Source organism: Pinus tabuliformis, chromosome 4_2 (genome assembly GCF_031772625.1).
Source record: "Pinus tabuliformis cultivar Carrire ecotype Pingquan chromosome 4_2, CPIR1, whole genome shotgun sequence".
NCBI classification, from domain to species: Eukaryota; Viridiplantae; Streptophyta; class Pinopsida; order Pinales; family Pinaceae; genus Pinus; species Pinus tabuliformis.
In genome coordinates, this window is record NC_142304.1 from 478,407,766 (window position 1) to 478,551,944 (window position 144,179).

Below are 144,179 nucleotides of genomic sequence, written 5' to 3' on the forward strand. Positions count from 1 at the left end.
CTGTGCAGAAAATAATGCATACTTTGACCCAGAATGCAGCCATGGACATAGGAGTCTAGTCAGCTAACTCTGTTTGTGCAGAATTTTTTTGAGGGTATACAACAAACACAATGGACAATTGGCCTCATGGTGGAAGCCCTTAAAACAAAGAAATTGGTCGAGGAGGTGTGGGAGGCAGCTACAAAGGGGACAACTGATCTGCAAGTTTTGAAGTTGGAGTTTTTTGAACTCCAAGGGAAGATCGAAGTACCAGCTGAGTGACTCAAGGATGAGTCAGCTAATTGTGTTGGGGGCCCGTTGGGATGGGGTCCCTAGGGTTTATGTTTTGGTCAAATTTAAGGTTGAATTTTGTATAAAATGTAAAGTCTCCACGAAATGTGAAATCAGGGTGCGAAGATAGTATGATTCAAAGAGGCTTTAATCCCTTAGGTGTGTAAGTGATAGTAAGGTTTTGAGACCCAACCATGGTCCGTGGACCATGGTATTGTAAGAAAAATTCTATATATAGATGGGTCATTGTAAGGTATATTCTTGTACTTAGGAAAAAAGGGAAGGCTTTTGCAGCTAAGTGCGTGGAGACCTTAGTAAGTCCGCAAGCTAAGTTTGTGGGCCCCTACAGCTAAGTGTGGAGGGAAAAGAAGTTTGTACTTTGAATAATATCTAATAAAAAGACAGTTTTGAAGATATATTCGGTGTATTTGCATCTCTATGTTTATTTCTACAATTTTATGTGTTTGCTCTGCTATTGAAAATATATGAAGGAATTCTTAATTTATGCACAAAAGTAATAGATATATAGAATTTTGCATGTTATAACTATTTAAGGACCTTTGCGAAGGTATAAATACTATGTATAAGCTTTATTGTTCTTACTGTTCTCAGGAGATTATTGTTGGAAATAATACTGAGAGGGGGCTGAATCAATATTTACAATTCAATAATATTTTATTTCCCAAATAGATTTATATATGCTACTTTAGTGTCAACAGTTATGAGGATTCGAATATCGTGCAAAATAAATCTTCATTTAACAACAAAGCAGATCTCCTAGACCAAACCTCTTCTCCGACTATCTTCAAAAGGACGAACACAATTGATCACGAAGCTAAGACACCATTATCTCAAGAACCAGAAGAGATGAAGGAGATGCAAGATAAAGGAAGTTGGAAGACCGTAGAGAAAAAAAAGAGAGCTACAACACCAATCTCGCCAAGAAAGACGAGGAGCCAGACAACTAAAAATTAAAAATATTATAGGTCCGATAGACCAATTTGGTCTTAGTGGATGGTAACCACTATCATCATCATCATCATCAGTAAAGTGAACTTGCATGTACACTCTACTGTGATCAGAGAACTTATAATTTAGCCAATTTATCATGTGCTGATCTTTAATCAGTGCATCAGTAACTTATTATACAGTAACTATGTGCAGTAATAACATAATAAACCATCACACATAAGCAACACACATGAACACCAAGATTTAAGGTGGAAACCCAATGCAGGAGAAAAAAACACCTGTTGTTGTCGTCTCTGTCCTTTTAATATAAAGAAAATTTGTTTACAATCTTGTACTGGTGTGGACTCATACCAGTACGTAGGCACCCACCTAGAGAAGGCTACAACCTACTCTTGTTTTCTAGCTTCTACCAGAAGGGAGATGCAACCCCCTAGCTCTTGTACTAGCTGACATGTTTACTAGTACGTAGGTGCCGACCTACAAAATGCTTCAACATTCTCTCTTCCTCCAGGGAACACGTTTCATTAATTTTCAAACTAGATGCTGCTGGTAGACAACAATAGAAACTAAAGGCCTTGTTTCATCAAATTTTCATACTCGACCCATCAGGACTTTCAAACTACATCAACCAACAATCTGTTAATCTGAACAATTAGATTACTATCACCAGAACACTGCGCTAAAGCCAGAAACCTGAATAATCATTAAGAACCAGCTCCAACCTCAAAAATCATACATCAGAATGTATATGCTACTTTACTAAACCCAACCATGTGTATACACTACTTCCTTTAACAAAACCTATGTATACCTTCAAAACTACTGAATCATAAAAAATTCTCAATCAGATCTGTATCAACCAGTAATATTTTGAACATCTACTATCGATATACATAGATCTAGAGAGTCAGTAGTAGAGATAAACCTTCACACTTAATCAATCAATCAATAAGACACAAACTCCTTATTCATTCAGTTTTACTTTCAGATTTAAGAAGACTTCGTTGACAGACAATAGTAAAACAACAACAATAATCATATAGATCAATTATTTCTGAACAATAGGCTTTTCTTTTACATACACTACTTGGAAGATTTGATCCTGCGTGTATACACGCCTTTCCCAAGGCAAACCAACATATAGATATGCAAATATTAACTCACAACTTCGTTGTTATTCCAGAATTTAGACATACTCCACTCAATATTGTGGGTTAATAGCATGGTATTGATCCCTGGTATCCTTTACTCTTGAATTTCCTATATTTTCCAACCCATATGCACTTTTCCTCTTGTGAAATTGTGGGCATACGTATTTGCTCTTTTTGTTCTGTGAACTTGTGTGTATATGCTCCTTTTACAAAGTGGACCTGCATATACAACTTAAACTACTTTAATTCATCCTTTTCCTTCAACTTCTTCATTCTGATCAGTAGACCTTAGTTCCAACTTCCTGTTCTTTTGTACAAATGCCCTGTTACCTCTAAATTGACCTGTTACACCGTGAGTTTCCTTTTATAAAAAATGAACTGACCTGTGAGTGAGTTGCCATCAAGGACAACACTTGTATCATAATGCCAACAATCTCCCCCTTTGGACTTGATGGCAACCATGTTGGTCTTGATTACTGCAAGCTATAGAAACTGTTAGAGATAATAAACAACACCAAAGTACTCTCCCCCTTTGACATCAAGGGAAAAGGGTGGACCAAGATACTCTCCCCCTTTGATATACATTATGTTTTCCATGCTCCCCCTAAGTACATGTAGAGTCCATAGAGATATGTTTCAAAATAATAACATGACTCTATAACCCAACTAAGTGAGTATGACCTCCCTAAGACCAATGACTCATACATACATCAATCTCCCAACCAAGTGGGGATACATCAAATTTAACTCATCCACACAACCAATTGGGGATATGCCAATTGTTTATACATGACTGAAATATAGGAATTATTACATCATCATTCCCATGCATAGTGGTGATACAAAATCACATCCTATGTCCAATAGGACTCATTCAAAAATAGATTATGACAGACATAGACATATTATGCCCTAGATCTCTTACATGACCTATGCATCAATTGATATGAATATATGAAACTAGAGCTGAAATAAACAACTATAATGCCAACAATGTAGAATATTTGTGAAGGCTAATGCTCCCCCTGAACCTATCCTACCTGTGCATTGTCAATAATCATTCATCAAGCCATCTTCATCAGTCAGATAAAAATCAATGAAAAAAGCATATCGTTAGACTGTAATCATTAATATCACACTGAGCACCCATATCAGAGTCTCACCCACTGTTTTTTCTATCAGAAAAACATATACGCTTCTGCAGCCACAGAAACCTACATATATACATGATTATCCTTCATGAAACCCATGTATATGAACCTTCCTCTGAAAAAAATGGATTTAACAGCAGGACGATGTAGCAACTACTCCTAGCTTTTGTTTGAGATATTCAAATATTTCTCTAGGAAGTGGTTTGGTGAATATATCAGTAACCTATTGTTTGGAGGGAACATACTCCAATTTGACCTTTTGTTCAAGCACTTTTTCTCATAGAAAATGGTACTTAATGGGTATGTGCTTGGTCTTGGAGTGCATGACAAGATTTTTGGAACTTGTATTATCACATAGAATGGAGATGGGTGGAGTACATGTGATCTAGATGTCTTGCAATGTTTGCATCATCCAAAGTAGTTGTGTGTAGTACGATGCAACATCCACATATTCTGCGTTAGCTGTAGATAAGGCAATCAACATTTGTTTCTTGTTGAACCAAGAAACTAACCATGAACCCATATAGAATGCACCTCCACTAGTTTTGTTTTGATCATCAACATTTCTTGCACAATCTGCATCTGTATATGCATGGAGTAAGATCTGTATCTTTGGGATACCATAGACCAAAGTCTTGAGTTACTTGAAGATATTTGAATATTCTATTCACTCCCTGAAGATGTGATTCCTTTGGATTTTCTTGGAACCTTCCAACAATTCCTACTTCATGCATGATATTAGGTCTGGTACCTGTTAGATAAAGCAGACTTCCAATCATAAATTTGTAAGTTGGTTGGTTTACTGCTGGTGACTCATTGTTAGAACTGAGACTACATCCTATTACCATTGGAGTATATACTGGTATAGAATCTTCCATTCTGTACTTCTTCAAAATATGCTTGAGATATTTGATTTTTGAAAGAAAAATACCATCTTTTGTTTGTTGTACTTGTAGACCAAGAAAATAAGTAAGTTCACCAAGTGATCACATTTCAAATTCTTGTTGCATGACCGAAGCAAAGTTCTAACTCATAGATTATTCATTGCTACCAAAGATGATGTCATCAACGTAAACAATAATAATTAGAAGTTTATCATTTTCAATCTTTGTATATAATTTGTTGTCTGCAGAACGTTCTGTGAAACCTTGTTGTTGTAGATTTTTGTCAAGGCCATAGTACCAAGCCCTTGGAGCTTGTTTCAGTCCATAAAGATCCTTTTTCATCTTGCATACAAGTTTTTCATCGTTTCCTAGAATGAATCCTTCTAGTTGTTCAATATAAACTTCTTCTTCTAAATATCCATTAACAAAAGTTGATTTTACATCCATTTGATACACTTCCAATTTTCGAAAGATAGGAAGAGCAAGAAACATTCTTATGGATTCAAGTCTAGAAATGGGTTCGAAAGTTTCTTCAAAGTCTATACCTTCTTGTTGAGCATACCCTTTTCATTCAACTTATTCTTAAATATCCACTTTTTTCCTATAACATTTTTATCATGAGGTCTAGGAACTAATTCTCAAGTATCATTCTTTTCAACTTGGTCAAGTTCTTAATCCATGGACTTAACCCAACATTCATCTTTTCTAGCTTCATTTACATTCTATGGTTCTATGGAGGATAGTAATGCTAGATAACTTGAGGTCCATGTAAGAGTTCCTCTTGTCTGTACTCCAGACCCTTTTTTCTCCTAGAATTCGAGATTCTAGATGATTCTTTTGAATATACCTGGATGGCGTCTTTTCCTTGTCTATTGTATCTTCCTCTGGTGAATCATTGGTTTCTTCCTCTATATCATTTTTATTTGATATGGGAGAGTATTCACCATCTTACTCATTATCATATTCCTCTGTTGATTTCATTTATTCCAGATTTCTGCATGCTTCATCAATTACAACATCAATGCATTCAACAATTTTCCGAAGTCTTTTATTATAACATTTGTATCCTTTACTTATAGATGAATAACCAAGAAGAATTCCTTCATCTGCTCTAGTTTCAAACTTTCCAAGTTTTCATTAATCCTTTTGATAAAACATTTTCTTCCAAAAAATCTAAAGTGTTTTACAGTAGGAGTCTTACCATGCCAAAGTTCATATGGAATTTGATTGCTATTTACCCAAACATTCGCTTTGTTGAGAATATCCATGGCAGCAAATGCAGCTTCACCCTAGAAGGTTGCAGGAGTTCCAGATTCATCAAGAATAGCTTGAGCCATTTTTTGAACTATTTTGTTCATTCTTTCCGCTACGCCGTTTTGTTGAGGAGTTCTGGCAACCAAGAATTGCCTTTTTATTCCATGTTGTTCACAAAAAATCAAAGAATACATCTGATATGAATTCTCCCCCTCGATCAAATCTGAGACAATTGATTTTTCGATCTAATTCATTTTGAACTAAAGCTTTGAAGACTTTAAACTTTTCGAATGCTTCATCTTTATGCTTTAATAGACCTATCCTGGAACACATCCTGGAAAATCATGAATGAATAAAATAAAGTATTCTTCTCCATGAGGTGACCTTTTCCTTGTTGTCCTTCTGCATAGAGAGCTATGCCACATCTTTCTGATTGAAATTCCTTCTTTCTCCATATCTTGTAATTTGATGAAGTTTCCTCCTTTTGAAGTGTTGGCCGAAGTTTGCTCCTACATTCAGATTCTTCATGACCAAAGTTATTACAAAATGAACATTCAATTTCATTTTTAAGAGGAGAAAATTTATTATAGGAACTTTTCTTGATTCCTGTGGCACTCCTTTAATTCCGTGCTTCTCTAGTCATGATGATTTTGTAAGCAACACATTGAGTAGCCTTATGCACAAAGTTATGGCATGAAAAACATTATCCATTAAAGAAGTTTTTGGATCATAGAATCTTTTGGCATTGTTTACCTATTGGTTGAAGCTTCTATTAGTATTCATCCTTGGAGTAAATTGAGCATGATTTACCTGATGAGAAATTTTATGCCTTTTCTGATGATTGACATATTTTTCAATGGTATTTTCTACATCAAGGTCGCTTCTGGTGAAGGTTGACGACTTTTGTGATTGGGATGATTCTTTAGTATATCTAAGACCTATCTTTATAAGAGGAGAGCGCTGAAATTTGATGATTTAATTTAAAGTTTCTAATCCTTTAGCAAATCTAAGCTTAAGAAATTTTGTCTTCTCGAGTTATTTTCTTAGACTCACAACGTCACATTCTAGTTTCTCATCATGCTTTTCTCTTTTAGCAAGTTGATGTGTTAACGTATCTATGATCATATTCATTTCCTCTAGACAGATTTTGAGTTTTGTGATTTCTTCAAGAGAGTCTTCTTGTTCTAGGGCATCCAAAAAATCATCATTCTCATAAGCCATGAGTAGTTTATAATTTTGTTCAATTTCATCTTCATCACTATTAGATAAACCATCACTATCTTCATGGGTATAGTAACTTCTTTTATTAACGACCTAGTTTCTATTTCCTTTTGCATATTCGTTTCCCTTATCTTTATGAGAACATTTGGTGGTGTAATGGCTGACTCTACCACAAGAAAAGCATTAGAATGGTAGCTTACCTCTAAATATTCCAGAACCCCATTGAAGTTTCTTGACAAAGTTTTCCTCATCTTCTTCTTCTGAAATATATCCTAATTCATTGTGCTCTTCCTTTTCTTTTCCCTTTGTTGAGGCTTTGAAAGTAGCTTCTCTCATATCTGAAGGACCTCCTTTCCTCATTTCAAAGGTAGTTATAATTCCATGAAGTTGAACCATAGTAATAGATTGAAGATTCTTCTTTTCTTCTATGGAAGATACTTTTGACTCAAATTTAGAAGACAAAGATCTTAAAATTTTCTCAACTAAAGTAGCCTCCTTTATCTCTTCACCCATATTCTTCATACAATTAACAATACCATCTACACATAAAAAGTAACTAGCTATACTCTCATCAGTATGCATATTAGGAGTTTCATAATGAATTTTGAGAGTTTGGAGCTTAGCACGTTTTACTTGGGAGTCTCCTTCATAGCTCTGAATGATTTTGTTCCATATCTCTTCGAATGTCTTGAGCTGCATGAATTTGGCGAATTTTGATTCTGACAGACTTCTAAATAAAGTACTTACTACTTTGGAATTGGTTTTGTATAACTTCTTACATGCTGAATCTGTAGGTATTTCTGCTGGAAATAGATATCGTCCTTCCACAATTTCCAAAAATTCAGCTCCAAGCGACTGAAGGTAGGCTTTGGTTCTTATTTTCCAAATAACAAATTGTTCCCATTGAAGGTTGGTGGTTTGATAGATCCCATGCCTTCGTGAATGTTCAACATGAAAGATCTTGCTTCAAGCAATCAAGCTTCTTCTAAAGGACCTTCTCTGATACAAATTGTTGGAAATAATACTGAGTGGTGGGGTGAATCAGTATTTATAGTTCAATAATCTTTTATTTCCCAAAAATATTTATATACGCTACTTCAGTAAAGTGAACTTGTGTGTACATGCTACATTGGTTAGAGAAACCAACGTATAGCCAGATAACTTATGATTTAGCCAATTTATCATGTGTTGATCTTTAATCAGTGCATCAGTAACTTATTATACAATAACTATGTGTAGTAATAACATAATAAACCATCACACATAAGCAACACACATGAACACCAAGATTTATGGTGGAAACCCAATGCGGGAGAAAAACCACCTCCTGCTGTCGTCTCTGTCTTTTTAATATAAAGAAAATCTACTTACAATATTGTACTAGCGCAAACCCATACCAATACACAGGCACCCACCTACAGAAGGATACAACCTCCTATCATTTTCCAGATTCTATTGGAAGGGAGCTGCAACCCCCTAGCTCTTGTACTAGCCGATATGTTTACTAGTACATAAGAGCTACATATACAACTTAAGTTACTTTACATCATCCTTTTCCTTCAACTTCTTCATTCTGATCAGTAAACCTTAGTTCCAACTTCATGTTCTTCTGTACCAATGCCCTGTTACCTCTGAATTGACTAGTTACACTGTGAGTTGCCTTTTATCAAAATTGAATTGACCTGTGAGTGAGCTTCCATAAAGGAAAAAACTTGTATCATAATGCCAACAATTAGGGCTTGCGAAGAAAGGAATAAGCCCTAAGGACCATAGGAACCCTTCACATAGACCTCTAGATATAGAAACCTAGTTCTGTCATCCCCCAATACTACTTTGGGTGAGACTTCCGCTTGTGCTACGTGGGTTGTTTCCAAAAGGGCTAGAAGTTAGGGTTTTGTTGGTTGGCACAACTAACATTGAACCCAATTCAGGCCCCAACAAGCCAATAGTTCCTATGCACATTTCTTTGAAAAAAAAAAAATTTAAAATGAAAATAAATAGGGTGAAATAAGAGAAAGGTTTCTTACACAGAGAGGTGATGCAAGTAACTCCACCAAGGTACTGACCAAGATCGCTAGCAGTGGAGCGATGCTTGTCTTTGTGCATAAATCTGTTGGCGTACTGTCAAGGCATACTAGTAATGGAGAAACACGAGAGATTAAACTAAAACTATGATAGTCATATTACTTATGCACAATATACCCTGCATCCCCAATCAAAACAACTCAATTGACCTGGCTTAGTATGTGTGCTAAGTGATCAAGAGAATGGTAGGGATTATATCTTTGACTCAACCTAGTGAGGAATTCATGACAATCAAAGAATCAAACAATACTTCTAGAAGAGTTAGACTCACTTTCATGAGACGAGGTCCATATAGAGAGCTAGAGTTCCACTAGTGTGTTGCCAATGTTGTAGCGGCTACAACCACCCTCCAAAATTTTGGCTCACATGAAAATTTTCAAGACTAACGTGGATCATGTGATCGATTATTCCTTGGTCACTTATTGGTAAGTTCATAATCTCAAGCCCCCTCCTTGATCTTAATATTTGTTCACGTTCACATATTTATGCAACATGTGTCATCTTTGGGCATCAGGATTACTGTTTTTCATGTAAGGGGAATTGTGTCCTTCTTCAAGAGGAAATATTTGTGCGTATAGGTTATTCTAATTACTTAGACATTTTTCACATGCACTTCATGCACACTTTTCATGAAGGTTGTTGCATCAAGCATAGTATGTTTTATATGTTATGGATGGTCTATGGTGTATCACTATGTGTTCGAGTGTGTGATCATAGTCAATTTATATCATTGTTTACATCAGTTTCATTGATCTCACACTTAGCTAGTTTCTCAAGCAACCTAACCTCATTCATCTTTCTAGAACTACACGTTTTTCTTCTCCAACCCTTAAGTTTTTTCCCTTTCCTGTTGGAACTACACAATGCATAGGAACCGCATCCTCCCTTGGCATTCAAAACTATGCAGTGGTTTCCTCTAGTGTCCTTCCCTCAGCCGAAACCCACTATCTCCAAAATTTTGTGCAGTGTTGTCCCTCAACTACCCAGTCTATCTTGCAACCTCAAACTGAGCAGATGTGTCCCCCGAGGAACCCATCCTGAAATAGTGCCTTACATTTGAAAACTATGCAGTATTGTCCCACATGTGCCCAATATGTCTTGCATTTAGAAACTATGTAGAGTTGTCCTCCCAAGACCCCATCCCACAACAGTGTCTTGCATCTCAAAATTGTGCAGTGTTGTCCTACGTGCTTGGTCTTCCTTGCATTTAGAAACTGTGTAGATGTGCCTCCTAGGGCCTCATCCTGGTAGCAGTCACTATCCACTGAAACTGCATAGATGAATCTTTGAGTGACCACAAGGAAAGATGACTCTCAAGGAGTTGAGGAGAAAGACCAAGGAAACGAGTGATGATAAAAGATTGGGACCACATGCAAACTTTGTTGAATGCATAACCATCTCGAGGGAAAGTATGGTAAGTAAAGTTCATCATTTTGAAGTACATCTCTTAGTATAGCTTGAAAGACTATTGATCATCTTCATATCATTTTTTCTTCAATGACATGGATGTTTGCAAACACTAAAAGTCATTCTATCTATTTCCTCTACATGTCTTGCTCCCTTTTTCTTATTGGACCAACTCTCATATTTGGAATATTGATCGATGTGCCATGCTTCTGATTTTGTGCTGGTGATGTCAAAGGTTTGTCTTTGTGTGTTGGTTTATCTGAGATATGTGAACACTTGTCACACTCACACACAAAGTTGAAAGCATTGCCGCACAAGTGTCATCACGGTCATCCCAATGTCTATCCCAATTATTGCACTTGTTTCTTTCACCATTAGACGGTCCCATAGAGGGTCACAGTTTTCTATGTTGTCCCAATGGTTAGTGTCATCATGTTGTTAAAGATGCTAAGTGTGTGATTACAATGTCCAGTCATCAAAGGTTCACTTGCCTCTCACACTTAACCATTTTCTTGAAAATATCTCAACGGAACAACCTCTTTCAGCTGAACATCGACTGAGATGCACTGCGTAGTCTCAGCCCCGAAAGACCCAGAAACCTACACTGCACTAAGACTCGGGACTGCACTATTCTCCAAAACCACACAGACATGCCCAACTATTTCCCCTTCTTTCCACTCTGCACTGCCTTCAGAAACTATGAAAAAATGATCAGCAAGGCTCATGCTTCACTGCTTTGCACTGTCTCCAAAAATTGCAAAGTCCTATCTGGAAGGTCCTCTACTAGCTTGCTCAGCACTGCCTCAAGAAACTATGCAAAATTCCCATCTAGTATCCTTATGGCCTACCTTGTCCTCCTCTTGAAATATGTGCAATAGTTTTCCTACACTTTGCCTTGTCTTCTTCCTAGGAACTGTGCAAAACTAACCAGCAGTCCCTCTATAGGCCTGTTTTGTCTTACCTTCAGAAATTACGTAGAAATTCCCATCACCCTTACTCAGTCTTACCCTTCGAAATTGCACAAAACTTCCCAACACTCCCTTTGTAACCCCACTATGTCCTCTCTCTGGAAACTACACATAATTTATCCCTTTCAAGGTTTCATCTCGCAGCCAACACTGGTGACTGTCACTACCTAATTCTACCTACAAATGATCACTGCACAGTTTTTCCCGACAGTGTAGACTAAGCTCCAAAATTCCTCATCTCAGCTTGATTTGTGCTCTACGTAGTTTTATTTTCATGTCCTCCCTCACAATCACCTAGACTCGTACATGGAAAATAATGCATCATGCTAGACTAGGACGATTTCAATTTGATGTTTTCCCATCATGAATGAATTGCAAGAGTAGGTACATTGATGAATCATGGTGAGACAACGAACGAGATGAAGGATCATGCATGCTAGAAGACATACTTGCAGTTGCACAAGGGAACGAAGCACATCAAGCAGCAAGTGAAAGAAGCACATGTGTAGAACCATCTTGTAAAGACCAAGACCATTGTATACCCGACAGCACTAACCTATGCGGTGTTGAACACAAAGTACATCCAAGGAAACGACCATCACTTAGCAGCGCAACAACTTGACATGGACACGACAGTCGGCGAGTACATGTCAATACTGTCATGTTGAGTTGTGTTATGAGTTGTCTCAACCACCTCACTACTACGAGTCATATATGTTCTAATCAAATGTAATGTAAAGTGAAACTCCAAGTGTCATTAGTGGAATACAAAGAGTCCTATGTAATGTAAAGAGTTATATGTAATGAATTTGAAGATTCATGAGGGTAGTCCAAGAGTCAAAGGGGAATGTCAAGTGTCACCCCACCCTTTTGCTATATATATAACCTCATAACTCATAGAACATGATTTTGGGAGCCAAGTTTTTCCTAGGCATTGCTTAGATAGGGCTTGGAGAGTATTGTGACAAGCCTTGGCTTCTCCACAGTGCAGAGCAAGTACATCTCTTTGGATAAGCAAGCAGTGTTGATTCTAATGTTCCACTATTGGTGCTAGTGGCTATCATGGTTGTATGTATGGATGGAACTTTCAGTTTATATAATATAATAGAGCCAACACGTTTTCATGCATATGTTGTTATTGTAGTTGGACTATTTTGGCTACTTTAGGAATGTATGTCATTTAACTTACGCATTCGTGTATGAACTATTTTGTATATTCTTGTATGAATTTTGTTGGAATTGTGTTGTTGGTTTAACCCGTCACCTTGGATTGTGTACTATTCCACTTCCAGCCCGTGATATAATTTTGCTCATGTGTTTCTTTAAGGCTGCATACTATTCCAATCTTCTAAGACGCACACTTCATTTTCTTCTTCGTTTGTTAGAACCTCCCCATGCATCCCTCATGACTCCCCACAAGGTCACACACTTTCTTCCGACAAAGATATCTTGCTTACCTTTGCGTGTTACTGTGTCAAGACTCTAGTGTACTACCCACTGTTGAGACTTCTACTCCAAACAGTGTGAGGTCTAGTTGGGACTTCTTTCCAAGGAGATCCCCTCACATATTAGTGGGTCCAACACCATCAACATATTGAAACCTACATACAACACATTCACTTTATTTTTTTTTATAAATATATTACAAAATTAAAAATAAATAAATAAATGTATTTTGTCAAAAAAATAATATTAGTTATTATAATATATATTCTATTTATTTTTATTTTTTTTCTTTTTATTTATGAGTTTAGAAAATTAAATTATAAAAATATCTCATTAATTTAATGAAATGAATATATTATAAAAATATATCATTACTTTAATAATATATTGAGAGATTCACAAACTATAAAAACTATTGGGTGTGTCCTTCCAAATAAAGTCTCATATTAGAAATTTAGTATTGTTGTGTACAATTATAACCTAAAAGGTACCAATTTCCTTAAGTAGAGTTTAAAAAGGAGTAATTATAAGAACTGACTCAACTTTGATTCCCACTATGAAATATAATCAAAAGCCCAAGCGGAGTTGGAATCTTTTTATAAAATAGGCATTTTTCTTATATAAGAAAAGTGGTTGTTTGTCTTTTTGTGTGACCTACTTGAATCTCTTCAACAATTGTGTGGATTTGTTAAAAGTGAGAATTTGTTAACAAGTGACATGGGAAATCATGAATATCTCATTAGAACGAAAGTTTCAAGTTCAAACAAATCAATTTAAAGATCTAGGACATTTAATGATGAATCCTTTGGCAACTCAATGCCCTTATCATGTCCCTTTCAAGCATTGGAAGCCCACAATCAACTTGAGATCGATTTATACCGTTAAGTAGTTTCAAAAAAGGTTGAAGAAATATGATAAGTGTGAGTGATGGATGACCATTTGAATAAGAGAAGATAAGTAGTTCTATGTTATGAAAATATTACTAAAAGTGCCTCTAGTTTTGAAGCTATTACATACTTACCACATCTTAACAAGTTTACCACCATTGGAAAAGCTTATAAACTTCTCAAGCAGGAGAGAGAGGAATAGCAGAAAGAGTACAACAAGGACCTTCCTTGAGTGGATTGAAGAAATATTCCCTATCTATGCACAATCCTCTTTTCTATCTCATTTGCAGGCCATAAAAGCCTTTCTTCATTGGCAATCCTTTGCTTCTCATTTAAATTCTACAAGTTATGTGTGTATTTTCTTATAAAATCTAATCATCTCTATAAAGTTGTGTAGATGCAAATACCAAAATTTAATTTAAATTGAAAAACAAAATCACAATATAAAAATATTGAATTAATTTTTTTTACATCTTACCTCTAACATCTAACATTCTCCCCTATATTGTAAAGTGTCTCTAGGCACAATAAATAATTGGTACAAAATTGATATTAGGTAGAGGAAACGAATAATAAAAAATTAAAATGAATACATTGTTTAATTTGGCTAGAATGCTTAATTTATGTGCGAAAGTAATAGATTTGTAGAATTTATGTATGTTATAACTATTTAAGGACCTTCACGAAGGTATAAATACTGTGTATAAGCTTTATTTTTCTTACTATTCTGGGGAGATTACGGCTCACGAAGACAATAATAAGCCATAAGGACCACAAGAACCCTTCACACAGACCTCTGGATGCAAAAACCTAGTTCTGTCATCCCCCAATACTGCTTCGGGTGAGAGTTCATCCTGCGCTATGCCGGTTGTTGCCGAAAAGGCTAGTAGTAAGGGTTTTTTTAGTTGGCACAACTAATGTTAAACCTGGGTCAGGCCCCAACAAGCCAATAGTGCCTATGCACATTTCTTTGAAAAATAAAAATAAAATAAAAATGAAAATAAATAAAGCGAAAGAAGGGAAATGCTTCCTTGTTAGAGATGTGATGCAAGTAACTCCACCAGGGTACTAACCAAGCTCGATGGTAGTGGAGCGATGCTTGGGTTTGTGCGTAACTCTGTCAGGGTACTATCGAGGCCTAATCGTAGCAGAGCAACACCAAAGATGAAACTAAAACTATGATAGTCATATTACTTGTGCATCAATATACCCCACATCCCTAATCAAAACAACTCAATTGACTTGGCTTGGTATGTGTGATGACCGATCAAGAGAATGGTAGGGACTATATCTTTCACTCAAGCTAGTGAGGAAGTGATGAAAATAAAAGAATCGAACAATACTTTTAGAAGAGTTAGACTCGCTTTCACAAGACAAGGTCCATACGGAGAGCTGGTGTTATGAAACCAGCTCAGGAAAAGATAGAAAAGAGAGATCCACACCTTAGAATTCAACCTCTTCGAGGGGGAAGCCTCCTTTACATTACATAAATGAACAATTCTTGGATGATACAAATGGAAAAACCTCCTTTCTATATATAGGAGTCTATGGAGTCACAATATAATCCAGCCGACCTAACAATAATAATATAAAGCCACAAAAATAACAATAGATGGATTCTATGGGCACATTAATAATAATATGGGGGTAATGGGGGCACAACAATATAAATAAGGGGTATAAATACAATAGTAATGGGGTAATCACTAGTATTATAGGGACCCAACATGCCCCTCTCCTTCAAAAAAGTGTTGTCCTCAATGCTTGAGTAGTTCTGGATACTTTTGCATAAAATTCTCATCCTCCCATGTGGAATCTTCAGCGGATAAGTTCTTCCACTTGATAAGGTACTCTAAAATTGATCGATTTCATAGCTGTCGAGTTCTTGTTTCTATAACTGCTTCCGGTTCCAATATAATTTTTCCTTCCTCGTCAAGTTCTGGAAATATTGTTTGAACTGGGAGCTTGTCGCCTATAACCTTCATTAAGCATGAAACATGGAAAACTTGGTGCAATCGAGAAGCTGCAGGAAGCTCCAATTTGTATGCCATAGTACCAATCTTTTGCAACACCTTGTATGGACCATAATACTTTGGTGATAATTTATTATCCTTCTTAGCTTGCTTGAGGGACATTTGCTTATATGGTTGTAGCCGTAGGAATACCCAATCACCTACATCAAAACTTCTTTCACTGCGATGTTGATCTACCTGTTGTTTCATTCTATTCTGTGCCAACACGAGGTTATCCTTTAAGGGTTGGAGGACTTGTTGTTGATGTTCGATGTGATGTTCCACTGCCCGAACCTTAGAATTTTCTCTTAAATATGATGTGATGGATGGTGGTTGATACCCATAAAGTGCCATAAATGGGGTCATTTTTGTTGCTGTATGAAAGGAAGTGTTATACCACCATTCAGCCAGAGGCAACCATTTGACCCATTGTGTCTGTTTATCAGATACAAAGCAATGAAGATATCCTTCCAAACATTTGTTTACTATCTCAGTTTGCCCATCATATTGAGGATGATAAGATGAGCTATGAGCTAACTGAGTACCAAGACAATAAAATAATTCTGTCCAAAAATTTCCAGTGAAAATGGGACCTCTGTCACTTACAATAATCTTTGGGTTTCCATGTAGCTTTTGAATTGTTTCCATAAATGCAGTAGAAACTGTACTGGCTTTAAATGGATGTGATAATGCACAAAAGTGTGCATACCTGGTAAGTCCGTCAACTACCACCATGATGACACTCTTTCCCTCAGACTTGGGTAAACCTGTGATAAAATCCATTGATACCTCCTCCCAACGTTGGCTTGGAATGGATAAAGGTTGTAATAGACCCGGTGTCTTAATTGTTTCAACTTTATTTTGTTGGCAAACCAAACATTCTGCCACAAACTTTTGAATATCTGATTTAAGGCCATCCCAAAAAAATTCCTTCTTAACCCTATTGTTACACAGTAATTTGTCACCATCCCTGTTACTCCTCTTGTCGTACCTTGGAGGACTCATTCTGGGAGTTATAAGAAGTGACAAGGGCTAAAAACACTTGCATTATGTTCCCCTGAGTATGTACTCCATATTCCCTGAAGACACCTTCTGCAGATCATCCCTAAAAAGTGCTCTTTTTCCATTGGCGCAAGTCCACAGTATCCTACCCGCGCCAATGATGGAGATCCTCAAAAGAGGGCGCGACCATTGGCGCTCTGTCTCAGAGCAATGGTCGCGCCAACCAAATTTAGTCATGCTTTTTGCCTTAATGCACGTTCGACTGTTGTTTCCTTCATTACATGGAGCTTTTCTGAGGATAGAAAATCAGTCTTTTGTCGAGCTTTATCCATCTTTATGGCTTTTGCTAATTCCACAAAAGGTGTCCCGGTTCATCGCATCCTCCTCCCTTCTCCATCTATATAAGCTTGTCATTATGCATTGGACAAGCTAGTGCTAGTTGTTACACTAAAAAATGTCACCATGGCTATTTACAGTTGGTATGGCTCTATCAACAGTCATACTACCCTCTTGAGCAAGTCTTATGCCTCTACTATTCATGTCAAACTCCAAGAAAGAGAGAAAGTCTTTATAAATATGTTTATCTCTGGGTACGCAGGTTCTCTCAAACCTTGCCTGCGGGTACGCACCTATTGTTCATAAGGTCTGCGTCCAAGGACGCTCTGTATCTAAAGGGGCAGGTGCGTCCCTCTGAAAAGGTTAAAATGCGCAAGTTTTATCTTCAAAAACTTACTTGTGGTCATTTCTAGAGCATTCTAGAAGGTTGTTTGATGTGTATTGAGCACCTCCAGATGGTTCATGCACTCTTATCAAAGAGGAACTTATCCCATCAATAAGGGAGTGATCCCATCCAAAGAGGGGACTATCCCATTGATGGTGGACCTGATTAACTTCCTCTTGAGCACTATAAAAAGAGGCATTGGGCCAGAAGGAAAGAGGTTGAAAGCTATAGATTTCTAAAGGTAAATGCTGCAGGAATTAGGACTCCCATTTAGAAGCTTGTGAGGAGAGATTGTCATCTTTACTTGTTCTATTTGGAAGTGGGTGAGCTTTGTCAAAGTAGAGGAAGACTCTTGTGGACCCTGGAAGGAGCTTGCACAACACCAAGGCTCAGGTTGTAATGGTTCCTTTTGATTACCTTTAATGCAAATTGGTCCATTCTTCTCAATAACTTGTTGTTTATGGGTTATTTCATGTACTCCTTGGTCTATGTGTTGAATATGCTTTGTTTTATGTTATAATCAGGTGCTATTTAATTGTTTGACTGTTGGTGATTACAGGTTTTGGAGAAAAGGAGGAGCTCATCCAGATCAACAAAGCTTGGACTTCTACAACAGCGTTTGGACAAAGGTAAGAACGAAACACTTGATTTCTCATATCATAATGTATGTTTAGAGAAGGATAGCTCCAGTTTGTTTTGTTTGTCATTAGAATGTCTTAGACTTCTAGGAAGGTCAGTTGTGTCCGCACCCTTGACTGATTCCGTGTGACAAATTGGCGACTCCACTGGGGAAGATTCCATTGATGAGAAGAGTCTTTTCTTTTGTGTGAACTTTGCTTTGAGAAAATTGGTTTATTTTTCTGGTTTTGGCTCTGTGACCTTGTCTCTGGGTGGGTTAGCTTAAGATTAGTTTTATTTTGGGTTTTCTTGAGTTTTTCAGTAGGACGCACCCTCTGAGTGCTGCACAGTGCGTCCCTGGACGCACTTTTGCTGTGTGCACAGAGCGGGCCCGCACCTGTGCTAACGGGTTGCCTGCGTCCCCTGCCAAAATTTGAGAAAATTCCACTTTTTGCCTTTTTTGCTCTTAGATTTTGTTTTTTCTTAGTTTTTTCTGCCCAGATTCATCAGTCCCTTGCCCAGAATCTTCACCTGAACTGGTTTCAATAGCATTGAGTGTTTTAGTGGATTTCGTCGAAGTGTAAGCCCTAGGGTTTGATTTTTGAGTAGGTCTTGTAGTGACTTTAGCGGTAGGAGTTGTCAAGCCTTAGATCTCTCTGGTTTTGTCAACATTCTAAGAAGTCAGACCTGTCATAAAGTCTACCTGTAGGAGAAAATTACCATCAAGTTGTCTTTTGGGCCAATTTCGAAGTGCTTGTTGTTTAAGTCTTGAATTCCATTTTACGAAAAGAACAAAAAGATTTGAGTTTTGTTTTGACTAGTCTTTTGATTCTGCATTAGCTGGTCCTTGATTTGATTTTGATCAAGTAAAACAACCTAGAATCATCTTTGTGAGCTTTTGCCTTGTTAGGTTTGCTTAGAGTAATCTCTCTTTTGATTTGTTTGTGAGTCAAGTTTTCATAGTTTTGTAGCTTTTGAGATTGTTTTTTGTTAAAGGTAGGTTTACATGCTTTATTAAAAAGAGAAAATACAAAAACATCTCCTTTGAAAAAGTTTTGTTTCAAGTAGCTTTGAAAGTTTTGAAAGAAAAAGAGTTTTTCGTGCAAGTAAAGAGTGGTTATGTTTGTGTGCTTGAAAAGAAAAAGAGAATTGTTTCTTTGATTGTCTTTTCTAAGGAAGTTGTTTTCTCTAAAAATTGCATTCTCTCAACTCTCTTAGTTAAGAATTTCATTGAAAAAGAAAAGTAGCGTAAATCATCTTAGGTGCATCTTTGTAGTGGTTGGAGTCGAGTCTACACACCATTGGTTTCACTTCCATTACCTTGTGCCTTTAAAGAACAACCGTAAAAGTAACGCTTAAAGTAAAATTGAAATAGTAACTTTTATTTACTAGGGCTCTGAAGCATCAATTTAGATCAGGCTAGTGTCTTGGAGTAGGTGAGTAATTAACTCTCCAAGACAGTAAAACCAAACAAGTAGTCAATCTTGTGATAGAATCAAATCCAATTGTTACATTTACACTCTGGGAAAGCTCCTCTTAAAGGAGAAGCACGAGCTCGTGTCCGAACCAGTGAGGGGATCATTCCCCCCTCATTGGGAACGACGCCAGACAGTACGTATTACAAACGGTAAACCTCAGATTAACCATTGTCGAGGAGCCAGGGGTCACTTATCGGTAAACCTTGGATTACTGTCAAGGAGCCGGTAAGGGGATTGAGCTTGCTACTATGCCCTTGCGTGCTGTCGGAGTTTAGACTGTTCCCCCAGGTGTACTTGTGGCCGTTGGTAACCTTAGTGACCATAATCTTTAGGATTCTACCCAAGGTGACGGTGGAGGGAAGGTCCCACTGTACCTGGAGCAGACGTCGGCTATACTCACTTGGATTTTCTGGGGGGTTCACTTCACTCGAGACGGTTAAAGTGGAGGAACTTGGTCCAGTCTATTCATTAAGCAGGTTGTCAGCGTAACTGTTCCACCCGCCATTTCTGTACTGAATCCAGCGAGGTTGGGCTTAATCACCAACTAGCGCTTTTGGTCCAGAAGAATACTGTTTGTGTTTGGTTTGACGCCCTAGATTCTTTAGGCGTGTGATTCAAATTTGTTTGGTTCTTTAGAGACTTTAGGTGGTTTGATTTGAAATTTTATTTTGTTTTCGTGTGTAGTAGTTAAAAGTTTTTAGCTGTGGCGGAATTACCGAGACAGTCCCGTAGAATTCGGGGCCAGTCTCCTGAAGTTGTTTCTGTGGCCGAATTGTTGAGAAGATCCCGTAAACTTAGGGGTGAACCTCCTCAAGACGAGTCCAGTCATTTAGAAGGTTTAAAGGTCCTTGTAACTCCTCCTAGTGGCAGTAGAGTAGGTTCACCTGAAGAAGGAGAATCTTCCTTGGTAGTCCATCCAGATTACCAAAGTTTAGAGACAGGTTATAATCCCGAAGCTGTTACAGTTTCTGAGCTTGTTGGTAGTTTTTCGTCTGCTAGTGATACAGGCGAAGAACCAGAAATATCTGAACCTGTTACTCCGACTCCTAGTGTTCCTGATTCACCGAGAATAGAAAGAATTATCACCGAAAATCTTCTTGTTGGTTTGATTGCTATTGAAGAACTTGTTCCAGAGGAAGAAATAGGCGTCTCTGATCCTGAAGATCAAATTACCCTTGATCTAAGGGAGCGTGAATCTATCTTTTACAGTCCTCCTAGAAGTACTACTTGGTACCTTTCGTTAACCAATTATTTAGACAACTTTGGGTTAGGTTTTTCCACACCTCGTACTCCTTTTCCACCTGGAGGTATTCATACTCCTGTAAATATGTCTGGTCAGTCATCTGTGTTTACACAAAGTCCTGAATCTTTTTTACATGGCGGTCCTTCTGTTCCTACTGGGTATCAATCTCTTTCTGGTACCTTTGCGGGAGCGTCTCCTCAACCCGTTGATCATGGGTTATTAGTTGGAAACAGTGGTAATGTACCATTGGGTGTAGGAGACATTTACATGATGTCAGGTTCAGTTCCCGTTACCCAACCTCAAGGTGGCCAATTACCGCCTGGGGGGCAGCCTCCATTAATGCCTGGGGGGCAACCTCAAGGTCAGTACGCTCCTATGGGGCAATACATACCTCAAGGTCAACCCCAGCCTCAATATGTACCCCAAGGTCAACCTCAGTATCAATATCAACCTCAAGGATGGCAACCTCAAGGATGGCAACCCCAAGGGTATCAACCCCAAGGGTATCAACCTCAAGGATACCAACCTCAAGGTCAAGGTCAACCCCAGTACCCGTATTTACCTCAAGGTTATCAACCTCAAGGTCAATACTCAGGTCAAGGTTATCAACCACCTCAAGGTCAATCATATGGTCAAGGTATGGGGACTGCACCTTACAGTTATCAATCCTATCCTCAATCCGGCTATGGATCTCAGTACCCTCAACCTGTTATGGGTCAATACCCTGGAATGTTAGTGTGGGATCCTTCACAGGGTCAACAGATGTTGCAGCCAAGTATACAGTCGGTACCTCAAGCAGGACAACCTGTAGTTTCTGGTCCACCCCAGCAACCGCAACCTGTCCAGTCAAGTGTTCAGACCTCTGTAACTTCGGTAGTTACTCAGCCGCCAATTGCACCTAGTACTCCATCTCAAACGGCTGCTGCAACTACCGCCACATCTACCATACTTACTTCTGGAGTATCGACGGCTCCGGTTTCTACTGTCTCTGTAACCACTCCTCAGACATCTGTACCGTTGTCTGGATCTACGATTCAAACCACAGTCCAGATGCCTGTAGGCCAACCTGGTATAAGTACGGTTGTTACTACTCAACCTCAATTTGTTCAACCTCCGTACCAGGGACAGTATCAACCTGGGCAAGCTGTCCAACAACCGGTTTACCAGTATCAACCGTATCCTGGGTACACTTATCAACAACCTCAGCAACCCCAGTACGGTCCGGTTAATCCTGGTTTTCCAGGAGGATATAATATCCCAAATGCAACTCCTGTTCCTAGTTATCCTGGATATCCTCCTCCTGGGGCCGGTATTGTGACCCAGAGTTTTAGAGATCCTAACCGGCAGTTACCGTTTATCGCAACTTTGGATTTACCAGACTTGACGCGCCTAACGAACGATCCAATTCAATATCTTCCGTTCTGGCCGCCAATGCCAAATAAGTTGCCCAGCGATATACCCAAGTTCGAAGGTAAGTCTGGAGAGGATCCGTCCAATCACGTGATGACTTACCACCTCTGGTGTGCTTCAAATTCCATCTCGGATGATTCGATCCGCTTACGTCTTTTCCAGCGTACACTCATTGGTCTCGCGGCCAAGTGGTACATTGAGTTACCACGGGCCTCTTTTTACAATTTTAGCCAGTTAGCTACCTCGTTCTTAACTCACTTTCAGTTACCGGTCAGATACGATAACGGTACGGAGTTATTAACTTCACTAAAACAATCAACCTCCACGTATATTTCAGATCACATTCATGAGTGGAGACGTCGAAGAAGGCTAGTGAAAGTTTTTATCCCGGACCAAATCTTAGCTGAATGGTTTGTTAAATCATTATTACCAAGGATTACTGAAGATGTAGCTAAGGCCGGAGTAGTTACTGAGGAGCAAGTCATTGCTCAGGCACAATACCTTGACTTAGTTTACACGCAGTCGGGTACATTACACGAGAAGATTCCGGATCTTCCAAAGTCGAACCAAATCGCTGCTGCTCCTTCGGGATCTCATGCCGCTGATGGTATGATTGGTATCGTGAATACAAAGAGCAAGAAGAAGTCTTCCAAGGCTTCAACTACTCCTATTATCACTTTGCCCGATTCCCCGACAGGAGAGTCTTCTCCTGAACTTACCGCCGATATTCACGCTGTAGAGTCATCTACGGCCAAATCAAAAAACGGTGGAAAGAAGAAAGGAAAGAAGAAGGCTAAAGCAGACAAGGCTCCGAAGGAGAAAACTGAAAAGTCGGAAACCAATGACGAAAAGCGCAAACCTCGATATCCTTGTCTTATTTGTGAAGAGGATCATTTTACGAGAGATTGCCCTCATCGGGCCGAGGTAGTGAAAATAGTCAAAGGTTCTCCCACTCCTGCTGTGTTAAAAAATCCATTTCCGGAGCAGGAGAATAAGATGATAGGTTCTTCCTCGAATGCCAGTGAAGAACCCATTTTGATGATGTCTCATGTGAGGATTGCGACTCGATCGCAAGATTATGGTAGTAAGAATCCTGTTGATGGTAAGGAAGCAGAATCTTCTCACTCTAACCCATCAACCTCAGCTCCTGGTTCCGATCCACTACAGATCGAGAAACCTAACCCAGACTTAGTAATTAAACCGCCCGCCAAGGGTGTACTTCGAAGGTCTGCTTTCAATCCACATGCGAGAGCGGCCCAGAATTACAACATTGTTGAGGACTTAGCTGTTTCACCCTCAGCAATGTCGGCGTTAGAAGTGCTGCAATCATGCCCAGCACAACGAAAATTGCTTTTGTCGGCTATAGGAGCTGTTGATGTTCAGGATCCGAATCTAATGATCTTCGATCTAGAAAATAGTACACCACGACTCCCCCATCAAATGGCTTTCCAAATTCCAGTGATAGTAAAAACAGGCCTATTCATCGAACTGTGATTGATGAGGGAGCTTCTACGTGTATTATGTCCATTCAATGTTGGAGATCCCTTGGTTCTCCTTCGTTGAACCAATCCCCCACCATCCTTAAGGCCTTTGATGGCCGTGGGTTCCGTCCGTTTGGTATTCTACAGGAATTGCCTATAGGGGTAGAAGGTAAAACCGTTAGTCTGGATGTGGAAGTGGTTGATGCCCCTCTAGACTACAACCTTCTTTTGGGTCGAAGTTGGTCATATGCTATGACAGCGGTCGTTTCATCGGTCTTCAGAGTAATTAAGTTTCCACATAACGGTAAGATCGTGACTATTGATCAGCTGACATACTTTTCATCCGACCCAGCCTCTTCAGAGAGTATCCAGCATGTCGGTAAGACGACAATCCCTTATAGGGACGTTGGTGTAGGTTTAGTTAAGGATTCCGGTTTACTGGGAACTTTTCCTCTCCCTCCACTCAGCGTAGAACCTTCGTTTGCAACAATTCATATGATTACATCAGAAAACATTATTTATGATGATCCTTGGTATGTCCCATCTGACTCTGAGATAGACTCATTCGGTAATGCTATGCCTTTGAGTCCATATGAAATTGCTTATGAAGCTCTCATGTCTTTTACCGACTTTCATTCAACCGAGGTCGACCAAATGAATGTGGTCAGTGAAGAATCACTTTTCACCTCAACCTTAGAACGGATAGCGTTTCCCGAAGTCGTGTCATCTGACGAACAACTTCGCGAAATCCTAAGTGTAGACGATCTACCATGGGAAGATCTCCATCACAGATCTTCGTTTTTACCTAAGGATGATGCATTTGAAAATGATTTTTCATCTATCTTTACCGCTGAATATGTCAAAGACGCTCAGGATCCAACGAAACATTCTGATTCAGAGTTGAATTTAGGGAATATTTCTCGTACTATTCCCATTGATATTTCAGTGAAGCCCGGAATTGAGGAGAACATTCATATAGGTGCCGCATGTACAGAAGAAGAAATCCAAACTTACAAGGCCCTATTCCAAGAATTCCGCGATGTGTTTGCCTGGTCTTACGAGGAAATGCCAGGAATCGATCCTGCCATTGTTGTTCATGAAATCAAAACCTACCCGGATGCTAAACCCATCCGGCAACGGTTGCGTCAGATTCACCCTCGAAAAGCGGCTGCGATTAAAGCAGAAGTCGAAAAGCTGTTGAAAGCAGGTTTCATTTATCCGATCCCGTTAACGGATTGGGTATCGAATATTGTTCCGGTCAATAAGAAACAAGGAACAATAAGAATCTGTATCGACTATAGGGATATCAATCGAGCTTGTCCAAAAGACAACTATCCTACGCCTTATATCGATCAAATTATTGATGATTGTGCCGGAAGTGAAATGTTTTCCTTCATGGATGGTTTTTCGGGCTATAATCAAATCAATATTCTACCTGCCGACCAACCAAAAACGGCATTCATTTGTCCATGGGGGACATTTGCTTATTGCAAATTACCTTTTGGGCTTAAGAATGCCGGGGCCACTTTTCAACGGGCGATGTCTTACGCATTTCACGACATCAAGCACATTGTGCAACCGTATCTCGATGATTTGCCTGCTCATTCTTTACGACGAGCTGATCACCTTGACCACCTACGAGCAATCTTTATGAGGTGTAGGCATTATCGAATTCGGTTGAATCCCCACAAGTGTGTTTTCTGTATAGAAACAGGTCGATTGCTGGGATTTGTTGTTTCAAAAGCCGGCATTCGCGTCGATCCCTCGAAAGTCGAGGCTATCATCAAATTGCCTCCTCCTTCGAGTTTGCGCCAACTCCAAAGTTTGCAAGGGAAAGCGAACTTTTTACGTCGATTCATCCCAAACTACGCCGAGGTCACTAAAGGTTTTACACGGTTGTTGAAACAGAACGTTCAATTCTTTTGGGACGAGATTGCCCAACAATCTTTTGATGCACTTAAACACGCGTTGACCCATGCACCGTTGTTGCATCCTCCCAACTACAACCAGGACTACTTCTTATACCTCGCAGCTTCGCATTCCACCATTGGAATGGTGTTAGTTCAAGAAGATGAATTCGGAGCAGAACATGTGATATATTATCTCAGTCAAACCTTAAATCCCACTGAGCTAAAATATTCGCATGTGGAGAAATTGGCCCTGGCAGCCGTTCAAGCTGTCCAGCGTTTTCGTCACTACATTCTTCTCCGTAAAACTACAGTTATTTCGGATTGCAACCCTATGATTTACATTTTGACAAAACAATTGCTAGGGGGCAAGTACTCTAAATGGATCGTTATCCTGCAAGAGTTCGACTTGGAGTTCGAGAAGTCCAAGTCTAAGAAATCCTTAGTTTTTGCGGAATTGATGTGTGATTTCCCGCGTACTGACACAGAGACTGTGGCAGAAGAGTCCATTGCGGACGAATCTTTGTTTCTTATCAGTACTTTAGATCCGTGGTTCGGGGATATAATCATCTATCTCCAAACCCAAACCTTTCGGCCTGAAGCTTCAAAAACGGAACGTCGAAAAATTAGGTTTCAATCCCAGCAATACAAAATTATTGGAGATACACTTTATCGCCGGGGGGCAGACTTAGTTTTTCGACGTTGTCTAACTCACGAAGAGGCTGAGAGAGTTTTGAATGATTGTCACTCTGGAGCATGTGGCGGTCATATGTCTGGGTATGCCACAGCTCAGAAGGTGTTGCGCGCTGGTTACTTCTGGCCATCTATGTTTAAAGATTGTATCATTGCAGTCCGGAAGTGCCACAACTGTCAAGTGTTTGATCGAAAGATGCGCGCACCACCTGCTCCTCTCCACCCTATAATTGCCGTTGGTCCATTCGCCAAATGGGGTATCGACTTTATTACTTGTAACCCTCACTCGGCCGGGGGGCATGCGTATATCATCCTCGCGGTTGATTATTTCACTAAATGGGCCGAGGCGATGCCTACATTCGACGCAAGCGGCAAAACAGCTGCAGTTTTCATATTCAATCATATAATAACTAGGTTTGGTGTCCCACAAGCAATTATTACTGACCATGGGAGCCATTTTCGAAACACCATGATGACTGAACTTACAAGCCAGCTTGGTTTGCGCCATGACAGCTCTACTCCTTATTATCCGCAAGCCAACGGTTTGGTTGAGTCTATCAACAAAGTTCTGGTTATCATGATCCGACGAACCATTGGTATTCATCGGTCGAATTGGCACAACATGTTATTTTCGGCGCTATGGGCATACCGAACCTCAGTGAAAACCTCAACAGGGTTCACTCCTTTCCAGCTAGTTTATGGCTTAGAAGCAGTGTTACCCATTGAATGTGAAATCCCATCACTTCAAATGGCTGTCGAATTACTTCCAGCTACTTCCGAAGAGGAGAAACGTTTATTGTACTTAGCTAAATTAGATGAGACTCGACGTGACGCTGCATTGGCAATCGAGACTCACGCGAAGCGAATGAAAGCTCAGTATGATAGAAATGTGACCCCTCGAAGTTTTTCGGAGGGAGACCTAGTGCTCTTATATGATCAAGCTAACGATAAGCTAGGTGCTGGAAAATTCGTTCCTATGTGGCATGGACCCTATATTGTAAAGCGAAAGCTAGCAAAAGGGGCTTATGAGCTGGTAGATTTTGATGGGGACTCTTTGGGTAAACCCAGAAATGGACTTTACCTAAAGAGGTATTATGCTTAAATGGTGGGTATGGAGAATTTTTAGTTAGGTTAGGTTTTCTTTCTAGCTAGTATGATTGTTAGTTAGTCAGTGTGCTTAGCTTAGTGAGTGTGTTTTTCGTCGTTATTCTGGCTTATCTTGGTTTTGCTCTTGATATTGTAGATGTCGACGCCCCTCCAAACATACATTGGATTTGCTGATGGTGCTTGTCGTAGTACACGGAATATCTCTTCCGCAGCTTGGGTTATCTATTCACCCTCTGACGAGTTAGTTTCTATGCATGGGGTAAGCCTCGGTCAAACAACGAATAACATTGCAGAATACAGTGCAGTGGTTGAATTATTATCCGAATCTATTTCATTTGGAATTCGACGTTTGATAGTGAGGTTAGATTCTGAACTTGTTGTATTACAGCTTAATAGAGTTTATGCCATTAGAAATCCTGTGTTATTAAGGTTGTTTTTGAGAGTGCGTCTCTTGGAACGTGAATTTGATTACATTGAATATCAGCATATTCCAAGGTCCTTAAATACATTAGCAGATGCAATTGCTTCTCGAGTGTTGGACAGACATTTACGATAATCATGCAAGTAAATTTAAAAAACATTTCATCATACATGTTAAACAAGATGAGCCGGTAATAGTGATATATATATAGATAGAAGTGTGTCAAAAAATATACATCGTCTTCGATCATAGGTTGAAAAACACCTTATGATCGGCAAAAATGATAAGTACAAAAAGTCAAAAATGTCACATGTGTCTACAAAGTGACTAGCCAATCACTGGTGGTGCTCCCTATACGACACCACTGCACGAGCTACCTTGCGCAAAAATCTCCTCAACGGTCCAGGGACCGCGACTACGTAGCGCTGAAGTCTGATAGGAATATCATCCATAGTAGTCTCCGGTATATCCGCCGTCAGACGCTGTAGATCATGCTCCAACTCAGCTAGTACCTTTGCAGCCGCCGCGTCCTGTGGGGCCGGTACCGGTGCAACTGGATGTCTCCTCTCGAAAGGCCGGAGGTTGGCTGGACGCTGTGGACCAACATCTGCATTTTGAAAATTTTACTGTCAGTTTTGAGACGATATATATAAAAAACAAAAAAAAAAAATACATAATTTGAAAACTCGTGAAAAATAAAGTACCTCTGTCATCCCATTGTTCTCCCTGTGGAAGAACCATGTCCGGATCACCTCGAAAATCTATTCCGGCATACGGAAAGTCCTGAATCGCAAACACCTGGTCCTCTAACCAGTGAAAATAACTGTCAGTGAATCGAACAACTGCCGCACCCTCGTCCGGATGCCGGGCCATCACCGCAACCCATCGTACCAGCTTTGGCTCCTGAGGACCCGAAATATCAACAGTGAGATGCTGAGGGATCAGCATTGGAATCCTCTCTAGGGAAAAGCTCACGACTATAGGCCCATATCCAAAGGTCTTTAGTCTCCTGGTCTTTGCCTTGGTCAGTTGGGCTTTCAAGTTAGCCAACAACGCATCACACCAGTTGAAAATGGTGCCTTGGAGACAGTCAATTGCCATCCGAAATTGAGACCCAGTAGCAATATGTAAAGTGGCTGAGCCACAAATCCTGGTCACAGTGAAAGCTAAGACCATGAGTTCACGCCGAGAGACGTATTTGATCTCTATGCCTTTCTTATGCTCTCGATCAGGTAGGCACCAATCTGCTCGGAGACTATCAAGGGATTGGCCACCCGGCCTAGTCCCAGCCAGATTGAGTTGCTCACCTCTGTTCGGCAAGCCAGTGAGAAAGTAAATATCAGCAGGCTCTATCTCGAGTTGTTGCCCGCCGATATAAAAGCATTGCTCTTGAACATTCCATCTCTCGACCAGCCACTCCAAGAATCTTACCTGAGCTCTCATGCCGGGTATGGCCCAGTATTTGTATAATCCACATCCTCTTAGGGCATCGAGGGAAGGTTGATGATTGATTGCAGCCTCATCAACCTCCTCATGCTCTCTTTCTCTCCAATCCAGAATGATAAGTGCCCTACACATGAACAAGCAGGCATTAAGATAAATTTTGGGTAATTTCAATGGTTAATTTGGGAGCTTGGGGTTTCAAAACCCGCGTTTTGCGGAGGACGCACCCCGTGTTTGACGCACAGTGCGCCGGGACGCAGGTGGCCTGAAGGTAACCTGCGTCCCCCGACCTTTTCCCTGTGTAGGAAAAAGTCGGGGGACGCAGGCCAGCCTTTAGGAAACCTGCGTCACCCGCAGGGCGGTTTCCAAAACCCAAAACCCCCCAAAAATAAAAAATGAAACCTAAAACAAAATTCTAAACGGATGAAATTGACAAGGAGGATGTTGTGAAATACCTGGAAGAGACGGCGTTCGATTCTAACGGTCGGATTTTCCGCAGCGACCACGGGAAGTTTCTTGTCAAAAGCTCCTTTTTCAACCTCAACAGTCAAACGGTAAAAATGACATGGTAAAAAGTCTTTTTATAGGTTTTTTGGATGAATTTGTTCATTTTTCACCATGAAAAGATGTTTTTCGATGAATTTTTGCCTATCTTAAATAGGTATGAGTAATGTGTCGCTTTTGTGCAGGACAAAGGGACTTAGAGGGAAAATTGTCATTTTTCGCAAACAAAATATCAGAGTCATCTTTTAAGCCCTTTTCTGACTCCTAAAACATGAAAAGATTGCCGAGCGTTTCTTTTACACTCGTTAAAACGGAATTAAAAGACGGTCCCCTTATAGCTCTTTTCTGACCGTAAAATCAGGAAAAGATTGCCGTGTTTTTGTCATTTCAAACTCGATACGGAAATAAAACGACGTGTCCTTGATCGCTTTTTACTTTTCAGGTCAGTGACACTAATTATGAAAGTACTCCTTGGTCGCAAGATCAAGCGGTTCCCCCAGGTATTATTTTATACTTTTTCGGGCTTGAGGGACACAAATTTACGAAAAAGTTCAACTTGGAGTTTCCTTAAGTTTTTCAGACTCTCTAAAATTGAAAAACGCCGAGTTTCTCCTATACTGGGCTCGTTAAACATTTCACAGTAAAGGACCTGTTCAATTACAAACAGGAACGAACCACTCCTTCCTAGGGTTCGAATCAAAACTGGGTTGGACTCATCCGAAGGATGAGCTTATAATCAAGCATATGTTATCCTCCTCAAGCTTGTTAAAAATAAAGAGGTACTTGCCAGAAATGGTGGGGGAAAAGAGAGAAGAATGAGCCTATTTGTTACCTTTTGTCTCAGAAGAAACTTTATTACCACTCTTGGACACGACATTTTTCATTCACCTGGGTTGGGAAATCTTTTACCTCACAGTCGATCAAACCACTTTTGAAAGTCTTCAACCGGGTTCCGGGGATTAACTTTGAGTTATTTAGCACCAAACCATCTGTCGTGTCGTTATGTGTCCAAGAGGTCTGCAAACAAAACTTTCATCTGCAAAATACTTGTCATCCATTTGACCATCCCTGAGTCAGTCCTTACAGCAATATTTCTTCAACTTGAACAATGATTTCGTGTTGTGGGCTTGCCTACAACGGGTCACTTTCTATCGACATCAGCACATTATCTAGAGAGATGACTTAGAAATCGTCAGTGCCTTGAAGTCTGCATGCATCAATGGCAGGTTTCTCACCTTTGACGTCAGTTTACATCATTGACTTTCGATCGAAGGATTCCGTGAAATGTTCGACATCAACTCATTCATTCACATCTCATGGATTGTACTGGGTACTTTGAGAACCATTGACATTACTGGTGGTCTCTCTCACGCTTGTTAACAGTTCACATCATCGACTGGTAATCAAGTGGTTTCTACCATGTTCGACATCGACTCATTTATTCGCATGGCTAGAATCGTACCAATTCGAGAAGTAGGAATGAAGACCCTGGATCGAATCCTTACCATCCAGGCTGCGAGGAGTTTTGTATTCATTATCTAAGTAGACTAACCATAAACAGATGGCTGCGTCCATACTGTGTCTACAAAAGTCTATGATTATGATGTACTGCAAAAACATTTCTGTATCAGAGTAGTTAGTCTGTTAGTTAAAGTTTTTAAATCTGAGTATGGGAATGCCTACCTCAGTGATGATATAATCTTATACATGTATTTTGTGTTGAAAATTGCAGGTTCTGACCAGGTTCTCCACGAGATAATCCTCGAAATGATAAAGCGCTTCACCCTTCCTAGATAATACAAAACCCTAATCTATTCCAGGCTTCGCACTTTAGGGGGCAATCTGTTACACTAAAAAATGTCACCATGGCTATTTACAGTTGGTATGGCTCTATCAACAGTCATACTACCCTCTTGAGCAAGTCTTATGCCTCTACTATTCATGTCAAACTCCAAGAAAGAGAGAAAGTCTTTATAAATATGTTTATCTCTGGGTACGCAGGTTCTCTCAAACCTTGCCTGCGGGTACGCACCTATTGTTCATAAGGTCTGCGTCCAAGGACGCTCTGTATCTAAAGGGGCAGGTGCGTCCCTCTGAAAAGGTTAAAATGCGCAAGTTTTATCTTCAAAAACTTACTTGTGGTCATTTCTAGAGCATTCTAGAAGGTTGTTTTATGTGTATTGAGCGCCTCCAGATGGTTCATGCACTCCTATCAAAGAGGAACTTATCCCATCAATAAGGGAGTGATCCCATCCAAAGAGGGGACTATCCCATTGATGGTGGACCTGATTAACTTCCTCTTGAGCACTATAAAAAGAGGCATTGGGCCAGAAGGAAAGAGGTTGAAAGCTATAGATTTCTAAGGGTAAATGCTGCAGGAATTAGGACTCCCATTTAGAAGCTTGTGAGGAGAGATTGTCATCTTTACTTGTTCTATTTGGAAGTGGGTGAGCTTTGTCAAAGTAGAGGAAGACTCTTGTGGACCCTGGAAGGAGCTTGCACAACACCAAGGCTCAGGTTGTAATGGTTCCTTTTGGTTACCTTTAATGCAAATTGGTCCATTCTTCTCAATAACTTGTTGTTTATGGGTTATTTCATGTACTCCTTGGTCTATGTGTTGAATATGCTTTGTTTTATGTTATGATCAGGTGCTATTTAATTGTTTGACTGTTGGTGATTACAGGTTTTGGAGAAAAGGAGGAGCTCATCCAGATCAACAAAGCTTGGAGTTCTACAACAGCGTTTGGACAAAGGTAAGAACGAAATACTTGATTTCTCATATCATAATGTATGTTTAGAGAAGGATAGCTCCAGTTTGTTTTGTTTGTCATTAGAATGTCTTAGACTTCTAGGAAGGTCAGTTGTGTCCGCACCCTTGACTGATTCCGTGTGACACTAGTGCAAGAGAGAGTGTTGGTGTTAGTGTTATGCTAGTGATTTGGTAATTGAGTTATAGTAGTGATGATTATTGGTCATGGAGAGAATGCTAATGAGTGCTAGAGAGGTTATGCTGCCGGAGAGGAGTTGCATGTCAAGACACATATAGTTACTCACCCAGCCAGGAGAAGGGTCGACGTCAGAACAATGGTTGTAACTTTTCCTGTTTATTAATTAATGAGCGACTGCTGTTATAGTTCCAATCTCATTATCTATCATGGTGATATGTTGATTTATTTCCTTTCTGACTGAAATATAGTTGTGCCTTGGTAGTTTCTATGTTGGTATTTGTCTCTTCCTTTGCATGTGCAGGTGTTCGTTTATGATCTGTTGGAGCAAGGGAGCGAGGATATCAACTCTGCTTCAATCATAGCGTTGGACTCCAGGTTAGTCTTCTTGATTCACCTTTGATGCATAACTAGGAACTTGTGTAGCAGCGTGGTTTGTTTGTGGCTAGTTCTATGATAGGCTAGTGGGATCGCCTCTGTCCGCAGAGGGGATTTACCTTACCAACAAATTGGCGACTCCGCTAGGGAGTAACTCTTTGATTTCTGTCTTGCATGTTAATTTTCTTCTGCTTGCTTGAGTGCATGAGCTTCCTGAGTCAGTTTTGAGTTGATTCTTTACTGTTTGACCCATCTGAGCACTGTCAACCCGACCTGAGGTCGTATCTTTTATCTTTTTAGTTGGCAAGCTTGATTGGCGCGGGTATTTCTCTGACAGTCACGCCAATTGGCGCATGTTGCTCAGAAGCAACTTGCGCCAATTCTGTGGTAGCGCAAGTTGCAGGCTGACAGTCGCGCCAGCTCTGTAAATTTTTCCTGTGTGTGGGTAGAAAGCTCATTCAGTCTCTTTATATATCTCTTTCAGCCTCTGGAACTGTGTTGAACCTCTGCTTGACTGGTCTTAGCCTGTATCCCTCAGCTGTTTGCTTATTTCCAGTGACTTTGCATGTCTAGCCTTCTGTGGGAAGTTTCGGTCTCTTGATCATCCAGTCAGCTTGTTGATTGTTCTACATCTATCCAATGCTTTGTTAAAGCTTGATCTTCTATACTCTGAATACTGCACTTCTAGCCTCTTTGAAGTTCACTAGTTTTTGTGTTTTTCCTTGCTTGCATGGTTCATTTTGTGTTTTAGAGTTGGTTATATTTCATTGACTGAACTTGGATTGTGCATATCTCTTAGAATTTGTTTACATGCATCATGCCATCTTAAAGGAAAGGAAAACAAAAAATCTTTTGCATTATAGTAGTTAGCATTTATTATTAGTTGTTGCTATTGAAAAGAAAAAGACAAAATTTCCTTTCTTGTTATTAGTTGCATTAGGATCTTTGTTCTCTGTTGAAGTGATCATTTCGTTTGTGAAAAAGATCTCAACCCTCCTGTAGATAGAATTCATCGAATCAATTGATTTAATTCCGGCATATAGTTTGCATGTAAGAAGTTTTCGAGATATCACATACGGTAGGACCAAAAAACTGAAACATAATCAAAGATAAACCTTAAAATGAACTCAATGAACATAACAACGCATTGGAACATAATGCAAACACTCTAGAGGTCTAGGTTAGAGACGTGTTCCGGCGTCGTTAAACCTGGTAGTTTATCGTCGAGTGGTTGGGTGATTCCTCCACGGTGAAACGGTAGCTGCCAATACGGACTGTGCTCCCACGTACCGTCAAGTATATATTGGGAGACCCCTATAGGAATAAAGCCTTTATCCATAGGAAGCCGTGTCAGCCGCCCTACGATTCGCAATGCAGTGAACACAGCATTCACGAAGATCGACCACCCGTACCCTAAAAAGTATTTTGTGGTTTTGCGAAAAGTTTGGCACACCCTCTACCTAGAATTCCAGAGCAGTCACTTTTGATCCTTTTCGGACTCCCTAAACGAAAAGGTGCCGGTGAGCGTCTTGTCACTTCGTGCTCATTAAATATTCGAAGGAGACTAGAGTCATCTTTTACCCTTTTCTCGACTCTTAAAAAATGAAAAGGTTAAGTTCAGTGTCTTAAAAATTTATTGGCCACGATAACATTACCCAATTAGATTTTGCGTGTGTTAGCTTGAGTAGGGTTAATTCTCGTTCAATGGCAACCTTTCTGGTGCCTACCGGCCAAGGTGTTCCTCCTGATGGGTACCCTCGCCCATTTCCTTCTGTTGGAAATGTTGGTGTTCAGTATATCGCAACATTGTCTTTTCCTGGGTTGACCATTGGTTTACCCGTATCGTTGTTTTCAAACTCGGTGGTCCCAAGTGTGATTACTCCTGTCCCACCACCACCTCCTCCACCCGAACAACACCATGTTGATTCTAAGGTGGACCCCTTCTACTTCGCCTGGTGAAACCTTGGATTTCACTAACCAGGTGGCTAAGAAGAAGAAGAAGAAGACCAAAAAGAAGAAGTCTCCTAAGGGAAAGGTCGTATCTACCACGAAGCTATCAGAAGTGGAACCACCTTCTGCTCCTCCGCGGAAGCTTCGGTCTCCTTGTCGATTATGCAAAGGGGACCATTTTCTTTCTGATTGTCCTGGCATTCCCAGGATCCTAGATATATGGTCCCGTGACCCGACTCGTCCCTTGCTGTCGCAAATTGACGACACCTTACTAGTTGGTAACAGAAACGGGAAGGTTCGTTTCCCTTGTCGACTTTGTGAGGGTAATCAACTCCTTCGCCTTTGTCCACTTATGGATGAAGCTTCCCGTCTTTTGGCAAGTCTGTCGAGTTCCTTACCCCAGCTACCCGCTGGATATCAGCGTCTTTTCACACCTGTAGAGCGTCTTGTTACACCTGCAGAGCGTCTCTCCGCTAACCAAGTGGTCAAACATGATTCCTCTTTGGTCCAGCTTTCTCTTCCTGAACCTACCTGTGCTCAGCCTATTCCAGACCAGTACCTGGTCGGAAAGAGTGTTGCTCAGCCTGTTCCAGACCAGTACCTGGTCGGAAAGAGTGTTGCTCAGCCTGTTCCAGACCAGTACCTGGTCGGAAAGAGTGTTTCTCAGCCTGTTCCAGACCAGTACCTGGTCGGAAAGAATGTTGCTCAGCCTGTTCCAGACCAGTCCCTGGTCGGAACAAGTGATTTATATTCATCATCTACGCACTACTTGATCATCAAAGATGAACCCCCTGAGTCCAAACCAACCGAAAGCCCACAGTTCAAGCTTACAAGTAACCCGGTCTTTCAAAAGGTTTTGCCTACAGAAGTTCCATCTTTAGCTACTCTTACATCTGAATCTAAACCAGACGAAAGTCAAACGGTCCTGATTACAAGTGACCCGGTTTTGCTTTCAGAACTTCCACCCCTAGATGATCCTACATCTGAATCCAAACCAGACAACAATCAAACGGTCCAGCTTACAAGTGACCCGTTTTCGCCTTCAGAAGTTACCTCCTCAGATGATGTTATCACTGCCAAGAATGACGAACCCACCGTCCAAATTCTATTCATTGACGTAGACGTTAATGATCAAGTGAGCATTCCTCTCATTTCTTCACAACAGGAAGAAAGTCCATTAGAGGCATATCCGGCTGTCTATCCAGTCCCACCTCCGAGCAACCTGGTTGTTTCCTTTAATTGGGATCACCTAGTCAATCCTCGGTTACCAGCCTCTATACCATTTCGAATTATAGTTCAAGTCTATCGCATGGTTATGGCTGGTACAATTATTGATGAAGGATCTCCTGTGAGTATCCTTTCTTCAACAGCTTGGGAAGCACTTGGTTCCCCACTGCTTCTGCCTGAGATGAGAAGCCTTGTAGGTTTCCATCGAGAAGTCACTCGACCTTTAGGAATTCTTCCCAATGTACCTATCACGTTAGAAGGGAAGACTATCCAAATGGGTCTCATGGTAGTCCAAGTTCCGTTAGATTACAATTTAATCCTTGGACGAGACTATATTTATCGCATACGTGCTATTGTGTCCTCACTCTTCAGAGTGATGTGTTTTCCGCATGAAGGCAGAACGATCAAAGTCGTAGACCAACTTTGATTCCTCGGTTCACACTTCACATATAGCCATTTGCCATTCCTAAATGGTCTTATCTCCACAGGAAATGCCCCAGCACCTACCCCGTCATTCTGATGACGGCAGCTCGCCCCGGCGCGTGACTGAAGCCCGGGGGCATCCCCCAATCGAGTCTTTCTAAGTAAACCTTCATTCCATCCACTCCGTGAATGTCATGAAGGGGGCATGTATCTCGATTGGTATAATCATGCTGGGGGCATGCAACAAGTTTCTTTTTCTTTTAACAAGCATAGTTTTTCGTTTCAAGCTTGTGTAAACATGAAACCGAACCCAAGCATAGTTTTTCGTTTCAAGCTTGTGTAAACATGAAACCGAACCCAAACATAGTTTTTCGTTTCAAGCTTGTGTAAACAGGAAACCGAATCCAAGCAAAGTTCTTCATGGTTCAAGCTTGTGTAAAAATGAACCCAGTTACATCCCGTCATTGCCTTTTGTCTGCTAAAATTCTGCTAGATGAGCCTTGGTTGTTTCATTCCATCGCCACCATCTTTTTTGGCCGATCATACGCTTTCACTTGGTTGTTTCTCCTTTCCTGAGGAACCGCAGCGATGAGTGGTCTTGTTAGCCAGCCTCTTAACCTTTACGTGTTTCAGGTAAAGTTCCACCATTACCGGAACCAGTTGATATCCCTTATACCACTCGTTCCTTCAGGACGAGTCGCCTTTACGCTCTTTTCTGACTCGTAAAATATGAAAAGATTGCCGAGTATTTTTCCCTTTTTGACTCGTTAAAGAAGATAAAAATGGAGGTCCGCTTTCAGCTCTTTTCTAACCATTTAAAGAGGAAAATATTTCCGAGTCGCTCCTCTTGACTCGTTAAATGGTGATAAGGGGCGGTCGTTTTAAGTTCTTTTTGTCGACCGTTAAAACATAAAAAGATTACCGGGTTTTTGTCGTTTCAAACTCGTTAGTGGTTACGAAACGACGTGGTTTTGACCGCTTTTTTACTTTTTCAGGTCAAAGTCACTAATCATGAAAAGTACTCCTCGATCGTAATGATCGGGCGGTTCTTTCGGGTATTATTTTATACTTTTTCGGGCCCGAGAGACACAACTTTACGAAAAAGGACATCCCTGGAGTTTCCTTTTCTGCTGTCTTTTCAAACTCTCTAAACAAGAAAAGACGCCGAGTTCTTCCTTTGTCAGACTCGTTAAAACTTAATGACATCGGATTTTGTCACAACACAAGCATATGATATCCCCATCAAGCTTGTTAAAAATAACTGGGGTACTGGCCAGAAATGGTAGGGGAAAATAAAATTTTTTGAACCATAATTATTACCGTAACGGCAGTATGTCGCTCTTGAACATGGCACTTGTTGCTTTCGTGTCCAGGGTGGGGATATTTCATCTCATATCTTTCACTTGCTTCCATGGATTTGGGTACCCTATTTGACCTCTCATTCACTCATTGCCTCGTCATCATGACCTTTGATACATTGATGTCAAATACTGCCAATTCTGTCAATGTGCCGCCGATATGTTCAAGAGAAGTTGACCTCTGCAAATAAACAACCTCCCTCTGATAGTTCGCACAATCTTGATTCACGACATTATCTCTCTGTCTCGTGTCGATGATGTGGGAAACATTTTGGCCCACCTTCGATTAAGGTCACTCCCTGTCGACTTCAGCTCATTATCCAGGAAGTTGACCTAGAGACTCCCTTCCGGTGCCTTGGAGCCTGCATGCCTCAATGGCAGGTTCTTCGTGTTCGACATGAGGTTTTCATCATTGGCCTCCGATCGAATGATTCTACGGGTGTTCGACTTCAGCTCATTGATTCACACACCGTAGATTGTACCTATAGTACCTTGAGGGCCATTGTCATTATTGGTGGTACCTCTCGCGTCTGTTAACAGTCTCCATTATTGACTGGTAATCAGGCGATGTTCATGCATGTTCGACTTCAGCTCATATATTCACATGCTTGGACTTGTACTCTTGTTCGGGTCGAGATGGAGCGCAAGACCCTGGATTGTGTCTGTTGTAATCCAGGCGTGATTCTTAATACTTGACTCATTCGTTGGATGGCTGCGACCATACCTGAGTCAAATCATTGATCCTAACCAGATGGCTACGTCCATACTATGGATCTAGATTATTTATGTACTCTCTTATGGATGGCTGCGTCCATACTATGGATCTAGCTTATTTATGTACTCTCTTATGGATGGCTGCGACCATACCACGTACATCTTGTAATTGAACTATCATTCATGTCTCTTAATACAGCTCCTTGGCGGCAGTAACTATATGTGCTCTTGTGTGCTCTTATGTGTGTGTTCTTGTAAAGCATTTCACCCCTCTCCACCTCTCGGACTTCATGCTTTAGGGGGCATCTGTTACACAGTAATTTGTCACCATCCCTGTTACTCCTCTTGTCGTACCTTGGAGGACTCATTCCGGGAGTTATAAGAAGTGACAAGGGCTAAAAACACTTGCATTATGTTCCCCTGAGTATGTACTCCATATTCCCTGAAGACACCTTCTACAGATCATCCCTAAAAAGTGCTCTTTTTCCATTGGTGCAAGTCCACAGTATCCTACCCGTGCCAATGATGGAGATCCTCAAAAGAGGGCCCGACCATTGGCGCTCTGTCTCAGAGCAACGGTCGCGCCAACCAAATTTAGTCATGCTTTTTCCCTTAATGCACGTTCGACTGTTGTTTCCTTCATTACATGGAGCTTTTCTGAGGATAGAAAATCAGTCTTTTGTCGAGCTTTATCCATCTTTATGGCTTTTGCTAATTCCACAAAAGGTGTCCCGGTTCATCGCATCCTCCTCCCTTCTCCATCTATATAAGCTTGTCATTATGCATTGGACAAGCTAGTGCTAGTGCAAGAGAGAGTGTTGGTGTTAGTGTTATGCTAGTGATTTGGTAATTGAGTTATAGTAGTGATGATTATTGGTCATGGAGAGAATGCTAATGAGTGCTAGAGAGGTTATGCTGCCGGAGAGGAGTTGCATGTCAAGACACATATAGTTACTCACCCAGCCAGGAGAAGGGTCGACGTCAGAACAATGGTTGTAACTTTTCATGTTTATTAATTAATGAGCGACTGCTGTTATAGTTCCAATCTCATTATCTATCATGGTGATATGTTGATTTATTTCCTTTCTGACTGAAATATAGTTGTGCCTTGGTAGTTTCTATGTTGGTATTTGTCTCTTCCTTTGCATGTGCAGGTGTTCGTTTATGATCTGTTGGAGCAAGGGAGCGAGGATATCAACTCTGCTTCAATCATAGCGTTGGACTCCAGGTTAGTCTTCTTGATTCACCTTTGATGCATAACTAGGAACTTGCGTAGCAGCGTGGTTTGTTTGTGGCTAGTTCTATGATAGGCTAGTGGGATCGCCTCTGTCCGCAGAGGGGATTTACCTTACCAACACCTATGGTAAGTTTTTAAAAATCCTGAGTGCCCTCATAAGGGAGAAGTGTGCAATTCCATAAGAATCTTTTGTTTTAGCTGGGAATTCTTATAGAGGTATAAGCGATCTTTGTACCATAAGGAATCATTTTTCCAGCTAAATGTATAAGACGTACTGGAATCTTGTTGTAGCTTTCGAATAAGTGCCCACACTTCTTCGTCATTCTTCCATTCCTCCCTTGCTTCATTTATCCAATCTGGTTGGATGATAGAAATAGCGCACAAAAATGCTTCCACATCCTCATCCTTCCTTGAGAGTGCATCTGCCACCACATTTTGCTTCCCTTTTTTGTAGATGATTTCAAATTCATAACCCAACATCTTTGTGACCCACTTTTGTTGCTCTTCAGAGGATAATCTTTGTTCTAAAAAGTATTTAAGGCTATCATGATCCGTTTTTACCTTGAAGTGTCTTCCCATTAGGTAGGGTCGCCATTTCTTAAGTGCATGGAGTATTGCCAACATTTCCTTCTCATAAATAGCTTTGCTTAGAAACTTTCCCTTGATTGGACGACTTTCAAAAGCAATGGGTCTTTCATCTTCCATTAGAACAACACCAATTCCATTTCCTGAAGCATCACATTCCACAATAAATGTTTTTGTGAAGTCCGGTGTAGCTAAGACCGGTGCTCGGCACATTGCCTCTTTAAGATGTTCAAAGGCCTTTGTTGCTTCCGGAGTCCATGAAAATGCATCTTTCTTCAATAATGTCATTAGAGGTGCTACTATTCTCCCATAATTCTTAACAAACTTGCGATAATACCCTGTCAACCCAAGAAATCCACGCAAATGCTTTATGGATGTGGGGATTTTCCATTCCTTAATGGCTTTAATTTTGGTAGGGTCTACCTTAACTCCTTCATGAGATACAATATGACCCAAATATTCCACCTCCTGGACTCCAAAGAAACATTTGGATCTTTTGGCATATAATTGTTTCTCTTCCAACCATTGTAGCACCCTGTCAACATGTTCAACATGATCCTTCCAAGACTTGTTGTAGATAAGTATATCATCAAAAAATACTAACACAAATTTTCTAAGGAATGGTTTGAAAATTGAATTCATCAAACCTTGAAATGTTGAAGGTGCATTGGTAAGGCCAAAAGGCATGACCAAAAATTCATAATGACCCTCATGAGTTCTAAATGTCGTTTTCAGAATGTCTTCAATCTTCATTCTGATTTGATGATATCCTGAACGAAGATCCAACTTGGTGAAGTAAATTGATCCATGCAATTCATCCAGTAATTCATCAATGACAGGAATGGGGAACTTATCTTTAATAGTGAGCTTGTTGAGCTCCCTATAATCCGGACACATGCGCCATGATCCATCCTTCTTGTGCACCAATACTACTGGAGCAGAGAAAGAACTTTGACTCGGTTGAATTATACCAGCCTCTAGCATTTCTGCAACCATACGTTCAATTTCACTTTTTTGGACATAGGGATATTTGTACGGCATGATGTTTGGAGGAACACTTCCTGGAATCAGATGAATAGCATGATCATGATCACGCATAGGTGGGAGACCTTTGGGAGTCTCAAATACCTTGGAATGATTGTCCAGGACTTTTTGGAGATCTGGAGAAATAGATGATTCTAATGTGGAAACATCTAGCGAACATAATTGTGCAATTAAACCCCTTTGCTCATTTTTTAGAAGCTTTGTCATACCATTAGAGCTGATTATCTTTCCTGGTTTCCCTGCAATACCCCTTAATTCAACTTCCTTTCCTTCCACAGAAAATTTGATGAAAAGTTCTTGAAAATTAAAAGCTATTGTACCCAAGGATTGTAGCCATTGGACTCCTAGTACAACATCAGCACCTCCCATTGGAATGGAAAGCATTGGGCTAGTCAATACATATTCTCCCATGGATAGCTTGATATTATGGCACTTTCCAGAGCAATTTATTGTTCCTCCATTTGCAATCATCACTTGACACTCTGGTGTTGGATATAGGAAGCAATTCAATTCTTTTGCTACCCTACAATGAATAAAATTGTGGGTGCTTCCTGAATCAATCAACACTATCACCTTTTTCTTCTTGATTTGTCCTTCTATCATGATGGTTTGAGGAGTGGTAATTCCCGCCAATGCATTACAAGATATGGTTAGATTTATTTTTTCTTCATCTAGGCTTTGTTCCTGGAACATATCCTGTTCTTTTGACCTTTCTTGCTCCTTTTCGTCTTCCTCTCCACAATCTATGTAGAATAATTTCTTCTTAGCACACTTATGACCTTTAGTGTATTTGCTATCACAACTATAACAAAGCCCTTTTGCTCTTTTTTCTTCCAATTGTTGTGGTGTCAACCTTATAGGTTGTGGAAGACTAGGGGCAACTGCACTTCCGTCTTTATAGTTGTGAGTGGTATGCTTCCTGGTTGCCATAATTTTGCTTTCCATTTTTCTTGCTAACCTGAATGCCTTCTCTAATGAATCAGGTTCCCAAAGTCGAACATATGTTGGATATTATCCTTTAAAGACCCTATGAACACATCAATCCTATGCTACTCTGGAATATCTTTTACCCTTATGTTCAATTTTTGGAACTCCTCAATGTGCTCCATTATTGAACCCTTTTGTTTGAGACTTATCAATTGGCTAAAAAAAGTGTTGCTTTTTGTATCCTCATAATGTGCTATCAATTCTTCCGTAAAAATTGCCCAAGTGATAAATTGTTTACAAGAGCAAAGCCATTGATACCATACAAATTGATTTGGTTCCAAATATAAAGTTTCCATACGTACCTTTTGTGTGTTTTGCACATTATTGAGATCGAAGAACTGCTCCGTTTGTAATATCCATGTGGCGGGATCCTTGCCATCAAACTTCCTCATATCGATTTTTGGAATATGGTGATTCTTCAATCCAACATTAGCGTCTATGGAATCATGATTAACATTTCTTTTGTTCTCATCATGAGTTTCCTTTAGTACCCTTTCACCCTTAGGGACGATTTCTTGTAGCAACTTATTCATATTTATCTTCAATTCGTCCATGTCTGTCTTCAAATCTATCTTCAAATCATCCATCTTAGCTTCCACGTCAATCATCTTAGCTTCTACGCCTTTCTTTAAACGGTCCATCTTAGGTTCTACACCTTTCTTTAAACCATCCATCTTAGCTTCTACATCTTTCTTTAAACCATCCATCTTAGATTCCGTTCCCTTTTGTGCAAGGGACAGTTGTTGCACTTGGTCTTGTAATTTTGATATATCATGTTGCATTTCTTCCTCTTCTTCATGAGTCATGCTAGAGCTTTCAGGTTCCTTACTAGGTGTTTGCATTTTCTTTCCTTGGGGCATCAGTTACCGATAATAATGCTTTACTATGCCCTTTGAATTCCTTCAAACCAAGCTTATGCAAAAATAAAAAATAAAAACTACACACCTTTTTTTTACTTTGTATAAGCCTGATATTGGATCTGATGTATCTCTGTAATTTCGAATTATCCAGTTCTGAAATTGTGACCTGTAGTATCCTTCTATGTCCTCTTTCCAATGCCACTAGTTTGAACCAAATTGGATTCTCCAAGAAAGCGTTATGCCGAATCTCCCGCAGTGACCTGATTATAGACTAGTTCAGTAGAGCGAACTTGTATGAAGTGCCACGTGTCACTGTTTCAACCTTTGACTCTGAAAAATATATAAAAGAAAACTACAGTCCGTCCTGTCACACGGAATCAGTCAAGGGTGCGGACACAGCTGACCTTCCTAGAAGTCTAAGACATTCTAATGACAAACAAAACAAACTGGAGCTATCCTTCTCTAAACATACATTATGATATGAGAAATCAAGTGTTTCGTTCTTACCTCTGTCCAAACGCTGTCGTAGAAGTCCAAGCTTTGTTGATCCGGATGAGCTCCTCCCGTTCTCCAAAACCTGCAATCACCAACAGTCAAACAATTAAATAGCACCTGATTATAACATAAAACAAAGCATATTCAACATATAGACCAAGGAGTACATGAAATAACCCATTAACAACAAGTTATTGAGAAGAATGGACCAATTTGCATTAAAGGTAATCAAAAGGAACCATTACAACCTGAGCCTTGGTGTTGTGCAAGCTCCTTCCAGGGTCCACAAGAGTCTTCCTCTACTTTGACAAAGCTCACCCACTTCCAAATAGAACAAGTAAGGGTGACAATCTCTCCTCACAAACTTCTAAATGGGAGTCCTAATTCCTGCAGCATTTACCCTTAGAAATCTATAGCTTTCAACCTCTCTCCTTCTGGCCCAATGCCTGTATTTATAGTGCTCAAGAGGAAGTTAATCAGGTCCACCATCAATGGGATAGTCCCCTCTTTGGATGGGATCACTCCCTTATTGATGGGATAAGTTCCTCTTTGGTAGGAGTGCATGAACCATCTGGAGGCGCTCAATACACGTCAAACAACCTTCTAGAATGCTTTAGAAATGACCACAAGTAAGTTTTTGAAGATAAAACTTGCGCATTTTAACCTTTTCAGAGGGACGCACCTGCCCCTTTAGATACAGAGCGTCCTTGGACGCAGACCTTATGAACAATAGGTGCGTACCCGCAGGCAAGGTTTGAGAGAACCTGCGTACCCAGAGATAAACATATTTATAAAGACTTTCTCTCTTTCTTGGAGTTTGACATGAATAGCAGAGACACAAGACTTGCTTAAGAGGGTAGTATGACTGTTGATAGAGCCATACCAACTGTAAATAGCCATGGTGACATTTTTTAGTGTAACAGATTACGGAATCAGTCAAGGGTGCGGACACAGCTGACCTTCCTAGAAGTCTAAGACATTCTAATGACAAACAAAACAAACTGGAGCTATCCTTCTCTAAAAATACATTATGATATGAGAAATCAAGTGTTTCGTTCTTACCTCTGTCCAAACGCTGTTGTAGAAGTCCAAGCTTTGTTGATCCGGATGAGCTCCTCCCGTTCTCCAAAACCTGCAATCACCAACAGTCAAACAATTAAATAGCACCTGATTATAACATAAAACAAAGCATATTCAACATATAGACCAAGGAGTACATGAAATAACCCATTAACAACAAGTTATTGAGAAGAATGGACCAATTTGCATTAAAGGTAATCAAAAGGAACCATTACAACCTGAGCCTTGGTGTTGTGCAAGCTCCTTCCAGGGTCCACAAGAGTCTTCCTCTACTTTGACAAAGCTCACCCACTTCCAAATAGAACAATTAAGGGTGACAATCTCTCCTCACAAACTTCTAAATGGGAGTCCTAATTCCTGCAGCATTTACCCTTAGAAATCTATAGCTTTCAACCTCTCTCCTTCTGGCCCAATGCCTGTATTTATAGTGCTCAAGAGGAAGTTAATCAGGTCCACCATCAATGGGATAGTCCCCTCTTTGGATGGGATCACTCCCTTATTGATGGGATAAGTTCCTCTTTGGTAGGAGTGCATGAACCATCTGGAGGCGCTCAATACACGTCAAACAACCTTCTAGAATGCTCTAGAAATGACCACAAGTAAGTTTTTGAAGATAAAACTTGCGCATTTTAACCTTTTCAGAGGGACGCACCTGCCCCTTTAGATACAGAGCGTCCTTGGACGCAGACCTTATGAACAATAGGTGCGTACCCGCAGGCAAGGTTTGAGAGAACCTGCGTACCCAGAGATAAACATATTTATAAAGACTTTCTCTCTTTCTTGGAGTTTGACATGAATAGCAGAGACACAAGACTTGCTTAAGAGGGTAGTATGACTGTTGATAGAGCCATACCAACTGTAAATAGCCATGGTGACATTTTTTAGTGTAACAGATTTCCCCCTAAAGTGTGAAGCCTGGAATAGATTAGGGTTTTGTATTATCTAGGAAGGGTGAAGCGCTTTATCATTTCGAGGATTATCTCGTGGAGAACCTGGTCAGAACCTGCAATTTTCAACACAAAATACATGTATAAGATTATATCATCACTGAGGTAGGCATTCCCATACTCAGATTAAAACTTTAACTAACAGACTAACTACTCTGATACAAAAATGATTTTGCAGTACATCATAATCATAGACTTTTGTAGACACAGTATGGGCGCAGCCATCTGTTTATGGTTAGTCTACTTAGATAATGAATACAAAACTCCTTGCAGCCTGGATGGTAAAGATTTGATCCAGGGTCTTCATTTCTACTTCTCGAATTGGTACGATTCTAGCCATGCGAATAAATGAGTCGATGTCGAACATGGTGGAAACCACTTGATTACCAGTCGATGATGTGAACTGTTAACAAGCGTGAGAGAGACCACCAGTAATTTCAATGGTTCTCAAAGTACCCAGTACAATCCATGAGATGTGAATGAATGAGTTGATGTCGAACATTTCACGGAATCCTTCGATCGAAAGTCAATGATGTAAACTGACGTCAAAGGCGAGAAACCTGCCATTGATGCATGCAGACTTCAAGGCACTGACGATTTCTAAGTCATCTCTCTAGATAATGTGCTGATGTCGATAGAAAGCGACCTGTTGCAGGCAAGCCCACAACACGAAATCATTGTTCAAGTTGAAGAAATGTTGCTGTAAGGACTGACTCAGGGATGGTCAAATGGATGACAAGTATTTTGCAGATGAAAGTTTTGTTTGCAGACCTCTTGAACATATAATGACACAACAGATGGCTTGGTGATAAACGACTCAAAGTTAATCCCCGGAACCCGGCTGAAGACTTTCAAAGTGGTTTGATCAACTGTGAGGTAAAGGATTCCCCAACCCAGGTGAATGAAAAGTGTCGTGTTCAAGAGTGGTAATAAAGTTTCTTCTGAGACAAAAGGTAACAAATAGGCTCATTCTTCTCTCTTTTCCCCCACCATTTCTGGCAAGTACCTCTTTATTTTTAACAAGCTTGAGGAGGATAACATATGCTTGATTATAAGCTCATCCTTCGGATGAGTCCAACCTACTTTTGATTCGAACCCTAGGAAGGAAGTGTTCGTTCCTGTTTGTAATTGAACAGGTCCTTTATTGTGAAATTTTAACGAGCCCAGTATAGGAGAAACTCGGCGTTTTTCAATTTTAGAGAGTCTGAAAAACTTAAGAAGACTCCAAGTTGAACTTTTTCGTAGATTTGCGTCCCTCAAGCCCGAAAAAGTATAAAATAATACCTGGGGGAACCGCTTGATCTTGCGACCAAGGAGTACTTTCATAATTAGTGCCACTGACCTAAAAAGTAAAAAGCGATCAAGGACACGTCATTTTATTTCCAGTATCGAGTTTGAAATGGCAATCTTTTCCTGTTTTTACGGTCAGAAAAGGGCTATAAGGGGACCGTCTTTTAATTCCGTTTTAACGAGTGTAAAAGAAACGCTCGGCAATCTTTTCATATTTTAGGAGTCAGAAAAGGGCTTAAAAGATGACTCTGAGGTTTCACTTTTTCGTAAATTTTAACGAGTTGGAAAAAGGGATAAAAATGTACTCATGGTTTTCACTTTTTCGTAAGTTTTAATCAGTTCGAAAAAATGATAAAAATGTACTCATATGGCCGACTTTCAATTTAATTTACGAGCAGGAAAAGACGGAAAGAACTCGGCATTTTCATTTGTTTTACGAGAATGAAAGATAGCAAAATAATCTCGGGATTTTCATGAGTTTAACGAGTCTTGAAAATAACTAAAATTGACTCGAGATAGGTTTCATTTTTACAAAAGCTTGAAACAGAGAAAAACTATGCTTCAGAGTAGTTTCATTTTTACACAAGCTTGAAACAGAGATAAAACTGTGCTTGATGCCCCCTAAGCATAACTGCTAGAGCGCATGCCCCCCAGCTTCATTTCATTCAACTAAGTACAAGCTGGATGGAATGAAGGTTCATGAACGAGATCATTTGAAAGACTCGACCTAAAAACTATAAGAAAATTATGCAAAAAACTGAAATAACTAACATAAATACTTAACATTTATGAGATCTAGTCAATCTCTCGACTCAAGTAGAGGAGGATTTGTTTCATTGTTTAACGAGCTTGACACAGGAAAAGAACTATGCTCGGATTCTATTTCATGTTTACACAAGCTTGAAACGAAAAACTATGCTTGTTATAAGTTCGCATGCCCCCAGCATAATGACGCAAATCAAGGTACATTCCCCCCAAGCTTTATTACATTCAATGAGGTGGATGGAATGAAGCTTTACTTTCAAGATCTTGGAAAGACTTGTGGGGGTTGTTTCATTTTTTAATGAGCTTGACACAAGATAAGGAACTATGCTCATGTCTACTCTTTACAATCTACCTAACAAAAACTCTACTCTAAAAACCTTGATTCATTTTTTAACGAGCTTGACACAAGACAAGGAACTATGCTCTAAAATCCTTGATTCATTTTTTAATGAGCTTGACACAAGAAAAGGAACTATGCTCATAACTATTCTCTACAATCTACCTACTTAACCTACCCTTGTTTCATTTTTTAAAGAGCTTGACACAAGACAAGGAACTATGCTCAAAAAGTTCGCATGACCCCAGTTTAATGATGCAAAACGAGGTACATGCCTCCCAGGCTTCATTGCATTCAACCAGATAGATGGAATGAAGGTTTACTTTCAATATCTAACTTGAAAAGGGAGTTGTTTCATTTTTAAGGAGGTTGACACACGAAAAGAACTATCCTCATACCTGATTCATTTTTTTAACGAGGTTGACTCAGTAACAGGAACTATCCTCATAACCCTGATTCATTTTTTTTTAACGAGGTTGACTCAGTAACATGAACTGTCCTCAAAACCTTACTTTCTACAATCTACCTACATATCCTAAAATCTAGCTGATTCATTTTTTAATGAGGTTGACTCAGTAAAAGAACTATCCTCATACACACTGATTCATTTTTTAACGAGGTTGACACAGTAAAAGGAACTATCCTCGCCCTCACTGATTCATTTTTTAACGAGGTCGACACAGTAAAAGGAACTCTCCTCGTAACATTGATCAGGGCTTCCAACTGGAAGAAAGACATGTCAATGGACACACCTTGATCATGGCTTCCAAGAGGTCTTCATCAGAAGGAAGAATAGTTCGCTGGAAGGAACACATGTCAAGGGACTCAAAAGGGATAAGAACATCGCATTCAAGTAATCCCATAGAGTTTTCCATGTCAATTACCGGATCTAAATCAAAGGAAGATGAGCAAACAATGAGAGGCTCACTTACATCGGTAACTGAAAACATGGGACCAGTTGCCACATAATTAACCCGTGGCAGGGTAGATACCACTTTAGAATGAGAAACATTTAGGGGTGTCATATTATTGGTAGTTGAAACAAGACTAGGGAACGACAGCTGGTCTACAGTCACAATACTGCCATTGTGAGGGAAAGACATCACGCGAAAGAGTGTCGATACGACAGCTTTCATTGCATAAACATAGTCTCGCCCAAGGAGTAAATTGAAATCCAAGGGACCTCGAACTACCACAAGATCAATACAGACAGTTTTACCTTCCAAGGTAATGGAAAACTTAGGAAGGATCCCTAAAGGTTCACTAATGGTTCTGTTAAAAGCTTTCAGATTCTGCGTAATAGGTGCAAGCTGAGGGGAACCCAAAACTTTCCAAACAGTTGAGGATAAAACACTAACAGAAGCACCCTCATCTACCTGAGTACGATGTATCTCCCTACCACCAGCCTTGACAATGATTTGGAAAGGGATGGAGGAAGGAAGACGAGGTTCTGTCAGTCTATTCCAATCAAAGGAAAAGACCTCAGTACTTGGAGGGGGTTCTGTAGAAACAGGTGAAATGCCCCCCGACATAGAAGAATCTGATGTAACAAGAAGAACCTGAGCGGTATGAAGTTCACTCTCTAAAGGGAGGATGGGATCGACCGAATGTGAAATTGAATCGACCACTTGATCAACTAATGGATCATCAACCTGACTGACATGAGTTTCACTCTCCAATGGAAGAGTGTGATCGACTGTACTTGAAAGTAGATCAATCACTCCGTCAGTTGACGGTAGGTTGGGAGAAATTTTACGGTAACCAGTTGGAAATTCCTGCTGTGGAACAGTAAGGTTTTCCAACAATTTTGAGGCTTCATCCATGTGAGGGCAAATATGAGTCTGATGACTCCCTTTGCATAACTTACAAGGAAACCTAACTTTACCCTTTTTCCCTGGAACCTGACTATCACTGGTTGATGGATCAACGGAAAGTTGATGAGATTTTTCTGACCATACTTCCAAGACCTTTGGAATACCAGGACAATTAACAAGGAAGTGGTCACCCTTACAAAGCTTGCAAGGGTACTTGGGTTTACGATGCATGTCGGAGTTTTCCTCAACACAACTAACACTTACTGTCGTGGTTGGCTGGTTGACTTCTTTCTTATCTTGCTTCTTCTTATTCTTCTTCTTCTTCCCTTTCTTCTTCTTCTTAGCCTCCTGGTTACTAGCATCAAGGCTTTTACCAGGCGAAGAGGAAGAAATGGAGGAAGAAAAATTAGGCGAAGAAGGTAAAGGGTCAACAGAAGGTTGGTGATGTTGAGATGGTGAACTCTGTGAAGGAGAAGCATTCGGTTGAGGTGGAACAATTGGAGTATTTTGGGCCAACGAAGTCGAAAATAACCATATCGGTAAACCTATTGTAAATCCAGGTAATGACAAAGTAGCCATATAAGGAGGACCCACATTTCCAAAGTAAGGAAAAGTACTAGGATTCTCATTAGGAGGGGTTCCTAGGTTGATAAATTCCGGAACATTTGCCATTATATTCAACTTCAGTGAATTTTATTAACAATTTTAAAACTAAAATTAACAATTCACAATTCACACCTAACAATTAAAATTCACAATTCACACCTATGGTCTCTAAAAGTAAAAACAAACAAATTAACACGCGCTATCAAATCTAGGAGTCAAACCACACACAAACAGTAAGCTCTCCGGACCGAAAACACTAGTTGGTGATGAAGCCCAACCTCGCAGAATTCAGTACAGAAATGGAGGGTGGAACAGTTACCCCGGCAACCTGCTTAATGAATAGACCGGCACAAGTTCCTCCACTTTAACCGTCTCGAAGTGAAGCGAACCCCCCGGAAAATCCTAGTGAGTATAACCGACATCTGCTCCAGGTACAGTGGGATCTTCCCTCCACCGTCACCTTGGGTAGAATCCTAAAGATTATGGTCACTAAGGTTACCAACGGCCACAAGTACACCTGGGGGAACAGTCTAAACTCCGACAGCACGCAAGGGCAGAGTAGCAAGCTCAATCCCCTTACCGGCTCCTTGACAGTAATCCAAGGTTTACCGATAAGTGACCTCTGGCTCCTCGACAATGGTTAATCCGAGGTTTACCGTTTGTAATACGTGCGTGTCTGGCGTCTTTCCCAACAAGGGAGGATGGATCCCCTCACTGGTTCGGACACGAGCTCGTGCTTCTCCTTTAAGAGGAGCTTTCCCAGAGTGTAAATGTAACAATTGGATTTGATTCTATCACAAGATCAGCTACTTGTTTGGTTTTACTGTCTTGGAGAGTTAAGTACTCACCTACTCCAAGACACTAGCCTAAGCTATGTTGGTGCTTCAGAGCCCTAGAAATGTAAAAATTACTAGATGAATTTTAATTAAGCGCTGTGTTATTAACGCTGTTATTACTCAAATGGATAAATGGAGATGAAACCAATGGTGCTATGACCCGACTCAACTGAATGCAATCGAATATGATAATGTAATCGTTTCAATTCAATGAATCCTAACTAAAATAAGGAGAGAGTTTCCATTCACTTCCAACAATGCAAAAAATTGATCACTAAGAGAAAGTATAACAAATTCTCTAATGCACTAATTTCATCAAGAAAAACTAATGCAAATCAATTCCAAACCATTTTTTTTTATTTTTATTTTTTGTGCAAATTCAAATCAAAGAAAGCTGATCTAAATCTACGATTTATTTTTCAGAATGTAAACTATGCAATGGTAATCTAAGCACAATTCACTTGAAAAGTATGCAAATGTAATCTATGCACATTTTTCATTCATATTCTGAAGATGAGAATTCTAATTATGCAAATGTGATCTATGCAAGAGAATTCTCAAACACAAGATGATTCTAATGCAATCTAAGAACCAATCAAGTGCAAGTCGAGAAAATTGGGTGAGAGTTCCAAAGATCAAAAAATAAAAACACTCAGAGGCGATTAACACTCATACACAATTTAGCCCCCCCCCCCCGGCGAATGAGGGGGAATTTTTTTTGCAAAAACAGAAGCAAAAAGATGCAAAATTGTGAAAGGACTGAGACAAACCGCCAAGTAATGACCAAAGGAAATCAAATTAAGAATTTCTCAAAAAAGAGACTCAAAACACCCAATTGATGAAAGCTTAAAGTAGAAATGCCAAGGAAACAAGCCTAGGTGAAGATTTATGGCAGGTAACGAGTGGATCTGGGCAGTAAAAACTAAGAAAAAACAAAATCTAAGAGAAAAAATGCAAAAAATGGAATTTTTTCAAATTTTAGCAGGGGACGCAGGCAACCCGTTAGAACAGGTGCGGGCCTGCACTGTGCACACAGCGACAGTGCGTCCAGGGACGCACTGTGCAATACTCAGAGGGTGCGTCCTACTGGAAAATTCAAGAAAAACTCAAATGAATCTAACCCTAAGCTAACCCACCCAGAGACAAAGTCACAGAGCCAAAACCAGAAAAATAAACCAATTTTCTTAAAGCAAAGTTCACACAAAAGAAAAGACTCTTCTCATCAATGGAATCTATCCCCATTGGAGTCGCCAATTTGTCACACGGAATCAGTCAAGGGTGCGGACACAGCTGACCTTCCTAGAAGTCGAAGACATTCTAATGACAAACAAAACAAACTAGAGCTATCCTTCTCTAAACATACATTATGATATGAGAAATCAAGTGTTTCGTTCTTACATCTGTCCAAACGCTGTTGTAGAAGTCCAAGCTTTGTTGATCCGGATGAGCTCCTCCCGTTCTCCAAAACCTGCAATCACCAACAGTCAAACAATTAAATAGCACCTGATTATAACATAAAACAAAGCATATTCAACATATAGACCAAGGAGTACATGAAATAACCCATTAACAACAAGTTATTGAGAAGAATGGACCAATTTGCATTAAAGGTAATCAAAAGGAACCATTACAACCTGAGCCTTGGTGTTGTGCAAGCTCCTTCCAGGGTCCACAAGAGTCTTCCTCTACTTTGACAAAGCTCACCCACTTCCAAATAGAACAAGTAAGGGTGACAATCTCTCCTCACAAACTTCTAAATGGGAGTCCTAATTCCTGCAGCATTTACCCTTAGAAATCTATAGCTTTCAACCTCTCTCCTTCTGGCCCAATGCCTGTATTTATAGTGCTCAAGAGGAAGTTAATCAGGTCCACCATCAATGGGATAGTCCCCTCTTTGGATGGGATCACTCCCTTATTGATGGGATAAGTTCCTCTTTGGTAGGAGTGCATGAACCATCTGGAGGTGCTCAATACACGTCAAACAACATTCTAGAATGCTCTAGAAATGACCACAAGTAAGTTTTTGAAGATAAAACTTGCGCATTTTAACCTTTTCAGAGGGACGCACCTGCCCCTTTAGATACAGAGCGTCCTTGGACGTAGACCTTATGAACAATAGGTGCGTACCTGCAGGCAAGGTTTGAGAGAACCTGCGTACCCAGAGATAAACATATTTATAAAGACTTTCTCTCTTTCTTGGAGTTTGACATGAATAGCAGAGACACAAGACTTGCTTAAGAGGGTAGTATGACTGTTGATAGAGCCATACCAACTGTAAATAGCCATGGTGACATTTTTTAGTGTAACACGTCCTATTTCTGTACCTTCTTACGAAATTTCAATCCAATGCTCAGAAAGAAAGTTATGATGATTTTCCCCAGGTCACCTGTTTTGACTGTAATTCAGGAGTCTGCAAAAAGACCAACTTCCTGAGATCATATCTCCGAAAATATCGCGCAAAACGCTCTGAAATTTGGACCCAAGGTTCAGCGCGATTTCTTCTCACATGGGTTTTTTTTGTGACTTCGGAAACATCACAGAAAAAAGTTATAGCGAAAATTCCACGATGACCTGTTTGGAGCAGCGAAACCCTAGAATCCAAAGCTATGATACCAAATGTTATGAAACCAGCTCACAAAAAGATAGAAAAGAGAGATCCACGCCTTAGAATTCAACCTCTTTGAGGGGGCAACCTCCTTTACATTACATAAATGAAAAATTCTTGGATGATACAAATGACAAAACCTCCTTTCTATATATAGGAGTCTATGGAGTCACAATATAATCCAGCCGACCTAACAATAATAATATAAAGCCACAAAAATAACAATAGAGGGATTCTATGGGCACATTAATAATAATATGGGGGTAATGGGGGCACAACAATATAAATAAGGGGTATAACTACAATAGTAATGGGGTAATCACTAGTATTATAGGGACCCAACAGCTGGAGTTCTACCAGTGTGTTGCCAATGTTGTAGAAGCTACAACCACCCTCCAAATTTCAGCTCACATGAAAATTTCAAAGCCTAATGTGGATCATGTGATCGATCATTCCTTGATCACTTATTGGTAAACTGATAATCTCAAGCCCCCTCCTTGATCTTAAGAGTTGTTCACATTCGCATATTTATGCAACATGTGTCATGTTTGGGCATCGGGATTACAATTTTTCATGTAAAGGGAATTTTGTTCTAATTCAAGAGGAAATCTTTGTGTGTATAGGTTATTCTCATTACATAGACATGTTTCACACTCACTTCATGCACTCTTGTCACAAAGATTTTTACATCAAGAAGAGTATGTTTTATATGTTTTGGATGGTCTATGTTGTATCACTATGTGTTCCAACGTGTGATCATAGTCAATTTCTATCAATGTTTACAACAATTTTGCTGATCTCACACTTAGCCAGTTACTCAAGCAACCTAGCCTCATTCAGCTTTTTGGAACTGCACACTTTGCTTCTCCAACCCTTAAGTTTTTTTCCTTTTCGTGCTGGAACTTCACAATTCGTAGGAACCCTAGCCTCCCTTGGCATCCAAAAATATGCAGTGGTTTCCTCCAGTGTCTTTCCCTAAGCTGGAACCCACTGTCTCCAAAATCTACATAGTGTTGTCCCTCAGCTACCTAGTTTATCTTGCAACCTAAAACTGCGTAGATGTGTCCTTATGAGACCCCATCCTACAACATTTCCTTGCATTCAAAAACTATGGAGTATTGTCCCTCAGTTGCCCAGTCTGTCTTTCATTCAGAAACTATGCAGAGGGGTCCTCCCAAGACCCCACCGACAACAATTTCTTGCATCACAAAACTGCATAGTGTTTTCCTACGTGTCTGGTTTTCCTTGCATTTAGAAACTGCGTAGATGTGCCTCCTAGAGCCTCATCCCAGTAGCAGTCACTCTCTGCTAAAACTATGTAGATAAATATTTGAGTGACCACAAGGAAAGATGGCTCTCAAGGAGTTGAGGAGAAAGACCAAGGAACCGAGTTATGATAAAAGATCAAGACCGAATGTAAACTTCGTTGAATGCATAACCATCTAGAGGGAAAGTATGGTAAGTAAAGTTCATCATTTTGAAGTACATCTCTTACTGTAGCTTGAAAGACTATTGATCATCTTCATATCATTATGTCTTCAATGACATGCATGATTGCAAACACTAAAAGTCATTCTGTGTGTTTCCTCTACATATCTTGCTCCCTTTTTCTTTTTGGACTAACTGTCATCTTTGGAATATTGATCAATGTGTGATGCTTGAGATCTTGTGCTAGTAATGTCAAAGGTTTATATTTGTGCATTTGGGTTGTCGGATCTATGTGAACACACATCACACTCACACAAAAAGTTGTAAGCACCATCGCACAAGTGATGTCACGGTCATCCGAAGGCTTATCCCAAGTTTCACACTTGTTTCTTTCACCATTAGACAGTCTATAGAGGGTCACACTTTTCTATGTTGTCCTGGTGGTTAGTTTCATCATGTTGTTAAAGATGATAAGTGTGTGATTTCAATGTCAAGTCATCAGAAGTTCACTTTCCTCTCACACTTAGCCATTTTCCTAAAAATATCTCGACAGAACAACCTCTTTTAGCCAAACCTCAACTGAGCTACTTTCCGTAGTATCATCCCCTATTGACCCAGATATGTTGCCCATAACTGTGCAATTCTTTAGGTTGTCCTCTAGGTCAGTTGCACTACGCAATCTTGAAAGCGAGAAACCTGTCTACCTCCAAGAATTGCGCAAAAATTCCCTCCATGCCCGAACTAAACTACACATTTCTCATGCACAATTATTCATCTCCATCTGTTCCACCACAAACCTGCACTGCATTAAGACCCATGACTGCACTATTCTCCAAAACTATGTAGACATGAACAGTTGTTACCCCTTCTTCCCAGCCCACACTGCCTTCAGAAACTATGTAGAAATTATCAACAAGGCTCATGCTTCCCTTCTCTGCACTGTCTCCAGAAATTGCAAAGTCCTATCTAAAAGGTCCTCTGTTGACTTGCTCTACTCTACTTCAAGAAACTCTGCAGAATTCCCAGCTAGTCTCCCTGTGTCCTGTCTTATCTTCCTGATGAAAGCTGCGCAGCAGTTTGCTTGCACTATGCCTTGTCTTCTTCTCAGGAACTCTGTAGACCTGGTCAGGAGTCCCTCTTTATGAGTGTTCTTCCTTCCCTTCAAAAATTGCATAGAAATTCCCAGCACCCTTGCTTTGTCTTCCCCTTGGAAATTGCGCAGAAATACCCAGCACTCCCTCTACAACCTCGCTTTGTCCTCCCTCTAGAAACTTCATAGAAGTTATCCCTTTCAAGGTCTCATCTCAAAGCCACCATTGTTGTCTATCACTACCTGGTTCCTCCACCCATCAATCACTACATAGTTATTCCCGATAAAGTAGATCTAGCTCCAAAATTCCTCATCCCGGCTTGAGTTGTGCTCTATGCAGTTTTAGTGTCCTGTCCTCGCTCACAGTCACCTGGACCCGAACACGGAAAAAAATTCATCACGCCAGACTAGGTGGTTTTGGATTTGATGTCGTCTCATCATGAATGAATTGCAGGAACAGGTACATTGATGAATGATGGCGAGACGACAAACGAGATGAAGGAGCACACATGCTAGAAGACGTACTTACAATTGCACAAACGAACAAAGCACATCAAGAAGCAAGTGAAAGAAACACATGCATAGAACCATCTTGCAAATACCAAGACCATTGAAGTCCCCATAGCACCAAGTTATACGAAGGTGAAGAAAAAGTACATCCAAGGACACATCCATCACTTAGCAGCGTAGCAACTTGACATGGACACCACAGTCGACCAGTACTTGTCAATAGTGTCATTTCAAGTTGTGTTATGAGTTGTCTCGACCACCTCACTACTATGAGTCATATATGTTGTAATCAAATGTAATGTAAAGTGAAATTCCAAGTGTCATTAGTGGAATACAAACAATCATATGTAATGTAAAGAGTTATATGTAATGAAGTTAAAGAGTGATGAGGGTAGTCCAAGAGTCAAAGGGGAATGTCAAGGGTCACCCCACCCTTTTCTATATATAGAACCTCATAACTCATAGAACAGGATTTTGGGAGCCAAGTTCTTTCTAGGCATTGCTTAGAGAGGGCTTGGAGAGTATTGTGATGAGACTTAGCTTCTCCATAGTGTAGTGCAAGTACATCTCTTTGGAGGAGCAAGCGGTGTTGACTATAATGTTCCACTATTGGGTCTAGTGGCTGTCATGATTGTATGTATGGATGGAACTTTCACTTTATATAATATAACAGAGCCAACACGTTTTCATGCATATGTTGTTATTATGGCTGGACAATTCTAGTTTCTTTAGCAATGTATGTCATCTAAATTATGCATTCATGTATGAACTATTCTGTATATGCTTGTATGAATCTTGTTGGATTCACGGTGTTGGTTTAACCTGTCACCCTGGATTGTTGACTATTCCACTTCCAACCCATGATGTCATTCATCTCATGTGTTTCTTTCAAGATGCATACTATTACCAACTTCTAAGAGACACACTTCCTTTTCCCCTTTGTGTGTTAGAACCTCCCCATGCATCCCTCATGACTCCCCACAAGGTCACACACTTGTCTCCGACAAAGATATCTTTCTTACCTCTATGCGTTACTACAGTCAAGCCACTACTGTACTACCCACTATTGAGACTCCTACTCCTAATAGTCTGAGTTCTAGTTGGAACATCTTACTAGGGAGATCCCCTCACATATTGGCGGGTCAAACACCATCAACATAGTGATACCTACATACAACACATTCACTTTATTTTTATTTTCATAAATATATTACAAAATTGACAATAAATTAATAAATGTATTTTGTCAAAAAAATTAATATTAGTAATTATAATATATATTCTATTTATGTTTTTCTTTTTATTTATGATTTTAGAAAATTAGATTATAAAAGTATCTCATTACTTTAATGAATTGAATTAAGTTGAATTAAATTATAAAAATATATCATTACTTTAATAATATATTGAGAGATTCACAAACTATAAAAACTAAGGATTCACAAAGTATAAAAACTAAGAGGTTTGTTGGGTGTGTCATTCCAAATAAAGTCTCATATTAAAAAATTAATATTGTTGTGTACAGTTATAACCTAAAAGTTACCATTTTCCTTAAGTAGGTTTAGGAAGGAGTAATTATAATAAATGACTACTCTTTGATTCCCACTATCTAAACGCAATAGTTTTGATTTTTGAAAAACTTATATGACTCAACTTCAATTCCCACTATAGTCAATTGAGTATGTACATGACCAAATAAACATCTAGCTTGATCAAGGAAACTTCAGTCTCCATTACATCTATGTCGATTCAAATGTCACATTCCCGACAAGTTGTAGGATTTAAAGAATAAATAAAACCATGAAAAATAGAAAAGCAAGGCATTTCACTATGCTTGGTTGTTACTATTGATCATCCTAATCATGTGGAGGCTACCGAAAGATAGTCAATTCCCTCCACAGGAATCTGATTTACCAGAAACTGTGAAGTTCACTTTCCTATGGGCGACATAGGACCCTGTGCAGGTCATGGAAACTAAAATGTTCTGTGTGTTGGTTGAAATGTAGTTGCGTATGGTGATTAGCCAAAGGCTAAGGCTACCACCCATACTATACGACAATTATGCACCATATGCAAAGTTTAAGGAAGACTTTCACAATGTTTACGTTTGCACTAAAAGAGATAAGAAGAAGGTATGGCACAAGCTTCCATATCTGGTGAGAAAAGAAGACGTCGTAAATAAATGGCCAAGTGAATGGATGATTCCCTTAGATACAGGTGGAGGAACGATCTAGATAGCAGAAGAGACATCAGCAACCACATCGCAAAAGAAAGCAGCTATAGCCAAGGAAGCTACAACTAAAGAGGATGTAGAGAGAATTTGTTGACAAGGAAGCTACAGAGAAAGAACAAGCCACACAAGAGACAACCATTGAGGTTGAAGAGTCAGAATCGATGCATACTCAAGACCACGAAGGGCCTAAGGTAGAAGGAGGTGATATTGCAAAGCAGCGCACTCCTTTTGTGGTTAAGAAACAGACTAAAAAGAAAAATTTGGAAATAACAACAAAGCTTTGGAACCAATTTGAGTAGATGTACCAGCAAGCGTTGGGAAATATGCAGAACGATATGCATGATCTGCAGATTCAAACAGGATGACTGGAAGCGAGCATGGGATAGGCGAGATATATTCAAGCAAGCCTACAACAAGCAAGTGTGTCAGTGGTGGATACCGATGTACCCTAGATCTCACGGTCATTTAGCTTCCAAAGGGTTACTACGCACGAAAACATAAGAGACTCGAGCACAATTGTTACATATGAAGAATCTAGGCCTCAATATTGCGGCACTCCCTGTACAAACCCTACACGAATTGCACCAAGGGGTCTCAGATGAATTGCGGGTCAGGCAGAAATGCGCATTGTTGATTATTAACCAAGTGAAGAGAAATAATCAGCAGATCTTCGACGAGAAAGCACGGGCCTTGAAGGAAACAAAAGAGATAGCAACGTGCAAACAACAATTGGAAGCAATGCATACACATGCGTGTAATGAGCTACCAGAACTACAGATTGTTGTCGATGGAGAATCCACTGTCAAAATTTAGAAGTTGGTCGCGGCAGTCAAGGATTCCAAAAGAGGAAGTTGGCAGAGTTCGATTTGAATTACAAGTGAATATTTCAGAGCTGCAACTCAAGTTGCAGCCAACAACTCATGCCAAAGGTTAGAGAGCAATGCAGTGATGCTATAAATGAGGGGATGTCCACTTTAGATGCAGCAGTCAATGGCTGCACAAAACGTTTTTGCAGGATGAACCTACCTTGTAGAGGATCAACATAGATTTAAGGAATAATAAGTTTCAGTTTGACGAGATCAGGTCAATTGCGCAGATGTTGGCACCAATCCAACAGTTCTTGAAGTTATAGGAGGGAAAGTAGCTGCAAACTGAGATTGAGGATCTGTGTAGAAAATAATCCATACTCTGACGCAGAACATAGCCATGGATAGAGGAATCCATTCAGCTAACTCTACCTGTGCAGAAAAATTTTGAGGGTATGCAACAAACACAACGGACAATTGGCCTTGTGTGGAAGGCCCTACAACAAAGAAATTGGTCGAGGAAGTGTAGCAGGAAGCTACGCAAGGGATAACTAATATGCAAGTTTTTAATTTGGATTTCTACAAACTCTAAGTGAAGGTTGAAGTATTAGATGAGTGACTTGAGGACGAGTCAGCTAATTGTGTTGGGGGCATGTTGGGATGGGGTCCCTGGGAGTTAATTTTTGGTCAAATTTTGGGTTAAATTTTGTATAAAATGTAAAGTCCCCATCAAATGTGGAAGCGGAGCATGAAGATAATATGAGTCAAAGGGGCTTTAGTCCCTTAGGTGGGTAAGTATTAGGAAGATTTAGAGACCCAACCATGGTCGGTGAACCATGGTATTGTAACAAAAATGCTATATATGTATGAGTCATTGTAAGGTCTATTCTTGTACTTATGCAAAAGGGGAAGGCTTCTGCAGCTAAGTGCCCGGAGACCTTGGAAAGTCTACAAGCTAAATTCATAGGCCCCTACAACTAAGAGCAGAGGGAAATGAAGTATTTACATTGAATAATATCTAATAAAAAGACAGTATTGAAGATCTATTCGATGTATTTGCATCTCTGTGTTTATTTCTACAATTTTATGTGGTTGCTTTGTTATTGAAAACAGATGAAGGAATTCTTAATTTATCTGCGAAAGTAATAGATCTGTAGAATTTATGCATGTTATAACTATTTAAGGACCTCTGTGAAGGTATAAATACTATTTATTGTTCTCACTGTTCTCGGGAGACTAGGGCTCACAAAGACAGGAATAAGCCCTAAGGAACATAAGAACCCTTCACACACACCTCTAGATGCAGAAACCTGGTTTTTTCATCCCTTAATACTGTTTTAGGTGAGACTTCAGCCTACACTATGTGGGTTGTTGCTGAAAGGGCCATCAGTAAGGGGTTTTTTCGTTGGCACATCTAAATTGAACCTAGGTCAGGCCCCAACAAGCCAACAATGCATATGCACATTTCTTTGAAAAATAAAAATAAAATGAAAATGAAAATAAATAGGGCAAAAGAAGAGAAAGGCTTCCTAGGCAGAGAGGTGATGCAAGTAACTCCTTCGACGTACTGACCAAGCTCACTGGCGGTGGAGCGATGCTTGTGTTCGTGCATAACTCTATTGGGGTACTGTCGAGGCCTACTAGTAGCAGAGAAACACGAGAGATGAAACTAAAAGTATGATAGTTATATTACTTGTGCATCAATATACCCCACATCCATAATCGAAACAACTCAATTAACTTGGCTTGGTACGTGTGTGTCACACGGAATAAGTCGATCTTGCGGACAAGGTAGACCTTCCTAGAATCTAAAGAAGACCTAATGACAAGCAAACCAACTAGACATTATCTTTCTCTAAATACGCTTTTATAAACAATAGCAAACAAGTGTTTTTAGGGCCTACCTCAGGTCCAATGCTAGCTTGTGGATGCCCTCACTCCTTCGATCCAAATGAGCTCCTTTTAGCGAATCTGCAAACACAAACAAGGCAAACAAATTAAATAGCACCTGAAAAGCCAATTGCATAAAACATATTTAACATGAAAGTCAAGGAGTCCATGAAACAAATAACATAAGATACTTGTTGAGAAAAATGAGTTTGATTGTATTAATTCAAAAGAAGAAGAACTTTACAACCTTTGCCTTGACGCTGTACAAGCTCCTCCCAGGGTCCAGCAAGAAGTCTCCCCTACTTTGACAAGTTTCACTCACTCCCTAATGAAACCAAAAAGGTATGTGATCTCTCCTCTTTAGGCTTAACTAGGAAGTCTTGATTTCACCAGCATTTACCCTCAAAAATGTTCAGCTTCTAACCTCTCTAGCAACCAGCCCAATGCCTGTATTTATAGTGCAATGGAGGGAGGTTACTAGGTCCTCCTTCAAAGGGATAAAGCCCTCCTTCAAAGGGATAGCTCCTCTCATCAAGGGATTAGCTCCTTCTCTTTTGGGATGCATGAACCACCTCAGAGCGAACAATCCACGTCAAAATTCCTTCTAGAAACATCTAGAATTAACCCAAAGTGATTTTTTTAAGATAAAACTTGCGCCTTTTGACTTTCACAGGGGTCCGTACCTACACCGTTAGGGACAGAGCGGGCAGGTCCGCAGCTTTTGTACACAGAAGGTGCGGGACCGCAGGTGACCATGCGAGAAAGTGCGGAACCAGAGTTACATTGATTTTTAATGTCTTTCTCTCATTTCCAAAGCTTGATTTGAAGAGCTGAGGTCTGAGACTTTCTTAGGAGGACAGTACAAGTGATGATAGACCCATACTGACTGCAAATAATCATGATGACGATATTTTTGTGTAACAGTGTGCTAACCAATCAAGAGAATGGTAGGGACTATATCTTTCACTCAAGCTAGTGAGGAAGTCTTGATGATCAAAGAATCGAATAATACCTCTAGAAGAGTTAGAATCGCTTTCATGAGACAAGGTCCATACAGAGAGCTGTAGTTCTAGTAGTGAGTTTCCAATGTTGTAGCGGCTACAACCACCCTCCAAAATTTCAGCTCGCATGAAAATTTCAAAACCTAATGTGGATCATGTGGTCGATCATTCCTTGTTCACTAATTGGTAAGTTGATAATCTCAAGCACCCTCCTTGATCTTAATAGTTGTTCACGTTCACATATTTATGCAACATGTCTCATCTTTGGGCATCAGGATTAATGTTTGTCATGTAAAGGGAATTTTGTTCTACTTCAAGAGGAAATCTTTGTGCGTATAGTTTATTCTCATTACGTAGACATGTTTCACAATCACTTCACACACTCTTGTCACGAATATTGCTGCATCAAGCAGAGTATGTTTTATATGTTCTAGATGGTCTATTTTGTATCACTATGTGTTCCAGTGTGTGATCATAGTCAATTTCTATCATTATTTTTACCAGTTTCACCAATCTCACACTTAGCCAGTTTCTCGAGCAACTTAGCCTCATTCATCTTTCTGGAATTGCACAATTTTCTTATCCAACCCTTAGGTTTTCTTACTTTTCCTATTAGAACTACACAATATGTAGGAACCCTAGCCTCCCTTGGCATTCAAAACTACACAGTGGTTTCCTCCAGTGTCCTTCCCTCAGTTGGAACACACTATCTCCAAAATCTACATAGTGTTGTCCCTGAACTACCTAGTGTGTCTTTCAACCTCAAACTGAGTAGATTTTTCCCTAGGGAACCCCATTCTACAATGGTGCCTTGCATTCAGAAAATATGCAGTATTGTCCCTCAAGTGCCTAATATGTCTTACATTCAGAAACTACGCAGAGATGTCCTCCCAGAACCCCATCCCACAATAGTGTCTTACATCTCAAAATTGCGTAGTGTTGTCCTATGTGCTTGGTCTACCTTGCATTTAGAAATTGCATAGATGTACCTCCCAGAGCCTCATCATAGTAGTAGTCACTGTCCACTGAAACTGCATAGTTGAATCTCTAAGTGACCACAAGGAAAGATGACTCTCAAGGATTTGAGGAGAAAGACCAAGGAAACAAGTTATGATAAAAGATCGGGACTGCATGCAAACTTTGTCAGATGCATAACCCTCTCAAGGGAAATTATGGTAAGTAAAGTTCATCATTTTGAAGTACATCTCTTAATGTACGTTGAAAGACTATTGATCATCTTCACATCATTCTGTCTTCAATGATGCATGTTTGCAACAATAAAAGTCATTACATGTGTTTCCTCTACATGTCTTGCTCCCTTTTTCTTATTGGACCAACTATCATCTTTGGAATATTGATCGATGTGCCATGCTTGTGATATTGTGCTAATGATGTCGAAGGTTTTTCTCTATGTGTTTGGGTTGTCTGAGATATGTGAACACACATCGCACTCACACACAAACTTGTTAGCATTGTTGCACAAGTGTCGTCATGGTCATCTGAATTTCTATCGCAAGTGTTGCACTTGCCTATTTCACCATTAGATAGTCCCATAGAGGGTCACACTTTTCTATGTTGTCCCGACAGTTAGTGTCATCATGTTTCTAATGATGACAAGTGTGTGATTATAATGTTGATTCATCAGAAGTTCACTTGCCTCTCACACTTAGCCATTTTCCTGGAAATATCTTGAAGGAACAACCTATTTCAACTGAGCCTTGACTGAGTTGCACTACATAGTTTCACCCCTAAGTGACCCTGATATGGTTCCCAGAACTGCACAGTGCTTGAGGTTGTCCTCTAAGTTAGTTGCAGTGCACAATCCTAAAAGTGAGCAACGTGTCTTCCTCCTAGAATTGCACAAGAATTCCCTCCATGCCCAAACTGAACTACGCATTTCTCAAGCACAATTATTCATCCTCCCTCTAGTCCATCGGAGACCTGCACTGCACTGAGACCTAAGACTGCACTATTCTCCAAAACTGCGTAGGCATGCCCAATTTCTTCCCCTTCTTCCCACCCCACACTACCTTCAGAAACTACACAAAAGTGTTTAGCAAGGCTCATGCTTCCCTTCTCTGCACTGTCTCTAGAAATTGCGGAGTCTTATTTGGACAGTCCTCTGCTAGCTTGCTCTGCACTACCTCAGGAAACTACGCAGGTTTCCCAGCTAGTATCCCTGTGGCCTGCCATGTCTTTCTCTTGAAATATATGCAGCAATTTGCTTGCACTCTGCCTTGTCTTCTTCCTAGGAACTATGCAAAATTGACCCACAGTCCCTCTATAGGCCTATTCTATCTTTCCTTTAGAAATTGCATAGGAATTCCTATCACCCTTGCTTTGTCTTCCCCTTAGAAATTGCGCAGAACTTCCAAGCACTCCTTCTGCAACCCTAGTATGTCCTTTCTCTCGAAACTACATAGAATTTATCCCTTTCAAGGTCTCATCTCACAGCCGACATTGGTGACTGTAACTGCCTCATTCGGCCTATGAGTGATCATTGTGCAGTTTTTCCCAATAGTGTAGATTAAGATCTAGAATTCCTCATCCCAGCTTGAGCTGTGCTCTACACATTTTTAGTGTCCTATCCTCCTTTGCAGTCACTTGGACCCGAAAATGGAAAACAGTGCATCATGCTAGACTAGTAGGTTTTGGATTTGATGTCTTCCCATCATGAATGAATGGCAGGAACAAGTACACTAATGAATCATGGCAAGAAGATGAAGGAGATGAAGGAGCACACATGCTAGAAGATATACTTGCAATTGCACAAAGGAATGAAGCACACCAAGGAGCAAGTGAAAGAAACAAGTGCATAGAATCATTTTGTAAAGACCAAGACCATTTTAGACCATGCAACACCAAGCTATGCGGAGGTGAAGACAAAGTACATCGAAGGGCACAACCATCACTTAGGAGCACAACAGCTTGACATGGACACCACAGTCGGTGAGTACATGTCAAGAGTGTCATATCAAGTTCTATTATGAGTTGTCTCGACCACCTCACTACTACGAGTCATATATTTTCTAATCAAATGTAATATAAAGTGAAATTCCCAGTGTCATTAATGGAATAAAAACCATCATATGTAATGTAAAGAGTTATACGTAACCAAGTTTAAGAGTCATGACGGTAGTCTAAGAGTCAAAGGGGAATGTCAATGGTCACCCCACCCTTTGCTATATATAGAACATCATAACTCATAGAACTGGTTTTTGGGAGCCATGTTTTTGCTAGGAATTTCTTAGATAGGGCTTGGAGAGTATTGTGACAAGTCTTGGCTTCTCCATCGTGTAGAGTGAGTACATCTCAAGCAGTGTTGACTCTAATGTTCCACTAATTGTGTTAGTGGCTGTCATGGTTGTATGTATGGATGAAACTTTCACTTTATATAATATAAGAGAGCCAACATGTTTTCATGCATATGTTGTTATTATAGTTGGACTATTATGGTTTCTTTAGCAGTGTATATCATTTAACTTACCCATTGATGTATGAACTATTTTGTATATGTTTGTATGAATCTTGTTGGAATTGTGTTGTTGGTTTAACATGTCACTGTGGATTGTGGACTATTCTGCTTCCAACCCGTGATATCTTCCGCTCATGTGTTCCTTTAATGTTACATACTATTCCAAGCTTATAAGAGACACACTTCCTTTTCCCCTTCATGTGTTAGAACCTCCCCATGCATCCCTCATGACTCCCCACAAGGTCACACACTTGCTTCCGACAAAGATATATTTCTTACCTCTGCACATTAGTGCCTCAAGACTCTAGTGTACTACCTAATACTCCACTCCTACTCCAAATAGTGTGAGGTCTAGTTGGGACTTCATATCGAGCCTCATATATTGGCGGGTCCAACACTATCAACATAGTGGTACCTACATACAACACATTCACTTTATTTTTATTTTTATAAATATATTACAAAATTAAAATTAAATTAATAGATATATTTTGTTAAAAAAAATTAATATTAGCTATTATAATATATATTCTATTTATTTTTATTTTTTTCTTTTCATTTATGAGTTTAGAAAATTCAATTATAAAAATATCTCATTACTTTAATGAATTGCATTAAATTATGAGAGAAAAGGTGCGGGAGGAGAAAAAACACGTGGAACTAGGGTTTGCAGTAGGATTTCAGTGTTGGGCACCATGGAGGGCTGAGAAGGGGGGAGTTCCACTCCCTCCTATAGTCATGTTGTCTCAAATTGCTTCAAGAAGCCCATGGAAGTAGAAACCGGGGGTACAGAAAGAGGAAAACCGGAAAACAGTAGAGCACAGAGGCAGGCAGAAACTCAGGAGGAAGTTAGAAGAGAGAAGCGTACAGGAGTAGGCAGTCAGAAAGATGACCCCAGTATTCAGACAGGACCATGTAAACCTAGAGCATACATCACACCCCAAGTGGTGTTAATTGATCCAGTGCTACAAGCGCACATGGTGACTTATGCAGTGATATGCAAATTCACAGGGTTTTGGCCAACAGAGAAGGCTCTATACACATGGATAAAGAACCGTTGGAAACCAAAGGGAGAAATAGATCTGCACCTTAGATCCAAGGGTTTCTTCACAGTTGTGCTTACAAATTAGTGGATAAAGACGGGGTGTTTGAAGGAGGACCTTACTTCTATGTGGTTGCAGGCCTCTATATGAGGCCATGGGTGATGAAATTTGTTCCGGAGCGAGAAAAATTTACATCGGTGCCAGTATGGATAAGACTAAATTCTCTACCTATAGATTACTGGTTGCCAGAATCATTAAATGCCATAGGTAATAAACTAGGGCATTTTTAAAAAATATCAGGGGCCACATTGTGTGGAAAATATACCTCCTTTGCCAGAATATGCATGGAAATGGACCTTTCTGGGGCTTTGTCGGATGAAATAATTCTAGAAGTATATGATGAAGAATGGGTACAGGTGGTGGACTATGAACATGTACCCTGTAGGTTTTAACCCCGTACAGAAATTACTTGCATATGAATTCTAAAACACAGAAAATAAACAATGCGAGAGTATAACACATAAAACACATATACATAGATATTTCCCCTGGATCCCAAAACTAGGACTACCAGCTTGATTTTTCATTATGTTCCTTTCAATGTTATAATACATATTTATACATGCCGAAGCATCCAACACCATGGACTGAAAACCATCGTGTCCAAAACCATGGACCGAAAACCATCACATCCAAAACTAGGTGCAAAGCTCATGCACAAAACCATAGGTAGGTTCACCCAACCTAACATAGGGTCCAAAACCAAAATTTTCTGGGGCAGTACCTCGGACCCCATACATTGGGGTTACCTTCACCCCTAAAAACCCCTATGACTCCCCCCGCTATGCAATCAACACAATGAAGGGGGGGCTCAGCCCCCCTTCTAAACCCCCGGTTAATTACGTGGGCTAGTCATGGAAAGAATATAACACAACCCGACATTCTCCCACTTGTTGTTTTCTTTCCATAGTGGGCTGCAAGAGAGCTTAGTCACAAATTTTCTCAATGCATCTGTAGTATTCTTCAAAATTTCCACCTTTACCAGCAACACCTTTTTGTCTTCTATCATATCCTTGACAAAGTGATACTGAACATTAATGTACTTTGTCTTTGAATGATATGCAGGGTTCTTTGCCAAGAAGATTGCACTTTGGCTATCACAATCTATCCTTATAGCTCCCTGTACTAACCCCATACTTGAACACAATCTCTGCAACCAAACTGATTCTTTTCTTGCATGAGTGGCTGCCATGTATTCTGCCTCTATAGTTGATAGTGCCACTACATATTGTTTCTTACTCATCCAACTGACTGCACCTCCAAATAGGTTAAACATGTACCCACTTGTAGATCTTCTCTGATCTAGATCTCCAGCCCAGTCTACATCAACAAAGCCATGAATATCCAACACTCTGTCCAATCCTTGTCTTCCTTGTAGCACAAAACATAATCACTAGTGCCACACAAATACCTGAAAACCCGCTTCACTATTGTCCAATGCTCCTTACCTGGTTTTGACATAAAACTACTCATGTTACCACTGCATGTGCAATGTCTGGTCTAGTATAAACCATTGCATACATTAGGCTACCGACTGCACTTGCATATGGAACACAGGACATTTCCTCTTCCTCTTCTTGTGTCTTGGGACACTGTTCAGCAGATAACTTTACACATATAGGAATAGGAACCATCACCAGTTTACTATCCTGTATATTAAATCTCTATAATATTGTCTTGACATACTTCATCTGGTTTAATCGGAGCTTCCTCTTTGCCCGATCTCTTTTAATTTCCATGCCCAAAATATAGTTTGCAGCACCAAGATATTTCATGTTGAATTTGAAGGACAATTGGGTCTTCAAATCCTGGATAATTTCTTTGTCATTTCCAACCAACAACATATGATCCACATATAAGACCAAATAAATAACACGGTCACCAATTTATTTAAAATACACATAGTGATCTGCTTTGCTTCTAGTGAAGCCAAGTCCCCGTATAAACGTATCAAATTTCTGATACCACATCCTTGGTGACTGTTTTAACGCATATAGAGACTTCTTTAACTTGCATACCAGTTCTTTCTTACCCTTCATCGCAAAGCCTTCAGGTTGCTTCATGTATATTTCCTCTTCCAAATCATCGTGAAGAAATGTTTTCTTCACATCCATCTGTTCTACCTCAAAATCAAAAGCAGTAGCAATAGATAAAAGTAATCTAATAGAAGTTACCTTGGCAACAGGAGAAAAAATATCACCAAAATCAATTCCCGACACCTAGGAATAACCTTTTGCTACCAACCAAGCTTTATATTTCTCCACCTTTCCTTCTGCATTTGTCTTCTTCTTGAACACCCATTTGATGCCAATGGGTTTCCTTCTAGCTAGAAACTCCACCAGATCCCAAGCCTTATTTTTGTGCAAAGATGGCATTTCATCAACCATGGCCTCTTTCCAGCGTTTTCCGTCCTCTGAATCTACTGCTTCCTTCACAATTCTAGGATCATCATCAGTAATAGATAAGGAAAAATTTAAACAGAAAGCAGATGGACTATACCTTTCTTCCTGCCTTCTTTCTTGAACTAATCTTCTCACACCCGGAGTTTGTGGCTCTTCATCTTCTTTTTCCTCCTCTGTTGTAGGGTCTGATTCTTTGTCCTTTAGCTCAAACTCTATCTTCTCATTTTCTTTTGGTTGGAATTCATGTTTAATAACATACTTCACCTCTCTGAACACCACATATCAGTTGTACACAACCTTCCTTGTTATTGGGTTCCAAAGCTTATAACCCTTTAAGCCATCCTTATACCTAATAATGATGCACTTTTTAGATTTACTATCCAACTTGGTTCATTTCTCCTTTGGAACACGTACATATGCATCACATCCAAATACCATCAAATTTGAAAGAAAGGGTTTCTTACCAGTCCATACCTCTTATGGAGTCTTATCCTCCAACACTGATGAAGGTGATCTGTTAACCAGGTAACATGCTGTCTCCACTGCCTCTGCCCAGAATTCCTATCCTAAACTGGCACCATTGAGCATTCTTCTTTCCCTTTCCATCAACGTCTTGTTAATTCTTTCTACAACTCGATTTTGCTGAGGTGTATATGGAGTAGTCTTCTCCCATTCTATACCACACTTTTACAGAATTCTTCAAATAAATTACTATGAAACTCTCCACCGTTATTTGTCCTCGGCACCTTTATCTTCTTCTCTGTCTTTTTTTCCACCAGAACCTTAAATTCTTTAAACCTGTCAAAGACTTCATATTTCTTCTTAAGGAAATATATCCATGTATTCCTTGAGAAGTCATCTATAAATGATACATAGTACACAGACTTACCTAGTGATGGAACCTCTACAGGTCCAAATACATCACTGTGCACAAGCTGTAATATCTGTTTCACCATCTTACCACCAGAGGGGAAACTCACCCGATTCTGCTTCCCATATACACAATTTTCACAAAAATCAAAATCCAGAGAGCTATTACTCATACCTTCTACCATACCTTTACCATGAAGTATTCAAAGGCCCTTCTCTCTAATATGTCCAAGCCTTTGATGCCACAGCATGGTCTTCTCTCCATAGACCACTAGATTTTTTGCTCCACTTTCAGGAACCACAGAGCTATTGCACCCATCAACAACAATGCTACCTTGCAGCTTGTACATAGTTCCAATTCAAACTCCCCGCATCAATACCAGTGCTCCCTGAACCATCTTGCAGGTATCCTTCTTGAACATTGTTTTTACACCTGCATCATCCAACTTGCTTACATAAATCAGATTTCTAGCCAATGCAGGAATATACAGAACACCTGAAAGTGTTCTAACCTTCCACCTTGCAACTTCAACTTTACTTTTCCGCTACCAACAATTCTAGCCTTCTTGTCATCCCCCAGGAAGACATCACCACCATCGTATTTCTCATACTTGCAGAACCACTCTCTATGGGGAGTAAAGTGAAAGGATGCACCTGAGTCAATCAACCATGCCTCATGATCTAATGTGTACTTGAAGAAGCCAAGTGCACATCCCCACCTTCATCTGAGGTGGTTTTCACCTCTACAGAAGGAGCATCATCAAATCCCTTTCCTTTTTCACGAGCTTTAGATTTACAGTCCCTTTTGTAGTGCCCTTCCTTTCTTCATTTCCAGCACACCACCTTTACAGGTTTTCCTGGAGATTTAGATCTCCCACTCGATGACTTACTTTTGTGTCTATTATGGGACTGTCCTCGTACAGACAAGGCATAACCATTCTGGCTCTCCATATTTTTCCATCCCATCTCCTCTGTCAGCAAGGCTCAGACTATTTCATCAAACTGTAAGGTAGTTGCATTGCTACCTATTGCAATAACCAAACTATCCCATGAATCTGGTAGCGAACACAACAAACTAATGCACTTATCTTCATCAAAAAATTTGATATCAAGACACAATAACTAACTTACCACAATATTAAATGCATTCAAATGCTATGTCACCAAGTCTCCATATTTCATCCTCGGGTTATATAGCTTTTTCCATCGGAACAGTTTATTCACCAGAGACTTAGATTGGTACAAAGTCCCTAACTTGTCCCACAAAGCCTTCACTATAGATTCCCCTAATACATTCAGCAATATTGAATCTGAGAAACACAATCATATTGTGCTCTTTGCCTTCTGATCCAACTTCTTCCATTCTTCATCGGACACCCCTGTTGGTTTAGTACCTGGATCTACCACGATTCACTGATCTTTATCCACCAGCAGATCCTCCATATTGAGCTTCCATAACTCAAAACTCTGACCATTAAATTTCTTGATCTCTATCTTTCCACTGCTCGCCATCTCCTTTCACCACCAGAATCAATCTCACAGCTCTCCCACTGAACAAGGTCTACCACAAGCCTGAGCGAAACCCCTCAGCAACAAAGGCGTCCCCTTGAAGCGAAAACAACTCTAATACCAAATGTAGGTTTTAACCCCATACAGAAATTAATTGCATACAAATTCTAAAACACAGAAAATAAACAATGTGAGAGCATAACACATAAAATAAATATACACAAATATTTTCCCCTACATCCTAAAACCGGGACTACCAACTTGATTTTTCATTATGTTCCTTTCAAAGTTACAATACATATTTATACATGCCGAAGCATCCAATACCATGGACCGAAAACCATCGCGTCCAAAACCATGGACCGAAAACCATCACGTCCAAAACCATATGTGAAACTCATTCACAAAACCATAGGTAGGTCAGCCCAACCTAACGTAGGGTCCAAAACCAAAATTTTTTGGGGTGTTGCCCTAGACCCCATAGAGTGGGGTTACCTGCACCCCACAAAACCCTTGTGACTCCCCCCACTATGCAATTGGCGCAATGAAAGGGGGGCTCTGCCCCCCTTTTAACCCCTTGGTTAACTATGTGGGCTAGTCATGGAAAGAATATAACACAACCCAACATACCCTTCAGATGTCACGAATGCCATGAACACGGGCACCTCTTCAGAGACCTCCCTTTAAATAAATGGAGAGCATTATCAAAGCAACCTCAGGTAAAGAGACTGAAAGTTTTACCAAAGTGGGACGCAGAGGAAAGGAGGGAGAAAGAACTTAAAAGGAATTAATGAGTAAAATAGCCTAGTCATAATAGGTTCAAGATATTAGAAGAAGAAGAGGGCAATGAAAGAGAAAATCAAGGAATGAAGGACAATCTTATAGAGAAGGAAAAGGATGACAACATGGAGGATAGACTTGATAAAAGCCAACAAAAGGAGGATCAACCCAGCACTATGGAACTTGATAGGGACCAAGAGATGACCCCAAGTGAAGTGGGAACGGAGGATCATGAATTGCAGGACATACTAGAAAGGGAGCATCTCGATCTAGAAAGTTTCCTGGAGGAAGGAACAACCAAAGGAGTGGATTCACTACCTCAAGATGAATTTAACAGAGTACAACAGCTCTTCCTCTGGAGAACACAGGAAAAGGGTTCAAGGGTCAAAAGAAACCATGATAGTCAGGATAATGGAGGGGTTAAAACTATGGAGGCAACAAGGGGACAAGCTCCCAAGAACCTAGGAAGGAAAAGTGGAAGAAAAAAACAGAATGAGCTGTTGATTGAATGTGGAAAACTCATGATCAACTCAGGTAAGATGAAATACTTAACTAGTTACAGTACTCATTTACAAATTCTCTTAATGAAGCTTACAATGTTGAATATTAGGGGTCTAGGAAGTAAAATGAAACAACGAAATCTCAGCAATAGAATGAAAGAAGAAAAACCAGATTTGGTATTTATCCAGGAAACAAAATGTTTTGTAGACAAAATAAGAGAGATACATAGAAAATGGCTTATTAAGTATGAATATATAGAAGTTAAAGTAGAAAACACAGCAAGAGGAATTCTCACACTTTGGAACCCTCAAAAACTTGGAATCCTATATGCTGAAGCATCCAAGAACTACCTATCAGTGATCATCCAACCTTTGGGGGACAAGGAAGTTTATCTGATCACAAAAGTCTATGGTCCACAAAAGCTTGAAGACAAATTCAGGCTTCTAACCTTTTTGGAGGAGCTAAGAGAGAGACATTTGGGCATCCCCTGGATTCCAGAAGGGGAATTTAATATGATCAAATCTCTCTCGGAAAAAAAAGGTGGGACCAGATCTCTAGGTAGAGATTCCATAGCATTTCACAACTTCATAACCAACATGAAGCTAGTAGATACAGAAACCAATAATGGTATCTTCACCTGGAATAATAAAAGGGGAGGGGCTTCTCAAGTGGCCTCTAAGCTAGATAGATTCATTATCTCTGAGGACCTTATCCTCTCAGGCCTTGACTTGTTAGCTATGATCCTCCCTTTTGGAGGCTCGGATCACTGGCCTATTCAATTAGAAGCGTCCTTTATAGGAACTCCAAGAAACAGACCTTTCAGGTTTGAAAACATTTGGCTTACCCATCCTGACTTCAACAACAATATTGAAAAATGGTGGATAGAAGATTTGAATGCTCAGGGTACTAAAATGTTCCTTCTGTAGCAAAGACTGAAACACATCAAACTCAGGCTTAAATATTGGAATAAGAATGAGTTTGGCAATATATTCGAAGCCAAAAAAGTAGTTGAGGGGAATCTATAGGAAATTAACCAAGAGCTAATCTCAAAGGGATTCACCGAGGAAGGTAAGAAACAAGCTGACTTGCTTCAACAAGATTGGGAAGGCTTATGTAAGCAAGAGGAAATCTTCTGGAAATAGAAATCAAGGGTACAATGGTTAAAGGAAGGAGAAAGGAATACAAGGATTTTTCACAAGTCTACCATGGATCATAGGTCTCATAACATGATTTTAAAACTAAAAGATATGCAAGGAAAACATAACAACACCCACAAAGAAATAGAGTCTGCTTTGGTTCAACATTTTTGAGGCATAGTAGAGGAGCCTCTCATAGACAGATCACAATTCATCAATGACTTCACTAAGCACATTCCTAAGCTTGTGACAAGAGAAGACAATTATAATCTTAATAGGCCAGTGAATGAAGAGGAGGTCAGTGAAGTCATCAAAGAGATGAAAAATGGGAAAGCTCCAAGCCCGGATGGTTTCAATGTTGACTTCTTCAAAGCATTCTGGAACATAGTCAAGCAAGATATCCTAGAGGTGGTGGAGGACTCAAGGAAAAAAAAAACTATTCTGAAGGCGCTCAACACCTCTTTCATATCCTTGATTCCAAAGAAGGAAAATGCTATGACACCAGATAGATTTAGACCCATAGCATTATGCAATGTGGTGCACAAAATTATTTCCAAAATAATTGCAAACAGGCTCAAGCCCCTTCTTCCAACTCTAGTGTCTGAGCAAACTGGATATGTGGAAGGAAGGAAAATCCTAAACAATATCATTCAATCTCATGAGGTGGTCCACTCACTTAAGAGAAATAAGCAGGCAAGTATGATCATACAACTTGATCTAGAAAAGGCTTATGATAAGCTAAGTTGGGCATACATCAGGGAAGTACTAAAAGCATATGGCTTTGACCATAACTGGATAAGATGGGTAATGGCCCTTGTTACCACCTCAAGATCTTCAATACTGCTGAATGGCTCACCATCCAAAACCTTTAAGCCTTCAAGAGGACTCAGACAAGGAGATCCGCTCTCACCCTTCCTCTTTATTCTCATGATGGAAGGGCTAGGTAATGCAATCAAAGCTGCCAAAGTAGAAGGCAAAATTCAGGGTCTCAAACTAACCCTGAATGGGGATGCTTTGACTCATCAACAATTTGTGGATGACACCATGCTACAGGGTACACCGACGATCAAAGAAGCTCATGCCTTCAAAAAAATACTGAAATACTTCGCTATGGCTCTGGGTACTGAGGTAAGCCTTACCAAATCAAAGATTTTATTTTTTAATACTGATATTTCTATTCAGAGAAACCTCACCAAAATTCTAGGTTTTCAAAGTGATTTGCTACCCTCCAAATATTTGGAAGTTCCTATAACAGAAAAACCCCTAAGCGAGATAGTTTGGGAGCCAGTTATTAATAGACTCCAGGATAGAATCCGAAAATGGACAAACAGGTCTTTGAATTTTGCAAGTAGACTAGTGTTTACAAAATCCATCCTACAAACTATTCCCATATTCATGTTTTCAGCACTTCTAGCTCCTAAAGGAGTTATGCAACACATTAGAAATATCCAAAGAGATTTTCTTTGGGGCAAACGGGAAGAGAAAAAGAAACGGGCTTTGGTAGCCTGGGAAAATATCTGTAAACCTAAGACACATGGAGGTTTGGGACTTGATGACCCTGAAACCCTAAACAAAGTTTTGGGGGAAAAACTATGATGGAGATGGCTAAAGGAATCGACTACCCCTTGGGCCAAGTTATGGAAACAAAAATATGTAAACAATTGGAAAGAAAGGGAGCACATCAGAATGTCTGGGATCATCAAAGGCTCCCACATTTGGAACAAAGCTTGGGAGAATAGAGCTATTGTTCAAAAACATAGTTTCTGGGAAATCAGAGATGGAAATCTTGGTTTTTGGAAGACAATTGGCAACCAGAACCAAAACTGTTGAGAGAATATTTTGACAATTTTAAGAAGGATACTGATGAAAAATGGTTACACATGGTAAATGAATTCTGGGATCAGGATAGAAGCGAGGGAAAATGGAGAGTATGGAAGAACCTAATTTGCAGTGAGGACTCTCCGTTGAAGGCCCAGGCTTAAGCTCTCACAGTCATCTTGGAACAGAGAAAGATTCTGAAATCAACATCTTCAGAACAACTGAGATGGGGAAAAACAATGAAGGCAACTTTAACCTTAAAGAGGCCAAGTGAATAGCCCTTGGGCTTGACTTTCCAAACCCTGACACGGTATGGAAGGACCCATGGCAGAACCAAAACTAGATGAAAATCAAACAGTTCATGTGGTTGGTGCAACATAAAAAAATTTTGACTTGGGAAAACCTTCGGAAGAGAGGTGTAATTGGTCCATCAAGATGCTAGATTTGAAAATTACAAGAAGAAACTATGGAATACCTTCTCAACCTTTTCCCATTCACCTCCACCTTGTGGAATTGGGTGGCTTCAATTTTCAGACATTCTGATATGGACATTGGCAGCATCAACAACACTTTGAGAAATTGGAGGAGAAATTTCTCTGCAAATGAAATAATCAAAAAAGCTTGGGAGCTGGTTCCAGGCTTTCTAATCTGGGATGTCTGGAAAGAATACAACAATAGAATCTTCAAGAATAGGATTGGTTCAGCCCAGAGCATTATGGCTCAGATTATAAGACAGCTCAAAGAGACTATAGGAATCCTTATAAAAACCCCCCTGAGAACCAACCTCAAGATCAGGATGTGCAGATACTTCTTCATTTGGGCCTTCAGGGGCTCTTCTCCTAGCGAGTAATCAAGACTGTATGTCATATAGCAGCTGATAAGGACTTCTGGAAACTTTCTCCACATGGTTTTATGAAATGCAATATAGATGGGGCCTCAAAAGGAAACCCAGGCATTGTTGGTTATGGAAGAGTAATAAGAGATGAAAAGGGTTTAATAAAAGGCATCTTTCACAGTCATTTGGGTAAAGCCACTAATAATATGGTAGGACTCATGGCCCTTGAGAAATGCCTAGTAATCTTAAGGGACTCAAATTTACATAATACCATAATTGAAGCTGATTCTGAACTGATAATCAATTCAGTCAAGAAAATATGCAATGGCTCAGCACCAGATAAAGTATCAAAACAGTGGAGGTTACTACAAGTCTATCAACTTATTCATTCCCACCTACGCATAATGAGAACCCTTAGTTTCTGTTGTGGTCACCAACAACCCCCATCTTTGTTTGGTATTAGCAATAACACCAAGCAAATGGGGACCCTTAACAATAAATCCAAAAAACATTTTATCAAAATTTTTGTATTTTAACTCCCTAAAGCTGTATCGCATCGCGAAGAGAGAGTGAAGCGTTTTCCTATGCGCATAAATAAGCTGCAAAGAAGCGACGCGAAATTCATCGCATCGCATATATTGAGAAGCACTCTTAAAATGAAAAATTAAGGAATCGCCGACGGCCGACATGCGATGTCGCATATCGCAACATCGCATAAGCAGCACACAATGATTGGAAAATTAAGCGCGATTTGCGATTCGCGATCTGTGATCTTGCGATCTACGATCTTGCGATCTCCGATTTTCAATCTGCGATGAATGCGACCATCAATTCCTGCGATGACACATCTTGACATCGCAATCCTTGATACTGCGATGCGAATCGCAGAAATCACTCATCGCAAAATTTCCTCGACATAGTGTTCAAGGAAAGCTGTTTGTAGACCAAAATTGGGCGCGCGCCTTAAGAGAAATTAATGATTGTATGCCAAAGTATCCAAGAAGGATTGTGTTGTGTTTTTCGAAGAGTCAAGTCATTATGAGTGTCATGATTATGCATTCATTAGAACTTAAAGCTTTCATGTCAATCTTTTCGTCATTACTCTTTTCCTTTGCGTAAACTGTAAGGCAGAAACTAATATAAATCAATATGCAGGAAACATCTAAGGAAAAGGGGAAAGCATCAATACTCGGAGAACAGAGAAGAGATGCCTTCGCAAACGGATGCCGCATGCAGCAGGACCACGGATTCCAGATTATCACTCAACAGATACTGATGGAAATAGACTATCCAAGGCTCAGAGTCAAAGGCACACAAAAGCAGCATGTTTACAAAAGATCCTGAAGCTCATACTGGGTAAAGAAAAAAGAAAAACGCTAAAGAGGGAAGACGCTCCAGAAAAGCCTGGAACAAAGAATGGAAGCAATTTTCAATACAGAAAATTGTTCAGAGAGAAAAGTCCCTAACTTATTCAGTCATTCGCATGGTCGGAAACTGAAATAGCAATAGCACAATCAGTTTGAAAGAAATTCGGGTTATACCAAGTATACACACAGCGAATACACCAAGCCATAGGAAGATTTTTGAAAATATCTTCTAGTTTGTCAGAAAGCGGTGCCAACTCTTGTTATTTCTATTTTCATCGCTCGAATGAAATGAGAAGACAACCAGCCGACTCTTCCTAGGCGAATGTTGCATTGCTTACAGCACTAAGGAGAAAATACAGAAACGGTTAGAAATTAGATTCAATTTTTAGAAATAAATTTGTGTTAGTAGAAGGGAGGTCATTTGAAGCCGTGTCCTAAATTTATGTAATTAAGATTAATTAGTTAGTAGTATTTAAACCCTTCTCAGGCATTTGGAGAAGGGTCCGGAAATTTGTCAAAAAACTTATCCTCAGAACATGCACTTTTGCACCCTTGGAGGGGGTTTTGATGAATGGATGGATCGAGATTTATCAATGTTTACATTTAATGTCTGCTACTGATGTTGCACTTTTGTACTCTTAGTAGATGTTAGAACAATTAGAGATAAATCGTTATTGCTTGAAGCTTATGAGTGGAACCAGTCATAAATGGTACTTTTATCTCTTGACCAATTTCTGCTTATATTCTTAAAGTGATATGCAGTTTTCAGTTGTTTATATGTTAATGCATGAATGTGTGGGTTACCATTTGGCACTTCTGTACGGTGGAGTCATTTATTTGTGTTTGACATATGAATAACTTATTATGCGATATGTTGTTCACAACGGTTTTGCTTAACTTTTTATGCAAAGTGGTTTATCTTAATTGATTTCTATTCTTATGATAGCTTAATGATCTTTATTACCAGTTATTGTTCGAAATCTCTTTAGATCGCGTAATAGAAGAAATACGCCCCGAGTTAGCGTAGATTAGATGTGTTGTTTCTTATTAGATTACAATAGCATAGAGTTAGTTTAGAAGTTTGAATTAAATTAGCTTAAAATACTCCTAGATCAGCATCATCCAACTCTACACACACACACACCCCTTAGATTGGGAAATTGGTCCCATTATCCCCAGTTGGACCCGCTATACCAAACGGATAAGGAGCTGCCAACCAAGGTCCAGACCGGGTGGGTATCCCCCTTGTTGTCGACCCGATTTTCGGGGCTTCAACATATTTAGCGCTAGAAGGAGGGCACGAACTATGAATGGCACCTAAATCAAAATCTAAATACGATTTTGAGAGTAAATCACCCTCATCAACTCCCTCGACTTCCCTAGTATGTTTAAATCCAGAGTCAGAAGTCGCTCGAGTATCAACCGCTGCTACATACCCTAATATTTCAGACCAACTTATCATTGAACCCCCTGAAATTCAAACTCTGATTCGTAAACTTCAGGGATTCTCTATTTTTACTCAGAGGTCTGATAAATCTCAAAGCAGCGTGACTTCGCAGTACAATCCTGCTCATCCCCTGACCAGATTAAAGAGTGAAAAATTTGGCATCCAGCCAACTGAATTCCCTCTCCCCACCAGGAAAAGAGCAAGGAAAACACCACCAGAGTCTGACAGTGAGACTCTTTCATCCACGTCGTCCATTTCAACTCCCTCACCACAAAGTCAACCACCGACGTCTTCATTCCAAACCACTCATCCATATTCCACAGCCCCTCCTCTTCAATCATCAAAGATCATAATATCTTCATCTTCCCAGCATCAGGGATCATCCTCTGCACTTTCATTCACTAGCAGCTCAACGATGGCCCAGTCTCCATGGAGAAATCCTGGGGCGGTTTTAATGCCTCCACCCCTGAGCCCAATACTGGCCCATCCTGAGAAATGGCTACCCAAATTCAATCCAGAAACAGGCATGGTAGCTGAAGAGGATATCAATAATTTCATGCTTTCTGTTAATCTCAACGAGGGTGCTGTCGTCCGACTTTTTCCCTACACAATGCAAGGGACAGCCGGGTCATGGTACTTTTCATTACCTTCCGGGTCTATCACAAGTTGGGACATTTTTCAAAGTCAATTCCTTACCAAGTTTGGGGATGACAGATCAACGACGACGTTGATCAATGACCTATCCAATCTTAAAGCCGAGGCTAGAGAACCCATCAAAGATTTTAATTTACAGTTCAATAAAATCCTCAACAAAATTCCCACTGCTTCCCAACCCAGTGAAGAAGTGAGATGTGAATGGTATATTACAGCCTTACCATCAAACTTGGCAATCTTCGTCGATAGGGAAAATAAGACAACCTTAGTTGAAAACTTGACAGAGGCGATAGCAGTAGAGAAACACGTAGTAGCCCTAGAAAAAAGATCTGCGATAGAGGAACACAAATCTAAGAAAGTCTCCTGTAAGGAAGACCCCAAGAAGAAACAAACGAAAGATCCTTTCGATTTGGAAGGATTACAAAAAGTGTTAAAAACCATGTCCAATGAGATGATTGACATAAAAAAACAAGTAGCAGAAACTTCTTCAAAAAATCCCTACAGAGCTTTTAAAAGAAATCTTTTAATGGATGTGAAACCACCCAACGCTATGTCAAACGTCGAATCCGAAGAAGAGGAAGAAGAAGAGAATACCACTGAAGGGCAGACCGATGACGAAGAAGTTGTGGAACTACAAGGAATGTGGGATTTCATCCTCCCACAAGAAGAAGGTCAAGAAGCATTTTCGGTTAGCACACGAAGCAACAACCAACTTGATCCTCCCCAAACTACCCCTAAGCAGAAGGGCGCAAGCCCTGCAGCAAAAGATAAAGTCGCAACAAAGAAAACAACCGCTAAAGCGACTTAATATAGCCCAGTCTAATCAGGTCAAGCACCTCCATCAAGAACACTCATTGTGTCGGATGAAATGGAGTACAACATTATCGATGACATGAAAAAGACTAGGGCTAATATCACTCTTTACGAGTTGAGCAAATTGAAACATCAACAGAAGATAATGATGAAAGAATTACATGTCGTGCCTACTACATCTTTACCTACAGCTGTAGCTTCCCACAACATGGGAAGACCTCCAACCAACACGATCAATAAGATTGACCCAAATGACATTGCCTTGATTGGAGGAAGATCAAGGTCTCATACCCCCCCTTTTCTTCTCACTTATGAAATTTTCAATAAAAACATGCACAATTGTTTGGTAGATTCTGGTGCTTCAACGAATATTTTACCCAAATCAATATGTGCCAAGTTGAATTTTCAACCACAAAAATCCGCGGTGCACATAGTTCAGCTTGATCGATCTCAAGTCGAAGTGATTGGTGAACTTAATCAAGTGACCATAAGATTGTCGTCTAACCCGAAGGTATGTCAGGTTATTGACATTCTAGTAGCTGATATCCCTCAATTCTATGGTTTAATTCTTAGCAGGGATTGGTTCGAAAAACTCCATGGATACTTCTCAACCGACTGGTCGCACATGTGGTTACCCTACAATGGTAAACTGAATCAAATAAAGGTTGAACGAGACTTACACCAGAAGTACATAGTGACGGAATTGGAGGGAGAAAATGAAGCAATAGCATACAACAACAGTATCATAGGCAATTACTCGGTAGATTCTTTCCTCAGCAATTTCAATGCTCATATCTCACCTTACTTAGAAAATTCAGTTTTGTCCCAAGTCGAAATTTTTTCCCAAATTGATAATTCAAAGTGTGTTAATTTTTTAGATAACCCTGTAAATACATCTTTGTTTTAGAAATTATATTTTGATGGCTCTAAATCTAACGAGGGAGCAGGAGCAGGATGCGTTCTAATTAGCCCAGACGGAAATAAGACCATGCTTACGTGCAGACTTGAATTCGATTGCACAAACAATACAACGGAATACGAGGCCTTGGTGCAATGCCTATACAAAGCAATCGGGTTGAACGTTAAGTACATGCAAGTTTTCGGAGACTCTGAGATCGCCGTCAAGCAGGTACATAACACCATACATTGCCTATCAGGTCATTTGAAACACTATCAATCTTTAGTACAAGATCTGACTGCACATTTCATAGCATTCAATATTTCGTCAATCCCAAGACTTCAAAATGCGAGCGCAGACCTGTTAGCTAACGTAGCCTCTAGACTTATTCCCTCCGAAGATTTTAGTCCAGATAGATTCTCAATAGAATTAATCTTTAGACCATCCATCCCTGACAACATTACAAACTGGAGAGTATTCAATGATGATCCTGACATTGTAAATTTCCTCACTTCTGAAGGATCCTACTCAAATCAAATAATTAACGAAGACCATCATGATCACCAAATACAAAAAAAAAGCACTGATAATGCTATACCTAAATCGGTGGTTAAGTTAGAAGACTTATATGATTTGAAAAGTCGGTTTAAAAGGTCTACCAATTCTAAACTCTACAGTTCGACTCTGAACTACGAATTAGTAAACCTAGGAACCGATGAGAAACCACAAAACGTTAATCTAGGCCACGGCCTAGCCCCTGAAGAAAAATTAGCGTATATCCGTCTTTTGAGGCAATACAAAAATGTTTTTTCCTAGAATTACGATGAGCTGAAGACATAGGAAACTTCTATCATTCAACACACTATCCCTATGATTGACAATGAAAAACCTGTCCAGCAAACTCAGAAAAATCCACCCCAATTTAGAAAATCAGATAAAAACTGAGCTAAATAAGTTATTGAGAGCCAGGATAATTTTCCCCGTCAGACATTCCAAATGGGTATCCAATATGGTACCCGTTAGAAAGAAAAACAAAGATATTAGAATCTGTATCGATTTCCGGAATCTCAACAAAGCCTGTCAAAAAGACAATTTTCCCCTCCCACCTATGGAGAAGATATTACAGGCAGTAGCAGGCTCAGAATTAATGTCTTTTTTGGATGGATTTTCAGGATACAATCAAGTGCTGGTACATCCCGATGATCAGTTAAAAACCACATTCCGAACTAAATGGGGCACATACACATATCGGAAGATGACATTTGGTCTGATCAATGTCGACGCTACCTTTCAGAGAGACATGGACATCGCATTTAAAGGTTTAGTCAATAAATCTGTAGTGATTTACCTGGATGATATAACAGTGTACTCCAAGAAGCGAAGCGACCATCTCAAAGACTTGAAACAAATCTTTCAACGATGTTTAAGGTATGGGATTTCACTTAACCCAAAGAAATCTTTTTTCGCATTAAGTGAAGGAAAATTGCTAGGATTCATAGTGTCAAAATCTGGTATTCACATTGAACCTGACAGAATCAAAGAAATTTCCGAAATATCCATGCCTCATAACAAAAAAGCCATGCAATCTTTCCTTGGTCAAATCAATTTTGTGAAGAGATTTGTCCCAGACTTCTCACGTATTGTTTCTCCTTTGCAAAATATGATTAAAAAGAATTCAAATTTTAAATGGGGTCAAGAGAGCATGAAGCATTCAACTTGATCAAACAAGCTATCATTAACGCTCCATCTTTAGCGACACCGAATTTTTCAGAATATTTTATCTTATACACATTTGCCTTGGAGAAATCTTATGCCGCGATTCTAACTCAAGCAAATCAAGAGAAGACGGAAGCTCCAATCGCATTTTTTAGCTCGAACTTACAAGGTGCTGAACTCAACTATTCAGACGTGGAGAAACAGGCATATGTTGTTTTCAAAGCGATCAAGTATTTCAGACCTTTCTTACTTAAAGCCCATACCAAAGTCATAGTACCGTTTCCAGCGGTAAGAAACCTTCTGATACAGAAGGATGTGGGTGAAAAAAGAGCAAATTGGATCACCGCTTTGCAAGAATACGGTCTTGAGATCAAACCAACAAACATTGTAAGAGGTCAAGGCTTCTGCAAGATGTTGGCTGGAGCATCGCAAATTCCTGAGAACTCATCTGAAGAGGTACATATGTATGAGGTAAGCCTAAACGACACAGAATCATTATATGCTGACACCATTTATTATCTTAAGAACGGGTATGCTCCATCACAACTGGATCACACCAAGAAAAGAGATCTGAGATTGAAAGCTAAACAATACCAGCTCATAAATGATGTTCTGTTTAAAAGGAATTACAATTTTGTGCTTCTTAGGCGTCTTGAGAAAACTGAAGCTGAAAAGGTTTTGCAGGAACTCCATGATGGACCAGCAGGCAGACACTATGCTGGAGACGCTACTGCACATAAAATCTTACGTGCAGGATATTATTGGCCCACGTTGTTCAGAGACTCACACAGTTACATGAGGAAATGCCAAGTCTGCCAGACTGCTGCAGGGAAACAAAAGAAATCGTCCATGCCACTACAGCCTGTTAACATCGAGCAACCATTCAGCCAGTGGGGCTTGGACATAATAGGTGATATCGTTCCTCACTCTTCTAAGCAGCATAGGTACATCCTCACGGCAACAGATTATTTTACTAAATGGGTAGAAGCAGTTCCTCTCAAGACAGCTAATTCTGAAAACATTATTGAATTCATAGATCAATTTATAATCACTAGGTTTGGATTTCCGACGGCCTTAATGTTTGATAATGCTTCATACTTTTCTGGAAATACAATGACTGAGTTTGCACTTAAAAGAGGGTTCAAACTGAAATATTCGACCAACTACTATCCGCAAGGTAATGGATTGGCTGAATCAACAAACAAAAACCTGATCAGGATTATTAAAAGAACAGTCGACCAAAACCAAAAGAATTGGCACAAAGCGTTGGTAAATGCTTTATGGGCAGATAGAATAACGAAGAAAGCTTCAATCGGCACTTCTCCCTTTAACTTAGTTTATGGGAAAGAAGTGCTTCTTCCAACTCACTTAGTCATTCCCTCTTTGTCTTTAGTACAACACAACGATGACGTATCTACCTCCTCTATACAACTAAGACAAATGGAAATAATAAAATTAGAAGAACAACGAGAACAAGCTAAGAAAACCCATGCCCATCATCCAACGCTGATAAAATCCTCTTTTGACTCAAGCATAATGACCAGAAAAAACTTTCATATGGGAGATTTAGTTTTGAAATGGGATAAGGCTCATGAAGAAAAGGGCAAACATACGAAATTTCAGAAGCTGTGGCTTGGTCCTTTTCAGATTGTAGAAGTCATAGGCCCATCGACGTTTGTGTTGCAGGATTTGGCAGGTAGAAGAGATTCTTTGCCTGTTAATGGACAGATTCTTAAAATGTATTTTCCATAGAATGTCACTCTTCTATTTTTGTAGGATATTTTTAGTTTTTATTTGTTTTTCTCTTTCTTATAAATAAAACCAGTTGTAGATGGTCACTAAAAGGGTTCATGAAAAAGACACCAATTCTCTATCGGATTTTGAGCTTTTCGCTTGTACAAGTAGCAAAACTTTTCGAAAAATCTAATTTTTATTATTGACAGGTAGAGTTAACTTTAGCCTAAACATGATGCTAGTTTCAACTTCAAAAAACTTTGATAAAAGCAACCTTTGGTAAGAAATTGTTTTATATCAACACAATGAAAGGTATCAATAATAAAGTAAATATTCTCTGTAAAGCTGCTGTTTTCAAACTCTATTATTGTCGTCCAGAGCTTTCTTAAGGAAAAACAATGACTTCCTCCCTGCTAAAGGAAATTGCAGCATTCAGAGGAACAATCCGAGAAAACACTATATCTCAAAGAATAAGAGGTCCCATCACGAGCCGGCTTATCATGATCACAGATATTATAACTTGTTGACTTTGCCAATACTGTCTACCAAAACAGGGCAATGACTCAAGATTGTTGCAATCAAAAGACAAGGGGTCTCATCACGAGCCAGCTTGTTCAGCAAAAGTGTAAATCAAGTGAATGACTGTGTCATAATTTGGCCACCAAACCAAGACATTGTTCTTTAGAGAATAAAAAAGGAAAAAGTGTCAAAAAGGGTTTTTCTCTGAAATGTTGTAAATAACCTTAAGCAGGATAAAGGATCATTGCTGGATAATAGGTAACCCTGTCGAGCCTATGGACGCTTGCGGGCAGCAGAGGCTATACCTATGACAAATGAGCATATTTTAAAAGCCAGCACACAGAGAAGACCTTATTTTATCTTTAAAAAAGACCGAGTAATGTCTGGTGTGAATACAAGAACTAAGCCTGAGGAAAAAAACAATTGGAATATGAAAAGGTTGAGACAAAGTATCATTGATAGGATAAGGAGTAATGTACTCTATCTGTCCATAACAAAATTTAGACATATGAAAATTTTTCTGCTTTGGAAGTAGAAATTCAATAGAACAGCAGAGATAACTGGTTCTTCACAGTGAATCGCCATTGTTGTGGTCACCAACAACACCCCTCTTTTTTTGGTATTAGCAATAACACCAAGCAAATGGGGACCCTTAACAATAAATCCAAAAAACATTTTATCAAATTTTTTGTATTTTAACTCCCTAAAGCTGTATCGCATCGCGAAGAGAGAGTGAAGCGTTTTCCTATGCGCATAAATAAGCTGCGAAGAAGCGACGCGAAATTCATCGCATCGCATATATTGAGAAGCGCTCTTAAAATGAAAAATTAAGGAATCACCGACGGCCGACATGCGACGTCGCATATCGCAACATCGCATAAGCAGCACACAGTGATTGGATGATTAAGCACGATTTGCGATTCGCGATCTGCGATTTGCGATCTGCGATGAATGCGACCATCAATTCCTGCGATGACACATCTTGACATCGCAATCCTCGATACTGCGATGCGAATCGCAGAAATCACTCATCGCAAAATTTCCTCGACATAGTGTTCAAGGAAAGCTGTCTGTAGACCAAAATTGGGCGCGCGCCTTAAGAGAAATTAATGATTGTACGCCAAAGTATCCAAGAAGGATTGTGTTGTGTTTTTCGAAGAGTCAAGTCATTATGAGTGTCATGATTATGCATTCATTAGAACTTAAAGCTTTCATGTCAATCTTTTCGTCATTACTCTTTTCCTTTGCGTAAACTGTAAGGCAGCAACTAATATAAATCAATATGTAGGAAACATCTAAGGAAAAGGGGAAAGCGTCAATACTTGGAGAACAGAGAAGAGATGCCTTCGCAAATGGATGCCGCATGTAGCAGGACCTCGGACTCCAGAGTATCACCCAACAGATACTGATGGAAATAGACTATCCAAGACTCAGAGTCAAAGGCACACAAAAGCATCATGTTTACAAAAGATCCTGAAGCTCAGACTGGGTAAAGCAAAAAGAAAAATGCTAAAGAGGGAAGACGCTCCAAAAAAGCCTGGAACAAAGAACGGAAGCAATTTTCAATACAGAAAATTGTTCAGAGAGAAAAGTCCCTAACTTATTCAGTCATTCGCATGGCTGAAAACCGAAATAGCAACAGCAAAATCAATTTGAAAGAAATTCGGGTTATACCAAGTATACACACAGCGAATACACCAAGCCAGAGGAAGATTTTTGAAAATATCTTCTAGTTTGTCAGAAAGCAGTGCCAGCTCTTGCTATTTCTATTTTCATCGCTCGAACGAAAGGAGAAGACAACCAGCCGACTCTTCCCAGGCAAATGTTGCATTGCTTACAGCACTAAGGAGCAAATACAGAAACGGTTAGAAATTAGATTCAATTTTTAGAAATAAATTTGCTTTAGTAGAAGGGCGGTCATTTGAAGCCGTGTCTTAAATTTATGTAATTAAGATTAATTGGTTAGTAGTATTTAAACCCTTCTCAGGCATTTGGAGAAGGGTCCGGAAATTTGTCAAAAAACTTGTCCTCAGAACATGCACTTTTGCACCCTCGAAGGGGGTTTTTGATGAATGGATGGATCGAGATTTATCAATGTTTGCATTTAATGTCTGCTACTGATGTTGCACTTTTGTACTCTTAGTAGATGTTAGAACAAGTAGAGATAAATCGTTATTGCTTGAAGCTTATGAGTGGAACCAGTGTAAATGGTACTTTTATCTCTTGACCAATTTCTGCTTATATTCTTAAAGTGATATGCAGTTTTCAGTTGTTTATATGTTAATGCATGAATGTGTGGGTTACCATTTGGCATTTCTGTATGGTGGAGTCATTTATTTGTGTTTGACATATGAATAACTAATTATGCGATATGCTGTTCACAACTGTTTTTCTTAACTTTTTATGCAAAGTGGTTTATCTTAATTGATTTCTATTCTTATGATAGCTGAATGATCTTTATTACCAGTTATTGTTCGAAATCTCTTTAGATCGCATAATAGAAGAAATACACCCCAGGTTAGCGTAGATTAGATGTGTTGTTTATTATTAGATTACAATAGCATCGAGTTAGTTTAGAAGTTTGAATTAAATTAGCTTAAAATACTCCTAGATCAGCATCATCCAACTCTACACACACACACACACACACCCCTTAGATTGGGAAACTGGTCCCATTATCCCCAGTCGGACCCGCTATACCAAACGGATAAGGAGCTGCCAACCAAGGTCCGGACCGGGTGGGTATCCCCCTTGTTGTCGACCTGATTTTCGAGGCTTCAACAGTTTCATTCATGTGCAATGAACAACCAACAAATTAGCGGATATTTCGACAAATGAAGGCGTACTCTGTTCCAATAGAAATAAGAGATGTGACTAGATAGAGACTCCCCAAGGATGACTGTGGGAAGAATGTCACAGACAGGCGACCTTAGATAGGGAATACTATCAGAGCAGGGGAAATAAGTAGGGTGAAGCTAGATGAAAACAGAGGAGTTTTGGTCTACACGGGGAAGAAGTACGAGCAAGATGAAGTTTTACTCTAGTCTTCGGGCGGGAAAATGCACCCGGAACACTAAAATCCTTTGGTTTCCAGGTGGGAAACTACTTATAGGACTAATCTTCGAATGTTTTAGATATACATTAAATATGGCCCTTCAATGTTTTGTGACGAGTGCTTATTTAAAGAATGGGCGGGTCGATGAAATCGTAGTAATTCGGGTCCGAAGGTGTGTTACAGGGAAAAGTTTCTACACATAACTGCTTATCCCACTAAGGTGTGGTAGCTACCTTAGAAACAAACAAAGTAAAGCTACTTCTGTTTTTCCTTTACGAAATATAGATGAGAGAAGAACAAAGAAGACCAACCTCTGTCTTGTGCTAATCTCCTAGTTCGGTTCCTCTCTCTCTTGATAGTCTTTTGCTACTTGTTCCCTTGCATGCCCAGCTTCATAGAGTACCTATAAGATCACAGTAGCATAGCACTATATAAGAACATGGATCTATAATCATAAAAAATCTAGGATTAGATGTAAATTGACCATACAAATGCAGAAAACATAAATGACACAAGAGTATGGAGGAAAACTTGAATAGCTTTTATTGATAAACAAGAAAGATCCAACGGAGTTACAACCAGTTGTTCTGACCCAGCATCACCCTCTCAGCAAGGAAGCTCCTCTTCACCTCATACAAAGCTTAGATCACCCAACAATCTGATGTTGTCTCAAGAAACCAACAGCAATTCCTTACAATATGCAAAATTCCAGCCTCTCGATCTCTGGGATGAGGGATCCATATATAGATATCTGTAAGGAAGATGAGTCAGCTTGTGATTTGATTAGTGTCTTCCCTCTGATAGTTCTTTCTTCCACTTGGAGATTGATGATCTCTTACTCATCCTTGGTCGAATTCGGAGAGGCAGGTGTCACAGGAGAAGTTTTTGGAAGTTTCCATGCCTCTCCACCTCGCGGAATGACACTGCCATTTGTCACTTCTCACCCATCTCACCCCATAGAAGGGCTTTCTGAAATGAAACATACCCACACAATGTATTTAGGTGAGATGTAATGCACTTTGCCTATGGAGCAGCTGAAATGATCCTGTTTTGACCAGTTTTGAGCAGTTTTTCATGGAGAACTTCTGGGAGAAGCTGTAATCAGTTGACCTTGTTCCTTTAGGGTTTAGAACAACACTTTTAGGGACTTAGGAGCCCTTGGTTTATGGACATTTCATGCTTGGGGTTGTAGTGCCCAAAAATGTCTATAACAGTTGCCCCCTAAAGCATGAGGTCGTTAATCTTTTGATGTCGGGTGAAATGATTTATTATGAGGATCCGAAGTTATTTCAAGCTGGGAGGAGACCTATAATAATATACAATACAATACATTATCTTCATAATATTTTCATGATCTAGCTGAGGCGGGCATTCCCATGCTCAACTTTAGAAATTCATTTTCATGTACATAGGACAAATAATTGTCTGAGTGTAGATTGATGATTCTGGTAGAGCCATCATCCCTTTGATTGGATGATTATCTGTGTAGCAATGATGTACATTTGATGTCTTTATTTCCCTAAATATATATCGCAGCCTGAATGGATGAAACTAGATCCGGGGTCTTCAATCTCGTTCGATCTTCACTCGAAGTACAAGTCTATCCATGTGAGATATTTTCTGGAGTCAAACATGGAAATACATTGCCTAATTACCAACCAATGATGTAAGCTGTTAACAGGCGCGAGAGGAATCACCGATAATGATAATGACCCTCAAGGTACTGCAGTACAATTCACGTGGTGTGAATAAAGGACTTGGCGTCGAACACCACGCAAAATCTCTCGGTCGAAGGTCATTGATGTAAACATGTCGCTGGAAGTGAGAAACTTGCCATTGAGGCATGCAAGCTTCAAAATACTGAACGGGGTGTTCCTAGATCAACTTCTTGGATAATGAGCTGATGTCGATAAGAAGCGATCCGTCACAAGAGGGCCTTAATGAATCCCACATCAATGACATGGAACAGAGCAAATGATTTTAATGGAGGTGAAAATGATCTGATGACATACGGTTCAGGGTGGCGGTCGTGAAAGAATGGAGTGTAAATGTATTGTAGCGGGTGAGACACAGGTGAATTCTTTGAATGACTTCTCTTGAACATATCGGTGACACTGACCTGCTGGATTAGTAGCATTACCCTAAATGCGGATGCTATGATGGGACCATGGTGATGTGACCGGGGAATGAAACAACCCAACCCAACTTGGATGCGGAGTGAAAGTGTCATGTTCAAGAGCGACTTGCTACCAACAAAGTTTCTTCAAGTTTTCTTCCCAATTTTCCCCAGTCATTGCTGACCAGTACCTCTTTATTTTTGTCAAGCTTGAGGAGGATAACATATGCTTGTTCTATAATTTTCCCTTCGATCAAACCCATCGCTATGTTTTAACGAGCCTAGCGATAGTGAAACTCGTTCTTGTCTGCTATGGACAATTTTGTCGCTATTAAGTTTTAACGAGTTTAACAACAAAGATAGCTCGGTCCTTTTCAATTTTAGAGAGTCTGAAAAGGAACGTAAAGGAAACTCCAAAATTCCTTTTTTGTCATCTAATCCCTTAAGTCCGAAAAAGTATAAAACAATACAGAAGGGATGAATTTTCGATACTTTTAACGAGCCGAACAAAACAAGCGCTCGATCTTTTTGTGTAATAATCCCTCAGGTCCAAAAAGATTAAATTTTGGAGGAGGGATAGCACTTCAAGTCCCTTTAACGAGCTGGAGAGGCCAATGGCTCAGCAATCTTTTCATATTTTACGAGTCAGTTGAAAAGAGCTTAAAGGAGACTCGTCTTTTGAGGAACGAGTGATAAAATTGGGTAGCAGCTGATTCCAGGTAAGGTTTGGAATTTTCCAATCATGGCAGTGTTACAAGGATGGCTAGTGAGATCACTCTTCGCAGCTGTTCCTCAAAAGGGGTAAACAATCAAATGGAGGTGAATGATCGGCCAATACAGAGTGGAGGTGATGATGAGAACATGACCAAGGCTTTTAAAGGCTGAAGTACTACATTCACGATGGTTATTTACCGGGAAATAGTTCATTTTTTAATGAGCTTAAACGCGGGGGGAAACATTTGCTCATGGCTTATGTTTATTTTTTAACGAGCTTGAACTATGCGCTAAAACTGCTCGATGCAACGGTCATTTCTTGACTTTACCATAAATAGCTTTGTTCTTTCAAATATTGTACTGCATTTTCAATTGCTTCATCAAACTAGTTAGAAATGAACAATACATGTTTGAAAAATGAGTTAGAACACTAATATTTTACTCAAATTACTTAAAAAGTAATGTAAAAGTGCTTTTACCTCTCATTTTACCATTTCATTTGAACTTTGGTTTGTTGGAGCTTTAGAGGTGCTCTCCCCCCTTGATTTTCATCAGCTCATTTCGGGAGACTCCGTGGACGATTCTCGGCGCCGTCTGGACTAGGTAGGAGCTAAACTTGAGCTATTTCATTTCATGCTTTCCATTTTGCATTCTGAGCTTGATTCCTGGTTTTTCTGAGCCTCTGGGGTTTGAAAAACTTTCCCTAGCTTCAGCACACCCCTTGTGTATCGAAAGGTGCGTTGGATGTTGGCCTGTCTACTCGCCATCTGACATGCAATGCACCTAGAGCACTACTGTAGGTGCGATGGGTGCAAGGAAGGAATTTTATGCACAATTTTTGATGGAAAGTTTGCCTGTTTCTTACCAAAATCAGGATCTAACTCTTCTCTTGTTTGTTTTCAGAGATTTTTGGAGCAAGATGACTATTACATGGCAGGAACGTGAGCATGAAGAAGAGGACATGCTTGCTTTACATGATCCGGTTACAGTAAACGCACTGCGGAACTGTGGCTTGCTGAAGTTTTTCCGCATTTCTAGCATGAGACAACAAATCAACTTGCTGCAGTATTTGCTCGATGCTTGGGATCCTACCAACCAGGTGTTCCATATTAGGGGCAAATCCATCCCCTTGACTATAGTGGACATCTACTTCTTGACTGGCTTGTCAAGGCGGGGTGCCCCCATCTCTTTATCAGGTTCGGCTCGAGGAAGTGAATTTGTGAGAGATTATGTTCGCCGGTATTGCAGAGAGGGATCTCAGCCGAGTAAAGACGGCAAGATCATCATCCGTGATGTCACTGACAAGTCCCTCAGGACTATTCTGTTTACTTTTGGTAGGATGGCTGGTGGTGCGGCTCTTCATGTAGCCAACCGATCTTATATGCAGTATGCCTTGGAATGTCTCCAACCAAAGGTGTTCAATTGGTGCGACACAGTACTTCTTATGATGAAAGAATAGTTGACCAAGTTGAAGAGTGCGAGGTTGAAGAACTTTTGTTATGGTTCTATCTTGACCGCCTTTGCCTTGGAAAAGATACCACTGATGCAACCGCAGTATATTGCACTCGATTTACCTTCACCGATTAAACCACGTATGCAGAGATGGGTCGACCATATGTCTAGGCATGCTGGTCAATCTCAGATTTCCTTTTCTAATACCTTCTTCGGGTGGTTTGATCGTCAGGAGATGGTTTATTCCGAGTATCCATATGCCGATATGGACTTCCGGGGGGATCCAGATTTAGTACTACCAGCTGGCGAACAATGGGGTGCCATTGGTAAATTCTTTGACCATATCCTTGTTTATCGTTTTTCTTTTATAATGTCCTTGTGCTTTATTCTGTCAAGACTTAATCAAACTGATGTGTTCATGCAGATGTTGGTCCCGTTCGGCCAGTAGTACGCCTAAGAGTGCCAGCTGCCGCCCCAGTAGGAGAGGTTGTTGGAAGGGCTATCCTTCGCGAACTCGATGTGGTCGAGACTCTCACAGCATTACAAGAACAAGTTGAGGGCCTCACTCTTGGTATTCCAGATGTGAGGACTGACGAGCTACCCTTGAGGTTGCAGCGGCATACTACTGGTGTGCCAAGATAATGGACTCGGCTCTTACGCATGATTGCACAAGATGTGACTTGCTATCACGAGCATCATTAGACTATTGTGCCCCCTAGCATTTTGAGTTTTGGGTCATTTGACCAATTTTGTCTTGGTTACAGAACATTATGTGTAAACCATAAACAATTATATATATATTTTTTATTTTCGAAGCTTTATTTTGGTTAAGTTACATGATCCAAATGCAAATATTGGTGGTATGCTTCTTTTTATAAATGTTGCAAATGTCTATCTAACACATATTTTGCCAATGAGTCAGTTAATGTGTTTAAGGTTCTGGAAATATGCTAATATTAAATAAAATCAAATTGTCTTTCCAAAATATTAACCCTTAGGAACATGCGATAAATAGCTGGATTTCGGACAGAGTAGATACCAGTGGTTGTAGTATGACGAGTTGTGAATCTAGCCTGACAATCAGTCTGCGTATACCATGTGTGATGGCATCAGAGAGAAGCTCTATCAATGCGCTATATTCAGCGATGTTATTCGTTGATCGACCAATACATACCCCTCTGAAACTTACTAACTCGTCGCTTGGATCAAAAATGGCCCAGGCCGCAGAAGATAGGTTCCGCGAACTGCGACTCGCTCCGTCGGCATATCCAACACATGACTCCAATAGGTTTGACATCTACAATAAATGTGAAAAGTGGATTACTTGACCAAAACAAACACTTTAGCGAAAACAAAAACATAACAAAAGCATACAGGTTACTATACTGAATCACGCATAGTAACGCTTGAGGTACAACCCGTTACGAGGTTGTGTCAGTGGAATCCCGTCATAATCCATGAACTCGTAGGCTCCTTTTGCTAACACTCGCTTAACAATATAGGGACCCATCCATAAAGACTTGAATTTACCTGCCCCCAATTTATCGGATTCTTGGTCATAAAGCAAGACCAAGTCACCTTCTGAGAAGACATGGGGTTTGACATTCTTGTCGAACTACGCCTTGACTCATTTCTTATGGGCTTCGTTAACCAAAGTGGCATCACGACGGGTTTCATCCAATTGGATTAGTTCCAAGAAATGAGCCTCCTCTTCTGAAGTTCCAGGGAGAAGATCAATTGCGAGTTTGAGGGATGAGATTTCACACTGGATTGGTAAGACTGCTTCCAGGCCATATACCAGTTGGAAAGGTGTAAACCCGGTTGCATTCCTTACCGATGTTCGGTAGGCCCACAAGGCTGAGTACAGGATTAGGTGCCAACTTCTTTTGTGAACTCCAATCATCCTTTGCAGCATGCGTTTCAGGACCTTGTTGATTGCTTCAACTTGTCCATTGGCTTGCGGGTAATATGGAGTAGAGCTGTCGTGAGACAACCGTAGCTTGGCAGCTAATTCGACCATCATGTGATTGCGAAAATTTGATCCATGATCTGTGATTATAGCTTGTGGGACGCCGAGTCTGGCGACTACATGATTGAAAAAAAAGAGGGCAACTGTTTCACCAGTATTATCTAATGTAGGCATCGCCTCGGCCCATTTGGTAAAATAGTCAACTGCGACTATGATATACCCATGCCCCCCGGTCGAGGTGGGGTTACATGTCATGAAATCGATGCCCCATTTGGCGAATGGCCCGACAACAACTATTGGCTACAGAGGTGCGGGTGGTCTTCTGGTTTTGCTATCAAAAATTTGACAAGCATGGCAACTTCTGACTGCGGTTATGCAATCTTTGAACATTGTTGGCCAGAATTATCCTGCTCGTAGATTTTTTGCGCTATAGCATAACCGGATTGATGCCCCCCACACGTGCCTGAATGGAAATCATTCAAGACTTTTTCGGCCTCCTCATGGGTGAGGCACCTTCTCAGAACCATATCGATACCACGACGGTATAGTGTATCACCGATGATCATGTAGTCTTTTGCTTGGTATCAAATACGTTTTTGTTCGGAGCGAGAGGTATTTGGCCTATATTTTTGGGTTTGGAGATAAAGGATTATATCCCCATACCACAGATTGCTTGAAGATATCAGAAACAAATTTTCGTCCACGATTATTTCTTCGGATGTTTCATCATTGGACGACGATGGGAGATCGCATAATAATTCCGCGAAAACCAGAGCTTTCTTTGACTTGGATTTTACAAATTCCAGATCAAACTCTTGTAGAATTGCTATCCATTTTGAATATTTTTCCCCCAGCAACTGTCGCGACAATATATAAGTCATGGGGTTGCAATCTAACAGAATGGTAGTTTTTCGAAAGAGGACATAGTGTCGAAATCTCTGTATCACTTGAACAGCTGCGAGCGCTAGCTTTTCAACATAAGAATATCTGCTTTTTGTATCATTTAAGTTCTTACTTAAATAATATATAGTATGTTTAATTCCGTTGTCTTCTTGAACTAAAACCAGTGCGATGGTTGTATCCGCTGTAGCCAGATACAGGTTAAAGTATTTTTGATAATCAGGAGCGTACATTAATGATGCTTTCATTAGGGATTCTTTTAAAGCATCAAAGGAAGCTTGCACAACCTGATCCCAGACAAATGGTACTTCCTTTTTCAAAAGATGCGTATAACCTTTAGCAAGTTCGACGTAATTTGGAATGAACCTCCTCAGAAAGTTTTCTTTCCCTTGGAGTTTCTGAATCTGAAGCAAATTTTAAGGTGGAGGCAAATTTATGATTGCCTGAACCTTACATGTGTCGAGACGAATCCTGTCTTTCGAGACTACAAAGCCAAGTAAACAAACAGAACTGACAAGAAATACACATTTGTGTGGATTGAGTCGTATTTTGCAGTGTCGGCAATGTAGAAATATCGCTCTTAAATGCTGTGGATGATTAGTCCGCTTTTGCGAATGATCCGGAAGGTCGTCGAGGTATGGTTGAACGATGTTTTTGATGTCATGTAAGGCATAATTCATTGCCCTCTGAAATGCTGCCCTGCGTTCTTTAAACCAAAGGGTAATTTTTGATATGCGAACGTGCCCCATGGACAGATAAATGTAGTCTTTGACTGGTCCTGTGGGCGGATATTTATTTGATTATACCCGGAGAATCCATCCATGAATGAAAAGATTTCACATCCGATGCATTCATCAATTATCTGATCGATGAAGGGTGTAGGGTAGTTGTCTTCTGGACAAGCTTGATTTACATCCCTATAATCGACGCACACTCTAATTGTTCCTTGTTTTTTCATAACAGGGACAATATTCAATACCCAATCGGTCAGAGGAACCAGGTAAATGAAACCAGCATGGAGAAGTTTTTCAACTTCTGTCGTAATGGTAGCGACTTTCTTGGGGTGCACCTGGCATAGCCGTTGTCGTACTAGTTTGACATCTGGATACATCTTGATTTCGTGTTCAACGATACTCGAGTCAATGCCTGGAATTTCACTATATGACAAAGCAAAGACATCTCTGAATTCGCGAAAAAGAGCGTTATATATTTCCAGTTCTAAAGGAGAACAACATTTGCCAACATAAATATTCTCTACAACATCTATTTTGGTCGAGATATTTATGGCGATAGTCTCTTCAATGTTGGACAAGTTTCACTCGGAATCCACCGTGTTTACAGTATTTGATAAAAAATCAAAAATTGAAGGATGATAAAGGTCATCAGGAGTGTTTTCTTCACAATCCGGAAGAAGGGAACGATGGTGGTAATCATTCCATGGTGCCCCTTCAATTACCATTGATTGAACAATTCCTTCGTCGGTGACATGCACTCGCAACCAAGGATCTGAAGGGGTACCATATTCCTTAGACCTATCTATCCAAATGCTTGATGAGCGTTGATTTGGGTTTGCCTTCCATGCTAGGAACATTGATTGCTACAATATTTATGTTGGGCTTGGAAGCAAAACATGTGCATGATCCATGTCGATATCGTTTTCTGAGATCTTTTTAGAGGATATCATATTGCAGGTTCCTACCGATGCTACTTCCGCAAAATTGATTGGAGGTGGAAGGGCGAAATTTCCCATTAATATAGGATCTTTTAGTAGGCCTACTCCAATATTTTGAAGCGAATGGGGGCTTCCATGGATCATTGGAATGCTTCCCGTAACTTGAGAACCATTGGGGAGGAAGTTTTATTGATCGACGATTGCAATACATCCTTGAAAGGGAAATGAAATCTTCCTAAAATAGGTCGACACAACTGCAGCCATAGCATATATCCATGGTCTTCCCAGTAGGATGCTGTAATCGAGATTTCTATCGATTACCTCAACATCTATTTCTACTGTTTTCCCTCCTAGTTCAACCTTCAAGTTACTTAGAATACCATATGGGGTATGTGTTTGTCCGTTAAATTCTTTTAATGTCATCGAAGATCGTGACAAGGTTGGAGATCCTAAAGTTTTCCAGCAACTCATCGACATAATACATGTAGATGCCCCCTCATCAATAATTGTTCAATGAACAGTTTTGTTGAGGGCTTTTACTTGAACGAGGAAAGCTAGTTGAGCTGGTAACTGAGGATCATATCCTTTATGATCGAAGGATACAATATTGGAATCCTTTGGGTCTATCCCACCAATGGCTAATAATAAAGCTTGCTTTTGGGATGGGCAATTTTGTAGTACCTCAAGAGTCAACATAGCGGATGGTGATTGGGCCAAATATTCCACTATATTATAATGATGTGCTGCTCTAGTGCGGGGATTAAACGTCGACTTGTGTACTACTCCCTTTGGCGGTTTTATTGTCAACTCGGGAATGATGGGTGGCGCAACTTCTGTCGAAGTTGTTGTCGAACTACTTGGTTGATCTTTATCCTTGTTGTTCGACAGCTGTGGATTCCCAAAATATTTGTTTCTTGTCGATATCAAAGCACCATTTTGCTGTTTTGAAACCGACAACATTAGCACTTGACACGAGGAAGCATTTCCACTGTCAACCAGATTTATTCCTGGATTCAGAAACGGATCAGTTAATACTGCTGAGGTCTTTGTATTCTTGAAGAATTTTTTAATCTCAGCTCTGTGTGGACAATCTGCGGTCCAATGATCCTCATCGCATATGAAGCATGGATTTCTTGGTTTCCTATTTCTATGAGGGTTTGCAGAAGATTTTTCAGGTGATGATTCTTCTTGTTTCTTCTTCTTCCCTTTGCCTTTCTTCTTGCCCCCTGGTTGCTTGGTTTCTTTGCCTTTATCTGTCAATACGACATTTACTTCCAAGGCAAGAAGTTCCTCATTTTCATTTTGACTGGAAATATTATGGGCCTTTTTAGATGTAGCCTTTGTTGATTTCATGTCTGTTGCGCCAATCACGCCATCACCAGCATGAGAGTCATTGTTTGATTTAGGAGGAGGAGGAACTGATAAGTCCGGTCTAGGAGCGTTAGGTATTTTATCGTAGAGTGTGCCAGACTGAGTGTAAATCAAGTCCAAATATTGTGCACGAGCGATAACCTACTCTTCGGTGATGACTCCCCCTTTTGCCACTTCTTCCGTGATGGAAGGCAGTAATGAATTAATAAACCATTCAGCTAAGAGCTGATCGGGAACATACATTTTCACCATTCTACGACGACGTCGCCACTCATGTATATAATCTGATATGTGAGTGGCTGTTGTTTGTTTGAAATTGGTAAGAAGTTCTGTTCCCGTTTCGTACCTTATCGGTAACTGAAAATGGGTTAAAAAGGTTGTGGCTAGGGTACTAAAGTTGTCGAATGAAGCTCTAGGCAATTCGATATACCATTTTGCTGCCGGACTAGTTAACATCCTCTGAAAATGGCGAAGCCTAATCGAATCATCGTTTAGGGTGTTTGATGAACACCACAGATGAAAGGTCATCACATGATTCGACGGGTCTTCACCCGGATTTCCATTAAATTTAGGAATATCTGATGGAAGTTTATGTGGAATCGCTGGCCACCAAGGGGCGCAAGCGATTGGACTGTTTGTTAACCGATTTAAATCAGGTAACTCTAAAGTCGCCACAAAGGGTAACTGTTGATTCAGGTTAGGCGAAGCATACCCAAGATAAGATGGGATTGCCTGAGCAGTTGGTCTTTGCATACCAGCATAATGCATTTGATGCTGGTAACTCTGGTAAGGTTGGTGGGCATGACCATTGTAAAATGGTTGATTTTGACAATTTTGAATATACGGTTGCCCACTATTCGCAAAGATTTGTTGCTCAGAACCTTGGTATACTTGTTGGAACCGCGGTTGTTGGTATTGCACTAGCCATGTGCTATTGCCCGATACTAACTGTTTGACCAAGATGAGGGGTAATTGTACTCGTTCGAACCTATGTCATTCCACCAGTCGGTGATTGTGGTTGAGTTGCAAGGTCAAGGGGATGTTGCATTACAACTTGAGAAACCTGAGGTTGGCATACAACAGGCAGCGCTTGAACTTGCGACACCGTCACAATAGCTGGCATAGTTGGTATACTTTACATAGGTAAACATTGTTGCATCGAATATACAACTCTTGGTTGTTGAGGTAGTATCAGTACCCAACCACTTGACGTAATTCCAGCATAACCCGAATTTTGTTGTGAACTCCCGTATGGCTGTCCTCCCGGAGGGGATAATGAAAGGGCATACTACCCCCCATACGGTGGTAATCCGGTACTTAAGGGAATGGTTTGCCCTTGACGGTCGGACTACCCAAATTGACCTCCAAATGGATCAATTTGTTGAGACTCAACATAAGAGTTTCCGGATATTATTCCGGATGAACAAACAGGAACAGACCATACCATCGAAATGGCCCTTGAGTGGGCTCCCTCTAGCGATTGAGAGCTAGTTGGGACAGATGGTATGCCTGCGAACATTGTGTGAGTGATAGGAGGGAGTTCTGCCATCGCTGTGTCAGACGACACAGTCCTAGATGTTGACGGTTGTTCAGACATTTCTAGTCTATCCAAAAGATTACCTAGTGATTCTACATGAGCTTCCACTGGCGGTAGACTAACTTCTGATGAAGAAGGATACAGAGTGATCCCGACTCCAAATTACGATGGTGTACTAGATGGAGGATCTTCCACAATCTCTTCTATAGCAATTAGACCAGGTGGAAGGGGTAGACCGTCAGGTCCGTAGAATATTTATGGTGCCAAAGAAGGTAAGGAATCTGCAACGACAGATATTTGGGGAGCAACACTCAAAGTGGAGGAATCACCCAACCATTAGTGAGAACAACAGTTACCAGGCTTTACGACGCTGGAATACGTCTCTATCCTAGAATTCTAAATGTTGTGCGTTAGGTTCCAAAGCGTTGTTAGATTCATTGAATTTATTTTATAGTTGATCTTGTTTATGAAATTTTCCTTTCAGGTTCACCGCGAGATGTAGATGTATAATTCCTAAAATGCAATCTAAGATGATAAACAATCTTTTATCTTCTTTGTGAAATGAAAATCCTAGCTACTAAGGAAAGAGAGACAATATTCTTTCACAAAGAGCAAAGAGCACACTCTAAATGCACTGTCCTAAATCAAACCAATCAAACGGTCTAAATGCAAATGCACATGCATGTATTTGTTTTCGACTTTCTTAGTATGTGAATGGTAAAAAGAAAGCTAATGCACAAATCTGAATTACTTTTCAAGTGACAATTACCAACAAGTTTCTTTTCGAAATAAAAAATGGAGACAATCAAAACACTTTACGATTTGGAAATGAATACTTGCTTTCGACACTAGAAAAATTACAAATTCAGACCAAATACAATAGTAACAGGATAATCGACTATCTACAGCAACCAAACTCTTTCCTATGATTGAAAACGACACTTGCGACACTTTCAAATCAAAGGATGACAGTACGATTACGTTACTTTTTGCAAAGGAGAACTGAAAATGACTCAACAAATACACAAAAAAATTTACAGTTCTTTTGTACAAAGGAGGCAGAATAACAACAAGGAAAAGGGGTTTCAAACAGAGATATACTGATCACAAGCAGCAAAATTCATGAATAGAACTAGAAAGAATGAATCATAGAAACCAAAACTGAACAATGCCTAGTCTGATCAGCGCACCTGTAACACAGGGAATTTGAAATGCAGTGCACCTACTACACTCGGGAAGTGTGCTGAAATTCAGATTCATAGAACAATACCTACGTTGGGCCAGAAACGAGACCTTTATTGGGTTCCGAGTCACAGTTTGTAGTTCAGTTCATGGGTTTTGGCCGAGAAAATGGTAATCAGTAATGCAACAATCAGGGGTAGATCTAAGGAGGATCTAAGAGCTACCACAAGGGGCAATCAGATAGTTTGTAAATCAGTTGTTTAATTTATAAACAAATCCCAGAGATTGACTGAAGCGACATTTATCTACTTTGCATTTGTATATCAAATGCAGTTCGAAAGCTACTGGCTCGACTTCAGGCTCCGTCTGTAAGTTTATAAAATAGACAACAAGGAAGATAAACAAACAAACTAATTCATCCCCAGCGGAGTCGCCATTTTGTTACAGGGAATAGTGTCTACACAGAACTGCTTATCCCACTAAGGTGTGGTAGCTACCTTAGAAATAAACAAAGTAAAGCTACTTCCATTTTTCCTTTATGAAATATAGGTGAGAGAAGAACAAAGAAGACCAACCTCTGTCTTGCGCTAGTCTCCTAGTTCGATTCCTCTCTCTCTTGATAGTCTTTCGCTACTTGTTCCCTTGCACGCCCAACTTCACAGAGTACCTATAAGATCACAGTAGCATAGCACTATACAAGAACATGGATCTATAATCATAAACAATCTAGGATCAGATGTAAATTGACCATACAAATGCAGAAAACATAAATGACATAAGAGTATGGAGGAAAACTTGAATAGCTTTTATTGATAAATAAGAAAGAGCCAATGGAGTTACAACCAGTTGTTCTGACCCAGCATCACCCTCTCAGCAAGAAAGCCCCTCTTCACCTCATACAAAGCTTAGATCACCCAACAATCTAATGTTGTCTCAAGAAACCAACAACAATTCCTTACAATATGCAAAATTCCAGCCTCTCGATCTCTGCGATGAGGGATCGATATATAGATATCTGTAAGGGATATGAGTCAGTTTGTGATTTGATCAGTGTCTTCCCTCTGATAGTTCTTGCTTCCACTTGGATATTGATGATCTCTTACTCATCCTTGGTCGAATTCATAGAGGCAAGTGTCACAGGAGAAGTTTCTGGAAGTTTCCATGCCTCTCCACCTCGCGGAATGACACTGCCATTTGTCACTTCTCACCCATCGCACCCCATAGAAGGGCTTTTTGAAATTCAATGCACCCACATAGTGTATTTAGGTGAGATGCAACGCACTTTGCCTATGGAGCAGCTGAAATGATCCTGTTTTGACCAGTTCTGAGAAGTTTTTCATGGAGAACTTCTGGGAGAAGCTGTAATCAGTTGACCTTGTTCCTTTAGGGGTTAGAACAACACTTTTAGGGACTTAGGAGCCCTTGGTTTATGGACATTTCATGCTTGGGGTTGTAGTGCCCAAAAATGTCTATAACAAGGTGCAGTTAAGTTCTGTGCATGTTGAACAATCCTTTCGAGATCGCATGAATCCGGTGGATTTTGAGTGGATAAACAGCCCAGAGGTTATCTCCCAAGTCAAACCCTAAATGGTTTTTAGAGTTCATACATTATTTTTTCGTGTCCGTGTATTTGGTTAAAGGATGAGCATGATGGACACCCGATATAGACTCTTAACCACTAGATCTTTGTAGAATGAGTGGACGGACATGGAGTGTTCTAGTTCCATGGGGATAATGTTTAAAGGTCTTGTGGGCCCTTACCTCAGTTTGTGGGGCCACAGCCCGGGTATAAAGGCTATGTGGGGCTCTACTTTCATGTGGCCAATAGATCCTTTATATGTATATTATGTAACTTTTCTAATATAGTTGAATATAAGGACCTAATCTTACTTGACCAAAAAAAAAAAAAATTGCATTAAATTATAAAAATATATCATTAATTTAATGATATAATGAGAGATTCACAAACTATAAAAACTAAGGATTCACAAACTATAAAAACTAATAGGGAGGTTGAGTGTGTCCTTCCAAATAAAGTCTCATATTAGAAATTTAATTTTGTTGTGTATACTTATAACCTAAAAGTCTCATATTAGAGATTTAATTTTGTTGTGTATAGTTATAACCTAAAAGGTGCCATTTTCCTTCAGTGGAGTTTAAAAAGGAGTAGTTATAAGAACTTACTCAACTTTGATTCCCACTATGAAATCTAATCGAAAGCCCAAGCGGAGTTGGAATTTTTTTTATAAAATAGGTATTTTTCTTATATAGGCAAAGTGGTAGTTTATATTTTTGTGTGATCTACTTGAATCTCTTTGACAATTCTGTGGATTTGTTAAAAGTGGGAATTTGTTAACAAGTGGCATGGGAAATCATGAATATCTCATTAGAAGGAAAGTTTCAAGTTCAAATAGATCAATTTAAAGATCTAGAACATTTAATGATGAATCCTTTTGCAACTCAATGCCCTTATCATGTCCCTTTCAAGCATTGGAATCCCACAATCAACTTGAGATCCAGTTATACCATTAAGCAGTTTCAAAAAAGGTTGAAGAAATATGATAAGTGTGAGCCATGGATAACCATTTGAATAAGATAAGAGAAGTAGTGCTATGTTACTCAAATATTACTGAAAGTGCCTCTAGTTTTCAAGCTATTACATACTTACCACATATTAAAACGTTTACCACCAATGGAAAAGATTATAAACTTCTCAAGGAGGAGAGAGAGTAATTGCAGACAGGGAACAACAAGGAACTTCCATGAGGGGATTGAAGAAATATTCCCTATCTCTACACAATCCTCTTTTCTATCTCATTTGTAGGCCATAAAAGCCTTTCTTCATTGGCAATACTTTTCTTGCCATTTTACTTTGTTGTTATTGTGTGTCTTTTCACTTGTATGTTAATTCCTTTACACTTAAATTCTACAAGTTATGTATGTATTTTTTTATAACATCTAATCATCTCTACAAAGTTGTGTAGATGCAAATACTAGAATTGAATTTAAATTTAAAAACAAAATCACAATATAAAAATATTGAATTATATTTTTTTTACATCTTACCTCTAACATCTAACATTATCCCCTATATAATAAAGTGTCTCTTCGACAAAATAAAGAATTGGTAGAAAATTGTTATTAGATTGACATAGGAAATGAATAATAAAAAAATAAAATGAATACATTGTTTAATTTGGCTAGAATCAATCAAGTAGCAAAGTCAAATTATAATTTCGCTAGAATCAATCAAATAGTGAAGTCAATTATAAAAGATAAAATCTTCAATGAACAATCTATTACATATGAATTAAATTTTCATATGCCTACCAAATGAAGGATGTGCCAAAATTTTGCATTAGTTAAGCTACTACTGGAGGAAATATTTTATCAAGAAACAATTGAAAAAATTAAATTTCATTCCTTGTTTAGTCAATTATGGAAATAAATATTAACTCTTAATTTGTATATATTAATAAAATAATTCTAAAATATTAAATACTATTATTAATAATTAAAAATATTCTATTATTATTAATAATTAAAAATAAATTCTTGAAACTCTATTACAAAATAAACAACCACATTCTAAAAACCAAAAGGTGTGCTGCATAGATCATTTTAAATGACAGATTTGGGCATAATTTATTATTGTTTAGGAGTGTCAGTATAGAAAATGAAAGGTAGCCTATTGTGTCTTTATGTCATAGGCCAAGGATGCGAAGAAATACATAAAATATTAAATAGCATGGTATAAATTTATTGCAAGTTCTTTTGAAATGGGAATGTAATTATCCTTGTGTAGGTTCTAATCTAGTGGGCATAACTTTAAATAAGAAACTGATAGTTATGTGGTTGGAATTGTCTCACAATTCATGAAAAGTTTCAAATTTTTTCACTAGAAAGAAACAAAGTGAGTCCTCAAGTTTATGGAAGGGAACACCCTATTCACAGGAATATAACTTGAAATTAGCCATGCATATTATTTCTCGTCTTCTTGTACGTGTGTGCTTTGAAAAGATAACCACATCCAAAGACTCAACAACAACTTTGGTAACGTTTATAGATGTGAAGCACTTATGAGAAAACCCATCACTTAATGACAATTGAGCAAGGAATATGTCGAAGGATTCAATATTGCACTCAGTCATAAAAAGGAAGTTAGGGTATCCAACATCTTTCCAACAAACCAACTCCAACCATAATGTGAAAGGAAAGTTAACTGCGAAACCTCTTTCCCACTTTGTAGTATTGTTGCCTCTTGAATTCCAACAGTTATTTGGTTGCTTAGATCCACAAAACTCATGCCACGTAAACTCTGCATGATACAATTGTGATGTGCAAGCTTGACACATGCTCTAGTTTCCCTCTAAATGAGGGTAAGTCAAAATATTATGACAAGATTAACTATAATTTGATCGTACACTATTGAAGTATTGCATGGAATAAACAATATACTATCAATGCACTAATGAAGAACTCAAAATAAACGAATTTCTTATTGCTACAATAGCACCACTCTTGGGATTCTTGGATAAAGCACCTAACCTACATGGAAAAAGCTTCCTAGAATAGAGTACCTCCTACCTAGAAGTGTGTCCCCTGCTCAAAATATAGAACCCTTCTCTACTATGCACTTTTCTTAAAGATAAATCTGTGCATAAAATAGAACTAAGAAAAACACATAAATTAAGAAAAGTGAGCATCTAAGTCAAACTATAAAAGAATATTAAATATGGATCTATCTAAGTTTGAGAAACACTAAACAAGCATGCTTGCATATAACAACCACAAGATTCCTAAAATCGATGCACTTCTTTCATTGATGCTTCACCCTCATAGGAAAGCTATAATCTACACCATGTATCCCAAGGCTGCATGCATCTACTAAAGGTACAGACCGAAAGGATCTACTGAGATGAAGCACTATTGAAGGAGAAACACCTTGAAAATGACAAATATAGTCTAATGTGAATTCAACCCATCTACACACAGGCTAAGGTTGTTACTGGGTACACTTCTCCCCTAAATGGAAACTGCAGTGTGTTGCTGCTCTACTGAAGGAGAAACACCTTTAGAGCAACACAGATAAAAATCTAATAGATATTGTCACTATGATGTCGGTTATAGAAGATCTCATCAATATAGGTAACAACTTTGATAATTGAAAAACACAAAAGGTGAGCTACATAGATCATTTGAAATGATATATTTGGGCATACTTTATTATTTTTTTGGAGTGCTAGTATAGAAAATGAAAGGTAGCATGTTGCATCTTTATGTCATAGACTAAGGATGTGAATAAGTACAGAAAATATTAAATAGGATGGTACGAGTCGATTCCAGGTTCTTTTATAACAAGAATGGAGTTCTCCTTGTGAAGATTCTAATCTAGTGGGTATAGATTTAAATAAGAAATTTAGAGTTATGTGGTTGGAATTATCTCACGATTCATGGCAAGTCCCAAATTTGTTCACTATAAATAAGTAGAGTGAGTCGTCAGGTTTGTGAAATGGAACACCCTATTCGCAGGGAGATAACTTCAAATTAGTCATGCATATTATTTCTCATCTCCTTGTATGTGTGTTCTTTGAAAAGATAACCTCCTCCAAAGACTCAAAAACAACTCTGGTAAAGTCTATAGGTGTGAAGAACTTCTAAGAAAACCCATCACTTAATGATAATTGAGCGAGGAATATGTCGAATAATTCAAGCTTGCACTCAGCCATAAAAGGGAAGTTGGGGTATCCAACATCTTGCTAACAAACTGACTCCAACCATAATGTGAAAGCCAGGTTAACTGTGAAACCCCTTTCCCACTTTGTAGTATTGCTTCCTCTTGAATTCCAACAGGTATATTGCTGCTTAGATCCACAAAACTTGTCCCAAGTAAAATATGCATGATACAATTGTGACGTGAAAGCTTGACACAGACTCTAGTTTCCCTCTAAAAGAGGGTAAGTCAAAATATTATGACAGGCTTAAAGTAATTTTATCATACACTGTTGAGGTATTGTATGGAATAAAAAATACAATATCAATGCACTAATGAAGAACTCAAAATAGATGAATTTCTTATTGATACAATAGCGCCACTCTTGGGATTCATTAAGGAGCCACTAATTTATACACATTTGGAATATTTAATTGGTCTGAAAAAAGATTAAGCAATGGTAGTGATCACTCTTTTCCCTCTCGTGGAAGTTCTATACAGAGTTAGCAATAAATTGATTTAAAAGTGAGGTATATGCCTCACAAATAAGATTCTGACTCTGCAACTCTAATTTAGTGGCAAGGAAATATTCGACTATAAATGCCTGATCTCTTACAGTATAAATTTCTAGATAAATGGCTAGCCTAAATCTATTCATTGTCCACATATTCAAAACACCATGTATGCCTAGATTCTGGTTGTGTGTGAGAGAGGGGAGATCACATAAATAATCCATTATGAAAAGAAAAAGTTAAAGCACAACATTCTATGGAGATTTTTTTTTAATTTTATTACATACCTTAGAAAGTTTGAAAGGACACAACTAAGATTCCCTCTCCTTCCACAATGCATTAAATATGCCCCTTTTCCAATGTAGATGTGGCCTGCAGAATCAAAATCAGCAAACAGAATATGAAAAGTGAGTTTAATGAATTAAAGTAGCTTTGTTATACCTCAAGCAAATGGACTCTAAGAAATTGGATTCATTCTTTACAAAAGATGATATAGCAATATCTAATCACATTTTTAATTGAAACGAAGGTAAATTGGATTCATGCTATGCAATAGACGATATAATGAGATCTAATGACATTTTCAACTCAAACAAAGGTAAGTTGACTAAGATCAAGCTCCAAAATGATGGCATCCAACTTATGAGTGGAAGTTACTGTATATATCTTGCTAGAGGCTATAACATAAACATATTTTTTATATGAGAAGATAAAATAATGAAAGGAATGTGAAATTCTGACCATCAACTATAAGTTCCTTTCAAGGACTAGATCAAGCCATAACATTGTTATCACGATAATCAACTCACCCATTCTAGTATGCTTCTAGTAGTTTCATGATAAAACTCAAACTTAATAAACATCAAACAGCATAAATTAACCAACGATATGTCTAAGGTTGGTTACCTAAGGATTATATCATACTAAATTTAGGGCAGATTTGAGGCTTTTGAATGTTTTAAGGGTGGTATCTAATAATTTTAGTCATCCCAACTAAATGGCCTATAAAAATGACTATATCTCTGTAGATTTTAAGATACATTGAACCACATAACCAAGAAAGAAAAAATAAAAAATAGATAAATCTAAATGATAATACTGGTGCAAATAAGAGTGGGAGTTTTTATTGGGTAGCCAGAGACAATGATGTTTTTCTTTGATTATTTGAAAAAAATACAGCTAGTCGTAAGGATAATTATGAGATTATGCTTTTTCAACAAAATTTAAGTGAGGTAAGTGATAATCATGAGATTTTTTTTGAATGATCCTATTTTTAAGGCTTTTAAGTAAAATATTTATTATTTCAGGGTTTTAAGCTAATTGATATTTTCATTTTCCCAATGTCTATGCATGAAAGAAAGGAATCTTATTTACAGCGTGGATCAAATTTTTATATTTAGTTAGTCTCTGTCTGCTTGCTAAAGTTCCATAACCTTTTGGGAACACAATTCTTCAATTTTTGGCAGAAACATGAGTCCTTGCAGATCCGAGTCTAAAATATTTGAATCCATTTCCAATATTTCCTTACAAATTGAATATAATTATGGATCTTTATGTTGTGCACTTTTCTTAAAGATATAGCCCCTACCCATCATTATCAATTGCTACATGGCACACCTTGTTGTACTTATTCTCCTTATGGCATGGGTTTTCTCTCTTGCTTGAGGGACAAAGTGGTTTTTTTCTTACTGGCTATGATAACTCGCTATAAGAATTGACAAGAGGTGTGGAAATATGGAATGAAATAATTAGATCTATAGCTAATATACCTTATATATATTAGGGTGAAAATGATAAAATTCACGTATATTGAAGCTAGCCTAGTTAATAATATAATAGATATTTCTAATCAGATCATAGTAGTTAGTCCTAGGCAATAAGAGTTCTTGTTGATCTAAGTGTCTTTCATGCAGTGAAATGGGATAGATACTACACCTACCTCTATCAGCAGGTGTGTTGTGGGTATGTATTATAGCGTCTACAACCACCCTCCAAAATTTTTCCTTAGCCTCGTTTTGGAGCCTCCCTTCGAACCTTCACAGCAGCTTGCCTTGCTTCATCAAGTTCACAAGATTCAATGTATTTCTTGCATAAAGGAAGCTTTTCAGTCATAGCTTGATCCATTCCCCTCACAGGTTGTTCACCTGAACTTGGTTCACCTATAGGTTGTGCAGCTTCCCCTTCAAATTGTGCATTTTTGGAGGGAAACCTGTCTTCCCTCCAGAAATTTTGCAAACCTCTATGGCAACTTGCTAAGCTCTAGGATTGCGCAATCCTACCCGCCAACACTCCCAGAAGGATTTGCACAAATTTCCCCAGCAAGGCTACTCAGCGAAAAATTTGTGCAAATATGGGTAACAGTCAGCTACTCTGCCAAGAAATTGCGCAAATCTCCTGGCAGCCTATTATCACTCAGGTTGTACTTAAAGCTCCTTAAAGGATACGGCCGAGGTAACCACAAACCAATCTTTGGATTGCAGGTCCTAGCCTACCTCCAATCAGAGAGGGCTCTCTCTTTATAATTTAGCTTTCTTGAATATGATATTAGGCTAGCTAATGAGTTCAAGGGGGTTTTGTTTATGTTTGGTGGGATGGAGGATTCTTTCAAACAGAGTTGGGATGCATAGTGTGAGAAGTTCAAACCATTGGGCATGGAGTCGTGGATTAGGCTTGTTGTTGCGTTTTCTTGGTCACAAGAGGAATACAGAGCAGCATAGCTACACATAAAACAATATCAAGCTGGAATAAGGATGGAATGAAGGTCAGTGAATGAAAGGCAACTAAGTAGCTCTCATTATGCTAACAGAGGGAAGGTGAATGAACATTTATATAGGAGCAATCAAGGATTCCTAAACAACATTCATATATGAAGGAACTAGTGTAAATATGAGCCAATTAGTATTCATATTCAGGACTAATTCAGAGGAAAACATAGATAAATCATAGAAATTGAGAACATAATACAAGTAAGTGAGCTCTGAACTATTCTTTCTTTCTGCTATTTAGATAGTGAAACAATGATGGCATAAAACATATAAACTATAAACAGAGATAAGAAAGACTTATTGGGCTATGTAGAAGCGTTAGGATTCCATAGTCACTCTTTAGTCATTAAAACACAACAGCTAGTTCATCTCCCAAACATTCCAGCGATCTTTGATTATAGAGACTCTCAGAAAATATAGTCCAAGTCTAGAGAGGAAGTTATCGACCAACCAACCCTTTACATAAATACAGAGGGCTGTTTAAATAGAAAATATTTACAAAAATCCCTTGAACAAGTGCCAAAGGAGAAAATATCTCAAAATATCTATCAAAACAGAGCCAAAAGAGATCTCTACAATAACTGCTTCGAATGCTAAGTTGTGCTGGAAATAAATGAAATAAAATATCTAAAACAGCTGCACATGAGGGAGCAGCCTCATCAAAATGGCTCTTTAGGGCTGCACAGGGTCCTGCAGCTTCAAAAATGGAATGAAAGAGTGCCTTGAGCTACGCACTGTCCTCTGTGTGATAACTGCGCAATTAAGGAAGTAGCGTTGCTCCAAAAATATGACTGGGAACAATGTCTCTGCAATAACTCTGCCTTGAAAGCCTTCATCTATGCCTTTAGGTGGCTTTAAGGAAACAAAAGAAGTGTTGGTGAGCCTTAATGGCTGAATGATGCTTTGTTGACTTTGCTGGGCTTTCTTTGCTTTCATCTGCTTTGAAAAACTGGACTGATACTCTTTGCCGCATCCTGATACACTTTGGCACTGAATTTGTGCCTTTTCTCACCGCTGATAATTTTTAAACTGTCCCATCGCCCCCTTCTGCCTTTTAATGCAAAAATAACTGCTGCTAATGTCCTCCATGGCCATTGGAATGCTATCGGCGCTCTGGCCAATCAAAACTAGCTTTAAAATTTTAAAAATGGTGCAAACAGGAGGAAAAAGTGTTGTCGACTGTGCTGAGGCCGAAACTGGCTATCTGAAGCAAAACTGGGCCTTGGAGCGATCACAAAAAGCTTAGGGATGCATGAATTCCCTTATCGGGAGCCGGGTGCGGGCATATATGTGAAAATATGAACAAATGCCGCCTTTTCTTTTACACAGAAAAAGACCAATTTCTATGTAAAATTCGTGAAAAACAAGGCGGGAGCGGCACTGTAGCGGAGATTAAATCCTAGCCATGGGATCGCGTGAAGGCAGATCCAACAGCTGGCGCTAACTCGCATCGGGGCGGGCCATTGGCCCCAACACATAAAACCTCCGAAATTCCGCGGAACCGAAATGCTTATATGCCCTTTCTTTATGGAGATCTGGTCCAGCCCATCGGCGGTTTTTAACAAAATCAATATGCGGACCCGAAATCCTTTAAAACTGCCCTTTAATATTTTTCGGCTCCAGGATATAGGAGCACATAGTGCGGACCCTTTCGGACCTGATATGACTTTATGCCACGCTTTATTACTTTTCGGCTCCGCTGGTCGAAGCCATATAGGAGTGATGCGATTAAATATGGGTCGTTGATCTCTAGGCCTGAATAGGCGGCTGAGATTAACTCGGAAATTCGCTATCGGCAGGGTCATGGGGTTGCCACATAAAAACGTTGAAACCCATCGGACCCGATAAGTTATACAGGCCCTCTTTATTTTATTTCGGGTCCGACCCATCGGCGGGACCCAAATCGGCGGTTTTAACAGTGGAATGGGTCCGCGGACCCGAAAACCCTTAACATTGCATTTGATAAGTCATCAGCTCCGCCAAATTGGAGTAGTATATGGGGCGATGCGAAGTGGGGGACCGCACAACAAGATCTGGGCCGTCAGATTTGGGGCCCAAAAATGGATGGTTGCGATTATATCGGGACTTCGGCAATCAGCGGGGCAGAGGGTTGACATATATGTGATCGTCGAACTACGCAGACCCGATATACTATTACCAGTCCACTTTATATGTTTTCGGGTCCGGCCCATCAGTGCTATGCCCCATGCCTTGAGACTTAGCCATTTTCGCTTATATATGCCACTGCCCCCTCCCGATAGCGATATCGCATTGGAGGGGGATCAAACAGATCTTTATCTCATCGGAGCACACTTTTTATGAAAAGGCAAGGCAAATGAATTCAGAGAGGTTATATATGATGTTTTAAACATATGATTTCCCCCTCCCGATAGCGATATTGCATCGGAGGGGGTCCAAATGAAACTTTATTATATCGGACCCATGTTTTTGGGAACTGCCAAGCCTTTTGGGAAATCGGAAGGGTTCCTTTATAGTTTGGCATGGATTCTAATGCATCGAAAGGGGTCCAATAGCTAAAAAAGGGAGGATTTTATCCCTTTTTGAAGGTTTTTCATGGTTTTTGCATGGTTTTTGTATTCTTATGCCTTGGAAGGAGTCCAAAGGCACTTAGGGGGAAAGTGATGTGATTTTGAGAGGGGTTTAGTGGCCAAAGAGGGTTTCATGCCTTATAAAGGCAAACTAAGGCCAAAGAGATGATTTTTATACATATGAAGGGAAACTATGCAAAGGAATGAGTCCTTATGCATTTGGAAGATGGTCAGAGGGGTCAATGAGGGTTCTTGCTGAGTTTCAGATAAACTTAGCAATTCCCAAGGATGTATATGGTTATTTTTCAACCAAGGGGAGGGGATAAGTATATAGGGGAGTTATAGAGATAGTTTTAGTAGGGGAAGGGAAAAGAGATAGGGAGTTACATAATAAAGTTAGTAGTTAATATGATAATGATGAGAAAAAGCACTAAGAATGAAGTTTTAGGCTATCAATGGGGGAAAATGACTGATAGAAGAAGTGTGAACATTCCTTTAGTGAAGCAGATCTTCACCAAGGCAGATGATATGGAGAATGATGAATCTAAGAGGTATAAAGCAGATCTTGACCTCTTTAGGGGAAGTTAGTGAGTGATTTGGGAAAGAGGGAGAAGGGGGAAGTTAGACATGCATTTCTTGAAGTCCTCCAACTAAAAAATCACCTTCAACTTGTGATATGATAGATATAACACTTGACAATATGAAATGGATCACAAGCCATGATTCTGCAACCACAAAGCTACCAACCTGGCCTATTCACCTAGCTTTTTCTCTTCTTTTTGGTTTGGGTGCACTTGAACTAGCATACCCAGCTTTTTGTTCTTTTCTTCTTGCTATCCTCCTGTCTACAACTACGCTTATTGCATCCAGGGGCTCAGATTAAGCTGTTGAGCACCCTTGTTTCTCTACCTATCTACAAATCTGCCAAGATTAAGCTGTTTGGACAAATGTTCATTCTCTATATTCTACAACAGGAAATTGAAACCTAGGGAAGCCAAGATTAAGCTGTTTGGACCTCCCTTAGCTGAAAACTCATCAAAAATGGATCAACCCATAAAAAATGGAACACAACAGTGGCATTTAGACTAGCACACTCTCATGGATACTTCTCTGGCCATCTGTAGCAAATATGGAGCATTGCAGCAAGCAAAGTATGACATATTTGGCATGTAAAAATGTCGATCATGAAAGATGATTAACCTACTGTAGCAGGAGGCTAACAGTGGCTCCACTTGGGGATGGCTTTTCCTTGTGACAAGCCAAGAACAACAGGTCAGAATGCCTTGATCTTCTGTAGTTGCTGTTATTTGAAAGTTTCTTCTGTGCTAACTGCTGAATGACTAGAACTTTAACTTCTGAATGCAACACTCCTCCTTATCTGAAACACTATGAAAAATAAAGCATCGCCTGCTTTCTTCTGCAAGCTTGATATTGCATACGCTTTTGCTTGAGCACTGCCTTGTGAAATAAACACAAAAAGGGAATAAAACTGGAGCTCTTCTTTTCTTGTCTTTGAAAGGGTGCTGAAGTAAATGAAAATCCTCCTTTCTTTTTGATACTGTTGACTTGAAGACTACAAGCTGCAAACAACATCTCTTTAACATAAATCACTGTGATATGACAGCGCTGCTCTTGCTGTTTTGCTGAGATTACTACAGAGAAAGAGATTTAAAAATAAAGGACTTGCATTGGCTGTGTCTTCACAAACTTTGTTGCTGCTCCTCTAACAATCCGACTGTTTATAAAAATAAAGACAAAAGTGCTGATATATACAAATATCAATGTACAAAGAGATATATACAAAGCAGCGTTATGTTCAACAAAAGGGATCGTGATAATGCTTCAGCGTACGACCATTTACACGGCCTTCTTCAGCAGTGCTTCCCTCTACAGATTTGAGGAAATATGTGTTATTTCCCTGAACAACAAAAATAACAAATGGCCCTCTCCAAAGGAAATCGAATTTTGCATGTTTTCCCTTATCTTCTCTTCGTGAGTCCCACCTTAGAACTTTGTTGCCAACACAGAAATTCTCAGCGTTAGTTCTCTTATCAAACATCCTTTTGAGTATTTCTTGCATAATTTGAGCTCTGTCATAGAACTGCTCTCTTGTCTGCTGCAAATGGATTGTTTAGTTTATCCTCCTTTGTATATCATTTGGCTCAGCTTGAATCTCTTGCAGCAGCTTGATTATAGGAATGCCCAGTGATGAAGGAAATATGGCCTCCATGCCATATACTAGCTCATAAGGGCTCATCCCAATGGATTTCTTGGTTGATAATCTGTCTGCCCATAGGGCATTTGTGAGCTTTCTATGCCAGTTCTTCTTGCTTTCTTCCGAGGTCTTCTTAATGATACTGATCAGGCTCTTATTAGATGACTCGGCTAAGCCATTACCTTAAGGGTAATAGGCTATGGAATGGCCTAAAGTGATATGGAATTTATGGCAAAAATTGATCATCTTTTTGGATTTGAAAGCAGCGGCATTGTCAGTGATGATCTTCTTAGGGTAGCCAAATCTAGACAGGATATTGCACTCAAGGAATTGGATAATGGTGGTGTCATTGGCCTGCCTGCATGGAATGGCTTCAATCCACTTGGTGAAATAGTCGGTGGCAGCTAGAATCCACTTATGCTGGCCTGAGGAAGAGGGATGGATTTCTCCAATGAAGTCAAGACCCCATTGTTGAAAAGGCTTTTCGGTTAAGATGGGCTTAAGAGGCAAGGGCAACAACTTTCTTTTGCCCTCAAAGATTTGGCATTTGTGACATGAAATAGCAAACTTCTTTAAATCTGCAAACAAAGAGGGCCAACAGAAACCAGCCCTTAAAATTTTATCAGCAGTGGACTTCCAATATAGATGTCTTCCACAGTCCCCTGCATGGAATTCTTTCATGACATTATTAGTTTCATTCATGGTCAAACAATTAAGCAATATGCCTTCATGATTCTTCCAAAATAAAGCACCATCTAAGACACAAAATTTAAAATCCTTCATTCTTAAAAATCTCTTCTTGGTCCTGGACAATCCTGGGGGAGCAAACAAGTTTAACAATACACAGCATATATTAGCATACCATGGGGATTGCAGAAAGGTGTCACTGATCTGTGGAGTCACCAGCTCCTGTTCATTGTCCAGTTGGTTGATGTCTAAGGCTTGGAATTTTGTTTCGGACATCAGTTTGGCTAAACCTTGTCCCTTTATTAGCTTGGTTGGTTTTATTTCTATGTCATACTCAAGAATGTTAGCAATCCACTTGCCTCTTTTGCCTTCTAACCCTCCTTGAGTTAATATGTCTTTTACAACAGCATTTGGGACATAGGCAATCACGTGTGAATATAAAATGTAAATTCTGAAGTCTTTGATTTCTTTAACAAGGGCATAGGCCTGCTTCTCCATGATTTGGTACTTCAGGGGTGCATCTCTTAAGGCTCAGCTGAAAAAAGAAATTGGATTTTCATTTCCTTGGTCATCCTTTTGCAATAGGACAACAACTATGGTATTATCAGATGCAAATGAAAATATGATAAAGTCCCTATCAAATTGAGGACTTGTGAGGACTGGGGCTTGAGTTAAGGCAACATTGATACTCTCAAATGCTTGCTTGGTTTCAAGAGACCTTTTTACCTTGGCATCCTTCTTTAACATGTTGCTCAACAGTCTTATCAGCTCGGCTAGATTTGAGATAAATCTCCTTAGGAAATTGATCTTTCCTAGGAATGCTTGCAACTCTTTTATGTTTCTTGGATATGGGATTTGCAATATGGCTTGGATCCTTTCCGGATCAATTCTAATCCCGTCTTTTGAAATGATATGTCCAAGTAATTTGCCTTCTTCAAGGCCAAATAAAGACTTCTTTGGATTCAAGGAAATGCCATATTTCCTACATGTCAGGAACACTTGTCTCAAATGTCTTAGGTGCTCTTGATCAGATTTAGAGAAAGGGGTAAGATCATCAAGATAGACAACCAAGAAATCATGGATTTCCTTGGCAAATGCAATGTCCATGGCCCTTTGAAAGGTGGCACCTGCGTTCTTTAGGCCGAAAGGCATTTTCACATATTTAAATGTTCCCCATGGTGTTGTAAAGGTTGTCTTGTCTTGATCATCTAGGTGAACCAGTATCTGATTAAAACCTGAAAAGCCATCTAGCAAAGAGATTCTAGATGACCCTACTACTCTTTGTAGGATGTGGTCCATTTTGGGAAATGGGTAGTGGTCTTTAAGGGAGACTTGGTTTAAGTTTCTCAAATCTACACAAAGCCTAATCTCACCTGTTTTCTTTCTTGTGGGAACAATATTGGATACCCATTCAGAAAATCTAATGGGTGCCATGATACCTACTTCAAACATTCTTTTCACTTCTTTCTCAATTAAAGGGAGAAGCACAGGATTGATTCTCCTCAGTTTCTATTTGAAGGGCTTTTGATTTGGCTTTAAGGGAATGGTATGTTGAATAATTGAGGTGTCATAGGACTTCAAGTCCTCATAACTCCAAGCAAATACATCTTGGAATTCTTTGAACAAATCAACATATTTGGGCTTTTGATCGGGTGGCAAAGATTGAGATAGTTTGATCTTTTTTGGCCTTTCTACTGTCCCAATGTTATATTCCTCTATGGCAGTGTTTATAGGCTGCATTTTTGGCTTTTTGGGCACATCATTTGCATCAAACATGTCTTTTAGTGGAGTGAGGCCAACCGGGAGAAAATTGTCCTTTAGATCAATGATTTCGGCCTCTGTTTTGGCTATTTCCTCCAAATGCATCTGTTTCAGCTCTTCTATGTTTTCTTCATCATAGATGGTTGGCTGTAGCAATTTTCTAGCTATTTCAGCTATTACTGTTTGCTGGATTTGGTTTATTGCTTGCAGTGGATCATCCATAGCATCCATATCAATGTTTAGGCCTGAAAACTCATGTTGTAAGGTAAGAAAATTGTTGATTTGGGCATCATTCTCAAACACTTGCCAATCTTTAACATTGTTAGGGACAGCAGGCCTGTGTTTTATCTCAGCAGTAAAGTGGTGATTGGGCTCAAAAGGAAGCTTGCAAGTGCTAGCAAAAGTAGCTAGGCTGTGAGCATGCATGTTATTGCTTCTAGAAATCTTAGCAAGTTTAGATTCAGTGAAGGTATCAAGTATTGCAGTGGCAGTAGTCCTATAAGATCTTAGCCTTCTATCATTGGTAACAAAGTTGCATTTCATTTTTTGGATTACTAGGTCTGAGTCACCTAGAATGGAAACTTTGGCAGCTCCTAAAGCTTTGAGCAGCTTAAGGCCTAAAAGGAGAGCTTCATACTCTGCCATGTTGTTGGTGCATCTGAAATTCAGTCTATAACCATGACCCTCTGCATGGTTGTTATGTGTATTGTGAATCCATATTCCTGCCCCTGCTCCTAACTTGTTAACAGAGCCATCAAACTCTAAATACCATGTGATTTCTTGCTTGTGGTTAGTATTAAGAGTTTCAGTCATTTTAGGATTGGGCAGACCTGAGTCTTGTGTTTTGGGAGGTTTTTCTTGTGTACTGGTTGCATTGGCTATTGTGATAGTCTCATGGGTATGTGCAACCGATTCTTCATTGATGTGTGCTTGTTGTACTAAAGCCATAGGCTTATCATTAGTTGGAGGACTTGTTTCATCATTAAACAAAATAAAAGAATCCATATCAGAATGGATTGAATAGATAGGGAAATTATGGGGCTTTTCCTCACTACTTACCACATACTTCATCAGTGTTTCTCTATACAGCCTCTTTGGTTGCCCAAAGACTGAAATAGTGGCATAGGAGAGGTCTAATTGGAGAGATCCTTGGAGCTTTGCCCCCTAAGATCTTGACAACAACATGCCATACTTTGGTGGTATGTCAGCAACCACCACATCCATTAGGATTGTCTTGTTGGGAAATTGGACTAAGGAGACACATAAGTCTTTGATTAAGCCTAAACACTTGACCCTACTTGAGTCAAAGGAGAATAGATCTTTGTAGGGTCTTGTTACATCAAGGTTTAGCTTCTCCATTACAGCTTTGGGCATAAGGTTGTGTGAGGCACCTAAGTCAAACATTGCATTATGTAAAACTTTATCATGTATGTGCAGACTGACATAAAAGGGTAGAACAACTCCATGTGCTGATTTGCCATCAACTTCTGGACAAAAAAGCAACTCAAGTGTATCATCTAAAACATTCACATCATCCCTATTCTCTGGCATTTGTAGTGATCTTTGGATTTGTTGCCTATACACATCATGCTTTGCAAGTTCAGATAAGGGGATGGAAATTTTAAGTTTGCTTATTTCTGCTTCTAAGTTGAATGGTTTCTCCAATGGAGTCTTTGTGTTGGCAATAGCACATTTCCCCTTTTCAAGTGTATTTTCTGCGTTTTCCTCTTGATTATCAGTGTTATGGTGAGTGATACCTTGCGGTATTTCTATTTTGGGAAGGCTTTTAGGAGTGTTGTTCAAGTTCTCTTTCGAGGGAGAAGGTGGCAGAGGTTGATCAACAGAAAGTTGTATGTCTGTTATGTCCTCTACAGTCACTTGGTGCGGGTTTGGGACAGTTATATCAACTATTTCTGTTATAATAGCCTTGCCTCTAATCTGGTCGGGCTGTTTGCCCTCCTTTGGTTTAACTTTTTCGGGCACGTCTATGGTTCTTGTCCTCAGCTTATACTGTTTGTGGACTTCATAAATAGCTGAATCATAACCTTGTTTAAAGTCAAAAGACTCACCAGAGTTAGTCTGAAATTGACTTATCTCATGGTCATCTTGGTCTTCTTGAGTTAGGAAAATTTGTTGCTCACCCTTCAAATCCACCAAGTTCATGTGAGTGTCCTCTATGGCATCACTAGATGTGGATGCTTTTGTATAATTTTCTTGGAAAGGAGGCCTTATATCACGGTCTGGGCTAGATCTACCAGTGTTTGAGTTCTGAGTGTTCCTGAAATTTGGGTTCCTTATGGTATTGGGCTATTGTCCTTCCCACGATGATTTCCTCTCAACACTCTCTACTCTGTCTCCCAGGCTGTGCATGCCATTGATAATAGCATCTAGCTTTTGATCCAAGGCTGAGGGCTCTTCCTTGAAGGTGGTTCTTCTCTTAGTTCTAGCTCTGTTCCTTTTGGAAATTAAATTTGTCTCCACAGTGACAGCCACATTTTGCATGTCTGCAAGGCTGTTAGGGGCTCTTTCTTTTAATTGGTAGGCCATATCTGGGTCGAATCCATCAGGGAATTTATATAAGGCAAGGTCAGGTGGGGGCCTTAAGTTTTGTGGGATAGCATTATAAATGCTATTGAACCTTGCAAAATAGTCCAAGACTGTTTCTTGTGGACCTCTTTTGATTGTATCATATTCAGCTAGTATGTGCAAAGGGTCTTTCTTTTTCTCCCATCTGTTGATAAATGACTGGTATAAGGCTTCTGGGTCTGCTATGGAATTGGTTGGAAGTTCTCTAAACCAAGTCTTCACATCACCTGACAAGCTTTGGACAAAAATCTTCATTCTCACACCATCATCATCAATCTCATAGCTTTCAAAGTAATCGTGCATTTTCTTTGTATGCTGAAGGGCTGTGCAGGCACTTGTGCCATCAAAATATGTGATTTTAGTTTGGTAATCCTGAGGCATAGCTCCAAGATTAGCAGGTAATTTCAAAGGTGCATATCTGTTAGCCATATTCACAGGGATAAGAGGGGCAATAGGAACAACTGGGATAATAGGAGTAGTAGTGGTAGTATGTGCAGTGAATGGAGGTGTGGAAGGAGTGCTTTGAGAGGTGGATGAAGAACAAGGGGAACTAGGGGTTGAATGAAATAAAACTTTGACAGGGGTTGGGCCACAGCGTGGGTGAACTACTTCAGGACTATTATCAGCAAAATCCTCTCTTCGCTCTAGCTTCCTGAGGTTCCTTGGGATTATATTGGGATTTTCAAAAGCTGCTGGGGGATTTGGGTCTGGATTTGACCTTGTATAACGTGAATTCGGAGCCAGCTTCTAGCTTGTTTTTTGGGGATTTTTCTAAGAATATAAGGGTTAGAAAGAAACTTTTTAAGGTTTGGTTCCTTCCCAGTGGAGATTTCCAACTTGATTTGTGAAATTAACTAAGGATGGTCCCCAGTGGAGTCGCCATTATGTTATCACTCAGGTTGTCCTTAAAGCTCCTTAAAGGATACGGTCGAGGTAACCACAAACCAATCTTTGGACTGCAGTTCCTAGCCTACCTACAATCATAGAGGGCTCTCTCTTTATAATTTAGCTTTGTTGAAGATGATATTAGGCTAGCTAATGAGTTCAAGGGGTTTTTTTTTATGTTTGGTGGGATGGGGGATTCTTTCAAACAGAGTTGGGATGCATAGTGTGAGAAGTTCAAACCATTGGGCATGGAGTCATGGATTAGGCTTGTTGTTGCGTTTTCTTGGTCACAAGAGGAATATAGAGCAGGATAGCTACACATAAAACAATATCAAGCTGGAATAAGGATGGAATGAAGGTCAGTGAATGAAAGGCAACTAAGTAGCTCTCATTATGCTAACAGAGGGAAGGTGAATGAACATTTATATAGGAGCAATCAAGGATTCCTAAACAACATTCATATATGAAGGAACTAGTGTAAATATGAGCCAATCAGTATTCATATTCAGGACTAATTGAGAGAAAAACATAGATAAATCACAGAAATTGAGAACAGAATACAACTAAGTGAGCTCTGAACTATTCTTTCTTTCTGCTATTTAGATAGTGAAACAATGATGGCATAAAACATATAAACTGTAAACAGAGATAAGAAACACTTATTGGGCTATGTAGAAGCGTTAGGATTCCATAGTCACTCTTTAGTGATTAAAACACAACAGCTAGTTCATCTCCCAAACATTCCAGCGATCTTTGATTATAGAGACTCTCACAAAATACAGTGCAAGTCTAGAGAGGAAGTTATCGACCAACCAACCCTTTACATAAATATAGAGGGTTGTTTAAATAGAAAATATTTACAAACATCCCTTGAATAGGTGCCAAAGGAGAAAATATCTCAAAATATCTATCAAAACAGAGCCAAAAGAGATCTGTGCAATAACTGCTTCGAATGCTAAGTTGTGCTGGAAATAAATGCAATAAAATATCTAAAACAGCTGCACATGAGGGAGCAGCCTCATCAAAATGGCTCTTTAGGGCTGCACAGGGTCCTGCAGCTTCAAAAATGGACTGAAAGAGTGCCTTGAGCCACACGCTGTCCTCTGTGTGATAACTGCGCAATTAAGGAAGCAGTACTGCTCCAGAAATATGACTGGGAACAATGTCTCTGCAATAACTCTGCCTTGAAAGCCTTCATCTATGCCTTTAGGTGGCTTTAAGGAAACAAAAGAAGTGTTGGTGAGCCTTAATGGCTGAATGATGCTTTCTTGACTTTGTTGGGCTTGCTTTGCTTTCATCTACTTTGAAAAACTGGACTGATACTCTTTGTCGCATCCTGATACACTTTGGCACTGAATCTGGGCCTTTTCTCACCACTGATACTTTTTAAATTGTCCCATCGCCCCCTTCTACCTTTTAATGCAAAAATAACTGCTGCTAATGTCCTTCGTGGCCATTGGAATGCTATCGGCGCTCTGGCCGATCAAAACTAGCTTTAAACTTTAAAAAATGGTGCAAACAGGAGGAAAAAGTGTTGCCGACTGTGCCGAGGCCAAAACTGGCTATCTGAAGCAAAACTGGGCCTTGGAGCGATCTTAGAAAGCTTAGGGATGCATGAATTCCCTTATCGGGAGCTGGGCGTGGGCATATATGTGAAAATATGAACAAATGCCGCCTTTTCTTTTACACAGAAAAAGACTAATTTCTATGTAAAATTCGTGAAAAGCATAGGCGGGAGCGGCATTGTAGCGGAGATTAAATCCTGGCCGTGGGATCGCGCGAAGGCAGATCCAACGGTTGGCGCTAACTCGCATCGGGGCGGACCATTGGCCCCAACACATAAAACCTCCGAAATGCCGCAGACCCGAAATGCTTATATGCCCTTTCTTTATGGAGATCGGGTCCGGCCCATCGGCGATTTCATATCGGCGGTTTTTAACAAAATCAATATGCGGACCCGAAATCCTTTAAAACTGCCTTTATTATTTTTCGGCTCCAGGATATGGGAGCACACAGTGCGGACCCTTTCGGACCCGATATGCCTTTATGCCGCACTTTATTACTTTTCGGCTCTGCTGGTCGGAGCCATATAGGAGTGATGCGATTAAATATGGGGTGTTGATCTCTGGGCCTGAATGGGCGGCTGATATTAACTCGGCAATTCGCTATCGGTGGGGTCATGGGGTTGCCACATAAAAATGCCGAAACCCATCCGACCTGATAAGTTATACAGGCCCTCTTTATTTTATTTTGGGTCTGACCCATCGGCGGGACCCAAATCGGCGGTTTTAACAGTGGAATGGGTCTGCGAACCCGAAAACCCTTAACGCTGCATTTGATAACTCATCGGCTCCGCCAAATCAGAGTAGTATATGGGGCGATGCGAAGTGGGGGACCACGCGACAAGATCTGGGCCGTCAGATCTAGGGCCCAAAAATGGATGGCTACGATTATATTGGGACTTCGGCAATCGACGGGGTAGAGGGTTGACATATATGTGATCGCCAAACTACACGGACCCGATATACTATTACCGGTCCACTTTATATGTTTTCGGGTCTGGCCCATCAGCGCTATGCCCCATGCCTTGAGACTTAGCCACTTTCACTTATATATGCCACTGCCCCCTCCCGATAGCGATATCGCATCAGAGGGGGATCAAACAAATCTTTATCTCATCGGAGCACGCTTTTTATGAAAAGGCAAGGCAAATGAATTCGGAGGGGTTATATATGATGTTTTAAACATATGATTGCCCCCTCCCGATTTCGATATCGCATCGGAGGGGGTCCAAATGAAACTTTATTATATCGGACCCATGTTTTTGTGAACTGCCAAGCCTTTTGGGAAATCAGAAGGGTTCCTTTATAGTTTGGCATGGATTCTAATGCATCGGAAGGGGTCCGATAGCCAAAAAAGGGAGGATTTTATCCTTTTTTGAAGGTTTTTCATGGTTTTTGCATGGTTTTTGTATTCTTATGCCTTGGAAGGAGTCCAAAGGCACTTAGGGGGAAAGTGATGTGATTTTGAGAGGGGTTTAGTGGCCAAAGAGGGTTTCATGCCTTATAAAGGCAAACCAAGGCCAAAGAGATGCTTTTTATACATATGAAGGGAAACTATGCAAAGGAATGAGTCCTTATGCATTTGGAAGATGGTCAGAGGGGTCAATGAGGGTTCTTGCTGAGTTTCAGATAAACTTAGCAATTCCCAAGGATGTATATGGTTATTTTTCAACCAAGGGGAGGGGATAAGTATATAGGGGAGTTATAGAGATAGTTTTAGTAGGGGAAGGGAAAAGAGATAGGGAGTTACATAATAAAGTTAGTAGTTAATATGATAATGATGAGAAAAAGCGCTAAGAATGAAGTCTTAAGCTATCAATGGGGGAAAATGACTGATAGAAGAAGTGTGAACATTCCTTTAGTGAAGCAGATCTTCACCAAGGCAGATGATATGGAGAATGATGAATCTAAGAGGTATCAAGCAGATCTTGACCTCTTTATGGGAAGTTAGTGAGTGATTTTGGAAAGAGGGAGAAGGGGGAAGTTAGACATGCATTTCTTGAAGTCCTCCAACTGAAAAATCACCTTCAACTTGTGATATGATAGATATAACACTTGACAATATGAAATGGATCACAAGCCATGATTCTGCAACCACAAAGCTACCTACCCGGCCTATTCACCTAGCTTTTTCTCTTCTTTTTGGTTTGAGTGCACTTGAACTAGCATACCCAGCTTTTTGTTCTTTTCTTCTTGCTGTCCTCCTATCTACAACTACACTTATTGCATCCAGGGGCTCAGATTAAGCTGTTGAGCACCCTTGTTTCTCTACCTATCTACAAATCTGCCAAGATTAAGCTGTTTGGACAGATGTTCATTCTCTATATTCTACAATAGGAAATTGAAACCTAGGGAAGCCAAGATTAAGCTGTTTGGACCTCCCTTAGCTGAAAACTCATCAAAAATGGATCAACCCATCAAAAATGGAACACAGCAGTGGCATTTAGACTAGCACACTCTCATGGATACTTCTCTGGCCATCTGTAGCAAATATGGAGCATTGCAGCAAGAAAAGTATGACATATTTGGCATGTAAAAATGTCGATCATGAAAGATGATTAACCTGCTGCAGCAGGAGGCTAACACAGCCAACCCAGCGCTAAGATAGAAATGCGAATTTTTCTCCAACAACTAAGCAGTCTCTTGCATGTGCAACTGAGTTGACCGGTTCCCTCCAGGACTAAGAAAAATAGAATTTCATGCATGGGATGCTTCTCCCAAGGAAACATGCAAATGAATCCCTTGTTTCAAAGATCTATTTTTAGCGGTTGAAGGTTACATGCAAGGAGAAATTCTAAAACCTCCCACCAAGTGTCGCTCCCCCTAGATTCATGGCATGTGTGTCAGAACCTCGATGTTATTAAAGCTCATCAAAATGGCACTACAGAGCTTATTCCTCACATCAAACTTGTAGTTCTAACATCCCACATCACATCTAGGAGGAGTCGGCACATTCATCTCAGTTGTTTTGGGGCAAGCCTACTTCTCATGTCTTGTGCTACATTTCTGTCGCTTTTTGCATTTTCACTTGTGGGAGTACTGTTTGCTTGATTTATTTGAATGCTTGGTGTCGTTTACATATATAATAGCTTGAAGTAGCTATGCTTTAGTTTTTGTTGCTATCTCATTGTTGTCGCATGCATGAAATTATTTTGCACGGATGTTCGCCCAATCGGTGAACTGCCTCACCCACATGCATATTGATCTATTTGTTGAATATTTCGTTCATGTTTTTCATGCATTATCAAACACTTTTGCTATCACTTAGTGTCACCATGAATTTACTGCCTTAGTTGTGTTTAGTTTCCCATCGGCAAATCGGGCCAACCTTGGCCCAAACTCTGCCTTCACTAATGCTGCATTGCGCAATCAGGGGAAGAAATGCACACCTTCCTCTCCAGGTTTGTGCATTACTGCCCAAAACTGATCTCCAAGACTATTTTGCGCATTTTTGGAGGACAATGGCTGCTTGGCCTAAGAAATTTTTCAAATCTATCGCTAGGCTAGCAATCCTTCCCAGCTGGAGTTGCACATTATGCAACCCCAGCAGTCAGCAACCAGACTGGATTGTGCATTATGTAGTTCTAGCAGTTAGCCAGTCTCCCAACTACCCAGACTGTGCCTTATGTAGTCTTGGTAGTCGGTCTTCCAACCTCTCGGACAAAATTTTGCAACCTTCATGATCATGCACCCAGGTGTGTTACGAGTCACTTCTCATGTTCATTTTGGTTTTTGACTGATAGATTGCTTGCCATGATTGTTTCCATGTCTCTAGGTATCCCAGGTGTTTATCTGCCTCTATGTAGTATAGCTACAATGGTTTCCAGGAGAGTAGAGACGAAGACACCATTCAAAGTACACTTGGGGATGCATTCGATCAAGTGTCCATCAACTTGCCTACCCATGAAGACATCAAGTTGTTCGTAGACAAGGACATCAAGATATGATAGCAGCAACATCATAGTGAGCAGCATCATGAACAACAGTTGAAGACAGCATACCAAATGCAATGAATGCAAGAGGAAGCTTTTTTACAACACGAAGGCAAAACAAGTTTGCAAGATCAAGCTGGTCCATTAATGATGAAAGCAACTTTGGAGACTCTGTGACACAGGTAAGTTTCCTCTGTGGACAGAGGCAACCCCTCTAGCCCTATAGTGGGTGTAATCACTGCACAAACAATACCAAAGCAAATTTGCTTAGAAATTTAGTTTTATGAAGATCTACCTTCAATCAGACATTTGATGAAGTCCTCGTCATGTTTCTCCGGCTCTTATTCTTCTAGTTGCTCATACCTGAAAACAACATGTAGAGAAACACCAAAAACACAATAGAAAATGACCAAACAATCTACTTCAAGAGTCAAGGAACCTCAAGCTATTGACATACAATTTAACACATGATACAGGAAACAAGCTATTGATTTGTATTAATATAAATCAAAGTAAAAATTACAACCGATCCTTGACGTTGTAAGCCTCCTTGAAGGGTCCTGTCATCATGTCTCTATAAGGATTTACTTGTGAACCATCTCCCAAGGGAACATATGACTCTCTCTTCTATCCAAAAGGGTTGATACCAAAAAGCTCTCAAGCCAACTCTACTCAAAAATATCTCAAATCAAAATACAAATGAGGCTACTTCCACACTCCAATAACACTCTCTACCTCTACTCCTCTCTTAGAAACTTTAAACTATCAAATTACATCTAGCTATCATCCAGTTACATCTAAGCTCACTGATGTTATTCATGGAGGAGATATTTATAGGAGGGAGAGGTACCATAAGATAAGGAAGGAAGAGCTTATCTCTTAGGAAGGTTGCACAAAAGGTGGAACAACTATCCCAAAGGAGAAAGGCGAGCTCAACTGACCCAACAACCAACCCTAGGACCACCCATGAATCAATTCATCTCGAAGTTTCAAAAAGTTGTTGAAAAACTTGCCAAATCTAGCTCGTTGCGGGTGCAACATAGGGATAGAGTGAAGACTTCGCTAGGGCCAGTGTTAACTTTACCATCTTCGCGAGGGGGATAACTTCTAACTCATGACATCCTAGAAACTTAGGTTAAAAGGGTCTTCTTCAGGGATAATGAAATGAGATACTCTTCCTGAGATTACAAGGAAGGTAATAACACATAATTGGCAACATGAGACAACACAGATGTCAGTAACATGGACTAGTAGTATCCAAGATTAGGGAATGCAAAGTCAGTGACAAATTAATGTGTAACAAATTCCACCTAAAGCATGAAGGCCAAGAGAGTAGGAGGGGTGAAAGGCTTTACGAACCCATGACCAAAACAAAATGCCCTCGCGGAGAACCTGCAGACGCAAGTACAACTGATATCTCTGACACATGAGTACATAGTGAAAGGAAATACATGTGCATAAGGCATGGGCACAACCATCCAGAAGATAAACATAAATGGTTTGTGGTATGGACACAACCATCCAATCAGAAAGACCACAAAAAAGAATCAGGTATGGTCACAACTATCCAATCAAAAGAGTCATGTATAAATCAATCCACACAACCTGGACTTGTGTAATCTAAGCCCAGGGTCTTGAATCCCAACCTATCTATTGTACAATTTCTAATATGTGAATAGATGTGTTGAAGTCGAGCATACTAGAAAATCACTTGATTACCAGCCAAGGATGTGAACCATTAACAAGGGCGATAGAAACCACCAGTAAGGTCAATGGTTCTCAAGGTACTGCTAGTACAATCGACAAAGTGTGAAGAATGGTCTGGAGTCCAACACTTGTGAAATCACTCGATCAAATACCAATGATGCAAACTTGTCATTGAATGTGAAGAACTTTCCATGGAGGCATGCAAGCTCCAAGGTACCAGAAAGGAGTCTCTAGGTCAACTTCCCGGATAATGAGCTCAAGTGGACAGGAAGTGACTGGTCAAAGGAGGGCCATAATGTTTCCCACATCATCAACGTGAAACAAAGGAACAAGATGATTGTGAATGAGACAGAGAATCTAAGGAAGGTGTGTAAGGCTACAAACTGCAAAAGGATTAAGCTCTTGAACATATCAGCGACACGACTCCGAATTTGGCATCATTTTTGTACCAAGAGATCAAAGGTCATGATGATGTAGCAGGGATCAGATGGAATGAGGAAAAAAAAATAACCCAAAACCTGGAAGTTTCCCCCACCATTTTTGGCGAGTACCCCAACTATTTTTGAAACACAAGCTTGAATATGCTTGTAATGTAAGTTCATCCTTCGGATGAATCTGACCTAGTGTTTTTCAATGATCCCTAGGAAGGAAAATCTCGATCTCATCATGGTGACAACTCCAATGTCGTTAGGGTTTAACGATTTCGACATAGGTAAAACTCAGAGTCTTTTTCATGTTTAGAGAGTTTTAAAAAGACACGGAAAAGAAAACTCCAAAGGTCCCTTTTCGTAAATTTGTCCCTTGAACCTGAAAAGGTAGAAAATAATATCCAAGGGAACCTATTGACCATGAAATATCAATGTATACCTTTTTCGTAAATAATCCATCCCAACCCGAAAAAGGGGTAAACATATATTGGGTAGATGACGCTTTATAGCCTTTAATGAGTTCAAAGTGACAAGAGATCAGCGATCTTTTCATTTTTAAAAGGGTCAGAAAAGAGATTGAAAGTGGACCCCCCATTTTATTTCTTTTATGAGTCAAAAGGGATAAATACTCGGCAATATTTTCATTTTTTATGAATCAGAAAAGAGCTTAAAGGTGACTTGTCCTGGAGGAACGAGTGGTGTAAAGGGTAGCAACTGGTTTCAGCAATGGTGGAACTGCTCAAAACACATAATGGTCAAGAGGCTATCTAATAAAACCACTCATTGTTGCAGTCCCTTAGGAAAGGAAAAACAACCAAGCGAAATCATATGATCGACCAAAGAGATGGTGGCGATGGAACGAAATAATCAAGGCTCATCTAGCGGAAATTAGTTGATAAAGATGGCAATCACAAGATGTAAATCAGGTGTGGGTTCATTTTTACACAAGCTTGAACCATGGATAACTCTGCTTGGATTCGGTTTCATGCTTGCACAAGTTTGAAATGAAAAAATATGCTTGCTATAAGTTCACATGCCCCCAACATAATGACTCAAACCGAGGTACATGCCCTCCAAGCTTCGTTTCATTCAACTAGGTGGATGGAATGAAGGTTCACTTGTGGGATCTTGGAAAGACTCGACTGGGATTTTATGAGAGCATAATCAAAGACTCGATTTGGAACAGGGAGTTGTTTCATTTTTTAACGAGGTTGACACATTAAAAGAACTATCCTCGTATCCTTTGTTTCATTTTTTAATGAGGTTGACCAAGGAACTATCCTCGACTCTTGTTTCATTTTTTAATGAGGTTGACACAAGAAAAGGAACTCTCCTCATAATTCTTTGGTTTCAATTTTTAACGAGGTTGACACAAGATCAAGAACTATCCTCTCCTCTTATTTCATTTTTTAACGAGCTTGACACAAGACAAGCAACTATGATCCGTACATATGGATTCATTGTTTAGCGAGGTTGACACCAAACCAAGAGCTCTCCTCATCAAAACTGTTCATGGGCCATACGAGAAAATGGCTCCCAAGAGGTCTTCACCAAATGAAAGAACCATGCTCCGAGAGGAATACATGTCATTGGGTACCAACGATAGATCAGGTTCCAATGCCCCCAGTATATGATGCACGAGACCATTTGCATGATCATCAATAGATGTGGAGACAGAATGGGTGGCCACATAATTGACCTGTGGCGGGGAAGGTACGGCTTGCAAACAAGAGCCAAGAGGGGACAATGGTTGCAAAAGAGGTACCTGGTGACTAATGAAAGATAATTGATCAAGAGTCATAATTCTTCCATCGTGCGGAAAAAAAACCACACGGAAAAGTGAAGAAACAAGAGCTCCCATGACATAAATATAGTCGCGGCCAAGGAGAAGATTGAAATCTAATAAACCTTGGATGACCATCACGTCTATATAGATGGTCTTGCCTCCAAAAGTAAGAACTTTGGAAGGATCCCTAAGGGTTGACTGGTTCCTCCATCGAAAGCTAGTAGATTCTGGGTGATAGGCACAAGCTGTGGGGAGCCCAAAGCATGCCAAGTAGTGGAAGACAGGAGGCTAATATATGCACCTTCATCCAATACAGTGCCAGGTAATGGCATATTATAGGGTGGACTGTGATCTAGAAAGGCACATAACATGGGAGGTAGAAAGTAGTCAAGTGACTCCAATCGAAGGAAATGACAGAACTATTTGATGGGGGTATCTTATGATTGCCCCCATGTGCTACAGGAATAGAAGAAGGACTCTCCTAAGTAGCTGGGATAGGAGGGCCATCCTTTGATTCATGATAATCTGAAGAGATAAGAAGAACATGAGAAGTATGACCATTATGCACTTCTGGAACAAAGTGAGAAACCGGTGGTGAAACCAGATCAACACTCGCTTCGAACAATGGTTGGTCGGGAACAAGCACCAGAGAGTCAGGCTCAGGAAGAGCAGGGTGGGTAAGAGATGAATCTAAGTCAATATCATTACCAACTGAGGGAGGGTCAGAAGAAAGCCTCTGATAATAAATAGGGAGTTTGGGGTGAGAAGCCGTAAGGTTTTCCAAAACATTAGAGGTTGTATCTATAAGAGGACAAAGGTGAAGAAGATGTTATCCTTCACATAACCTATAGGGAAATCTAGTCTTCCCTTTCTTCTAACCATTTCTAGCCAAGAGCGTAGCATCAACATGAACTCCAGAGATCGATGAGGATGGTCGATCCAAATTTTGAGACCATGCCTCCAAGACTCTAGGAATGCCAGGGCAATCTGGGAGGAGATGATCACCCTTACATAACCTGCAAGGGAATTTGACCTTCTCTGGAGGATCAAAAGGTTTTCCGATAGGGGGTGCATTTGGAGTAATCTATACACTGTCGGTCCTCACTTAGCTGACTTCTTCTTCTTCGTCTTATTCTTATTCTTCTTAGCTTCCTGATTACTATATTTGAAACTTTCACCACGCGAAGTAGAAGAGGAAGGTGAATAAATAGGGGAAGAAGATGAGGGTTCAACCTTAGAATCATCATGGCATGATTCAAATTAAGGAGATGGCGGGGATAGAGTCGAGACACTCGAGATTACTAAGGTCGAAAATAACCAGACAAGTAAACCAATGGTTAACCCAGGGAGGGACAACGTTGCCATATAAGGAGCACCAACATTTCTAAAGGAAGGAAAAGGACGAGGGTTCTCTTCTGAGGGGAAACCTTGACCAATAGACTCGGAAATGTTGCCATTGGAATCAACTCAAAAGAATCACGAAGGAAATCAACTGTGACCAGGAATTTTTCATGGGAAGTTAATTTTAGAACACTGAAACAAAACTTTGCCTTTTCATGTTTTAAGAGTCGAGAAAAGGATGAAAGGTGACCCTATCACTTTCGATTAGGAACAACTTGAAAGGACAAGTGCACAGATGATCCTTTTACTTTTAAAGAGTCAAAAAAGAATGAAAGTGACTGCTCTAGAATTCTAGGCAAGAGGTTTACCAGAAAAATCGTAAAACTGCATATACACCTTGGTAATAAAATGAAAGAGAAATGACCAAGGACTTCCTATACGGCAGTCAATCTTCTCGAATATTGTGTTCAGTGCATTACGACTCATAATGTGGTAGACTCGACTTCCTATGGATAATAGGATGATAACCTAGTGGGGTCTCCCAATATATACACGACAGTACAAGGATCACAAATTCGTACTAGCATCTATTGTATCACAAAAGGAGGAATCACCCAACCTTAGTGAAAACAATAGGGACTAGGTTTAACGACATTAGAACAGGTCTCTAGCCTAGACCTCTAGATATGTGAGCGTTAGGTTTCAATGTGTTTTTAAGTTCATTCAATAAATTTTAACAATTAATCTTGAATTAAGTCTCAATTTTAAGACCCTATCGAATGTATCTTTAACATTCCTAGAATGCAACTAAATGAGCAAAAATACCATTTTCGTTGGATGAACAACTAGCTAAGGAAGAGAGAGAGATATAATGCATAACAGCTGAATGGAAAACAAGCAAACCAATCAAAGAAAAAGGAAACTTCTACCATTTACTCAAACTTGCAAGAAATCTGAACAAGAAAGAATGAGAAACACACTTTTTGCTTTTCAATGTCTTAATCTAAAGAATCTACTAATGCAAAAATGGTCTTTCAAACCTTATTACAAGATGAATGCACTTATTTTATTTTTTATTTTGAAATAAATGATAAGAAACTACATGCAAAAATGAATCAAAGACTCAAAACTAAAGAAACAATCCCATTTTACAAAACTAGAAAACTATCTCATTGACTGGGAAGCAAAGCGATTCATGCCAAGCGAAAGAAGGAGACCAAACAAACAAGACAAGGAAGTTCGGTGACCAAACACATACACCAATCAAGAGGATGAAAAATAACGAAAAAAGAAGAAGCCTCAAACAACTAGAGAGATTTTACCAAGCAGAGTCTAAATATCTCAATGAATGAGTGACCCAAGCAAACCATGCAGTGGAGAAACCCTAGAGTATTTAGCTCACACGGTTCAAGAGGGAGGATTTGAAAAGACATGAAAACCGAAATAAAAAATATTAACAACCAACACTTTCAACACAACAAAGACGATCAAAAAAAGCTTTGAGGACAAAACACACTAACCGATCAACCAAACAAACCTCAAAATTTGAAACTTATAGGAATTTTCGCAAGTAAAACACTAGCAACATGCACTGACAACAAATCGTGCACCTCCCTAACCAAGCACTTTGTGACATCTTCACAAAAGTAGATCAGTTAGCTGCACCCAACCGATTTTAGGCCTCGGAGTGACTGTTAGACAATTTATTCGTGCTATACAGTAAAAGGTACAACCAATAAGATAGCACATACGCGACTACTTCGCGACTGCTAGGAAATAAACAACAACAACCCAGAAAAAAAACGAAAGTCGAACTAGAGCAGGGCCAGATCTCTCACTCAAAAGGGTAGGAAGGCTATAGAAATGGTCTAACAACTTCCAAAATGAATTATGTTACCCAAACAAGAAGGAAGAGAATAAACCAACAAAGCCAATCAACACAAGAGACAAAAGACAAGTCCCAAGTGGAGTCACCAACTTGTGACACAGGTAAGTTCCTCTAGAGGCAACCCCTCTAGCCCTAGAGTGGGTTAATTCACTACACAGACAATACCAAAGCAAATTTCCTTAGAAAGTTGGTGTTATGGAGACCTACCTTCAATCTGACATTCGATGAAGTCCTTGTCGTGTTTCTCCAGCTCTTGTTATTCTAGTCACTCATACCTGAAAGCAACATGTAGAGAAACACCAAAAACACAATAGAAAATGACCAAAAAATCTACTTGAAGAGTCAAGAAACCTCAAGCTATCGACATACAATTTAACACACGATATAGGAAACAAGCTATTGATTTGTATTAATATAAATCATAGTAAGACTTACAACTGAGCCTTGATGTTGTAAGCCTCCCTGAAGGGTGTTGTCGGCATGTCTCCGTAAGCATTTATTTGTGAACTATCTCCCAAGGGAACATATGACTCTCTCTTCTATCCAAAAGGGTTGATACTAGAAAGCTCTCAAGCCAACTCTACTCAAACATCTCTCAAATAACAATACAAATGAGGCTACTTCCACACTCAAATAAAACTCTCTACCTCTACTCCTCTCTTAGAAACTTGAAACTATCAAATTACATCTAGCTATCATCTAGTTACATCCAAGCTCGCTGATGTTATTCATGGAGGAGATATTTATAGGAGGGAGAGGTCCCATAAGAGAAGGAAGGAAGAGCTTATCTCTTAGGGAGGTTGCACAAAAGGTGGAACAACTATCCCAAAGGAGAAAGGCGAGCTCAACTGACCCAAAAACCAGCCCTAGGACTGCCCATGAAGCAATTTCATCTCGATGTTTCGACGAGTTGTTGAAAAACTTGCCAAATTTGGCTCGTCACGGGTGCAACATAGGGACAGAGTGAAGACTTCACTAGGGCTAGTGTTAATTGGACCATCTTCGTGAGGGGGATAACTTCTGACTTGCGACGACCCAAAAACTTAGGTAAAAAGGGTCTTCTTCAGGGAAAATGAAATGAGACACTCTTCCTAAGATTACAAGGAAGGTAATGATACATAATTGGAAACATGACACACCATAGATGTCAGTGACATGGACCGGCAGTATCCGGGATTAGGGAATGCAAAGTCAGTGACAAATTACTGTGTAATAGACTTTGGCTATGAAGCGACAGCGTGACATGAAGATCGCGTGAAGGCAAAAGATGCAAAAAAGAAGGAGTTGTATGTGCTGAAGCAGCAACTTAGGAATAACATGATGCTACATAGACAAATGAATGAGTTGCAATAGGAACAGGAATAGTAGTGGGTGCAAAATGCACTCATAAATGAAACTGTGCCCGCACAAGTTACGGATCCATCCCAGTAGCTGACACAGAGTGGACATGGTGAACAGTTTTGTTGATCTCATGAAAGGGATTCAACAAGATGCATGTCATTGAGCATACACATGCAATCCAACCCATTCAACACACTCACGAAGGCGAAGACAAGAAGAAAGTCCAAGTGGGGCTGAACATGTACCTCAACAAGTTGATGTGCATGACCACCAGCACACACTTGAAGATCAGCACGGACATTATGCATTAGTCTGTTACCGGTTCAACCGTACCCAAGAATACCATGCGCATGTTAGTAGATGAGTTGGATGGAGGAGCTGAACCAATGCACCAGTTGCAATGGAGGCAAGAGTTCAATTCAGCAAGATGTCTCCATGAGGTGCATGCAGACCATCATGGATGACCAACCTTACCATCAACTCACCACCTTCACCATCATAAGCATGACAAAGAGTTGGTCTCATCAAAGTGGACCAAGTGTCAGTGATGTCTTGCAAGGCTTGCTCAAGCCATGTTGTCTCACATGAGCACATGTGCATTGTAATGTTGAGTCATTTCAAGTGTAAGTCAAGTGTCAATGGTTGGATGTTACAATCACAAAATAGGTGAAGAGTTATGAGGGTAGTTCAACTGTCACAAAGGGGAATGTCAAGGGTCACCCCACCCTTTGCTATAAATAGTCCCTCATAACTTAATGTAGAGGCTTTTGGTTAGCCAAGCTTTTGATAAGACTATCTTGGAAAAAGATTGGATAGCATTGTAACACACCTTGGCTTCTCCAATGCATGAGCTAGTTCATCTCTTTGGACGAGCAGGCAGGTGTGGTTGTAACATTCTACTATTGGGGCTAGCAGGTTTACATGGGTGTATTGTATGATTGTGACTTACACTTCTTTATATAATAAGAGCCATCACATTTTCATGCATATGTTGTTATTGTAGTTGGACTGCTCCGGTTGCCTTAATGATATGTGTTGTTTAGCTTACGTACTTTTGTATGAATTGATTTGTATGCAATTATATGAATCTTGTTGTTAATGTGTTGTATATATTGTTAATGTTGTCACCATCCATCAGTCTGTCGAACATCAAACAAACCTTTCACATGAACCTTAATGTAACAACCATTGCACTCGTCTCAGACTGATCTGTGAGTGTTGTACATGTTATCTTACTTCGTATGATGTGACTGCCACATCTAAGTGGACTACTCCGCCGGAAGTTGTGCATGTCCTTTTGTGTTGTGTGTTCCTAGTTGAGTTGGGACTGATCCATTTCAACTTGGAACTCACCTTCGCCTTCTTCTCCCTTCGAAGTGTTATAACCTCTCATACACCTTCCTTGACTCACTGCATCAACCACACCCTTGCTACTCACAGAGTTCTCTTACTTTCCTTTGTGCGACATTGTGGTCGAGGCATTACCTTATGACCCACTACTAGGACTCCTACACCAAACGGTGTGAGGTCTAATTGGGACTTCTTACAGAGTAGATACCCTTAACATGTTGGTTGGTCTAGCATAGTCAACATTTCTAGTGCTATAAGGAGGGCCTGATGACAAGCATTTTCCACTCATCCAGTTTTGAACCTTTGGATATCTTTCATGGAGTCTTGAATTCTTCTTTCACCAAGGTGTTTTTTGAATCATGAAGATGTCTCCATATTAGGGAATATTTTCAATATCTTGTCCACTTACATGTATGACAGTGAAGGCGAAGTGGCCTGCCCTAAGAAATTACATAAATTTATTTCTATGATTCATGAAGAAGATGAGTTTTCTGACAAATAGGCTAGTTTTCTCCTTGCATTCACACTTTGCGAATCTCCATTTCATTGGGTGCTCAGCCTACCAACTAACATCATGCACTCATTTGAGCACTTTTGTGATCTTATTGAAGACATGTTCTATCATTTTGATCCATACCATCTTGACCAAAAACTATTATAGCAATGGAGGGATCCACATGAATCCGTTATTGATTTTTGGCACTGCTTCTGTGACTTGTAGTTTCAAGCTTCGAGGAGCCATATGAAGATTTCTTATCTCTAGGACTAATTCGAGTATTGTCTTAAGAAATATGCCCATCCCAAGAGAAATCTTGAGATCAAGCCTCGCTCAACCTTCTTCATTGATGGAACTATGCCATCTCATGTGGGAGAGGGAATTGTCTCAAGTGACACTTCAACTCCCTCTCATTTAACAGTTCCACCATTACCTTGTGATGTTGAAGATCATGCTTGCACACATATTCAACCTTTCCACTCTCCCAATACCATTCCACTCAATTTTCACGCAGATTTGGTTATGGGTCCTTTGAGTTCTCATATGAATTCTTTTCTTCGACCTCCACCTTTGCACTTAGGCATTCCTCCAGATGATGTTGTCTTGTGTTCATCTATTCTAGACTCTTCACTTGTTGTAAACGAGGAACAACCCATTGACGGAGTTGGTGTTGCACAACCAACATGCGCTGTCATTCATGAAGAGTATGAGTGGGAGAGCTTGAACATCAACACTCAGCGAAGGATGACTCCCTTCCATCCAAGGTCCCTCCATTCTTTCCTAATCTCTTTGGTGAACCTACCATCCATGATTTTGCATGTTTGTCTTCATCCATAGATGCACCCATTGTTTATCACTCGCAGGACTCACTAGATGTTAGTCCATCATTCGACAACGAAGAGGATAAGTTACTCATTGAAAAATTACTTGATCCTTCATTTGTCTATTCTAGAAACACAGAGGATGAGCTTGTTTTCTTTTCATCTACCCCTTTGTTAAATTCATCTAATCATGAGGATGCCAAAGAATTCATTGATTTTTCTAATCATGGTGGTCGTGATCCATTTGCTTCATTTTTTATCACGATCATGAATTTATCGCAATTGATTTTTCAAAGCCACCGGTTTATGATGATCTACCTGATGATGAAGTTGAGAAACCCAAGATTGTCAAGGAACTTCAGCCCGAGATGATGGTTATGTCAGGTCCTTGCTCTCTTGGGGTTAGTCTCACTTCCGATCATGAAACTATTCAATCCTCCAAGGCACCTCATCACTCATTTGTATGCATTGAAGATCCATCTCACACATAGATCACACTTCCTCCACTCGAACTACACGATCCCATTGATCATGCATTGGAGGTGTCTTACACTGCAAGCACTCGTGCATGACGCAAGTTATCTTTGTTCCTTTCATTTGCTTGCATGTCTCAGTCAAGAGTGTGCTTTTGCTTCAAAGTTGCATGTAGTGTCACACATCACCATGATAATTCCATGGACTATCTTTCATGCACATCCACTCACTTATGCCCCGTGGGCACTTTGAAACATGACATGTGGTTGTCTTCATTGTTATATCTTTCCTGTATGCTGGTCCACACAACTGGGTTACTCGCGAACCAAGCCTTCACTAACATGGGTCTACCAATGTGCCAGTGGATGCATTGGAAGTATCAATTCACGTGATTAGGCCCATGCAACATTATTGTAGGAGGAGGAGTAGTGTTTGCTTTCAATTCCTTGCTTGCATGCTTGTTTTCTTACATGCTTTGTTCGCTTGCTTGTTTTTTTACTTGTTTTTCTTTCATTTTTGGTTTTACTCTTGCTTTTACTTTTTATTGTTAGTATGTTTTCTTGTTTCGTTCATAGATAGGTTTTGCATGAAACCATGTGTGACTCATGAAACGAGCTGGCTAAAGTACAAGAGAGTTTGTATAGCTATCCCTACTTGGTTATCTGTCAACTTGCCTCTATATGATGAACTTGTTACTTTTAGTATATGATGTGTCAAAGGAAAATACGTATTGTTCGAAGTGAACCTTGGTGAAAACATAATGCTTGCACGCTAACTAGTGTCACCTTCTCTAGTCGATTGTTTTTGGGTTAACCCTTCTTAGCTCAGTCAAGTAGAGCAAGGTGAGGGGGGAAACCTTAACAAGCACATCAGAGAAACAAAACACCACTTCTCTTCTGGAACAACCTCTTTTTCTCTCAATAAGTTGGGATCCCTCTTCCCCCTCTGAAATGAATAAGTGCTATGCACAATGAAAAAGGGGAATTTCAAGGGTCACCCCACACTTTTCTATATATAGAACCTCATAACTCATATAACGGGCTTTTGGGAGCCAAGTTCTTGCTAGGATTTTCTTAGAGAGGGATTGGAGAGTATTGTGACAAGCCTTGGATTCCCCATAATGAAGAGCGAGTACATCTTTTTGGAGGAGCAAGCGGTGTTGACTATAACGTTCCACTATTGGGGCTAGTGGCTGTCATGGTTGTATGTATGGATGGAACTTTCAATTTATATAATATAACAAAGCCAACACGTTTTCATGCATATGTTGTTATTGTAGTTGGACTATTCTAGTTTCTTTAGCAATGTATTTCATTTAACTTACACATTCATGTATGAACTATTTTGTATATGCTTGTATGAATCTTGTTTGATTCGTGTTGTTGGTTTAACCTGTCACCTTGGATTGTGGACTATTTTGCTTCCAACCCGTGATGTCATTCAACTCATGTGTTCCTTTAAAGTTTCATATTATTAAAAGCTTATAAGGGACACACTTCCTTTTCCCCTTGTGTGTTATAACCTCCCCATGCATACCTCATGACTCCCTGCAAGGTCACACACTTGCTTCCAACAAAGATATCTTGCTTACCTCTACGTGTTACTATAGTCAAGGCACTACTATACTACCCAATGTTGAGACTCCTACTCCTAATAGTCTGAGGTCTAGTAGGAACTTCTTACCGAGGAGATCCCATCACATATTGGTGGGTCCAACACCATCAACATAGTGATGCCTACTGTTGAAGCCCCAAAAATCGGGTCGACAACAAGGGGGATACCCACCCGGTCCGGACCTTGGTTGGCAACTCCTTATCCGTTTGGTATACCGGGTCTGACTGGGGATAATGGGACCAGTTTCCCAATCTAGGGGTGTGTGTGTGTGTAGAGTTGGATGATGCTGATCTAGGAGTACTTAAAGCTAATTTAATTCAAACTTCTAAACTAACTCTATGCTATTGTAATCTAATGAGAAACAACACATCTAATCTACGCTAACCCGGGGTGTATTTCTTCTATTATGCGATCTAAAGAGATTTCGAACAATAACTGGTAATAAAGATCATTCAGCTATCAAAAGAATAGAAATCAATTAAGATAAACCACTTTGCATAAAAAGTTAAACAAAACAGTCGTGAACAACATATTGCATAATAAGTTATTCATATATCAAACACAAATAAATGACTCAACCGTACAGAAATGCCAAATGGTAACCCACACATTCATGCATTAACATATAAACAACTGAATACTGTATATCACTTTAAGAATATAAGCAGAAATGGTCAAGAGATAAAAGTACCATTTATGATTGGTTCCACTCATAAGCTTCAAGCAACAATGATTTATCTCTACTTGTTCTAACATCTACTAAGAGTACAAAAGTGCAACACCAGTAGCAGATGTCAAATGCAAACATTGATAAATCTCGATCCAACCATTCATCAAAAACCCCCTCCGAGGGTGCAAAAGTGCATGTTCTGAGGACAAGTTTTTTGACAAATTTCTGGACCCTTCTCCAAATGCCTGAGAAGGGTTTAAATACTGCTAACTAATTAATCTTAATTACATAAATTTAGGACATGGTTTTAAATGACCGCCCTTCTACTAAAGCAAAATTATTTCTAAAAATTGAATCTAATTCCTAACCATTTTTGTATTTGCTCCTTAGCGCTGTAAGCACGCAACATTCGCTTGGGAAGAGTCGGTTCGTCATCTTCTCCTTTCGTTTGAGCTAAGAAAATAGAAATAACAAGCGTTGGCACCACTTTCTGGTAAACTAGAAGATATTTTCGAAAATCTTCCTCTGGCTTGGTGTATTCACTGTGTGTATACTTGGTAATAACCCAAATTTCTCTCAAACTAATTCTGCTTTTGCTATTTTGGTTTCCGGCCTTGCGAATGACTGAATAAGTTAGGGACTTTGCTCTCTGAACAATTTTCTATATTGAAAACTGCCTCCGTTCTTTGTTCCGGGCGTTTTTGGTGCGTTTTCCCTCTTTAGCGCATTCTTTCTTTTTGCTTTACCGGGCATAAGCTTCAGGATCTTTTGCAAACATGCTGCTTTTGTGCGCCTTTGATTCTGAGTTTTGGATGGCCTATTGACATCAGTATCTGTTGAGTGATACTCTGGAATTTGTGGTCCTGTTGCATGCGGCATCCGTTTGTGAAGGCATCTCTTCTTTGTTCTCCGAGCATTGACACTTTCCCCTTTTTCGTATATCTTTCCTGCACATTGCTTTATGTTATTTGCTGTCTTACAGTTTACGCAAAGGAAAAGAGTAATGATGAAAAGATTGACATGAAAGATTTAAGCTCTAATGAATGCATAATCATCACACCCATAATGAACTGACTCTTCGAAAAACACAACACAATCCTTCTTGGATACTTTGGCGTACAATCATTAATTTCTTTTAAGGCGCACGCCCAATTTTGGTCTACAGACAGCTTTCCTTGAATACTATGCCGAGGAAATTTTGCGATGGGTGATTTCTGTGACTCGCATCGCAGTATCGAGGATTGCGTCGTCAAGATGTGTCATCGCAGGAAATGATGATCGCAGTCATCACAGATCGCAACATCGCAGATCGCAATATCGCAGATCGCAAATCGTGCTTAGTCATCCAATTATTATGTGCTTCTTATGCGATGTTGTGATATGCGACGTCGCATATCGGCCGTCGGAGATTCCTTAAGTTTTTTCATTTAAGAGTGCTTCATAATATAAGCGATGCGATGAATTTCGCGTCGCTTCTTCGCAGCTTATTATGCGCATAGGAAAATGTTTCACTCTCTTCTCGTGATGCGATACAGCTTTAGGGAGTTAAAATACAAAAAAAAAATTGATAAAATGTTTTTTGGATTTTTATTAAGGGTCCCCATTTGCTTGGTGTTATTGCTAATACCAAACAAAGAGGGGGGTTGTTGGTGGCCACAACAATGGCGATTCACTGTGAAGAACTAGTTATCTCTGCTTTTCTATTGAATTTTAACTTCCAAAGCAGAAAAATTTTCATACGTCTAAATTTTGTTATGGACAGACAGAGTACATTACGCCTTATCCTATCAATGATATTTTATCTCAACCTTTTCATATTCCAATTGTTTGTTTCCTCAGGCTTAGTCCTTGTATTCACATCAGACATTACTTGGTCTTTTAAAGAAAAAATAAGGTCTTCTCTGCGTGTTGGCTTTTAAAATATGTCCATTTGTCGTAGGTAGAGCCTCTGCTGCCCGCAAGCGTCCATAGCTTCGACAGGGTTACCTGTTACCCAGCAATGATCCTTTATCCTGCTTAATGTTATTTACAACTTTTCAGAGAAAAACCCCTTTTGACACTTTTTCCTTTCTTATTCTCTAAAGAACAATGTCTTGGTTTGGTGGCCAAATTATGACACAGTCATTCACTTGATTTACACTTTTGCTAAACAAGCTAGCTCGTGATGAGACCCCTTGTCTTTTGATTGCAACAATCTTGAGTCGTTGCCCTATTTTGGTGGACAGTATTGGCAAAGTCAGCAAGTTATAATATCTGTGATCATGATAAGCCGGCTCGTGATGAGACCTCTTATTCTTTGAGATACAGTGTTTTCTCGGATTGTTCCTCTGAATGCTGCGATTTGCTTTAGCAGGGAGGAAGTCATTGTTTTTCC